The 141,435-nt window shown below is 37.9% G+C and overlaps 6 protein-coding genes across 9 annotated transcripts; all 6 read right to left on the minus strand.

Moving 5' to 3' along the window:
- Window positions 1–3,429: 3,429 nt before the first annotated feature.
- On the minus strand, window positions 3,430–24,965 carry cyp2a6.8 (cytochrome P450 family 2 subfamily A member 6 gene 8 [provisional]). Its single transcript, NM_001010999.1, is given in 9 exon segments — window positions 3,430–4,458; window positions 4,815–4,956; window positions 8,744–8,931; window positions 9,389–9,530; window positions 10,589–10,765; window positions 11,118–11,278; window positions 12,908–13,057; window positions 13,536–13,698; window positions 24,760–24,965. Coding segments are annotated over 9 exon segments (1,506 nt in total). The 5' UTR covers window positions 24,940–24,965; the 3' UTR covers window positions 3,430–4,255.
- A 9,446-nt stretch (window positions 24,966–34,411) lies between these two features.
- On the minus strand, window positions 34,412–48,985 carry cyp2a6.7 (cytochrome P450 family 2 subfamily A member 6 gene 7 [provisional]). The gene is made up of 9 exons (XM_002939378.5): window positions 48,770–48,985; window positions 47,584–47,746; window positions 44,893–45,042; window positions 43,641–43,801; window positions 41,670–41,846; window positions 41,384–41,525; window positions 40,801–40,988; window positions 35,652–35,793; window positions 34,412–35,356 (listed from the first exon to the last, which is right to left on the minus strand). Exons 1-9 carry the CDS (start codon window positions 48,947–48,949, stop codon window positions 35,175–35,177), a joined length of 1,485 nt encoding a protein of 494 aa, XP_002939424.3. The 5' UTR covers window positions 48,950–48,985; the 3' UTR covers window positions 34,412–35,174.
- A 5,419-nt stretch (window positions 48,986–54,404) lies between these two features.
- On the minus strand, window positions 54,405–73,380 carry cyp2a6.6 (cytochrome P450 family 2 subfamily A member 6 gene 6 [provisional]). Of its 4 annotated transcripts, none has more exons than XM_031890239.1 (10): window positions 73,288–73,380; window positions 71,447–71,558; window positions 62,838–63,000; window positions 61,793–61,942; window positions 60,732–60,892; window positions 59,554–59,730; window positions 59,049–59,190; window positions 57,318–57,505; window positions 56,423–56,564; window positions 54,411–54,951 (listed from the first exon to the last, which is right to left on the minus strand). In XM_031890239.1, the coding sequence occupies exons 2-10, from the start codon at window positions 71,486–71,488 to the stop codon at window positions 54,770–54,772; spliced, it is 1,347 nt and encodes a 448-aa protein (XP_031746099.1). In that variant the 5' UTR covers window positions 71,489–71,558; window positions 73,288–73,380; the 3' UTR covers window positions 54,411–54,769. The 4 variants fall into 4 exon arrangements, with proteins under 4 accessions (NP_001123668.1, XP_031746099.1, XP_031746100.1 ...); XM_031890240.1 differs by lacking the exon at window positions 73,288–73,380 and adding an exon at window positions 72,853–72,955; XM_031890241.1 differs by lacking the exon at window positions 73,288–73,380 and adding an exon at window positions 71,622–71,640 and having other exon boundaries at window positions 71,447–71,520.
- An 8,366-nt stretch (window positions 73,381–81,746) lies between these two features.
- cyp2a6.5 (cytochrome P450 family 2 subfamily A member 6 gene 5 [provisional]) lies at window positions 81,747–95,266 on the minus strand. Its single transcript, XM_004917090.4, has 9 exons — window positions 95,064–95,266; window positions 92,697–92,859; window positions 91,983–92,132; window positions 90,933–91,093; window positions 88,863–89,039; window positions 87,394–87,535; window positions 85,694–85,881; window positions 83,152–83,293; window positions 81,747–82,395 (listed from the first exon to the last, which is right to left on the minus strand). Exons 1-9 carry the CDS (start codon window positions 95,238–95,240, stop codon window positions 82,214–82,216), a joined length of 1,482 nt encoding a protein of 493 aa, XP_004917147.1. The 5' UTR covers window positions 95,241–95,266; the 3' UTR covers window positions 81,747–82,213.
- A 4,156-nt stretch (window positions 95,267–99,422) lies between these two features.
- Window positions 99,423–114,660, minus strand: cyp2a6.4 (cytochrome P450 family 2 subfamily A member 6 gene 4 [provisional]). Its single transcript, XM_004917091.3, has 9 exons — window positions 114,472–114,660; window positions 113,134–113,296; window positions 110,162–110,311; window positions 109,664–109,824; window positions 108,303–108,479; window positions 107,898–108,039; window positions 106,044–106,231; window positions 102,654–102,795; window positions 99,423–101,237 (listed from the first exon to the last, which is right to left on the minus strand). The coding sequence occupies exons 1-9, from the start codon at window positions 114,646–114,648 to the stop codon at window positions 101,056–101,058; spliced, it is 1,482 nt and encodes a 493-aa protein (XP_004917148.2). The 5' UTR covers window positions 114,649–114,660; the 3' UTR covers window positions 99,423–101,055.
- Window positions 114,661–122,231: 7,571 nt separating this feature from the next.
- Window positions 122,232–140,158, minus strand: cyp2a6.3 (cytochrome P450 family 2 subfamily A member 6 gene 3 [provisional]). The gene is made up of 9 exons (XM_002939379.5): window positions 139,916–140,158; window positions 134,380–134,542; window positions 134,148–134,297; window positions 132,769–132,929; window positions 129,505–129,681; window positions 129,114–129,255; window positions 128,004–128,191; window positions 123,475–123,616; window positions 122,232–123,185 (listed from the first exon to the last, which is right to left on the minus strand). Exons 1-9 carry the CDS (start codon window positions 140,102–140,104, stop codon window positions 123,004–123,006), a joined length of 1,494 nt encoding a protein of 497 aa, XP_002939425.2. The 5' UTR covers window positions 140,105–140,158; the 3' UTR covers window positions 122,232–123,003.
- Between the last annotated feature and the right edge of the window lie 1,277 nt (window positions 140,159–141,435).

A 141,435-nucleotide genomic window follows, 5' to 3' on the forward strand; every position in this document is an offset into this window, starting at 1 on the left:
AAATTAAATAAAAAGACTGTTACAATTTGCCTAGGACAGCTCCTATTGACTTCTACATGACCTCACCAGCCTTTAGATGGCGTAGAGGGGCAGCCTCTGAGCACCCAGCACTGCATATATGCAACCTTATGGCTTATAGGGTTGAATGGATGACCTAGTGAGCCTGGTGCTGCAATTTGGGACTATTGGTTCTTTGATGTGCTGGTCGACTATAAATTCTGATTTACCCAGAAATGAGCTTAGATGTGTGCACCATCAGGATGGTAAGTATTTGTAAATCTCTACTACATTTAGTAGCTAAATTATGAAACAGTGATGAAGATGCTTCCAGGTATTGATTAAATACCAGTTCATTTTGGAGACCCCCAGTTGGGACACATCTGAAAAAAAAGCAACCCCCCCCCTCTTATTCTGCCATCCATTTGCTTTCTAGAGCCCGCAGAACCTGTATATACTATCCACCATGGTGCCCTCCAACTTTAACTTAAAATAAAAAATCTTTAACCTAGAATAAGAATAAAAATAAAAATATTTTGCCTGTAAAATAAAAGGATAACACATATTAATAAACATATTAAGATGTAAGTGAATTATATATTCCTGGCTGCAAGACTTATTGTAGCTAAGTCTTGGAATTCCTCTCTGTTATATTATTAACAGATTAAATCTAAATTAGCTTGGATTTGCATCAGTGAAAAATTCACTTATACGTTCTAAGTCAAAATGGACCCATTCCAAAAATATGGGAACCATATACCCGGGGGAGATATACCTAGCCCTCCTCTCTAAAAAAGCTGCCAAACTTCTATACAACTTTTAGTTTAAAGTAAAAATAAATAAAAGTAATGAATAATCTTGGGATCAGTTTGCTGCCATGCCTTTTGCTAATAAATGATAGACAATGTAGGTACAGTTCACACACTCATTTGTTTGTTTACTGCTTAGCTTTTCTTGATACATATGTTTGCTTACTATTCACTGTGAACTAGAACATATTATCAATGTCAGATTGCATATATGATAGTTTTCCATTATGCCAAAAATTTGCAACCCTGCTCTCTCAGTTTTCTCTCCCCATCACATGCTGCATGCCAACAATGTGCCTCAAAAATCAAGACTTGCTGACAGCTACACCCAGAAGTTTTTTTGCCAACAGCTTATTTGCATGGATTTGTTCCAGATTCCACACCTAGACTGTGTTAGTGACTAGTGATAAGCATATTTTTTCGCCAGGTACGGATTTGTGGCGAAACTCTGCATTTCGCCACAGTTGGAAAAAAAAAGAATTTTTGCCAAATAAATCACCCCAAAAAAGGCGCCCTTTTATTTTAATGCACTTAGAGTGAGAAAAAAGTTCAGCACGAAAAAAACACCTATTGACTTATCTATTGACAATGAATTTTACAAATTTTTCAGCAGTGTCACAATTTTTCAGTGAAGCAGAAATAGACAGATCCCCCTATCACTACTAGCAAGAATGTTTGCCACATTGGCTGTTGGGGTCATTTTTGGTTGAATTGCCATCCTCTTCTTCCTATTTACCAATAAAAGCTACCAAACCTGCTGTCAATCCTCACAAAGATCACAGTCTGTGACTCATATTCTTCCTACTGAAGCTGCTTAGATAGGAATTACTTGGGAATCTGGCTATGCAGAATAAACTGCAAGCTGAAAAATACTAAAATTGGTTGGCACTTATACATAAACTATACATACTGGTGCTGGGAACTTGACAAAGAAGCATAGATGACAGTATGAAAGGTGACCAGATCGCTTGAAAATTTAGGGACACATCTAATAAATACATGCTGCAGGGCAGCACTGATTGCATTTAAATTGAGGTAAGACTCTTTAAAAGCCTGCCTCTGGCTCTGCTCATGGCTTGGTCATTAAAGAGGACCTGTCACCCTAAGAAATAATTCCAGATTGTTTTCTATTGTGTTTGTCAAGCAAAATAAACTTCACTTACACTATAAAAATTATTTTAATCTTATTTTCTTTAGCCTTGGAATTCACAATTGCAGCAAGAAGACAGTCGCCATTTTGTGGACACTGTTATTAAGGCAAGCTTTGTATCTTGCCAAAATCTTGTTTCTGTGCCAGTATGGGGGGACCTGATGCTCATGTCCATGCACTGGTTACAAAATTAGATGATGAGGAGGGAGGGGGAATGTGAGGAGAGCAGCAACATCTAAGAAGTTCTGAATTCAAAGTGAAAGAAACTCTCTTCCCCATCTTTATACCTAAGGCATAGAGACAGGACAGGCAATATATGATTGACAGCTGGGATTTTTAAATGCTTTTATAATGGGTATGGATGTTTTAATAAAAAAATGAATTTGAGTTTCATGTTTAATTTGAAAAGTACTTTTATTAAACAGCTTTTTATGCCTGGGTGACAGGTCCACTTTAAGCTGTTAGCTGAGATCTTGCCAACATGTTCTGGTGATCCTGGTGCCTGTGACCCCATCCTTGCCTGGTCATTTGCTCCTTGCCTTGTTCCTGTACTTCAGTGCCCCTCCTAGCCCTGTTCTTGTGGATGTCCAGGTTCTGATTTCTTGCCTGTTCATCAATGCCAGTTCTGACTAACGGCCCGATTACTGGACTTCATCTCAGCCTGCCACTGACACCGGCCAGTATTTCTTTGTTTTATTTGCCTCAGTTCTGCCATACCCCGGGTGTGAGAGTATGTGACACTGGCTACTTCTCAGTGTCTTCTTGTGACATGCAACCAGTAAGTCAGAAATAACAGGGGTCATTTACGAGTGCACCCGCAAGTATGGGTGCTCTAAAATGGACACTATAAAGAGAACATTTTGATGAAATTCAATAAGGTCCTTGTGTCCATTTGCAACCACTGCAAGGTTGCCATTGCATACATCTGGTCTTTTTTGATGAATGATGTACAACTGTGCCTTTTATTGCTGGGGAACTTTGCCGGTAGTTCCAGGATTCCCACAACAGGTTGCATCCCTAAGCACAAAAAATGTGTCCATTGAATCGGATGCCAATCTCTTTTTAAAAACGTACTGCAAAAGTGAAACAACGCCCACTCGTTTTAGATACAACTCACACCCAACTGCAGCTGAGTCCAGACACACCGGTGTAATTCCAAGAGCAGACACAATCATACTGGAATTTTTTAAAATGATTTCTAACATCTTTCAGAGTATTTACAATCTGCTTTGCTAGAGATTATGGTGCCAATGAAAGTATTTACAGAAGCTATCACAGGCATACTTCGGTAACTGTGCTTATATTAAACACCTCCCAAAGTGCCCCCCCCCAGTAAGAAAATGCTTTATTTGTATTCTGTAAATTTGTGGAAAGTTCTATTTTCCCCTACATACTCAATGATGTTTGCAATAATTGCTGTATATTTACCAAATTTATGTAAGCTCTATGGTCAACAGGCACCACTCCCCAGGGTGATATTTTAAGTATATTTAATGTGTGGAAATAATGTTACAGAAAAATACATACAAATTATAAAATATTTAGTCAGTCAAATATATCATCGACAGCCTACCAAAACCATAAAACTTAATATATGAATGTATGAATGTGATGTCTAAAAAGTGGCTGAATATGTGTGCGAGTGTCTAAAAGTGTAGCATGTGTGTTTGTGTCTGTATCTGTTTGTGTTTCTGTGTTCCAGATTCTCCTTTGTTCTTGAATACAGTATATACCCCCTCAATAGGATTCACTTCCCCCACCCTTATTCATAGGGCATCCCAAATGTTGCTTAGGGACATTGCTGATGTAAGGAACAAAGGCTATATAATGTATATGTAAATGTCAGTCAATATGTGTATGGCAAAGACAGGAGTCTATTAACTCCTTCAAACCCACTGTATCACCAATTTTCAAAACCTTATTACAATGTTGCTTTCTGCGTGATTAGAAACTGACTTTTAGCTATGGCAGGATTCTGGATGGAACAGTTCTTCATCAGTTTGTTTGCTTTGGTAACTGTACAGGTTACAATTTAAAAAAAAATTGTATTAATATCAGAAGTAACAAGAATAGTATTTAAACTTATGCTGCGCTACAATAATTGAGGTTCTACTTCTGAAAAAGACTGACGGTATAAGGCGATAGTGCCTAATGAATTATGGGACCCTACTGATGATACATAAGCAATGTTTTCTAAACATTTTTATTAACTGTGTCTATATCTCACACAGATTTTTTTTGTTTTCTCTTTGCTATTTAGCAACATAAGACTTCAGACAAAGCACTGACTGCGAATGTCTTATAAAACTAAAAGAGATTGAACACGTGGAATAAGCGAAAATTCATAAGAAAGTGGATAATTGGCAAATCCATTCATTTTTGGAGCAATGTCATCTTCCGCAAACTGGTTTTCTGAATGCAGCTTGAAGTTCTGTAGAATGTTGGTTAAAAAAAGAAAGAGTTCCATCCGAGCCAAACCTTCTCCAAGGCAGATCCGCTTGCCTGGTTTGGAGAAATTGAGAAAAATTTAAAAAAATGTCAGTCAGTAAGCATAAAAACCTTCGCTTTGATGAGACACTTTTGGTGTGGGACAGTATTTAATTGACACATTTCACTCATTTTTATTGTTGATACTTGAATGATGGTAGTTGTGTTATTGTTTTATAATGAAAAGTGAATTAAATGGTAAAAATCCAATTGCTATTAAAGGGGTTGTAAACACAACCCGACCCAAGAAATAACTTACAGAAATAATCAAAACTTGATTGGTTTTCTTAAAAGGTCAAAGTTACATTATTTTGGATTGAAAAACAAACAGACAAATCAGCTTTAGCTTAGTTCTCTATTCCAAGCTATACCTGTAGAAAATGGCAAAAAGGCATTGCTGCTCTTAAATAGGCCGTTGTCATCCAAAAAATGTTGGGGATTAAATTTATTGGGAGTAGCAAACTGCTTAGGGTCCCGTAGAGCAGCGCAGATCAAGGGGTAGACATCAGTACCCTAAACACAAAACAAGGAATCAATGTTAAAATTGGCATTTTTTAAAATATAAGTATTTAACTTAATAAGTGTGAGACCAGGGATCCTTAAACTATGGCCCGCGGGCTGGATCCCGCCCCCAGGGTAATTTACCTGGCCCCCACTGCGTCCTCACTGTAGTGGGGACATGAGGGGGGAGCTGGGAGAGAGAGTATGCAGTGGGGAGTGGGAGGACTCAGGAGCAGGCCGTAGTTTGACCCCACAGGAGGGAGCTGGAGTGGGGGACCAAGACTATAGTTTGAGGACTATAGTCTTGCCCCCCAACAGTCTGAGGGACCATGAACAGAAATTTTTGAAACGCAACTTTTTTGACGTGCAACTTTTTTTGACAAGCATGTCATTGTTCTGCTGATTGGCTGCTGGGAGGGGGGGATATCACTCCAACTTGCAGCTCAGCAGTAAAGTGTGACTGAAGTTTATTAGAGCACAGGTCACATGGCTGTGGCACCCTGGGAAATGAAGAATATGGCTGGCCCAATGTGAAATTTCAAAAGTAAATATGAAAAAATCTGTTTGAGTTTTTGAAAAACAGATTTCAACGCAGGATGTTTTCCCATGACAGTATTCTTTTAAATTAGCCTGAGGCATGTTGCATCTCACATATTTGTCTGAAAAAGGAGGCTTATTTTGTGTTACAGAGGAGATAAATCTATATTTCTTAGTATTAGCGTGAAAGTCATAAGGTCATTATGTGATTGTGTAGTTTGTTGATATCTTGGTTGGTTGTATGCAAAAGTTGCTTGGTCCATTTTGTACTGTTTAACAGCAACCCTGTTAGGAGATGTTTGTTAATGTTCAATGCTATGCAACACTGCTGACATTAGAGGGCATCCTCTCCAGCAAGCCAGATAGTATCATAGTCAGTATGGTTTTGATACAGCCTTGTGGGCAGAGATGGCAGCCTTACAGGTTGTAAAAAAAAGCCTACAGCAAAGCCTTGTGTGTGTGTGTGGGGGTCCTAACTTTACAAATCTATCTGAAATTGCCAAATTGATATCAACGTATTGTGCTCTCATTATTTTATACATGCAGTTGATTTTATGGGTTGTCCTTGTCTAATATCTCAGAGTTGTGCAGTGTTGGCCTGTAGTAAGGGCAAATGTATGGTATTTGAGAAAAACAAAGTTTTGAATAACATCATGGGGCAGATTTAAAATGTGAGTTTGGAGCTTAATTCATAAAAATTCACTCACATTTAGTAATGAGTGAATCTGTCCCGTTTTGCTTCACTGAAAAATTTGCAAATCTTTTAGATGATTCGCAAAACAGAAAATTTGTGGAACGTGAAAAAGCTGCACAAAATGTTTTCGATGAGTGTAATTTTTTTGCTACAGGTTTTTTGACATGGCCGACAATTTTTTGACGTGCCCCAAACTTGTGGCGGATTTTGTCGCCCCGCCAATGGTGAAATGTGGATATTCACCATGAATCCATGCCTGGCGAATTATTTCACGCTACTCACATTCTATTTATTCCTATGGGATTTTTAGAAGTGTATTTATCCATGGGTTAAAGTAAGAACTTACCATTTAATAAATACACTTCTAAAAATCCCTTAAGAATAAATAGAACCTGGGTGAGTTTTTATGTATTAAGCTCTAAACTCACATTTTGATAAATCTGCTCCCATGTGTTGGAATCCTAGTTGTGTTGTTTGTTATGTCTCTTATGTGTATCCTTGTTAGCAAAACTGCTTGGGAAATTGTTAGCACCTGTCCGTGGGAGGTACAGTGATAAATGCTGGAAAGGCTACATTTAAATGCTATCTGCCATATTAGGTATGTATGTATGGGAAATTGGTTTTCTTTTATTTTATATGGAATGTTAGAGAAAGGGTCATGTAGCAGATAACCCAACTTTAGTTTCCTGCTAAATATAGGTCTAGCTCTATAGTTGTAAATGGGTCACTAAAATATAGCCAGCAAAACATACTAGGCAGGCTTTTCATTTACTTTTCATTTACCCAGGAAAACTAAATATCGAATTTTCAGGACAGCCTAATGTATGTTTTCAAATTTACACCAATTTTTTGTGATTCCACTTCTGTGACAAGATATTTTGTTATTTAAATCTAGCAAATTGAGTTCGATATTAATTGTGTAGCTTGGCAGATGCTCGTGCAAGTGTATTTTCATAATTGATTCTGTAAGGAGCTTTACACATCACTGGTTCTGTAATGTTTTTAAATTTACAGAGTGGGGTTTGTGATCTTATAATAGCCTTTTGTGCACATGTACATATGTACCCTAGAGAAATTACATTTGTGGACTGGGAATATTTTTGTATTTTCTACACTTATCTCACATAGGGAAGGATTCGATTCAATGAGAAATATTTTTGTCAAAAAATGTGAAAACTCATGGATGAAATTCAATTTGAGATGCAATTTAATTCAGAAAAATGTATCCAACTATTTATCGCGTGAAAATCTATTTAGAATAGTTTATCTCCTCAAATTTAATCACATTCATAAGTTTTCATGTGATAAACCATGAGATAACTTTTTCCTCACTGAATTGAATCTGGCCCATAATCTCTTGCATACAAATCCAGTTTTGACCACTCCCCCACCTCAAACCACACCAATGTTATCACAATGGTAGTGCAGCAAAAACCCAAATGCTTGGTCCTCACTGCGGGATATCAACCATAATTTATATGTGAAAGAATTATATTATGTCATATTAAGACATACCCTTAAAGGACATGTAAAGCCTACAATGTATATCAGTTGGGCCGGTCTCCCGCACCCAAATGGTATCATTTGTACTGCATATATCCCCTCCGTTTGCCAGCACCATCACATTTCCCTAACGCAAATAGCACCTTTCACCCAGGGGCCATTTTTCCTCTGATACATAATCAGTTACATTTAAATCTGCAAACAGCATACACACACAGCCCCTTATTCAGCATACATTTCATGAAGAATACACAGGCAGAACTGTCTGATAAAAGTTCTAAAGCATTGAAGCAGACAGCTAGAGCTGAGTTTCTATGAGAACCAGCAATGCCATCTCTTTACTGGCTGCTAGACTGGGGGGCGTGTTTAGTAATCTGAGCTTAGAACAACTGAGCATGCCCACAAGCCAACAGCCAAAGCAAATTCCTGAGGGAGAGGGCCGAGTGGATTACAGGAGGAGAAGGAAATCTAAGGAAATCTAAGAGATTACAATGTAATGGAATTACGAGTAGAGCTATTATATCACCAGAAGCAACCATGCCTCACTGTGCCAGATTTTGTGTGACCATAATTATATATAGGATCTGCTGATATTAAAATATCCCTAAGATTTCTTAGTCTCTTGTAAATTACCATTGGTTTCTGTCTCACTGTAGCATCCAGAGATTTATCACATTCTATAATATTCCAATTAGTCATAACTTGATTCCTAATATAATCTAAATGAACATTATAGGTCTGCGCAAAAGGTACCCCGCCTGGGTTTTTTTATTCTTACCACCTTTGGGATATATTGTTTTAGCTCTCAATAGAAATGCATCCAACATTTTATTTGTGTAACCCCACTCCAAAAAGTGATCTTACATGTGTTGCAGTTTATTCTCACAGTCCTCAGGGTCACTGCAAATACGTAGCAACCGTAGGAATTGTGAGACAAATTTTTCTTTAACCCCCACGGATGGAAACTACCTGCATGAACCTTTGTATTAATATGTAACCAGCAAAATTCATTCAGTTGCCCTCTAAATGAAGATTAAAAGAAAAACATACTTTTTAACTACCCACCTTGGGAATAGTGTAGCCTCTGAATTGTGTATCTTTCATTACTAAATGTGGAAGACTCATTGGGAGTACATCACTAAATCTCTGTATTTCATGGATCACAGCATCGGTGTAAGGCATCTTGCTCCTGTCCTCAATGGTCGGGCTGCGGTCTTGTCCAACCACACGGTCAATTTCCTCATGCAACTTTTCTGTGAAATATAGAGAGGATTGAGAAAGATTTATAGGACAGGTGACAGTTAAACATTAAATATGTTTACTGCACATACAATATGTTTAGGCAGAAACAGTACAATTTTTCATAAGAAAGGGAGCAGTTAAAGACAATTGTTAAATCAATAACCCTGCACCCTGAGCTTGTGCTTGTCTTCCATAAAAATTGCACCAGCCCAAAGTAGTTTTTTGAAATTTGATGCCTATTACCCATGTATACTACCAATCAAAAGTATTTAAAAAGTTGTATTTTCATATCTTTCATTACATTTGTATCAGGGCCTCATACAAAGCAAAAAGTTACAGATCCCCAATTCATTGCATGTAAACCTGTAATGGTTTGTATCATTTTATAACAATGGAAACCAACTTGTATGCTAAAAGTGCCTGCCAAGCACAAAGAAGTCAGCCGTTTCAACTATCCTTCTTGTTTACCTTCTATTTCGGGATGTATCAGAAGCATAAGGAATCCATGTCTTAGGGTCGTACTAACTGTTTCTGTCCCAGCAAAAAATAAGTTCATAATAGTGCATAGCAAATTCTTCCAGTGAAATTTGGTCACAGGATTATCCTTCTCCTGAAAAAAGTCATATCATTAAAATATATTTTTAGAATATATTCCAGTGCCATTTAAAGATATACTAAAATGCCCAACAGAATGAACAAAATAATGTTCCCTGAAGTGATGCACCAAATTGGGCATTCAATTTGGTATTCAGCTGAACTCAAGCTCCATTTGCCGAATCCTTAGTGCTCAAACTGAATGCGAACCCTAATACTGTTGATTATTGTAGAGACCTTTTACCCGAAGACAGGCCTGCCTGCGGATGGCACACCCCTTTATTTGATCTATAGCCCCAATTTGTGTCCCCAATATAGATAGGCCTAAGCCAGGGTGAAATAAGAGGAATGGTAAAGGCAGTAATGGGTTAATACTTATTTTAAGATCATAACTGGAAGATTTGAGACTGCAAAGTCTAGCAAACCACACTGCACCCCTTGGTCATAATAAACATTGCATCTAATTCCTCGTTTTACAGGAAACTTGAAGTCTAATACAGTTGTATGCTCATAATGTTAGATATTTTTTTGCAACTAATTTATAACAAACAATTTATGCCTATAATTTGCCTTATATGGAAATAACTGAATATTGTGCTTCTGATAGAAAACGTCATATATGCAAGGTTATGAAAGCACCGACTGTTACTCTATTGTTTTGAAGCCTCTCGTATCACATACTGTCGCCTCAGTTGGTGTGCTATAGAGACTGCTTCCACAAGACTTGTATTTTGTATGACTAATTAATAACAGCTTTTCTGAGAGAACCTTCTCTTTGAGTCTTGTTTTATGACAAGGCATGTTGGGTTAGAAAAAATACCAACAATACTCATTTGTCATTTCAGTATATATAGCTGTAAGTGACATTTTTAGGTAATGCAGTTTTTTTTATTAACATTTTTTCTTGAAGATTATGTTTCTGATTTGGTTCAGTATTCAGCCTAATCTTTTGCTGAAGATTTGGTAATTTTCCAAATGGAATTATGGAACTGGTGCATCTCTACTTTTTGTTATTTCTTTTAATAAAGGTTTGCAGCTTAAAACATTTTTCTTCATATGTTAATATTACAATACCTTCTGCATTTGGATAAGGAAACTGTCAATGAAGTGTCTTGGTGAGTTGGGATCCAACGTCTTCTCATTCTCTTTCACTCTTTGTAAAATGAAATCATTCACTTTATTCAATTTATTTACTACTGTCTTGTGAGGGCCTGGTATATGGTTCATAATATTTGGCAACAAGGTCATCAGCTGAATTAGAGAACAACATAAAAAATGGTTATATTCTTCCTATGATGTTCAAGTTCTGATATATGTGAAAGCATCTTGAAAAATGATTGTACATGAATATCCTGTAAATTATATCTTTATAAATGGTGCTTAGTGATGCCATTAGTTATAATCAGTGCTCATGTCATTTTTGCCACCTAATTCATTGAAACTTGTGTATTATAATAAATAATGTACTCCTCGTTGTTCACTTGGCATTTAGGCTTGTGCTTTTTCTATGGTAATGGAACTCCTCAGTGACTTTTAATATCCTCATATTTTACAGTAGGGGGTACATTATTCACTACGTTTGTGTATCACGTGTAGTACCTACCTGACCCAAGGTGGAACTTGTATCTTCAAATACAGCTTGAAACATGTACAGCAGTTTATGGAAATCCTTGTTGGAGTATTCATACCGTTGGCCAAACACAACAGAGCAGATAACATTGGACACGCATTGGACTAAGATTTTGGTTGGGTCAAAAGGTTTTCCTGTAATAATAATTCAAATTACATTTTGATATCAGAAACATGAAGAACAGGAATGAAAAGATTTATATTTAAAGATTAAGAGCATATAGCATATATGTCTTTATATATATTATATATATATTATGTCTTTATATATATATTTATCTATTATCTTAACACCCTGTTTGTATTAACGTATTCTACTGTACAGCGCTGCGTACATAAGTAGCGCTTTATAAATAAAGATATACATACATACATACATACATGAGCATAAGCAAGGTATCTAGAACATTGTTGTTATAAGCCACCTGAATAAAGATAATTAACTTTAATTATTTAGCCTTTATAGTTTATTTTCTATCTGCCTATTAAGTGAGAAGAGTAGAAATAGAGGTGAATAGAAAAATTTAATAAGCTACAGTATGTGCAATTTGAAACATGACACCTTTGTGTAAACAATTTCAAATGAAAATAACTTCTGCAGGTCCCTCAGATAAAGGGTCTTTTTGTAATTAGGATCTTGACACTTCAAATCTACTAAAACATAATTTAAACCTTAACAAAACCAATAGGATTGTTATTGCATCTAACGGCAAAGTACAAGGTACTCTTACCTTGTTATTAAGGCTCTTGTCTAAGAGGGTGACAAAATGTTAGAACGTTATTTCTGTGTAATGTATATTTTTCACCAATAGAATGCAATGAGAGTTTTAGGGACAGAATTATAAAAATGTGAGATTAGAACTCACCACAGAAATATTCACCCACTTTCTATTCATTCATTCCTATGGGATTTTTAGAAGCCTATTTATCAATGGGTGAAAATTAGAGTTGGCCATTTCATAAATACCCTTAGGTGTGTATTTATTTATTTAATTATTTATTTGTTTAACTTTATTCATTTTAATTTAGCATGTAAGGGCGTAATTACTACAGGTCACTACTAGAGCCAGTTGGAAAAAAGTAACATATACAGTTTTGCCATAAACACTAAGTGACCATTTGGTTGACTCACTATACACTCATGGACCAGATTATATCAAAATGATAATGTCATGCATATTGGCTGCCAAACCATTAGGTATGCAGGTCACAGCCCAACAGCACTGCCCTGACCATGGAGGAGATCCATTCAAAGACTGACTACCTTGACACTAGGAACATCTATCATGTTATAGTATGTGGACTGTAAGAAATTTTCTTCTGTGGTTGTGTAACCCTAATCCTTTATAATGATATTCAAGATAAGGCTTGTAATAATTGCACATTGCTGGGTTTTAGGTCTATTCCAATTGATTAGATGTTTCTTTAAACCTCATACTGGCAGGAAATACCCATTTTAAAGTGTTCTTTGTTATATCATGGAATAGCTTCACAACAGTGTGATTTCTAAAAGTTGTCTTATGGAAAATGTCTTTCTTCACCAAGATTCTAGCGCCTGTCCTTAAGAAGGTCCTGTGCTTTAACAGTAGTTTCTATTAGTTAGGATAGAGAGTGGGATTGGCCTTATAAATTCTGGGGAGAAACCTTTTGATGGGAGCAGGTAAGACAGGGATATACCCAGTGAATGCTGACAAGTAGATATCTGAGAATAGAAAATCATGGTAAGATATAATTTTTCGTTTTTTTAACTAAAATACCCCAAACCTTTGTATGACTTAATCTCAGCTACCAGGAACTGTGCTTCTTCTTGTATTCTTTCTTCAATGCCTCTCTTTCCCATACCAAAGTTCCTTAGTGTTGTAAGGGAAAAACGTCTCAGCTGCTTCCATTCATCCCCATTACTAAAAGATTCCCCTGAGACAAATATTTACCAGGTATTAGATTTAAAATTTGGAATGAATTCTATATTGCATATACAGAAAATGGCAAATGGTCATTTCTTTAGTGTGCATAATATAGACTGGAAATCTTTAATAATTCAAGATGATTAAAATTATGACTCCCTTTTCCTGTACTTTGAATAAGATACAACATATAGTACAAATAAAAACACGCACAAATACATATACCCAGATTAGGTGCCCCATATACAGGTATGGGATCTGTTATCCAGAAAGCTTTAAATTACAGGAAGGCCATCTCCCTTATTTTTTTAGTAGAATGTATTGTGATCCAAATAACGGAAAGATCCCTTATTTGGAAAACCCCAGTTACCAAGCACTCTGCATAATAAATCCCATACCTGTATAGGTGAAAGGAGCCTAGGTTCTAGGACTGTTATACAAAGAACTATGCCTAACACTTTAGTGCCAGAAATAACCTGAAAACTTACCATATCCTTGGAAAAATTGATCCCAAGAAGGTATTTTCCCACGACCGCTGAATTCTTCTGCTTGGTCATTTAAGGCTTCTTTTATTGACTGGTAATCACACAGGATTATAACAGGGCTGGGGCCAAAGTAGAGGGTGTATACAGGACCATATTTCTTTCCAAGCTATTGAAAAGCAAAGATATTTGATATTTCCCTTATACAGGCAAAAGCATGAACACAAACAGTACAACATTTAAATGCATGTAATGAACAATTCACTGAAAATATTTTGTATCCTTTGTCAAAAAAACATAAATATCCTATTACAGTGCATTTATGGAGTAATTCAAAATGACATCTGTGAGAAAATGGCTGCTTCCTTTATTACTGAAAAGAACAATGTTGGCTTAAATTTGCGTTAAAAAACAAGTAATACCGCGCCAGCATTTAAAATGTAGTAAGATATCATTACAGAAATATAAGTGACAATGTCACCATCTGTGTAGCAGGAAAGCTGGGTGTCACGGTCGGCACCCTAAACCAGAACAGATGCCAAGTTCCCTTGTCTCGGCTCGGCTTCACCAGTAATGTGACCGCCTTTGGCTTCGGGAGGAGCCCTCAGCTACTCAGATGCCACCTGGACTTAATGAGAGGAACTAGGCAGGAGTTCTGGCAAGCAAAGGGGCACGACTGTTGATAGAGTCAGTTAGGCCGAAGATCACGGTACAAATAGGGTTAAACAAGTTTGTAGTCAGGCAGGCTGGGTCGAGGCAGGCTGAAACCAGGGATCGTCAGACAGGCAAGGGTCAACCAGATAATCAAGCAGCGGGGTTAGGCAAAATCGGAGTCAAAAGGTACAAGCCGAGGTCAGGTTACGGATTTCAGAATAGTCAGGAGCAGGCCGGGTCAAAACAGGAAAAATACCAACAGGAACAAAGGCACAAAGCTCAGGAAGGCACCAGAATCAAATTCTATCATGGGCAATGAGTCTAATGCCAATGGCCCTTTAAATATTTTGAATTTCGCGCCTTTGCGCGCTGACGTCATGACATCAGCGTGCATGCGCACATCTAGGAGAGAGCCGGCACAGGGAGCAGACGGCGCGGCAGGCGTTCCCGCCGATGGCAGCGCGGCGGGCGTCCCCGCCGTGCCGGTAAGGCACCTTTCCTTACATTACCCCCCTCTCTAGGGGGGGCCACTGGACCCCCAGGCTTCTCAGGAAACCTTGAATGAAATTGCTTCCTGAGGCGGTCAGCCTTGATGTCATCAACTGAGACCCAAGAGTTCTCCTCAGGGCCGAAGCCTTTCCACCTGGTAAGATATTGTAACTTACCTCTCACCAGGCGGGAGTCAAGGAACTCCTGGATCTCATATTCAGGCTGACCTTCAATCAGTACCGGGGGAGGAACAGACAAATGGCGAGTGTTAGCAGCAGGTTTAAGGAGAGAAACATGAGAAGTATTAGCAATTTTGAAATTAGGAGGTAACTGCAGAAGGACAGAAGATGGGTTAACTATTGCAATGATGGGATATGGACCAATAAACCTGGGACCCAGTTTGGGAGAGGGAACCTTCAACTTAATATTCTTGGTTGATAACCACACTAAATCCCCCACCTTGTACTGGGGAGCCTCCCTACGGGATTTGTCAGCAGCTTTTTTCTGGGCTAGGGAAGCTGCAGATAGTGAATCATGAACTAGCGACCAGATTTCAGAAAATCTTAAGACAGAGGAATTGGCAGAGGGTACAGGGGAATTAGAGCCAGAAAAAGAAAATGCTTTGGGGTGTAACCCATAAACGACAAAGAAAGGAGACCTCCCTGAGGAGGAATGGGTAGCATTATTGTACGCAAATTCTGCCCAGGGAAGCAGTTCAGACCATGTGGACTGGTTATCGGATACATAGCACCTGAGATACTGCTCAAGGGACTGGTTCACCCTTTCGGTTTGACCGTTAGTTTGGGGGTGATAGGCAGAGGAAAAAGATAATTCCGTCCCAACCAAAGAACAGAAAGCACGCTAAAATTTAGAAACAAATTGAACCCCCCTGTCAGAAACAATATTTTCAAGAAATCCATGAAACTTGAAAATATGCGTAATAAATAAATCAGCCAGGGTCTTAGCAGAAGGGAGATGTGGAAGAGGAATAAAATGAGCCATTTTACTGAACCTATCGACCACCACCCAAATCACTGTCTTACCCTGAGAAGAGGGCAACTCTACAACAAAATCCATGGAAATGTGAGACCATGGTTTCTCTGGGATGGGTAAGGGGTTTAATAGACCTTGGGACAGATGATGAGATGACTTAGACCTTTGGCAGACTGAACAGGAACTGACAAAAGTTTTAGCATCCTGTTTGAAGGAGGGCCACCAAACATGTCGGGACAATAAACAAATGGTTTTTGCAATACCTGGATGACCCACTACCTTAGAATCATGAACCTCTCTTAATACTTGCTCCCTAAGCACCTCAGGAACAAACCATTTACCAGATGGGGTTACAGCAGGAGCAGAAGACTGTAAAGGGGACAATAAGGAAGAGAGGTCAGACCTCAAGGTTGCAACAATTATTTCCCTGGGAATGATAGGAGTGCACTCACTAGAGTCGGAGGAAACTGAGTCGAAACTCCTAGAGAGTGCATCCGCCTTGGTATTCTTTAAACCCGGGCTTAAAAGTTAAAGAAAAATTGAACCTTGAAAAGAATAAAGCCCACCTGGCTTGCCTTGGGTTCAGGCGCTTAGCGGATTCAATATAAAGTAAATTTTTATGGTCGGTATAGACCGTAACTAGATGTTTAGCCCCTCTAGAAGATGGCGCCATTCCTCGAAGGCCAATTTCACGGCCAGCAATTCCCTGTTCCCTATGTCGTAATTGATCTCTGCAGGTGAAAACTTTCTAGAGAAAAAGGCACAGGGATGCATCTTGTTGGTTATCGGGTGTCTTTGAGACAGGACTGCCCCAGCTCCTACCTCAGAGGCATCTACCTCTACAATGAAAGGGAGAGCGGAATCGGGAGGTCTAAGGATAGGGGCAGAACTAAACTCTTTTTTGAGGGTTTCAAACGCTTGTACAGCCTCAGGAGGCCATATACTGGAATCAGCGCCCTTCTTAGTTAGATTCGTGATGGGAGCTACAATTAGAGAAAAATTCTTAATAAATTGACGATGATAATTGGCAAAACCAAGAAACCTTTGTATTGCGCGTAACGAAAAGGGTTGGGCCCAATCTAGGACAGCTCTCACTTTGCCTGGATCCATCTCTAGACCCTTGCCGGAAATAATAAAACCCAAAAACTGAACAGTAGAGACTTCAAAGGTACATTTCTCTAGTTTTGTATACAGGTTATTCTCCCTTAGCCTTTTTAAGACCTCACACACATGTTTACGATGTTCATTTAGATTAGAAGAGAAAATAAGAATATCGTCAAGGTAGACCACTACGAATACCCCCAGCAGGTCACGAAAGATGTCGTTGACAAATTCTTGAAAAACTGCGGGGGCGTTACAGAGCCCAAAGGGCATTACTAAATACTCGTAGTGGCTGTCCCTGGTGTTAAAAGCATTTTTCCACTCATCCCCCTCTCTAATACGGATGAGATTGTATGCACCTCTAAGATCAAGCTTGGTATAGATCTTGGCGGTTTTAACCTGGTCAAATAACTCAGAAATTAGAGGGAGAGGGTAGCGATTTTTAATAGTGACTTTGTTTAAGCCCCTGTAATCTATACAAGGACGGAGACCCCCATCCTTCTTACCCACAAAGAAAAACCCAGCACCTGCAGGAGAATTAGAAGGCCGGATAAAACCTCTTTCGAGGTTTTCCTGGATATATTCCTTCATGGACTGGGACTCAGGTAGGGAAAGAGGGTATGTACGACCACGAGGGGGAGAGGAACCTGGAACCAGACCAATGGGACAGTCATACTGTCTGTGTGGGGGTAAGGTCTCGGCCGCCTTTTTGGAAAAGACATCGGCATAAGCCGAATAGGCTGCAGGTAACCCCTCAAGTGAGGTGGCTGCTATAGTTGAGGGAATACAGATACCCCTACAACAAGAACCCCATTGAGAAACCTCCCCAGTAACCCAATTAATCTGGGGGTTATGAACCTGGAGCCAGGGTAAACCCAAAATGAGTGGAGAAGAGGCACCTTCAATAAGAAAAAGGACTATCTCTTCAACATGGAAATCGTTCACACATAAGGATAAAGATACAGTTTTCTTATTTACTACACCAGACCCTAAAGGTCTTTTGTCCACCGTTAATAACCTCATGGGAACACTGAGAGGGACCACAGGAATGCCATGTTTAGCAGCAAACGTGGCCTCAATAAAGTTACCCTCTGCCCCAGAGTCCACGAAAGCGGACAAGTTAACGGAGCCCGTAGGCCAGGACAGTTTGACCGGTAGCTGAACCTTGGAGGCAAATTGGGGAGAGGAAACGCCTGCACCCAAATGAAGTTCCCCTTCTTCATTTAGGCTTGGGCGTTTCCCGGCCTCTTGGTGCATTGTTTGAGAAAATGACCCTTGTCCCCACAATATATACATAGCCCAAGGGTCCGCCTGCGTGTCTTTTCCTCAGGAGAGAGATGGAATAGGCCTAGTTGCATAGGCTCCTCCTGAGGTGGAGACACCGGGGAAGCCAAAGACTTAACATTGGTCACTAAGTCAGGCCTCATATAAGTAACCCCAGAAAAATTAGTATGACCCCTTTCACTCCTTCTTTCCCTTTGTCTCCTATCAATCTGGATGGCTAGGGACATGAGATCATCCAGACTGGACGACAAGGGGTAATTCACCAGGCTATCTTTAATAGAGTCGGATAGCCCGATACGGAACTGACTGCGCAGGGCCGCATCGTTCCACTCGGTTTCTCCTGCCCACCGGCGGAACTCTGTGCAATACACCTCTGCATCCCGTCTTCCTTGGCGCAGTTTACGAATCGCCGAATCGGCAGATGATGCACGATCCGGGTCATCGTAAAGGATTGCCATGGAATGAAAGAATACATCAAGGGAAAAACGGGCTGGATCAGAGGGAGGCAGCCTAAGGGCCCAAACTTGGGGATCTCCCAGAAGAAGGGTCATAACAAATCTTACTTTCTCCTCACCAGAAGGGAACGAATGAGGGAAAAAGCTAAGATATAATTTACACGCCTCTTTGAAGACGAAAAACTTTGACCTGTCCCCAGAGAATTTCTCGGGAAATGCAATCTTAGGCTCCTGGGGCCTATAGGTGTTACCTCCCATAGCAGATGCCCCCACAGAAGGGGAAGAACTAGGAACAGGTTGCTGCTGCGAAGATTGCGTAGTCTCCAGCTGGCGGGTTAGATTGTGGAAACCCTGCAGGAGATAATTCTGCTTTTGCTCCTGATCCTCCAAGCGCTGTAGCAGGGCAGTAAGAAGCGCTTCAGTAGTAGCAGATGGAGTGGGAGGAGCAGCAGCGGACTCAACGTGATCTTGGTCCTCCATGGCCCGTGATAATGTCACGGTCGGCACCCTAAACCAGAACAGATGCCAAGTTCCCTTGTCTCGGCTCGGCTTCACCAGTAATGTGACCGCCTTTGGCTTCGGGAGGAGCCCTCAGCTACTCAGATGCCACCTGGACTTAACGAGAGGAACTAGGCAGGAGTTCTGGCAAGCAGACTGTAGATAGAGTCAGTTAGGCCGAAGATCACGGTACAAATAGGGTTAAACAAGTTCGTAGTCAGGCAGGCTGGGTCGAGGCAGGCTGAAACCAGGGATCGTCAGACAGGCAAGGGTCAACCAGATAATCAAGCAGCGGGGTTAGGCAAAATCGGAGTCAAAAGGTACAAGCCGAGGTCAGGTTACGGATTTCAGAATAGTCAGGAACAGGCCGGGTCAAAACAGGAAAAATACCAACAGGAACAAAGGCACAAAGCTCAGCAAGGCACCAGAATCAAATTCTATCACGGGCAATGAGTCTAATGCCAATGGGCCTTTAAATATTTTGAATTCCGCGCCTTTGCGCGCTGACGTCAGCGCGCATGCGCCTTTAAAATGCAGAAGTGCGCGCGCGCACCTAGGAGTGAGCCGGCACAGGGATTAGACGGCGCAGCGGGCGTCCCCGCCGATGGCAGCGCGGCGGGCGTCCCCGCCGTGCTGGTAAGGCACCTTTCCTTACACTGGGGACTGCTTGATAGATCACAATCAGAGGCAGCCTATGGGATTCTGCCCCCCTCGCCCCTCCACGCTTAGGTTTTTTACATCAGAGGGGGCCGAGGGGGTGCTGCATCGCTAGTGCAGAGAGTGCAATAGTACTAGCACTAGCAGAGCTCAGTTTCCGCTTTAGAAATAAGAATTTCAGTTACCAGGAGCTGCTTTTTGTCGAGTATTTTAACTTGCGTCATGGCAGTCATGCCCCTGATCACAGTATTTGCTGAGGAGGAGAGCCCTGCTGGGGGTCATATGACTGGAAGATGGTTGAGTGAAAAATAGTCTACTATGCAATTAGAAACAATGTCTATTCAACCCTTTTAATGATGGCTCTGACATTGATTTTTATTTTTTTATGTGCATATTTCCTAGCATTATCTCAATGGAAAAGAACAGCTCTCTTAGATCCAGTGCAGTCGATTTTATTCTGCTACAAACAAATTAATTAACTATTTGCAAATGGATTAACTAGACATTAAATATTTTTTTAAAGGTGTAACCCTTTCTTGGCACACTCACTTATTTTGGGCTGTATATAGGCTTCAGGACAGAAGATTTGGGTTCCCTTTGCGGATAAAAGGTACTGAGAACTGGGATTATAGCGCAGTGCCTCCACCTAGTGGACACTGAGGAACACTCCTCAAGGAACTTTCCACTAGGAAAAATAATCACACACAGTTGCAGAAATAGTAAACTTTATATAACTGTTGAAATAGAATGTAGAACAACTTTAGGGATAACTGATTTTCCTGCTCTGAGGAACCTGTGCAGTCTATTCACTCCTGGCACAGTCTCTGTAGGTGCCCAGTCCTAACTTGGATCCGGATAGACCTCAACCCTTAAATCAGTTCAGTCCCTTCCCCAAGAGCTCTTAATTCCCCCCAGGTAGCGCTACCTGCCCCAGAGTACCTTCCCCTATGGATAGGTGGCTGCTCCCACGTAGCAGGCAAACGAGCAATACCTGTTCTTACCAGGGGACATACACGGAGATTCCACAGAGGACTTTGGCAGCCCTGCAGACCCTTCTCTTTTCAGTCTCAACTCACAACATTTGGTACTGGCTGCTCACTCTGTACATCTCTTCCAACAAACTGGCAAAACAACAGGGGCTCCCTTTATCACTGCTGGGCCCGCCCCTGGATTTTTGGCTCCAAACTTAAGCACACCTTCTCCCAGAAGTTCACTGGGTCATTCAGCCAATCGGGTCCCTCCCCAGTCTGTAGCTAGGCTGGATGATGTACAAAAGTTTAAACATTGGGGTACAGTAACTGAAAAACCCTTGGAGGGAAAGTATGCCTCTCCCAGAATGCTCTATTACAGTGCGGTCCAACTGGCGGCAGGTAGCTTATAGCACACACAGGTAGGGCAGGCAGAGCATAGCACACACAGGCAGCATAGGACAGGCAGAGCATGGCACACACAGGCAGCATAGGGCAGGTAAAGTATGGCACACACAGGCAGCATAGGGCAGGTAGAGTATGGCACACACAGGCAGCATAGGGCAGGCAGAATACTGCCTATGTGTGCCATACTCTGCCTGCCCTATGCTGCCTGTGGGAGGTGAATCTGGCCGGGGTTTGTTCTGGAAGTTTGTTAGCAGTTGGAAATAGCCATTAAATGGTCTCTAAGGTGTATAATTATATGCTGGGGGTTGCTGTGCTATCCACAGGGGAGGTGGATTTAAGGCATATGTCTTAATATGACATAATTCTTTCACATATCAATAATGGTTGATATCCCTGCAGTGAGGACCAAGCATTTGGGGTTTTGCTGCACTACCACCATTGTTATAAAATGGGTGTGTGGTTTGAAGTTTGTGCTGTTAAAAAGGGGAGTGGTCAAAACTGGCTTCCATTAGCCATATATGCTAGAGAAAATCCAGCCCTCGGCACCGCAGAAGTTGGACAGCACTAGTCTATTAGATAAAGCAGCTGAGGGCAAGAATAGAGCCTGTGTTTACTTTGCCTGAGCCAATGCAGATGTTGGAATTATTTAGTCATTTTAACATCAATATATATATATATATATATATATATATATATATATATATATATATATATATATACATTATATACATGTTTGCTGATGTTTCAGATAGAGAATATAATTTTACACAAATAAAACACATGTAAAAAATGTAATCCACACAATAAGGCTTTTATTTACAAACACAGCTGCAATTGCAGTCATACAAAAATGGCTAAAATTACTGCATATATTGGAAGCATGCATTATAGATACTAGTGCCTAAACACTCTTCCCAAGGTTAAGAAACAGGGGTTTAAGAGAAGAATCAAGTAAGACATGCAAAGAATGAGGAATATGAGTCATTAAAGTATGAGTATGGGATCCGTTATCTGGAAACCCATTATCCAGAAAGCTCCCAATTACAGGAAGGCCATTTCCCATAGAATCCATTATAAGCAAATAATTCATCTTTTAAAAAATTGTTTTCTTTTTCTCTGTAATAATAAAACAGAAACTCGTACTTGACCCCAACAAAAATTGCAAAACAAGTCTTTATTAATGGTTCAATTATTTTTTTTAGTAGGCTTAAGGTGATCCAAATTATGGAAAGATCCCTTATCCAAAAAACCCCAGACCTGAGCATTCTGGATAATAGATCCCCATACCTGTATTTAAAGGGATTCTGTCATAATTTTTATGGTGTACTTTTTATTTCTTAATTACACTGTTTATATAGGAAATAATTAATTAATTAATTAATATTAATAATAATAATTGAAACTTTGTTCTTGAACCAAGAAATGTATTTTTTTTAGCTGTAATATTGGTGGGACCCATAGGGTTAAGATCCCCTATGGCTTTAAACCCTACCTCTTCACATATCCACTGTTACTGGGCAAAGCCCTTTGTATCAGTTTTCAGTTATGTCACTATACCCTATTGGTTTAGTCTGGTTGTTCACATCCCTTGCAGTCTCATATAGTGTCTAGCAAGGAGGTGTGGCTTCCTCTTTGGCTGCCTCTGTCTCTCAGTGCAAAGGTCCACTGAGCCTGGGAGCAGAACTAGGCCCCAGAAAAGCCATTTGCCCCAGTGTCACCATCTACTCTTGAGAAGTCGGGAACAGGGCCCGTGAACAAGGTATAGTAAGATCAGCAGAATTTGTAATAGCACTCTCTAGGAGAGTGAGGTAGTGAGCCTTAGCAAGCAAGGGCAGTTTAATAGCCCCATCAAGGAAATAGATCTGGAGGTACCCTTCCATCCGGCAATGTTGCCTCAGCGTAGGGCCTGTTTCAGAAGGGGTACCAAGGGCCTGTTCCTAAGGGGTACCAAGCTGAACAGGTGCATTTACCCTGCCCAGAGGTGGGATAAACTGGTGTGTACCCTCCTTTGTTTGTCCTCAAGGGGTATTATCATGTAACCTCTATATCTGCTGTATTGTGAGTATAACCCTGCATATCTATTTGTCTTGGACAATAAACTTGTACTATAGTTTAACTTTAATAATACACTTGAATAATCTGCACTACACAGCTACATTGAGTTGTAGTTATACTACACTCTTGCTCCGTCTGGTCTCTTCCACCTAGCGCAGGCCCATCATGTTTAAGAGAGTCGCAATATAACCCATGCTCTAATCCTAACATTAGCCTGGGTTTTGCCTAAATATAGCCACACAAGCGTTACAGGTGTATAGGCAGCCATTTCAGTGCATTGTCCCTGAGTGTGAGCTTTCAGAAGGAGCCAGTGCTACACATTAGAACTGCTTTCAGGTAACCTATTGTTCCCTCCATGTAACTGGAAGAGTCCCAAGTCGGACTTGGATTTCTTACTATTGAGTGCTGTTCTGATATCTACTGGGAGCTGCTATCTTCTGAAGTCCAGTTAGGATACATTTTCTAGGGTGGATTTTTATTTGCTGCCCAGCAGAATGCTTTTCAACAATGCCTGCAAATACTTTTGTTTTGAAAAGCATTCAAATTTCCTCATACTGTATAATTGTGTGAAAACACTTCTTTCAAGTGATTTTTCAAGTGATTGCGAGCTTTAACTGGCAATTTTCAATGTAAAAACAAAGGAATGTTAAGGCGTTGCCTTTCAGGGGGCAACAAAATGACCTGTGTGCCATTATCCTTGAAATAATATATCAGGAGAATACGCTGTACTTATTTGTGCAATTTTGTTCTTGCATAAGAAATTGTTTTCTAATGTTCTGGAGCCTGTCTGTACACACTGTAAGCAATAGCTCTGTCCTACTTTATGGTCAAAATACTAGCGTGTCAATTGGAAATGATCAACTCCCACAGAAATAGAAATCTAAGCAGTACTTCTGTTGGTCTTTAAAGAAACTAAAAAACAACCCCACTTTCATTTGCACAGTTTCTGTATAAATAGTAATCCTGCTGGGGCACTTCTTTGTAACAAATTTAATTCAAGATTAAATTGCAGTGCTATATATTTATACTTTTATTTATCAATTTAAGTAACCCTTAAATCACAAAGTATTGAATACAAGTAAGTTAAATATATTATTTCCACATACATTTCTGACATCACACTACTTAACTAATCCCTTCTAATTGATATCTAATTGATATTTACACCACTACACAGTACAATACGCAAATTGAAATGCAATTCAGAATTGAATTATTTGCTATGGTACAAATTATGCCAGCAACCAGGCAGTAGTTTGAATGAGAGACTGAAAGATAAACAGCAGAGGGCCTGGACAAAAAAAATAAGAAATAAAAAGTAACAATAACAATAAAATTGTAGCCTCACAAAGCAATAGGTTTTTTTGGATACAAGGGTCAGTGACCCCCCCATTTGAAACCTGAAAAGAGTGAGAAAGCAAATATTTCCAAAACTATAACAAATATTAAAGACCAGCTGAAAACTTCAATCAAGTTTTGAATCTTCTATAACATAGTGAAAGTTAATTTAAAGGCAAACTACCCCTTTAATTTTTCCTTTTCCCCCCACTGTCACCAATAATAGAATATGGTACCATACTATAAATTACTAACAGCATGCATAAATAGCTAATGTGAAATTACTGGTTGCATTTTACTTGTTATACCCCGCTCTGTTAGATAACTGACCTCTAGTAAAGATTTCACCATCTCCCCCCTTTTGATCTGCAAAACATTTCCAAACAGAGGGATAGGAGTGGGTCCTGGAGGGAGGTTACGCTTTCTATACATTTTGTTCCAGGTAGAATAGATTAACATGGTGGCGATCAGCAGAAACAGTTGCAGGCTCCACAACCATGTTGTATCCATCTTCTGCAGTTGTTTGCAAGCCTGTGTGGCTCCTGATCTAAGTATAAATGATCAGAAATCAGTGGCTGTAGGCCAAAAAATTGTTGATCTATTTTTATGGTACCTTTACCCTGAAGATGCAGCCAATGTTAGTTGTCTGTTGGCAAAAGCTCATGTTAAAGTGAAGTTAAAAACAGATATATTATATCCTGTAAGGAAGTGTTTACTATTTCTAATATAAAACGCTTAATTTCAATTGTTTTGTTGGGGGTATGTAACCGTTTATAAAACTTTGACACTAAGATTTAATGCTAAACGTAATTTATATAGGCATGTATCAATGGGTGATGCCTGAGGAATGACTTTAGCAAGTGTGTGCTGTTTTGTTAATAAAAGGTTAAAAACCCCTGTTTTACCCAAAGCAGTGACAGATAGCCTCAGAAAGGGAGGGATATCTTTTATATATTTGTTTTGACCTACAGTAAGCCAGTGGAGTCACCCACATTCTTGAGTTCCAGCTCATTTCATTTAAGAGAAATGTTTTACTTACACCCATGTAGCATATAAGTCTGTGATTTGTCCTTGGTGGATTTGTGAAATCTATGTATAGATTTGTGAAATTTATGTAAGGAAATGCTTCAGAAAAAATGAAAAGAAAAAAACCCAAGAAAAATATGCCCATTGTTCAATGAATTTGGTTTGTAAGTAAAAGTGTTAGGGACTTTAGATTGTAAGCTCCTGTGAAGCAGTCACTGATGTAAATGAAATATAAGGGCACATTCACAATTCTCCACGTAGTGTGCAAGGTGTGAAAAAAGTGTGCAAACAGCTGATTCATAAGGGTCAGTCAGGTGAAGACATGTAGGTGTATCCCCTCCCTCACCCACCCGCCCCATACCTTGCATGTCATTCAGATGTGCGATAAACGGAGTGGCAAGAGCATATCAGGACCCTGTCCTTACCGCCAGTCTAAGGGATGGGGTGCTCCTGCTGATGCTGGTCTTTGTACGGTGTCCCTGCAAGGAGCAACACACCCCTGGATGCAAGTGCTCTTCGAATGAGCACTAAGAGGCACCCTCTTGTATTCCTTTAATTCTAACCCATGCTTTTCGCTTGCATGAATAAAGGGGTGAAACACTTTTACGTTAACCTTTAGTATGTTATAGCATATACTATTCCTAGCAACTTGACCACTTTGGGCTTCATTATTAATATTTTAATAGTTTTCTTATTTTCCTTCCTCGTCTACATTTTCCCAGCTTTCAAATAGGGGTCACTGGCCCTTCCAGCCAAAAAACCTATTGCTCTGTGAGCAAACAATTTCATTATAATTGTTACTTTTTATTCCTTGTCTTTTAATTCAGCCCCTCTCGTATTCATATCCCAGTCCTTCATTTAAACCACTGCCTGGATGCAAGACCCTAGCAACAAAAAGCTAAATATCTGAAAAACCACAAGAAATAAAAAATGAAAACCAATTGCAAATTGTCTCACAATATCAATGTCCGTGTCTTACTTAAAAAAATTAAAAGTGGACAAGCCCTTTAATTTCTTCTCACCAACCTTATAACTATAGTCCTGTACAAGGTCCAATGGGGCTCAGAGGTAAACTTGTGTCCATTGTAATCTTAGAGAATATTCTACTTCTCTTAACTAACCTTCCAAGTTATTTTCATGGCACCTTTTGAATCTTCTGCATGAGTGTTTAATCTTTGATCTGAATTATTTCACTGACTTTGACCAGTTTTGAAGGGTACAAAACTAACAGTGAGAGTGTTTTATGAGAGAAGAATGCTGCTAGCACTGATCTTCACAGACATCCTTTAACTGTGATTTCATCAGGGAAAGTCACATCAATGGTCAGGGCCAGGGCTGGAACTAAAAGTAGACACATATCTAGGGCACAAAGGTGGGTGGGCGGCTACCCCTAGTCTGTGCCATAATCCCCCCAACCAGCACTTGTGTGCATTTCTTCCACTTTCTTCTTTCATCTCCCCCATGTCCTCACGTCTTGTGCACACGCTCATTCACGTGCACAGGGGAAGGGGCAAGATGGCCTTTTATGTTGCCTAGTGGGCCCAGCTGGCTTAGCCTCGCTCTGGTTAGGGCAGGTGGCAAGAATGAAAAAAAAATTAAAGATTAAAAGAAAATCAGCCACAAGCTGAGCAGGAAAAGTCCTGCCCAGCGACCACCCAAGTGGGGGGTGGTGGGCCATGGCTGCCGGCCAGTGAGCTGGGAGCGTGTCAGGTTACTAGGCAACCCCTGCACCTATCACCATCCCTCCTCCAGTAACTCATGTCAGAGAAAAGTGATTCCTGTCAGGGAAGAAAGCTCTTCAACTTAGAAAAGTTCCCCACCCACCCACCCTTCTTCAAGTGTTAATTTGTTATTATTGATATGTCTGTTTATGTTTATCGCATGCATAGGTTCTTTATTGTCACAGCTTTTATTTGGCGGATGGCAACATCTGACAGCGTAGTCTGGAGATATATTTGGTGAGTTAAGCGGCTGGTCAGCAGCTTACGGCTGGGGCCAGCTGCAGGAGACTCCTGGTACAGCGGGGTTCAATTCGTGCCTCCCCCCGGCAGTTGGCATATTTTGTTATGTGGTTTTTTCATATATATATGTTTAATAAAAGCTGTGGCCGCTAATTTATCCACACAAATGTTGTTGTGTCGTTATTATGAATGTTTGAGCGGCCACAGTGGCACTCCCAGCTCATCTGGCCTTTTGGCAGCCATGAATAATCAGAATCCAGCATTGGCAAGGAAGTCACAAAAACAGGATTTAAAGGCACACTGGCACCAAAACATGAACAGTGAGCAAAAAAATGGTGCCAGAGTGTCATTGAGGGTTCTTTAGCCCAGATCTACTGCCACAGAAAGTTGGCAACCCTACTGCCATCAGAAATCTTGGGATCCCACATGTTACTTGTCTGGGCCCCCATAAACACAAGTGCCTTTCCTTGTGCCTCATATTTTTGTCCACGCCCCATGTATATGCTACACAAACCATCAACTAACAGGTAGTTTTTGCTATGACAAAAGTTTTGATTTTATCAACCACAGCTACTATAATGCAAACTTACAAATCATATTACTGAAAAGCAGGGTTGCAACTATAGAGGAAAGAGACCCTGCAAATTCTGGGGGCCCAGGAACTATAGGGACATTGTGAGTCTTTAACTGATAAGTAGCTGCAGGGGGAACTTTAGTCCCAGACCTGGTCAAATTTTGACCAGAGAGGGGGCCCAGCTGGGTAGTTACATGTGTAACTTGCATCAAACAGTTGATGTTATGCTGTGTAGGTAATTTATATAAATAGCTCCATTAATTAATGTACTAATGAGTCAGTCAGTTCGTTGGGGGTCAGTGGAGTTTGCTAAACCTAAACCCTGCACACCTACCTACCCCTGTCAAACCGCTCTGTGTTTTCCTGCTTGATACAGAAGTTTCTATGTAAGTTAGCTATATTTTAATGGAAGTTACACAAATTACGTACATTGGCGCTACCTGGCCAGATGATTGTGAATATTGTTGAAGTAATACCTGTTTGAATATGATTTTGAAGGTAATAAAAACATTATCTACATTGAATGTAATCATATTTTGGTAGTGTACTGCTTTCTGTGTTATATATGCCACTTACCCTGCTAATTTCATCAATCTATAATATTATATCAGTCCTGCTCTTCCACCATGAATAAATTATTCTTTTTTTCCCACTGTCCTTAAAAAAACCTTTCACCCTCTTCTCCTCCATGCTGTTATAGGAAAATCACCAGCTCTCGCAGCCAAGAATTGGTTTATTTTTCTTTGCCTAACTAAAAAAAGTAAATTCCAAAGTCTTGCAAAACTGCCACTCTTGATAAAGTTCAATGTGATATGTTGGAATATTTAATTTCAGAATCTTTGCTAACACCTCCACCGCCAGCAGAATCTTGCACTTCACTTGCACTTACTGCCAGCTTTAAGTGAATTTTTACTTTAAGTGCATTTCAAGGGGTATCTCTTAAGGGGTATTTACTGTTCTCTGGGACACAAGTGCCAGAGTACAAGGGGTGCAAGCGCACACCCTTTAACAACCATTTGCACCTCGGGGAATGCTGCCCTCTGCTCCTCAGTTTGCCTTAGGAGGTGCAGAAGAGCCCTGTCTTTGCCACCTGCCATAGGGCACCGTTGCAGCCCTATGATTAGTAACTTGTAAGTCTGAATAATGTGCATGGATTCAAATGCATCTTCCACCACCCCCCTTGGATAGAGTACTGCCTCATGCAGAAAGAGCCCTATTTAAGGGGTTAGCTACAGGTCTATGTGCTCCAAAATTAAGCAATTTGTAAAGAGCAGAACTCAGTGTGCAAACTGCAAAAAAATGGCTGATTGACTCCTTTTTCACACTTTTCACATTGAGTTCTGCTGGGTATTTATTTCACCTAGCAAAGCTATATATTCATTCAGGACAACCTAAGTTTTCAAAATCTGTCTAAATTGTTGTACAATTCCACTTCTAAAACAAAACATTAGAATCTTACAACGTAAAAAGTAAATAATTACCTATTACCCCAATATGGCAATTGAACCAGTGCCTGGATGAACTTTATGCTAACACTGTATATTCTAAATACTACAAAAAGCCATCCAACTCATTCCTGAACCTATCTAATGTATCTGCTAGCACAACCACTTCAGGGTGATAATTCCTCAGCTCCAAAGCTCTCACTGGAAAAGCTGTGAGATATTAAGATGGAATCTCCTTGAATCTGCTGGAAAGACCTACCGGTTTACAAAGCTTTAGAGAATTAAGTATATGGCTGCCTTGTATATACATATGTAACCCTTTCTTGGCCCAAAACAAGGTTTGAGCCAAATTGGGGGTAAGCACATTTATAGTGTGACTCTCCTATGTGGGCCCTTGCAATGTAGTGTGGAGGAAGGGAGCAGGGATTATGTATTGCATCTCTCATCTCTCTTAACCATGAACACAGGCTTATTTAACATACAGAGAAGGTACTCACACAGAACAATGATGTTTGCAACCATATTAATCAACAAAGCAGAACACACATACACCACCACGGAGATGAATTCAGCAGGTTTCAAGGTCACCTTGTAATGCTAACTTTTAGCAGTCCAGATGCCCTCTAGCAGAAACCTCTGGGTGAGTATCACCTGGAACTGCTACCCTTATGTATTTGAATCTGGCCCTATTCCCGCAGTCAGAAAAGTGCCTACTGACATTAGTACCCCCTTTGAAAACATTTTCTATTTTGCTCCTGTGTTGATTTAATTTTGTTCGTATTTGTCTGCTGGCCTGTCCCACATGGGCCATTGGTACATGGACATTTTAAATGATATGTATTTATATAAACTATTCTAGGGAACAGTCAATATGCTTTTTGATCTTTACAGCTAGATTACCAGTAAGCTGTTTATAGTGCTTTATATTACTTAATTGTTTCACAGCTTCGGACAGAGAAAAGATAGAAGCAGCTCGAGGATTACCTAGAATAATCAGTATTGGAAGATGTGATAGATTGTGAATCACTTGAAGAAAGTGTTAATATGTGAATATACCATAGTACCAATTTTTATTTATTGCCTAAAACTCACAAGAATCCAATGAATTCACCCAGTAGTTCAGTTGTTAGTGGTATAAACAATATTTCAACCACTGGCCATATACATTGATTCTTTCCTACTACCAATTGTCAGATGTATCCTCAATTACCTACATGACACTGCTGAGATTCGGAACAAAATTAGGAATGTGGAAATAGCTGATATGTTTTTATGTATGGCGGATGTTAATAGTTTATATAAATGTATTGCATGCAAATAGAGCATTGAGAGTAGGCAAATTTCTAAAGGCAGCACATTTAAATGATGCAAAATTATCCTTTTTATTCAATTTTTGGAATCTGTCTTGTGCAAAATGTATTTTCACTTTCAAGAAAGATACTTTTGCAAATGCAAGGCACCAGTATGGGCAGTAATGTGGGCCCTACATATACCAACTTATTTATGCATGAGGGTGAAACTGCAATATTTTGCCTGTAGAGTTAACCAAGTGAGGGTAACAAACAAATCTGTAAAGGAAACCAATAGAAAGAAATAGCATGTTACTTATTTGTATGTGCCAGGTATGTGTCAGGTACACAGCAAGGCTTAGAGAGAGAGAGAGAGAAAGAGTACCACATGCTCAGTGCAAAGGGAAAAAAGCTGGAATTTTTTCAATAAACTTTTTTCCCTTTGCAACAAGTCCCTGAGTGTGTGGTACTCTTTCTCTATAAATCTATTTTTTGACCTGCACCCAGGGCTGTTATTTTGGTGATGGGTGTGCTCCACTCTGTTCTCTCTCTCTATATACATATAGATATTCCCTGATGAAAGTTCCAGTAAGGAATTGAAACGTTGGATTAATAAAAACCTTGAAAGAAGTTTTTGTTTACATGTGTCGCTTCTGATCCTTTGCTCTTCAAATCGTGTAAGTCCTGTGAGTGCTGTCATCTTGTACATTAGCAAAGTGCTGTATTACACAGGCACCCAGGGATTAACCCCTATCGAATGGTGTATATATATGGGCTTTTTGAAACATTGGATGTGAAATAGTTGCATGCTGAACTTCACATAATAAAACGTAACAATTTTAACAAATCTTCATATATTTTTTAGGAATATTTATTGGGTTGAAGATACCAGAATTTTTCTGCTGAGGGCTGTCATCAGGGAGTCAAGTAGAGGGCCAAGAGATGTGAAAATGTGATTCCCTGAACAATGGGGTAGGGCTTGTGAAAACTTGATGGGGTTTACCATAATGGAGCATGACTGGGTTGATCAGAGGCATAACCACATGCAAGTGGGTCATTTATTTTCATTTGGGTCCTACTTACTGGCAGGGCCCACCTCAAAGGGTGGGCTTATAGTTGGTGCCCCCAAGGAAGGCCTAATTTATTAGCATGGGGCTCCATGATTACTGATGATTGCCCTGTATACATAGAGAGAAAAAGAGCTGTGTATATATATATATATATATATATATATATATATATAGAGTCCAGAGTGGGGAGCACACCAAATAATTTACACAAAACCTCGGTGCCAGAGCAAAAAAATTTCAAACCAAAAAAAAGGATGTCGGCACTCACAGGGTTTAATCATCTAAGCACAAAGACAATAAAGGCTTAATCAGTTGCAGTCGGTGAGATTTTATTTCCAACGTTTCAGTCCTTACCTAGGACTTTCGTCAGGGAATGACGAAAGTCCTAGGTAAGGACTGAAACGTTGGAAATAAAATCTCACCGACTGCAACTGATTAAGCCTTTATTGTCTTTGTGCTTATATATATATATATATATACTGTATATACTGTACTAAACTTTAAAAATGTATACAATAGGCCTTTCTGAAATGACCATAGTGTAAACCTTTTTTAGATTCTTAGAGGTATTTATGACATTTCTAAAAATCTACTCAAACTTAGAGGTCTTCTGAGCAGTTTGATGCCCAATATGCATTTCCATGTGGCATGTTTAGCGATGCACAACTGTTTCAAGGTGATTGTCATCCTTGCATAAAAAGCAATGTATTTTCGCCAAATAATTGTATGCATGGGTATGAACTGCTCAAAAAGCTTGAACACAACATGCTTCAAGCCTATGAGTTCTTTGTGAAGTATGTTTACAGATGCCAAAATTAAAATGCTGCATACAAATTTTCAAGGCTGATCCTTTAGTTGGTGCAAAATAAGTAGCAGTTACATCCATGGCTTTGGAAAATACATATTCTGACAAATTCAAGATCCACTTTACCAAACTGCAGAACGTGCACTTATCCTACATGATTTTACATCCTTAACGGTGTGGTTCACCTTTAGGTTAGCATTTAGTATGCTATAGCATGACCCTTTTCTTAGCAGCTTTTCAATTGGTCTTCATTTTTTATTTTGTATACTTTTTTAAATGTTTGCCTTCTTCTAAGCTTTCCAGCTTTCAAAGAGAGCCACTGACCCAAGAAACCAAAAAAAGATTGTAGATAAAGGGTGAGTGCAGAGGACCTCTTGTTGTCTGTATGAATTTTGTGGTCACACCCTCATTGCATCTTCCACCTAGTGGTTTAAAATTTAGTGGTGAGCACAACTTTCCCTTGTTTGCTATATTAAATAAAGATTGCTACATTTTGCATAAGAACTGCTCTTAATAAATTAAGGTTTTTTTGTAGATTAGAGTAATTAGTATAATCCACGATTTTTAGCACTAAAAATACAATTCATAAAAACTAAATGCAGACGTTAGTAAATTTGGCTCACTGGGTGCATTTATAGGCAGTCAGTAGTAGCTGCTCTGGTCAAAAGCAACTACTAAAGCTAAATGTTAATGCATCTGGAGGAAATCCATTTATTTGCACCATGATGGCCATAATAACTAATCAAATATTTACTTTGATCCTTCTAATTGCAGTAATAATAGCTGATTCTGATTACAGACCAAAACCACCTACATTCTCCATTTGATATCATTCTAAAACAACTAAAAAGTTGCTTACTACTCAATACTTGTTAAACCTAGACATACATGTAACCCCACATTTCTATACAGTCACAAGAATTTGAGTTCTTATGTTTTACACTAAAGTAGTAAGTCTGTGACTAAAGGTAATACCAACGTTGTTAATGGATTTGGCCCTTTTATGAGTAATATAGCAAGTACACCTAGTAATAGTAATTGGATATTTTGTGCCAGGTACAATTTGATGAGAAAAGCTTATCTCCCATAGAACCTGATGCAACTTAATGGCAAAAACTTATCTCACTGTTTATTACATAGAAACTCTATTGAAGTCTATGAGAAAAACTGGAACTGAAATAGAAAACAAAGTTGTTTCTCCGTAATTGAATTTAGCCTACAGGTTTTCAGGTGTAAAACATTAAGGTCTGAAAATTGTTGTGACAGTGGGTTTGAAGGAGTTAATAGCTGTGGTCATTTATGCACTCCTGTCTTAGCCATACATATATTGACTGACACATACATTTATATAGTCCTTTGTTCCTTACATCAGCAATGTCCATAGGCAACATATGGACTTCCCTATGCATAAGGGTGGGGGTATCCCATTGAGGGGGTATATATTTAAGAACAAAAGAGAGTCTGGGACACAGACACACAATGCAACAAAAAGCAAATGGCACTCAGGGCTACAAGGGAACAAACCCCTTAAAAATTTATTGGGGAGGTGCAATAACTGAGCATGCCCACAAGCCAAAAGCCAAAGCAAATTCCTGAGGTAGGGGGGCCAAGTGGGTTACAGGAGGAGAAGGAAATCTAAGTGATTAAGGAGATGTTGCAGCCTTACTATTAACCTCTGGACAACCAGAGTGGCAGGTATTGAAAGATTTCAAAGAGGCTGTTCACTGATTAAATTTTTGTGTGTGGGGTTTACATGTCCTTTAATCTCCCCCATAAGTTTTCACACAATAAACCACTAAATAAACCAATAAATGATGTCCATCATTGGCTGGGTCAGTTTATTTTAGTTTCTCCTTCACACCTACGTTGGGTATACACACCTCTGTTGATACCTTTTCAGTATATTATTACTTTTTACATTTGTACTGTATGTTCTTTCTCCTTGTTATTTATATGGCATTAAGGGCAGAGATGGACTGCAGGTAAGCTTGTGTGCATGTCCTAGCTCTTACTGCCAATTCTGGTGGAAGTATATATATATATATATATATAAAATAAGAAACAATCAAGTTAAAAGCTTTAATTAAAAAAAAAAAAAATCAAAAAGAAGAGAGCATTCATTTAAGGAAATTAAGTTATTGGCAGGCAAAAATGTATTTAATAATAACATTGAATACTACAATCAATCCTGACCTTAATGCCTCATTTTCAGTGGCGTAACTAGATGTTATTGGGCCTCATAGCAAATTCAATTTATTGCCCCGCAACATTGGTAAGTTGACCTATTTTACCAAGATATATTTAAATTGCTCATTAATTAGGGCCTTAATGGGCCCCTGCACTCTTGGGCACCCTGCAACAGCAGGGTCTGCTTCCTATCTAGTTATGCCCCTGATTTTTCTTAGTTCCCAGGCAGCATAGTTATTAGGAGTACTAAAAGCTGTGCGTGTTTTGATTCAAAAAGAAAACTTTGAGATTAGATTCTAACATGAGTTTAGAAGAATGCTTTTTTCAGAACTTATTTCTGCAAGATCACAACAATAAGATTAATATCACATTACATTTACTTGTCCCTTTAACGTGGCACAAAAGACACCTTATAAGATATAGGTACATTAGCAAAGCCAGCCATTCGGGGGGTGATGTCAGATTCTGTGATTTGGGTTTCTGAGGTGAGCGTGAAATTCTGCAGGATTGTGGTGAGAAAGAGAAAGAGCTCCATCCGAGCCAGTCCTTCCCCCAAGCATATCCGTTTACCTAATTCAAACAAGAAAGTCCACATTACTGCTTACTATATACCCTATGAAAGGATGGATCAGTGCTATATAATGTTCACAGGAAGAAGGATTATTTGCGCCTTACTGTACAGTAGGTACAGTACTTTATTTTTCTCTCAAATATAATAGCTATAAATAAATTGGTTTAAATTTTATTTATAGCTGTTATATTTGAGAAAGATAAAATGACTTGGATACTATGTCTATATACGATTTTGGGGTAACATTACATATCTGGTTTTGCAATAAAATGAACTTAAACAATACGGATTTACCTGTGGAAAATGGCATAAAAGCATCACTCTTCTTAAAGCAGCCAGAATCATCTAGAAAATGTTCTGGGTTGAAATTCTCAGGTGTTGTAAATTGTGTTGGATCCCGCAGTACAGAACACAACATTGGATAGACATCAGTATCCTGTCATTAAAATGCAGAACATCAAGAAATAAAAGACCATTGACTTTAAAAAATGCTTTGCCAGTGGTTGAGCTTCTGCAAAACATTAGAGCAGGGTTGTGCAAAGTAGATCTGCTTTTCTCCACCTGCATATTCTTCGTGTAGACCCATTGACAGGTACAGCCTGTGGGGAGCTACACTGAGCGGATGTTGGCATAAAAATGCAAAACCTTTGCATTTCCATGCTGATATCCACCCATTGTAGCTCCACAAAAGCCAACAGTGTGCCTGTCAATAGGGCTACATGGAGGAGTGGATGCCAGCAGATCTGCTATATGCAGGCGGATGAAAGTGGAGGATTGGCTCCATGTGCCAATGCCCTTTAGAAAAGGTATAATGAACTGCCCACTTTTTCTAACATTGGACCACAGTCTGAATGGCAGCAATTTAAATTTCCCCACTGAAAGTCAACGAGTGACACTTTTTTAAACCTGGAACTGCGGTTACCTAGTAACTAATTCTGCAAAGTTTAGGGACCCTAGGATTAATTGTCAAAGAACGGCAGCAGTTTAAATTTAAACCAATAAAAGTCAATAGGTAAATTGTGATTGGTGGTTGGTGGGTGTGCCCACTTTTTCTAATCTTGAGTCGAAGTCACTCAGTGACAAACAGTGGGCACCCTGGCATAAATAGTGTGACAATGGCAGCATTTTAAATTTAAACCAATAAAATTCAATGGATGAAATCTGATTGGCTGTTAGTGGCCCCTCCCACTTTTCCTATTTTTGAACTGCAGTCCCCCAGTGATCAACTTTGCAAAGTTTAAAACTAAACTTCAAATTTAAACCAAAAAAGTTCAATAGTTCAAACAATGCAGTCCCCTAGTGACCCTGGTGTTAATATTGTGAGAATGGCAGGTTGAATTTCCCCATTGAAAATCAATAGTTAAAATCTGATTGTCTGTTGGTGGCTCCACCCACTTTTTCTAACGTTGAACCGCAGTTACCTGGTGACTAGCTCTGCAAAGTTTGGGGACCTTAGTATTAATATTAAAGGAACAGTAACACCAAAAAATGAAAGTGTATAAAAGTAATTACAATATAATGTACTGTTGCCCTGCATTGCTACTACTGGTGTGTTTGCCTCAGAAAGACTACTATAGTTTATATAAATAAGCTGCTGTGTAGCCATGGGGGCAGCCATTCAAGCTGGAAAAAAGGAGAAAAGGCACAGGTTACATAGCAGATAACTAGTAGATAAGCCCCATATAATGGGGGTTTATCTGTTATCTGCTAAGTAACCTGTGTCTTTTCTCCTTTGAATGTCTGCCCCCATGGCTACACAGCAGCTTACTTATATAAACTATAGTTGTCTTTCTGAGGCAAACACACCAGTAGTAGCAATGCAGGGCAACAGTACATTATATTGTAATTACTTTTATACACTTTCATTTTTTGGTGTTACTGTTCCTTTAAAAGAATGGCAGCAGTTTAAATTTAAACACCGAGTGACAAACTGTGCAAAGTTTGGGGACCCTGACATTAAACATGTGAGAATGACAGCAGTTAAAATGTCCCCACTGAAAACAATGAAAGAAATGGGATTGGCTTTTGGCGGCCCCACCCACTTTTACTAACCTTGAGTACGTAGTCCACACAGTTGCTGACTTTTCAAGTTTGGGAACCCTGACATCAAACCAATAAAATTCAATAGGTGAAATCTGATTGGCTGTTGGTGGCTCCGCCGACTTTTTCAAAACTAAAATTGCCATCCCCTAGTGACCAACTGTGAAAAGTTTGGGGACCCTGGTGTTAATTCTGTGAGAATGGCAGCAGGTTGAATTTCCCCATTAAAAGTCAATAGGTAAAATCTAATTGGCTGTTGGAGGTTTTGTTCACTTTTTTTCTAACCTTGAACCGCAGTTACCTGGTGCCTAACTCTGCAAAGTTTGGGGCCCTGGTGTTATTACTGTGAGAATGGCAGCATGTTGGATTTCTGCCAAGTCAATAGGTAAAATCTGATTGGTTGTTCACAGCTCCATCCACTTTTGGGCACCAAACAATTATCATATTTTCATTCAGGCTGAGCCCATGACTATGTGATTCAAATTTGGGGAGTGTAGCCTTGAAGCTGTAAGATTGACAGCAGTTTCAATTTCCCCATAAAAGTCAATGGATGAAATTTGATTGGCTGTTGTTGGCCCCTCCCAACAACAAATGTTGCTGTTTCATTCGGAGTGACCCCATTATTATGTAGCTTCAAAGCTGTAAGTGTGGCAGCAGTTTGAAAATCTTCCCTGTCAAAGTCAATGGGAAAATTGTGGGGTTCGGAGCAACGCCACAAAAAGACGGGGGGGGATCACTTAGAAAAGCACAAGCAACCTGCTCCGCTATAGGGCAAAAAATTGTGGAGAGTTTGAGTGTTGTACCCCTAAAACTGTAGGAGGAGTAGCGTTTAGAAAATGGGGGGCGCTAAGAAGAAGAAGCGGAAGAATAAGCTGAAGTCAAAGAACAGTATGTTGGGGTTTTTCAATCCAATATAATTAGAATGCCTAATAAAGAGTGCAGACTCTTTTGCACAGAGTGCCTAAGTTAACATGTTGCTCCCCAAGCCCTTTATGTATATAGGAGTCAAGTTATTTTTACCCAAGTGCATTTGCTAGAAGTTTACCTGTTTTATTGTCATATTTGTAAAATGTATGCCTTAATCTGGTCAGGGCATTTTTAGTCTGCATATTTATTAACAACTTTGATTTCCATCTCTTTTCGATTAGTTCAGATGAAACTCCTTTAGCTAGAGTTTGGGTATGTTTGCTTTGTAATTGATGAATTTGCTCTATTCATTTGTTCAGTTTTTCACTTTTTGTTTTCTTTATACGGGACCCATGTTTTATAAGTATGCCTCTAGCAACACATTTTAACCCATGCCATTTAGCCAGATTAGAGGGCTCATCTATCTGTGTATTATTGTTTGCGTTAAGTCTTTTATACATTCTTGGTCATCAAGAAGGCAGTCATTGAGCCTCCATTGCCAGCATGTCTTAGGCCTGTTTGGAATCTGATTTCATCTATTGTAAATTATGTTGGGACAGGAAAATATAAAAGAAAGTCTAGAACAGCAGTTTTAATTAAGTGAATTGCTTTAATGAAGGATTCATGAATCTCCAGGTATCCATAATTCTAAGTGACTGGATAAGTTTTCATGATTTTTTAAGTTTAGGGTAGAGGATATTTGAATGCCCTTTAGATGTATCTAGCAGGGGGATTAGTGGGAGATTAATATCTCCACCTATAATTATTGGCCTTTTCCAGAGTCCCTGATTTTATGGGAGATTTGGGACAGGTATCAGGTTTGATTCTTATTTGGAAAAAATACTTTTAATTGTGCGTAATGTGTGGTACAATAGTCCTTTAACAAATATGTATCTCCCCTCTTGATCCACCAGAGTGTCTAGTAATTGGAAGTCTATATTTTTACGAAAAGCGATTGCTACTCCATTCTTTTTTGTTTTGGGTTATTACTATAATACCATTTAGGATACACTCCTAATTTTCCCATGGGGCAGAAGTCCCCTTTAAAGGGATTTTTCTGGGTTATTAGTATGTCTTCACTATTTTTACACATAAGAGCTACCAATAGCCTTCTCTTTTCTGGGTTGTTTAACCCATTAACATTTAATAAAATGATCTTTAAGTATCACATGCCAGTTTGAAAAAAAATATGCAAAATATATAAGTAATGAACAAAAAACAGCTTATACTGTAGCTAAAACCTTGGAAACAGAGAAACATTCAGATTGGAGTGGATTTAACAGCTAGAACATGTTTAGCTAATATTAAATCCAACAACTAATATTAACTTCGGGTTGCTAACCTATGGGCTAGGATTTAAATGATACAACTAGGTATCTACCTGTTGTGCCCTGTCAGTGTAAGGGAGGGGTTGGTTACCTACTTGGCAAGAGCTCCCCAATTACTCCAGAAACAAGTTACACAAATACAATAAAAACATTCTAATGTGGAGAAGTAAGTAAAGGTGATTTTCCTCTCAGGTGGACAAATAGGTAGTGGAGTTTTCACCCTGTATCTGCAGACTCTGATATTTTTGTTGTTTTTTCTGGAGATTGTTGATTCTTCTTTCTTTTAGGTGCATCTTGGCAGGGTTCCCTCCTCCCCAAAGGGGTAGTTGTAGGCATCGAAAATATCGTAAATTTAACCCATTTTGTGAGGTCAATTCCAGTTAAGCCACATGCTTGTAGGAACCCAGGTATGTCTACTGGGGAGGATTAGGGTTTTCCCTTCCACTGAACATTGGATAGAGAGTGGCAAACTCGGTTAACTTGTGAGTCCTCAGGTCCTCTTTTAGGAAATCTTTCATTTTGCTATGTTTCCCCATCTTTAATCTTTGAATCGGTTCACTTTTGTTGGAGCACACATGGAGGCAAGAATTAGGTAGGCATCTTGCTCTGCGGTTGGCCATGCCCCCTCTTTTCAGGATTTTTCACTGAGAACAATGAGAAGGCATTACCCCCAAAAACCTAATTTGCCCTATTTATGGGGGCTACCCCCACAGTTTGGAAAAAACTTTGCTGTGTGGGTTTTGCTACCTGAGAATTTTAAAATTTTAAGCGGTACTGCCCACTAGGGCACTACCCATTATTTTGTTGCCCACAGTTGACCGCTTTGTGGCAAATGTATAAAAAACTTTGACCATCATCATTGGAGACGTAACAGATATAGGTTCAAAATGAGAGCAGGTACCATGCTAATTATTTTCCTGCATTGAATCAAGGCACCCTACACAACAAAGAGATTAACACCTTTACCTACAACCTTCCAGGTGTTCATTGAAAATAATAATAATAATAAGGGATCTACCATGGGTTTCTATGAGTGCCTGGCAGCATTCTTCTCTTACCTGAGTAAACAGATGTAACTCAAGTGCTCTGAAACCATATTAACTCCTTTAAACGCTATAAAGTACACCAGGATTATTTTTGTTTTGTTCAGAATGTTAATTGTAACTTACCTTTGGAATGGTGTATCCTTGGAATGCAGTGTCCTTTATGACTGAATGTGGAAGATTCATTGGAAGAATATCAGTGAACCTCTGGATCTCATGGATGACAGCATCCATATAGGGCATTTTGCTCCTATCGTCAATATTTGGACTCCGATTTTGACCAATGACAACATCAATTTCTTTGTGCAACTTTTCTAGAAGCAAAAAAATATCCGTAGTTGCTATGCATGCCCATAATCTAGACTGCTTAGTATGGAGTAGGAATCCTTTACAGGCACAAGTTGGTACAAGGAGCAGAGCGCAGCACAGATAATTGAGCACTAAGGGTGCAATTTTTGGGAAGCACAGTCTGACTCAAGGAATTGAAAAACCTGAATACTATGGATTCACTGTAAAACCAACCAGAGATCATGGTTTGCTACTAACCAAAACATATTAGGAACCAGTTTTCTTTACTAAAACAATAATTTCTGGTCTGGTCTTTACCTTTCCACTTTTAGGTGAGAAACCAAGGGGCAACTTTTCCTGCTATAACCGTACATATATGCAGTATATGTAACATTTTCCTGCAATGGCCTGGTAATCTCACCTTGTATATGTGGGTACTTCAGAAGGAGGAGAATGCCATTTCTTAGAGTTGAACTGACAGTTTCAGTCCCAGCCACGAACAAGTTTAGGACAGTCATCAACAAATTTTTTAAGTTGAATTCAGATGTTGGATTTTGGGTTTCCTTAGAACCATATAGAGTAGAATGTAAATAAATCCTCAACATTGTAAAAGTTTTTCACTTAGCAAAACATGTTTCACACAATGTACATCATACAGTAGTATAACAATTACAGGAAATAGGGTATCACAGGAAATGTATACCTACCTGTTGCATTTTAATGAGAAAACAGTCAATGAAGTCCCTTGGGGAATTGAAATCAATGGTCTCCTGATTTTTCTTTACTCTTTCTGAAACAAATTCTAGTTGTCTTGCAACAACTTTGTCTATTTTTTGATGAGGTCCTGGAATGTAGTTCATAATAAAAGGGATGATTTGCTGAAGCTAGAAAGAAGAGTTAATACTCAGCTTCTGTTAGTAAGAATGGATGGAAAAATATGACACATTTTGATACTCTGGTTTATTCATGTTCCACTGTTGCTACACTGTTTCCATTTACATAAATATTCCTGAGTATATATCATAGCTAATTTATCAACACTGGGCAAATTTGCACCTGGGCAGTAACCCATAGCAACCAATCAGTGATAGTTTTTTTCAGCCAAATGCAGGTAGAAGAATGAAAGAATGAATGCAACAATTTGATTGATTTGCAAATTTGCCCAGTGTTGATATATGATATATGATTGTGTCCTACTTTAGACCATGAGGTTTACAAGGAGTAACTAGCTTGGGAGCAAATGAGCCCTGTACCTAACACCTGCCTTGCATAGGGAACCTCAGTTGCATGTTGCTCCAACTGAATCACATACTCTAGGAGGGTAGGTATACAGAACTTACACCCATTTGCATGATGTTTACTAATGAACACAAACTTTCCCTATCTGTCATTTGGAGCAAAATTTTGCAGCTGCTATATAATGATGTGATTCTGGGAAAGGATGTTGTATTGTGAGTAAAAAATATGGCAAAATATCCACATTTTTGAACTTTGCTCTCTTTTAGTCAATGTGCCCTATGGTTTTTATTTGCAGGCATGTTGTGATTTAGTCAAATTGCCTCAAATGTCTATAGTCATGAACAAATGTCATCCATTTGGAGAATGGAGAATATATTTCAATAAATTATCCTCAAAGATATCTTATATATCTTAGATATCTGTATATTTTGATCTTATTATTTTTTTTGTACTCCCTCTTCTGCATTTGATATTACTTTTCTTTTGAATTCCACACACAGTGATAATCTGGGGTGGGGTGGTGAACTGACATTCCACAGATGGATAGTGTGCATGGAGGGCCCTGACTAGGGGTAGTAAGATAGGAGTATGTGCCTAGCACCCCTCCATTGTTGCACCATAGGCATGTATCTCTTTTGCCTACTCCTTCTTCCAGCCCTGAGACTTATATATGAGACCATTGCTGCCAGTGTATATGGTGAGCCTGTAAAAGTGATACTGACACGAAAAAAAACTACATTTCAAAATATGAATGTACATTAAATGTTGACTATAAGTCACGTTGAGCATTCCTCACTGATAGGGCTACTTTTGTAAATAATTGTTACTTGAAGCTCCTAAAGTATCTAATGCTAATAGACTACTGCTTTACAAATGTGGCAGCCTCCTCATAGAGGAACATGGGGGGAATGGGGGAATGAAAAAACATTGGGTAAATACTTTAATGGCAAAATTAGAAAGCTCCTGCACGGACAATATTGATATATTTAAAAAACAGTTTAATTTCAGGTGTCATTATCTCTTTAAGCTACTGCTAGCCATATGAACTGTTATTAACTCTTGCAGTGCAGCTAATAAATAAAAAATCTTACATAAGAATGGATTGATTCACTGATCCAAAATCCTCTTAAAATGTATAACAAACCAAAATAATCAAGGTCTTTTTGAGCAATATATACTTTTTTTTTTTTAGGTTCCTAAACCTAAAAATTAGTTTATAAAAATGGATGGATCTTGGATGTAGTTAAAAATCTGGTAATAAATATTGTTAAAATAACCTCTGAAAAGTATTACCTGTATATTAAGTATAACTGCACTTATTTTTCAAGCAATTTAAAAGTTTAAATTAGAGTGTTGTGGGTGTTATCTAGCAATGACTGAAAGTAATATTCTTGCTTTAGTAATGGCACATTAAAGAGTAAAATAGCAAACAGTATTACCTGGCCCCAGGTGGAACTCATCATCTGGAATGTCTCATTAAACAAACGGAGCAGCTTTAGAAACTCTGAATTCTCATACTCAAACCGGTTGCCAAAGACCACTGAGCAAATGACATTGGAGACAGCCTGAACAAGGATATTTTGGGGGTCCGTTGGAGTTTCTGTATTAAAATATTTATAGTTAAAAGGCCAAGAAACATATAACTAACTGTGTAGATTTTTCTGGCAATCAAAAAATGATTGCCAGAAAAAAATGATGGCAGTACTTTGGGGATTTTGAACTGTACCCACTGTAAGAACAGATTTTGCATTACCTAAAGTCTTGTGTGCTGAGCATAATTCCTGAATTTCAAAGGCATCTTTCATAATTGGTACAATAGCTGGTAATTAGTAATGAGCACATTTTTCTGCTGATACCAATAAATGAAATTTATGTTCGCAAGTGCCGAAATTGTTTTCAAATATATGCTGACAGGGGAAAAAGTTTTTCGCCAATAACTAAATTAGTTTAAATTAAGGGGGAAAATCAGGCCAATGTTAACGGGATATGGCCCCCAGATCCAAAGGGCATATTAAACATTCAAATAACAAAAGAAATGCTATGTGTAAAATTTGTACATAAAAAAATATAAAATTCTCATATAAAAATCAATACACATACTGATCTGAAGGTGTATCCACCTTATGCATATATGTATAATATATGTAATATGTATATTTATAATTTACTTATATTGTGATAGCGGTTAAAATAGGCTAGAATGAATTTATATGTGCTATATATTGGTTACACATATCCCTGAGGGTTTGGACCCCTGAATATGTATTGACATAATGTTGTTACCTAAGTCAGAGAAGTTGGAGAACTTTGATTGGTTTTATGTAATGGGAACACTGATTTATACTACTGCCTATGATTAAGTACTGTGGGGGTTTGAAAAAAGTAAGGCAGATACTTTAGTGTATTGATTTGTATATGAGGACATCAATAAATTTATATTTTTTATGTCATAATTTTGTTACTGGATTTCTTTTGTTATTTGAGTGTTTTTTGCTAAAGCAATTAATAAAAGTTTTGTTTTTGGTGTCCTATCTGAAACCTACTGAACTGAAAAAAGTGCTTGGATGATGAACAACCAATTTAAATGCAATTCTTATAGTGATTAAGTAGGAGAGCTAGGTGAAAATGCCACCATTAGAGTAAAGGTAAGTGTAATATCATACAAAGAATATGGCATTTAATGCAGCATACGTTTATATTTGTGAAGTTCCACTTGCAAACATTGTGCCTCCTCCTTAATTCTTTCCTCAATACTCCTTTTCCCCATTCCAAAATCCCGAAGAGTCATAAGAGAAAAACGTCTCAGCTGTTTCCAGCGATCTCCATTGCTAAAGACAACACCTGTAAAGAGAAACAAAAGTAAGGGCCTGTGAGTTCATAAGATAATTACCTGATTCTGGTCTCATAATGTAAAATCAAAAACTCTCTGGGAACCAGGGTTAACATGAGAATGAAAAATGCAAGTTTAGGGAAAAATTATTTTGCATTTATGTTGACATATGCTGTAATTAAAAATCTAGACTGAATCCATATAATGGGTATGTTTAGTTTTCTTACAGAATAAAGAAATGTCATTTAGTGAATGGTAGTTTACCTCAACCCATTCTGCCTTTTGCTCAAAGATATGCTGCTCTCTTGGCTAAAATATCTAACAGGCCAAGATCTTAGGCAGGTATATGTAAATGTGTTAGTTAAGAGATTATTACATGGACATTAAAGCACCAAGTTTATTATAAAGTATCATATGGAGATGATAGATAGATAGATAGATAGATGATAGATAGATGATAGAAAGATAGATAGATAGATAGAGCAGTGAGTAGTAGTCTATAGCACCTAGAATAGTGTAGACAACAAAGATAATAAAGTTGGAAGAAATTTTAAGGCAGCGCAGTTTTGGGCCCTGGGATCTAACAAGTTTATTAATGAGCTGGAAGGAGAACATTATCTTAGACTTGAACTGAACTTTCACTTAAAGCAGTGAAAATGGTTCCTCAGAGTAAAGTTGTGGTGGCAGATTCTGTTATTAAGAGGGGCTTGGATGAATTTTTGAACAAGCATAATATCCAAGGCAACAGTGATCTTAAGATCTCAAGTTAGTTTTGAATGCTTAGACCCAATAGGATTGTTTTGCCACCAATATAGATTCATGCAGCTTAGTTACCCTCAATTACAAGGTATTATTATTATTATTACAGAGAAATACAAATTATTATAATGTAATAATTATACAATATCTAAATTATTTCCTTAAAATAGATGGAGATTGTCTTCCAGTCATTTGAATCTTTCTGAATAAAGGATTCATACCGTTATATGGATGTTTGTGTATATATAATTGGAATGTTGTCTTTTTAACCCAAACTAACCATGTGAATATATGTAACTATAATGTTGTCAGACTTGGCTTGATAAAGGAGTGGGACGCTCCGAAACGTTGTCCTTTTTTTCTATGTGTTTTTAACAATAAAGTGTTTGGAGTAAACATTACCTCCTCCGATGAAGCACCCATTGGTGCGAAACGCGTTAGGAGAGTGGGTACCATGAGACACTGGGATGCACCTTTCCATTGTTTGGTATAGTATGGTTTGTTTCATTTGAAATTGTTTGTTTAATTTTGAGCCATTAAATGTTATTTTATCTCACTGAAATATTTGTTGTTTGTTCATATTTTGATTCAGGGCCTATCAGTGGGAAATAATTTATAGATTCCCTTTCCTAATCTAATTTATTGTATCTATAAAGTGTTTGGAGTGCAGGACTTTTTTGGTGGATTTTTGTGAGCCAGTACCAACGGGCTAAGTCCTTTTGCACCCAGAATTTGCAGCAGTGTCACTAATTTTTGTTGAATATATAATTTGAATGTTGTCTTTTTTTAACCCAAAGTAACTATATAACTATATGGAACTATAATGTTGTCAGCTAACCTTTATATCTTTTGATTGTTCTCTAACACTGTTTAAATATCTCCATGGGAAGATGTCCCACCTGCACTCATTCTGTTGTGATCTATTTTAGGAAGTCTCGTGTCCTTGCAGAAATTACTGATTTTTAGAAAATATCCATAAATATGTCTTCTGTTAAAGCAAAGGCACATAACCAATCTATTTAAATTTTAGTATGTTTCTTGAAAATATTTTGCTTTTGTTATTTTACATTGTTAATTCTAGAGTTAATGGATGTATTCCAGTATTCCAGTATAAACATCAACTACTGTCAAATAATTTAATCATAAAATTGTATTCATGTGCCAGCTTTTAGGTACAGTTACAGCTTGAGAAAAACATTGGTAGTAAATATTAACCTCTGCTGTGTGTAATCATTTGTAAATCTATCCTCACGTAAAATCTTAAAAACACCCCCCATTCAAAAACTTACCTTCTCTATTTTAAAGAAGACAAAGAAAAAGAACTCAAGCAGTATAAGTGGTGTTTAGACTGCACTAACTGCCTATTTTCCATCTTGTTGTGTGGGGTTGGTTCTTACTTGTGTAATGTTTAAGATCCACCCAGCAACTGCATTGCCAAAATGCTGATATTGTTCAATAAAAATTATTTCTAATTACATTTTATAGAAACAAAATAAAGTACATATTCTGGTAAAGATTAATAAAAAGCATTATTTTGTCAAGTCCAATTTTGTATCAGTCATAATATGGGTGATCTAATGGAGCTGTTTGTGGGAGGCACTTTTTTTGGGGGTGACACCAATATATCTGGACTATTTATTGTGGTCAGTAAAATCTTGCACATCTGCAAAAACAATATGCACTTCAGCATATCATAGTGGAACCTATATGTTCAGGATTACATTTTTCACCTAATCTGGTATTCCTAGTAGTATTTTTCTAAGAAAGTAATTGTAACACATGAATGTTCTTACCAAAGCCTCCAAAGATTAAGTCCGCTACAACCAGCTTTCCCCTTCCACTAAATTCTTCTCCTTGATCAATGAGAGCCTCTTTCACAGCCTGGTAGCCATTTAAGACAATCACAGGTCTTGGACCCAAGTAGAGAGTATAAACAGGACCATACTGTTTTCCAAACTGTTGAATATAAAACACACCAACAACTTGTTCAGTTTCAATACTCTAGAGTACTATTAGTAAAATATGATGTCACTTCGAAGTTCCATGACCTTTATAAAAGTCATGAAACCCCTTATACATGGTAAGGGAACCCCCTCACTGACCTATAATATCATAACATACTACATATGTATTGTTATATGTGTGAGTGGATTGATAGGACTTTATACGTACAGTATGTGTATATATGTGCACTGAGGGTTTATTTAAAGGGGTAGAACTTAATGGAATTGTATCTTTTTCTAACCCAAAATTAACTATGTAACTATATATATTTATGATTCATATTCATTTTAGCAACACACCTACACAGATACATACACAGCAACACTTTATATGTGGGATTCTAAAGTAAATAGTGACTTCTTACAGATTTTAGTAGGTACAAGCACCAGTCACAGAAATGGCAAAACGATTTACTGCTACTTATCTAGCAGAACATCAGGCAGGCAAAAAAACAATGCATTAGGATAGTTAAACACTAGTTGAAATTCAATAATTATAAGGCAGAAAGATAGACTTTTTCCTGGATTAGATACTGAAATCTAAGATAACAGATTTAAGGATTCTATCAGTACAGTCTATATTCCTCAGTAAATCAACCTAAATATGAATGGTATGATTTGGTGTTTAAATTATTTTGTCTATGGCCTAAAGGTGTATACCTTTAGAGGGAGATGTTTCAAGTCATTACAGATTGATAGATTCCAATTGGTCAATAATGATTTTGAAATGTATTCATTTTAATAACAAATAAGATGAGTTAAGAACAAATAATTGTGAATAAATATAATTCTGATTTGGAATAGTGCAGTCAAGGATTTGATGGAAACAATTAGATTTCTATTTGCAACTCACTCTTGCTATTTAGCTCCAAAAAAAAGACATAAACATTAAAATTTATAAAAGGTTAAATTCAATTGTTAATGATTAAATAGTTTTTTTTATTATTAGAGCCTTACATTTAAAGATAACACTAACCTCTGTAAGAGACTTCACCATTTCCCCCCTTTTAATCTGCAGCAAGTTACCGATGAGAGGAAGCGGAGTTGGTCCTGGGGGAAGATTACGCTTCCTGTACATTGAATTCCATGTTGAATAGATCACTATGCAGGAGATTAGCAGAATAAGAACCAATGTCCCAAGTCCGGTTATATCCATTTTGCTCAAAAACTATTTCTATTCCCTCTAAAACTATGGGTGTATATATAGAGAGATGAAAAGTGTATAAATATTTAATCTCAGATTTATTTGTTTTGTATCTTGCTGAGCTGGAAGTTCAAGGAAGGTTATAAAATGCTGAGTCATCTGCTGAAATAGGATTAGTATAATCAGCAACAAACTAGTATTAGGTTTCCCTATTCAAAATTTGACGTTTTCTTTATAAACAATTTTTTTTCAAGCTAATCCTTTTACTTAACTACCTGAATGCAAATAACTTGTTTACCTGCATTAGATATGGTCCAATTTTAATAATTCCAATTTTTTAACTAAAAAAAAGCATTATTATTTTCTGGCCGGTGTCTAGATGCAAGACACTCATGATAAGATCACGGGTATATAGGGACTCTAATTAATTAAATGGCAATCAATATATGAACACGGTAAACAAAAAATATTGATGAACATACATCAAGCATATACTAATGCCTGGCAACAAACTCATATATATACAGTATTCTCAATCTTACTGTTTGAACTTTGAAGAGAAATTATAGGAACACTAAAAACTAAACTGCTATATTTTAAATAGTAAAGGAAAATACCTCTGATCAGGGCCTGAAATAGGTATAGGTAGAAGAAGCATGTTCCTAGGGTGAAAAGTTTGGGGCACTAGACACATACATTCTGCCTGTCTTCCCCTAGTATTGGGCCATCTGATCAGCATACTCCAGCTGCACTGAATTCCATTTTTTGAAAAGGCAAACAGATTTTTTTTAACTTTGAAAATGAATAAAGGCTAAACTTTCTCAATTGCTCCCAGTCATGTGAATTTATGGATCTACCTATGGGCTGTTACCAAAGGTGATATTTAAAACATGAGTCTCCTTTAGTGTTCATATCATCATGGAAGGCCCCACAAGAGCTAGACATCCCCTCTCAAGTGCTCAAGCCATCAGAAAGGTCCACTTTTCTACTGTGCATATGGAAAAGGGGGTGCCTGCAATGTGATCCACATCACCTTCTCATATTTATAAGGGGGAGCACATCTATAGGGTTCAAAGATTAGTGCAATAACTCAGCTAGTAAACCTGTGAGGGAGATGACACCAAAGAATACTGCAACTGATTATAAAAAGCAGTTCAAGTGTAATGTTTCATTTAGTTCTCTCAGAGCCACAGTCTGTAAAGTACAGATCCACCATGCTTCACATTGAAGTAAGAGTTTATCCCTGTAACCCCTGGGGTGTGGAATAAAATCAATAGCCATGCAACGTAGGGTAGGTAAGGGAAGTGTCTCACTAGAGGTTGCTCCCAAGTTTTTTTTTTCCTTTTTTCAGAGCCTTCTTTTGTGTGTCTAAATCTTGTGTGGAATCCTTTTTGGCAATAGCCTTCTTGATGGCAGTCCTGTGGTTACCTAGACGTTCCCTCAGGGTGGTAATAGTTTTGCCTACATACATTAACCTACAAGGACAACCAAAATATAAACCACAAATTCAGATATGCAAGTAAGTCTTTGATTGATTTTAATTCTTTTACTAGCGTGAGGATGGGCAAATCTTTCCCCAGGCAGGAGAGAGCTGCATAGAATAAATTTATTATCTATTATACTATATTATATTATATATATATATAACATCAATTTTTTAGGCTTGGGAAGCCAAGAGCTAGTCTTGGTGTGATTGTGTAAAATGTTTATGCAGACCAATAAGTCTCTCAGGTTAGGGCCCCTAAGAAAATCAGGTCAGAGTTTTAATGTTTTTAAAGGGCATTTTGTCATCTGAGGATAACAAAGGCGAAAGATGCCTAAGTGTTCTTGTATCATTTTCAATACTGACCCTTGACTCTCTCACCCAGATGTTGAATATTAAAATTAATAAATCTTCTAAACCGTAAGTAGAGAGCTGCTATTAAAATTTTACAAGCAGACTCTGAACTGATCATTTGTCCAGCAGACAAAGGTGGGGAATGTGTTACTGGATAAACAGTATTATGTCAATGAACTTTTGGGCAAGTTAAGTTATGTAACAACTTAAAGACTCTTATCACATGACACTACACCGGAGTTCAAAAGTATCATTGATGAATTATTACAAAATCCTGTGGGGCATGGATGGATCAATTCCCAGTTACATCTTGGATAGTGGACACTTTATACAACTTGCAAAAAATGTCTCCCAATTACTTAATAATAAGTGATGAGTGAAATTTTTCGGCAGGTATGGATTCGCAGCAAAATTCTGTATTTCATTATTCTGTAAATCGCTGCGTAAATTGATGGCACTATATAAATAATAATAATAATTTCACCATTGGTGAATTTTTGCATGAGACTACCGCAAAAATTACCCGCAACAATAATTTGCCCAGTGAGGAAAAAGTCACAGCCAGATTTGAAATCTGCAAAATTTCAGTACACGAATCCGGTCAGACAGCACCACCTATTGATGGAATTGCTCAAATTGACTTAAATTAAACTACTTTAGATTTTTTTAATCAATTTTATCTACAGGGTTCTGGTACAGCAATGGGTGCATCAATGGAGCTTCCATTTGAAGCAGCGTAGGTGGTTTTTCACGGTGAGGGCAGTGAGGTTATGGAATGCCCTTCCTAGTGATGTGGTAATGGCAGATTCTGTTAATGCCTTTAAGAGGGGCCTGGATGAGTTCTTGATCAATCAGAATATCCAAGGCTATTGTGATACTAATATCTACAGTTAGTACTAGTGGTTGTATTTATAGTTTATGTATGTGAGTGTATAGATTGGTAGGTGTGGGTTGGGTGTGCTGGGTTTACTTGGATGGGTTGAACTTGATGGACACTGGTCTTTTTTCAACCCTATGTAACTATGTAACTATGTAACTATGTAACTATGTAACTATGTAATGGCACCGTCTTATGCCAATATATTTATGGGTCATTTTGAGCAACTGTTTTTCTCTAACTATCCACAGTTTTTGTATTATAAACTGACAACCTATTCTTGATTTGGCAGCGTATGGGACAATCATTAATTAACTTTGTTGAGCCAATAAACAAACAACAACTTCATATCCAACTTTCTCTTGACTTCAGTTCAATTTAGAATGAGATGATTCAGGTCAATTTTTTGGATCTCACCATATTTCTGGTGAACCAACAAATAGGCACCAAGTTATTTAGGAATGACACTGACCGCAAAAGTATTTAAAAAAAAAAAAAGTGAGAGACTTATTGGTCTGCATGGACATTTTACCCAGAGACAAAGGGGCTGATTTACTAATCCACGAACGGTCCGAAGGCGTCCGAATGCGCTTTTTTCGTAATGATCGGTATTTTGCGACTTTTTCGTAGCTGTTACGACTGTTTCGCAAAATGTCGCGACTTTTTCGTAGCCTTTGCGCCGAGTACGAAAGTTTCGGATTCATTCAAGCTTCAGTATCGTGACTTTTCTTGGGCCAGGTTGGAGCTGCAGAGTACCATTGAGTCTTATGGGAGGCTTCCAAAATCATGCAAAGTCTGAAAGTTTTGCCCGCCGTTTACGAGCGCTCAATACGATAAAGTCGTAACGGCGACGAAAAAAACGGAAAAAATACGAAAAAGTCGCAAAATGTTTGTTTCCAATCCGAATTTTTCCCATTCGGATTCGAATTAGTGGATTAGTAAATCAGCCCCGAAGACTAGCTCTTGGCTTCCCAAATCTAAAAATGGATATTACAGATGTAATAACTGTATTCTATGCACCTCTCTCCTGACTTGGAAAGGTTTTGCCCATCATCACATTGGTAAATGGTTCAAAATCAATCATAGACTTACTTGCACATCTGAATTTTTGGTTTATATTTTGGTTAGTACTTGTGGGTTAATGTATGTAGGTAAAACCATCACCACCCTGAGGGAATGTCTAGGTAACCACAGGACTGCCATCAAGAAGGCTATCACCAAAAAGAATTCCACACAAGATTTGGACACACAAGATTTAGTTTTAAAAAAAATAGAAACACCTGAAAGCATATATATAAGCTTATAAATGAACCCCTGAAAACCTCTGAAAGTACAAATTAAATAAAGATTGTCCAGGACAGCTTCCATTGACGTCTACGTGACCTTGATAGTTCTTAGTGGTTTTTTGTGTTTTTTACGCTTGAAAAACAAGAAAAATGTGGGGGTTCTTTTACATGAAAAAAATAAATAAATAAAATCCGAATGTTAGTTAATACCCCCTCAGACTAAATAATGAGGGTATTTACATTGTTTCTAGGTTACACAGAATGCTTAATTTAAGCCAAGCGATGCATAGCTCTATGTTACAAGTAGTGATAAGTTGGGACTTATCAAAGAGATTTGCCTAGATGGGGCTGATAAGTCTAAAGGTATGTAATGTGTATGTAATAAAAGACACTATGTTTGCCCAGGAGCAGTAACCCATGACAGGTGCAGTGTCGAGCCTGCAACCCTTACCCCTCCCCCGTTTAACCCCACACCCCTAATCCTTTCTCCCAAACAACACACTTGGACACTGTAGCTGAGAAGAGATGGCTGCAATTATTTATTTATTAACAAAAAAACATTTGTAACATTATTAACTTGTAACAAAACCGTTTGTATAACAAACATTTACAGTAACCAACAAACCTTACTCGCCTACAAATGTAACGTGCCTTCCTAGCCCCATCATGTCCCGCTTCCCTACACAATGCTCCGGTTTATTTGGCCCCATGACAATCAATCAGCAGGTGGCATTTACTGTTTACCTGATTAAAAACAAATATCTTATTGGTTGCTATGGGTTACTGCTTATTATTATTTAATGCTTACAAGAAAGTTCAGAAAAGCAAATAGACATTCTCCATAAATATCACCCTTACTTGCCTTAAATATTGATTTTCCAACCTCTTCTGTCCTGGTACTGTCCTAGGAAACTGATCTTTTAGTTAGTGCAAAAGAATTTCTGGCATTCTTCCTCCTATATACAGTATATACTTGTGTCCTTGCTTGAGCTATATGTTGGTGGAATGATAGGAATACATTGTTATGAAAATATGGAATTTAACTTCCTTGTGGTTGTCTATGGCCTGCCTGTCTGATCTTCTTGTGTTTTAAGGATGTTTGTGTTTAATCTTTAATAATGCCAAAATTATTCTGTGGCCTTACAATGACTTTGTCGGCCAGTCTAATAAAAAATATATTGCCTGCCCCGCCTCTATGACTTAGGCATAGAGGTGTGGCAGACAGTTACTTTCACTTTCAATTTAGAACTTCTTAGATGTTGCTGCTCTCCTCACATTCCCCTCCCTCCTCACCATGTCATTTTGTAACAAGTGCATTGGCATTTGTTTCAGGTCCCCGATACTGCCACAGAAAAAAAGATTTTGGCAGGATGCAATGCCTGCTTTGATAACAGTGTCCACAAAATGGCACCTGCCTGCTTGCTGCAATTGTGAATTCCAAGGCTGAAGAAAATAAGATTCAAATAATTTATATAGTGTAAATAAAGTTTATTTTGCTTGACAAACACAATAGAAAACAATTTGGAATTATTTCCCCTTTAACAAATGTTATATTCAGACATTTCTTTGACAATCTCTGCTTCCACAATGACAGCAAATTACAAAAAGAGATAAATGAAGGCTGCAGAATCCTGTGCATTATATTAAACTACAGGTGGCAGAACAATTTCCTAGAATCTGGCAAGGGAGTTGCTAGCTTAGAAAATGACGGTGCAAGTGACCTAGGTTTTTAGACCTAGACTCTTTGGCAGCCGGCCCTATTGATAACTACCAAAATGCATCTATATAATAAGCTATATACAACTATATACACAAGATAGAGCATGGATTGATTAGCGAGAAATAAATGAGGCCTTATATTGAATAGGATGGTTTATAAACCCTGTCATTTTTGGGGCTACATCATTGTCAGTGAAATGAGTTGGTGAGGTGAGAGTGAAGTTCTGTAGAATGGTGGTAAAGAAAAGAAAGAGTTCCATGCGAGTAAGGCTCTCTCCTGGACAGATTCGTTTACCTGGAGAAGTAATGACATTTGATGAGTACAATGTGATTTTAAAGTTACTGAGACGAAAATGCTTTTGGACCCAGTAATTAAATACCCTTATACCAAAAGGATTACATAAAGATAATTGTCTGTGAGAGCAATAGATGTTACTTTTATTTACTTATGAAATAATGGGCCAGGTTAAATTCAGTGACAAAAAGTTACCTTGTGAACATTTATCATGTGAACATTATGGATGTGATTCAATTTGAGGAGGAACAACTTTTCACCTAATTCAATTGCAGTTTTTTTTCCATAGACTTAAATAAACCATGAAATAAATTATTCTGAATTGAATTGCATCTCATGTTGAATCTTGTCCACCAGTTATTTACATGAGCCATGAGACATCATAGGTGGGCTCGGGCATATAAATAGAGTGGAGCTGTGGGCCAGTTCAGGCGCTGGATTAGGAGGGGCGAGTTACGGTCGGATGCAGGTCGCACATCATAATGAGTAACTTTTTCTCACTGTATTCAATCTGGACCAATGTATCATTTACATTACAGATCAGTATTTTTCCTTCCCTTTTTAGGAATATGCAATTGTATGGCATCCTTGCAAAAGGATTAGTTATAAATATGGAACTGTATGATCCAATTAATGAATTATGATACTGTAACTTATTTGCTCTGGGCCCCCCTGCCAAAAATCTTGTGAGGGGGGCCCATTCCCTCCTAATCCCTGCTAGTCACTCCTGCCTCGCACCCCACCCCACCCAGCCATTTCATGCCGCTCCTCCAAGCCTAACTGCACCACTATATTTAAATGTAGGATAGGGACCTGGGTCCCCCCATGACCACAGGGTCTGCTGTATACATAGCTATGCCACTGACACCATTGCAAAAATAAATGCAAAATTACAATTCATAAACTTTAGCATATGAACTATGGACATTTATGGCGGGAACCTGAGGATGAATCAGCAGCAATACATTTTAATGGATGTGTCTGGTGGGTCAGAATTGTACCAAAGCAATCATATAGTTGACTTGACTTCAAACAATTTGACTGGAAAGATATTATCTATTAAAAGAAATTGAAAAACCATAGACCTACTTCAAATCTACTTATATGTCTACTGCTATAACAAGTACAATTTTAGATGGCATTAAGCTTGAAGCTAACTTACAAAAGCAACATGCAATATAAAATATACACACACATTCCAATGAGAATTTCTATACAAACATGATGGGCTTGGGAATAACACGTAAGACATGTTTTCACTTTCTCAGCTCTACAAGTCAGGGACCCCATTAAGTGGTAGATCTACATAAATCCAAAATAGGCAGTCAGTCAAGGCCCAAAGAAAAAAAGGAGTCACAGCACTGAGTGAAAAGAACACATTTGAGTAGTCTGTGGGCATAGTTGGAGCAGGTTTTTCTTACTCTTGTCAGTAACAAAAATGTCAGTTAAAAGTCATGAGAGCATTATTTACCTGCTGAGAATGCCATCATGGCATTATTTTTCTTGAATTTGCCTTGTTCATCTAAAAAATGGCTAGGATTAAATTCATATGGAGAGGAAAAGTACTTGGCGTCATGGTGAACCGTACATAGCAATGGGTAGATTTCTGTGTCCTGTTAAAGAGAAAAAAGTTGTTCCTTCTTACTGATATTTTATACCGGTATTATTCCCATTTTGTTACTGATCTCTTTTTAATGGCTTTAATACTGCTGTGGAGCTGTTTACTTTGCTTTCTTGTCTTTTTTATTTCAATCACTGAGCTGATAAATTCTGTTAAGGGGCATTATATGTTTAGGGTCAACAACAGATCAATACATTTGCCTTTTAATTGTAAAAAATCCAGGCTAGAACAGTAAAAGAGAAAGAGTACTTCATCAAAGTTTTCTTCTAAATTCACCCCACATTAGAATGAATGCAATATCCAATATGATTTTTTCTTATAAATATGGACATTGATGAATATGGACATTAATACTATGGACTTCACATGGACTATTTGTATTGTATTTCCTATGATGTTGTGTCTTATAGCTGGTCCTGATGCAGTACGCTCCCTCTTAGGAGGGTTTAAATATTCTGTGTGTGTGATTATCGGCCAGGCTTGAGAAAGGGCAAGAGAAGGCCCAAAACATTGCCTGGTCTTTGACCTGAATAAAAACTTTTTTTCACCTTTGCAAACGTAAGTGATTATTCATATGTTTCTACCATATCAGAAGCAGTGTTTAATAGTAATACAATAAACACAATACAATAAAACAAAAGACAACTCCATTCTGGAAAGAGACAACCACATTGGGAGTCATTGGCTGTATTTGTGCATTGTAATTGTTTGTAATTATAAGCGGATGAAACAAGCTTTTCATTACCTTGGGGATGCAATACCCTCTAAACTGTACGTCCTTAGTGACCTTTCGTGGAACATTCAAAGGGATGATGTCACTGAATCGCTGGATTTCGTTGATCACAGCCTCCATATAGGGCATTGAATTGCGATCAATCATATTTGCAGTTCTGTTTCTTCCAATCACATTGTCAATTTCCATATGAAGCTTAGCTGTCAGCAAGAATGCTCATTATGTAAATACTATTATATTTTAATGTTTTAGGGCAAATAAAATATAGATAGAGCTCTTTTCTGAAGTCATGCAAAGTTTCCTCAGATCAGTACATAAAATGTTGTGCCACATGCTAATTTTTAGCAAAAGCCTCCAAAATAAAGGCCCAGTACAAGATGGGACTAACAGTGGGTCTCACTTTGTAATTATAAAATCTGATTTGTCCCTAAAATATTGGGAGAAAAGGCAGAGGACATATTTACTTTAGCTGCAAGGTTTGGTATGATAAGTGGTATGTTTGATCGAGCGGCACTGCCGAAAATAGCTTAATTTGACAAAAGTGCAGAATGTGTTTACTTTTAAAGGTCTTTAATATGTAAAGTGTTAAAGAAGAACTTACAGCCTCTTTCATTTCTTCCTTCCTTGATCATCTGCAAGTAAAAATTTAGCTGTGGAGATAGCCCCTCATTTAAACTCGCACTCACTCAGTCACAAACAATAAATGCATTTATGGCCCCAACTGGAAGTGAAGGTGTGCTAGAATGCCTGCAAAGCCGTGCACATATAAATGTGCACAAGTGAACTCATACAATCATAAAGGAAAGCCAGCATAAGTTTGCTAACTTACTCTGGGTTTTGAGTTGAAAAAGCTTGGCAATTTCTTTAAATTTCCCTGAACAAATTTTTGTAAGCAAAACTTCAGCAGCTTTTAGATCCGAGCAGTCATAAATCTGAAAGATGAGGTTGATTTAGCTGGGTGGGCTGGGCAAGGCTAAGGGCATGCAATTTAATTCAGTATTTTTAAAGTTACATTTGCTCTTGTATCGTCCAAATTTAGAAACTGGGCCCTATTTATCATAGGTTTTTGTCACAAAATAGTCTCAGTAGCTATTAGTTGTCTTAAGAAAGAGATTCATCTTTTTTGTATGGAGGCCTAGATAAATTACCACAATAGGAAAACCTGAAACCTAATTTGAACTTAATGTACAGTGCTTATTTATATTAGATAATGATAATCATTGTCTTGTCTTTATCCTGAAAGAAGGGAGAAGTTGCCTCTGTTAAACAGCTTGTGATAATTAGTCATTAGTTAATTTCTGCTGACAGACTGAAGTTAATTAGTCAGAATTCTGCTGACAAACACTTTTGCTAAATACACATCACAACATTTTGTGCTATTACAACCTTGCATTTTGTCATGTTATTTTGGCTACAGGTAATATGCAAACAAACTCATTAATGAGCCAATATTAGAATATAATTATTTCCCTTTGGAATAATGATGCTATGCCTAGAATTGGTCTCTGAAAACACTTGGTTCAATAAAATATGAATATTGTGAACTATTAATGACATATAGTTACTACACAGAGTAACTGAAGTCACTAATTGGTTGGCAGTTACGGTCAATATCTACTTCATACATTATAATGTTGTTTCTTGGTGTTTATAAACATTTTGTGTTTAAAAGAGAGGAGAGGGGCCAGATTTGTGGCTTCAAAAAGATGTGAGCTGTGTTTGTGTTATTATAAAATGATGTACCTTGTATTTCAGGATACTTGATCAGCAGTAGCAGACCATGCTTCAGAGTGGTTGTAGATGTCTCTGTTCCTCCAAGAAAAATGCTGTAAAATGTCAGTAAAGTGTTCCTCATGGTAAATTCGGAATTGGGATTCTTTTTTTCCTGTAAAGATACCAGGGAAAATATTCTAGTTTAGCAAAAAGGAAATCTGTTTCTAATTATAATGCAGAGATACAGTCAGGATGTAATCACATAATTTAAAAACAAAAGATAAAATTTCTTTCCAAAATAGCTACTTAAACATGCGCTCATATTATGATGTACCATTTTATTAATACAGAGAAATGGAAATCAGTTTTAAAAGTTTCATTGTTTGATTAAAATGGAGTCTATGGAAGATGGCCTTGCCATAATTTAACCAAATTCCAGATCCTATACCTCAGGCTTTAAAGCCCTGAGTTGGACCTTATAGCAACAATTCCTGTATGCTGGGGCATCTTCCTAGACAAGGAGTGTATAAAATACCTGCTCCATTTTTATTAGGAATTCATCAATGAAATCTCTAGGGGCATTAGGATCAAATGTCTCTTGGTTGGCCTTTATTCTCTCATGTAAGAACAAAATCAATTGTTTTCCAAGGGCATCTCTCTTCTTATGGGGTCCTGGAATGTACGCCATTAATTTGGGAAGAACATTTTCAATCTGTGAAAAGATAAACAATTCATAGAAAATTATGGATAATCAGTAAGATGTGCACTGGTTCCTGCCTTGCCAGGGTATCATATTTCCTATTAAGGGCCTGTGACAGTCATGTTGCTTAATATGATTTTCTTTTCTACACCTACAACATTCTCAGCAGTGAAGCACATTTTTTACTGTGTCCAACATGGCAACAATAGGGTTAAAAGCCATGTGGAAACCTGCTGTTTGTAGATCCGAAATGCTGAAGCATTTAAACATTACTTGTGCTTTTATATATAAAATAACATTTTTAACTTGTCACTAAGATGCAACACACTTTTGACTATAAAAGTGCAAACTTGAAACATTTAAAGTTTAAAGTAAGTTTTTACCTGAGTTTTCCAAATTGTTCAGTTTTCTCTGGGTTTGGTGAAACACAAATGTGAGTCCTAATGATTGGCAGCTGTGCACATGCATTAGTGTAGCTGGGAACTTAAACTTTGTTTAAATGAGAATTTTCTTTTTACCTTTTATGTTGTAATCTGCGCAGACTCTTATGTACATGTATTTGTAAAAATTGTACTTATTGTTGAAATTAATATTTGTTTAATTTTAAAATGCATGTCACTGAATTGCAAAGCATGCTGGGAGCCTGGGGTATAAAAGGCCGCTCCCAGTCAGCAACAGTCAGTCTGGTTTTGGCTCTCTGCAAGGAAAGGCATGTGTAAAGACTGCAGTGCTGGTTTGATGCTGTGCAACACTTTTGCCTTCTGTTTCAAGGAAATAAAGCCATATTTTTCTTTGCCATGTAAGCTTCAGCCAAGTCTGTAAAAGGGCCCACACCACAGGCCACTGATACTGAAATATAGGTACACTAGAATCATAGCTACAGACATTTAAGTTTTTAAATTATATCATTATTAGAACTATTAAGTATATAATAGCTAAAACTAAGCTAGAAACTTGAATATAAGTCTCACAGTTACTTCAAGATAGAATAAAGATTTCTAATGCCATTGTACCTGACTCCATGTGTTGCTCATAAGTCTGAACATCTCTTCTACTTTGGCAAGCAGAGCTGAAAATGTCTCATCGTTGTACTCAAACCGATTTCCAAGCACAATGGTAAAGAATATATTGGACACAGCTTTCATAATAGGTTTTTCTGGATCGGTCGGCATTTCTATGGGTGAAACACACATGTAACCTAAATATACATGAACATTTAACATTTTCAGGACATAACAATGAAAGTAGCTGGGTACTGAGTAGTTCTGAGCGAATCTGTTCCGCTTTCATTAAAGGTACTTGCATCAAAATGTACTCTTTCTGACTTCTCCCATTCTGAATTGGGTGCTGCTGCCTATTGATATAGGGAAACCCTGCAGCTACTGCCACTACCAAACCAGGCAGTAGCTGCAGTGTTTCCAAACCACACCTTTGTTGAATCTGACTCAATTGCTGTAGGAAAATTGCAATTGCATCAAGAGAATTACCTATTTGCAATGGCAAGGATGCTGTAATTCTGGGGAAACATAGAAATTGAGCTTGAGATTGCCCTTTGCTCACTTTACTTGCAGATGTAGAGTAAATGAGCCCTCTTGTCTTCCTCATTTTTATTTAGCATATCTAATCTCTACCCTGCACTCCTTATTCTAAAGGTCCCCATACACGGTAAGATTCGCTCGCTTGGCGAGATCGCCAAGCGAGCGGATCTTCACCCGATATCCCTACCTACGTGTGGGCGATATCGGGGAGCATGTAGGTTAATTCGATCCAATTATATTGGCTGTAATGGGGCAGTCGGTTTGGGGACTGCGTCATCGAGTCGTTGCGGTCCCTGATCCGACTAAATCTTTTAACCTGGCCGATTGATATCTGGCCAATTTTAGGCCAGATATCGGTCAGGCAGGCCCCTCGTTTCTGCCCCTACACGGGCCGATAAGCTGCCGAATCGTTCCAAGGGACTGATATCGGCAGCTACAATCGGCCCGTGAATGGGGACATTTAGGCTCTGTTCTTGGGATTTGTTGCCAAAAATTCATGTAAATGTACATAGCACAAACATTCACTGCATACTGACCTCCAGACTTCCTAAATTCTTCAACCAAACACAGAGCCTCCTCCTGAATCTTCTCTTCTATACTTTTCTTTCCCATTCCAAAGTCCCTCAGGGCCTTTAAAGTGAAGTGACGCAATTGCCTCCAACGTTCTCCATTGCTAAAACTGAGCCCTTAAATGTAAATTATAGTGATTAATTGTAAATTTGCAAAACAATAACATTTATGGGCAGATTTACTAAAAATCAAATTTATCTTGGTTTAGCTTTTTTGATACCACAAATAAACTCATTTCCATGAATGTCAGTCAAGTGAAAAAGCATGTGCAGGAAAAAGGTGCAGAAAAGTTGAAAAGGTTCAGAAAAGTCGTAAAAATAAAAAATGCCAAATTTTACAGGAAAGGGACATCTGCCATTTACTTCTATATGACCTCCCATAGCTTTTTCAGCTTCAAAAACCCCGTGGCTTAGTAAATGCCCCTTAATATTGCTTTACCTCCATAGTAGAGCAAGGTTATTTCCAAGTTCAAAGTGCTCTCTATCTGTAAAATAGGTTGATATCATAGCTGTATTACTTTATCATGTATAAGTTTTATAGAACAGATTCTATGAAGTTCTCTGAGGGAGGCAGTGATAACTGTGACCCCAAGCCACTTCCCATTAAATGGAAAGTGAAAAATGCCACCAGATAGAGATTATTCCAAATTGTTCACTTCTGAATTCCCACTAGGGATTCTTATTTATTTGATTACCTCAGTTTTCCAAGCAATCCATACACCCATAAATGATCTGGCAGTTAATTTAGACCAACTTACTGACCAAATCAGGGCTTGTATGGTAGTTTTTTTTACAGCGGCCATGGTAGGAAACCTTAGAACTAAATCCTTTTTTGTTTGTGTGGGCCAAGTCTTTACAGCTGTGTTTAAAAAGAAGTATGTAAACTGCATAGCAATTGCCACCCTAAAATAAAAAAAACTATATTTAAAGTAGGATATGAGGAAATGTATGTACGTATCTAATGGATACAGAGCAGTGGTTCCCTGCCTGTTATTTACTTTATAAATCTTACCATAGCCCTGGGTCACTGGATCTAAGGAACTTATTTTTCCACGAGCTCCAAAATCTTCAGCTTGATCAACAAGTGCTTCTTTAACTGCATCATAACCACAAAGGACGATAACAGGTTGTATGCCAAAGTACAATGTGTATACAGCTCCATACTGCTCCCACAGCTGTAAAAAAAAATATGTACTGTATATTCAACTCCAATCCCCTTTTATCAATGCAATTTCAGTTTTTTATAAAAATTTGTTTGTAAAACTGTCTATGTATACAGTATATATAGAGAGGTTCTCTGTACTTGCCCATTATCAATATATTAAAGACATTTTGTGACTAAAGCTACAAAGAAATGCACTCCCTTTTAACAGTGATAACTGTAGTGGAAGGGAGGCCCTGGTCCGCTTTCTCTATACAAAGGGCCTGTGAGGGGGTGTCATGGATGACCTGTGAAAAACACAATTTGTTTGCAATTTCCCCACGTTGCAGGTGTCTGCAATTAAATGTGGGAGAGGGCAGGGGGCCCAGAATTATTTTTTTTGTGGGGGGGGGGGGGGGGGGGCTGGGGCTGGAAAAGGTCTGCCACTGCTAGCCAAAACAAAAAAATCATGGTCTGGCCAGTCTTTATTATTTTACAAAAACAAATAAGGGATACAAAAAGAAAAAGGGAAGCGGAAAATCAAAACTTGGCATAAAACATAAACAATTCCATTAACCCTTTAAGTGCCAGCCGAATTCGTCATTTCGGTTCCCCCCAGTGCCAGACGTTTTTTAAGCATTTTGTACTCATTCACTTTAACAATGTTTTTTGGTAGGAAAACCTCCACGAAACTAGGGAAATTATATATCGTTTTTTTCGTCACTAATTGGGCTTCGACATACATACCAAATTTTATAACTTTTCTGGAGATATGATGTGTATTTTGGGTGAAATATGTAAAAAAAAAATAAAATTATGAAAAATTTCTGTATATTTTGAGGTTTTTTTCCATAGAAAAGTTAATTTTACTCACTTTTTTTTATTGTTTGTAAAAGCCCTGATACTCCCAATTCCAACGATACCAAATATGTGGTGGTACCCCACAGTTCCTGTCCAGAAGTAACCCCCAAACTAAGGCAATACTTAGTACAATATCACACCAGAACAAAGCAGAAAAGCGCTTGTAACAGTTAATGCAGCATAACTTATATGTAAATCTAAAATATCCCCTCATGTTTGGTATCTTTAGAAACTACAGACCTTCAGGTTTCTAGGTGCAATGTAGTTTTCACTCAAAAGCCAAATACCTTTTGTCAGTGCATTGTGAAATTTGGAACTTTTTATGACATTTTTTTTTTTTTTCTAAAACGTAAACTTGGACGCATGATCAAATGTGGATTTGACAAAAAAAATCTCATAAAAATTTTCTAACAAAGGCATATTTGAAAGACAAACTTCTCCTGAATAAAATGATGCCCCATATGTATGGGTGCACATAAAGACATGGGCACCAAACACTCCAAAGCAGGGGCAATGCACAAGGGCAATTACAGCTAAAAATGTGGGGGCTGCGCTCTATGTGCACTTCCTGCAGTTTTTCAGTGTTAACCCCCCCTACCTGTGAAATAACCCCCACAAACTATATATTTCTGAAAAGTGCACACCTTCAGCTATTCAGAGACACCACTCTTCTCTTTCTACATGGAAAATTGTGGCCGCAGTCCCTTGCAGAAGTCAGCGCTTTGGTCAGAAATCAAGGAAAAACCAGATAAAAAACCTAGATTTCTCCCCAAAATCTCCATGGCAACTACCAAAAACTTACTAACCATCAATCTGCAAGTTCCCCTGAATAAAACGATACCCCATATGTATGGGTGCACATAAAGACGTGGCCACCAAATGCCCCAAAACAGGGGCAATGCATAAGGGCAATTTCAGTTGAAATTTTGGGGGCTGCGCTCTATGTGCACTACCTGCAGTTTTTCAGTGATAACTCCCCCTACCTGTGAGATACCCCCACAATCTATATATTTACGAAAAGTGCACACCTTCAGCTATTCAGAGACACCACTCTTCTCTTTCTACATGGAAAATTGTGGCCGCAGTCCCTTGCAGAAGTCAGCGCTTTGGTCAGAAATCAAGGAAAAACCAGATACAACACTAGATTTTGGTCAGAAATCAAGGAAAAACCAGATAAAAACCTAGATTTCTCCCCAAAATCTCCATGGCAACTACCAAAAACTTACTAAACCTCAATTTGCAAGTTCCCCTGAATAAAACGATACCCCATATGTATGGGTGCACATAAAGACGTGGCCACCAAATGCCCCAAAACAGGGGCAATGCATAAGGGCAATTTCAGTTGAAATTTTGGGGGCTGCGCTCTATGTGCACTACCTGCAGTTTTTCAGTGTTAACCCCCCCTACCTGTGAAATAACCCCCGCAAACTATATATTTCTGAAAAGTGCACACCTTCAGCTATTCAGAGACGCCACTCTCCTCTTTCTACATGGAAAATTGTGGCCGCAGTCCCTTGCAGAAGTTAGCGCTTTGGTCAGAAATCAAGGAAAAACCAGATACAAACCTAGATTTCTCCCCAAAATCTCCATGGCAACTACCAAAAACTTACTAACCATCAATCTGCAAGTTCCCCTGAATAAAACGATACCCCATATGTATGGGTGCACATAAAGACGTGGCCACCAAATGCCCCAAAACAGGGGCAATGCATAAGGGGAATTTCAGTTGAAATTTTGGGGGCTGCGCTCTATGTGCACTACCTGCAGTTTTTCAGTGATAACCCCCCCTACCTGTGAGATACCCCCACAACCTATATATTTACGAAAAGTGCACACCTTCAGCTATTCAGAGACACCACTCTTCTCTTTCTACATGGAAAATTGTGGCCGCAGTCCCTTGCAGAAGTCAGCGCTTTGGTCAGAAATCAAGGAAAAACCAGATAAAAACCTAGATTTCTCCCCAAAATCTCCATGGCAACTACCAAAAACTTACTAAACCTCAATTTGCAAGTTCCCCTGAATAAAACGATACCCCATATGTATGGGTGCACATAAAGACGTGGCCACCAAATGCCCCCAAACAGGGGCAATGCATAAGGGGGGGCTGTGCTCTATCTGCAGTTATTTAGTCTAAACACCCCCATACCTGTGAAATAACCCCCGCACACTATATATTTCTGAAAAGTGCACACCTTCAGCTATTCAGAGACGCCACTCTCCTCTTTCTACATGGAAAATTGTGGCCGCAGTCCCTTGCAGAAGTTAGCGCTTTGGTCAGAAATCAAGGAAAAACCAGATACAAACCTAGATTTCTCCCCAAAATCTCCATGGCAACTACCAAAAACTTACTAACCATCAATCTGCAAGTTCCCCTGAATAAAACGATACCCCATATGTATGGGTGCACATAAAGACGTGGCCACCAAATGCCCCCAAACAGGGGCAATGCATAAGGGCAATTTCAGTTGAAATTTTGGGGGCTGCGCTCTATGTGCACTACCTGCAGTTTTTCAGTGTTAACCCCCCCTACCTGTGAGATAACCCCCACAATCTATATATTTACGAAAAGTGCACACCTTCAGCTATTCAGAGACGCCACTCTTCTCTTTCTACATGGAAAATTGTGGCCGTAGTCCCTTGCAGAAGTCAGCGCTTTGGTCAGAAATCAAGGAAAAACCAGATACAAACCTAGATTTTGGTCAGAAATCAAGGAAAAACCAGATAAAAAACCTAGATTTCTCCCCAAAATCTCCATGGCAACTACCAAAAACTTACTAAACCTCAATTTGCAAGTTCCCCTGAATAAAACGATACCCCATATGTATGGGTGCACATAAAGACGTGGCCACCAAATGCCCCCAAACAGGGGCAATGCATAAGGGCAATTTCAGTTGAAATTTTGGGGGCTGCGCTCTATGTGCACTACCTGCAGTTTTTCACTGTTAACCCCCCCTACCTGTGAGATAACCCCCACAATCTATATATTTACGAAAAGTGCACACCTTCAGCTATTCAGAGACGCCACTCTTCTCTTTCTACATGGAAAATTGTGGCCGCAGTCCCTTGCAGAAGTCAGCGCTTTGGTCAGAAATCAAGGAAAAACCAGATACAAACCTAGATTTTGGTCAGAAATCAAGGAAAAACCAGATAAAAAACCTAGATTTCTCCCCAAAATCTCCATGGCAACTACCAAAAACTTACTAACCATCAATCTGCAAGTTCCCCTGAATAAAACGATACCTATGTCTGGTTGCACATAAGTACATGGCCGCCAAACCTGAAAATGCATAATATTGGGGCTGCACTCTATGCACCCCTTTTTTTTTGCCTGCACCCGAATGAATGGGATACGCTCGGGTGCAGGCACATGTAGCCGATATACGCATGAAAACGCGTGAGAATGCAAAGTCTCGCGTTTTCATGCGTATATCGGCTACACGTGCCTGCACCCGAGCGTATCCCATTCATTCGGGTGCAGGAACAAGTAGCAGGCGTAGGGCTGAATTTTCGGCAAGCGTTTTTCCACTTGCTGAAAAAATCAGCCCTACGCCTCGTGTGGCATCAGCCTAACCCTTGGCAATAGAAACTACCAGAACAATCTTAGCACCTCTGGACCTTTCTAGAACAACTGAAATCAAATGGAATAAAACCACTAAAAGCAATCAAAGAACAATAGTTGCAATGAAATCGGTAAGAGCCCTGGATCCACCAATGTCACTGCAAAAGCAACCTTTTTGGGGGCACTAAACACACAATAAAGAACAATGCAAAGATAAAACACCGTAAAATCCAATAAAACCACCTAAACCAACAGAAGAACAATAATTGCAATGAAATCGGTGGTCAGAGCCCTGGATCCACCAACGTCACTGCAAATTCAGCACCCAATAGCAATACAAAAAGTTACAGTGCAATAGAATAATTCAAAAACAGAAATCAATTATGAAAATGCCAAAAAAACACTAAAATGCAACCAAATAAATCAGATAATTATAGAGCAAGATCAGAAATAAAGTTTTAGTAAAAAAAAAGACTGCCAAAGAAAGCAAAGACAGAAAGAAAAGAAAAGAAAGAAAGAAAAAAAAAAAAAAAAAAAAAAAAAAAGTGTAAGTGTGTGTGTAAGTGTCTGTGTGTGCTTGGGAAAGTTGTAAATCAGTGTGTATGTGTACAAAAGTGTAATAATGACAAAGATAGAAGAAAAAATGCAAAAAAAAAAAAAATTTTTTAGACAGTTGAGATAGAAATAAGCAAAATAAACAGTGGTAGAGAGTTGTAGTTCAGCTTACCCAAGGCAGGCAGACGATCAGGGGCGATCAGGGGCGATCAATCCAGCAGGAAGGCAGCAGGGGAGCTCCATCTCATCCTAAGTGCGCAGCAGGAGTGAGGGAGCCGACAGTAGGCGGCGCTATTTAAAGGGACAGCAGTGGACACGTCATCAACGCGTGTCCACTGCTGTCATTGGCTGGCGACGCGATCGGTGCGGCTCGGGGACCCGGATCGGTGAGTATGTCTATGTTTGCTCGTTGCCTAGGGGGATCTGAGGGGTTTACAAGCGCTGCGCTGCTTTAAAAGCGAGCGCAGCGCTTGTAAACCCGACAGTGCCATTGGACGTAGATTCTACGTCCCATGGCACTTTGGTCCCTTGGTACCTGGGACGTAGAATCTACGTCCCTTGGCACTTAAAGGGTTAAAGCAGGTCATGGCAGCTAGTATACATCTAGGCTTCACAATATGTAAACCTCTACACTCTCCCTCCTATTAGTGGCTTCTCTGTCTATCTCGATCAGTAATCAAATTGGATTTGACCTAATGAAATTAATCCAGGGTTCCCAGATTTTCCAGTACCGCTCACTAGTTTTGTGCAAAATATGTGTAATTTCTTCCATTTTCCTTATATCTTCAACTAGGTTCACCCATTCCGTATAAGACGGGGGGGTCACCGATTTCCAATTACGAGGAATTAAAGTTTTTGCTGTATGAAGTAGGTGTAAAGTAAGAGGATCTGAAAGCGCTACGTTCTCCCCAGGGATAAAGTTTAAGAGGATCCCCGATACCTCTATTCCTTGTAGCCTTATCTGAGTAATCTTAGATATTTCTAGGAAAATTTTTGTCCAAAATTGTTTCAAAATAGTATACCAGATATGTGAATGAGTTCCCACCTCTAGTCCGCATCTCCAACATAAATCTGAACTATCACTATACATCTTCCTTAATTTAACTGGGGTATAATGCCATCTCGTGACCAATTTATAGTTCATCTCTCTCACCCGTACCGCCCTTGAAGATTTATGTATAATTGTAAAAATTCTCCCCCAAGACTTCTCGTCTATTTCTATATTTAAATCTCTTTCCCACACTAACTGGAACTGTTGCGTCACTGTCGGTAAGCCATGAATAAGTAACTTGTATAATGTCGGTTTATATAATAATAATGTCGGTAATAATATTGGTTTATCAATCGGATTAGGGTGATCAATTAAACTTTCCCAGTTCGTAGGAGCTCTATCCCAGGCCCCCTCCCTTTGAGTTGAAATGTAATGGTAAATCTGTTGATAATTCCACATATCTCAAGGGGAATATCCCCACCGTTTCTGTATGTCTGCCAGTGAGATATCTCTTTCATTTACAATGAAATTAGCTATCTTAGTCAGGGACCCGTCTTTTAACTGCCATTTTTTAAAGATGCCTTTATCCAGACTGGGTATAAATAATGGATTAAGTACCAGTGGTTGCATAATATATGGAGTTACTGTAAGTTTCAACGTATGTCTATTTTGAAACCACCACCGGAAAGTAGAACCTATCAACGGATGATCTTTCATTCCTTTTGTAATTAAGGAGTAATCTCCCCATAAATAGTTTGGGAGGGGGACTTTAGAGCCCCTTTGTTCTAACTCTACCCACACTTTCTCACATAATGGAGAAGTCCAGTTCTTAATGCGGGCAAGGTGATTAGCTGCATAATAAAATTGGGCATCTGGGAGAGTAAGACCTCCTCTTTCTTTTGGGAGAATCAGTAATTTATATTGAATTCTTGCCCGTTTGTTGGCCCATACAAACCTTATTATTATAGACTTTAATTTTTTAAAAAACACCTTAGAGATTAAAATCCCTAAGGATAGTCTGCATCAAGGATAGTCTGCATCAAATATAGTATTCTTGGCATCATAAACATTTTTACTTCCTGAATCCTACCTAACCACGAGAGCTTCAATCTATACCAGGAATTCGTTGTCTTTACTATTGAATCAAAAAGTTGAGGATAATTTTTTTGATACAGCTGTGATAGGCATCTCTAGCCAATCAAAAAGGAAAACTCTCCTCAAGACACTTCTTAATAGAATTAGGGAAATTTAGATTTAAGATTTCTGATTTGGTGAAATTAACCTTAAAATTGGAGAGAGAACCAAACTTATTAATCAAATTTAAAACATTAGGTAATGAAGTAATCGGTTTTGTTATAAAAAAAGAGATCATCGGCAAAAGCCGCTGTCTTATACTGCTTATTGTTTACCATAATACCAGATATATTGGGGTCCTGTCTTATTTGAGAGAGTAAAATTTCCATAACCAATACAAATAAAATTGGAGAAAGGGGGCACCCCTGCCTTGTGCCATTATAAATCTGAACTGTTGGAGAAAGTATTCCATTAACTTTAATCCTTGCATAAGGTTCCTGATACAATGCTAATATCCTATTTACTGTATTTGATCCTAGACCAAACCTAATCAGTGTCCTTTTAAGAAATAGCCAAGAAACCCTATCGAATGCTTTTTCCGCATCAGTAGTAAGTAATATAGTTGGAATACTTTCACTTTGTACATGATTAATTAGCGATATAACTTTATAAACATTATCCTTTCTCTCCCTTTTAGGGACAAAACCCACCTGATCTGGATGGATTATAGTAGGTAAATAATTCTTAATCCTATTTGCTATAATTTTAGCATATATCTTTAGATCAAAATTAATCAATGATAAAGGTCTATAGCTAGAACATAGTTGTGGGTCCTTTCCCTGCTTTGGGATTACCGTGATATGCGCTTCCTTCGCTTGTCTGTGAAAGTTATTAGGGACTAAGTTTTAACTGCAGCTTGTGGATGATAGGAGCTACAACATGGAATGGGCCACTGCTTTTGTATCAACTATAGAAAAATGGAAATGTTATGCTCACCACTAAACAATTTTAAATCCTACTGTACAGTGCTCCATATATAAGATATAAAGATATACATACATACATACATTAGGTGTTTTTGGACTGTCACACTTTACTGCTGAGCTGCAAGTTGGAGTGATGTCACCCCCTCCCAGCAGCCGATCAGCAGAACAATGGGAAGGGAGCAAGATAGCAGCTCCCAGTAGATAGCACACAATGGTAAGAAATCCAAGTCCGGCTTGGGACTCCTCCAGTTACATGGGAGTAGGAAAAACAATAGGTTATGTGAAAGTAGTTCTAATGTGGCTCCTTCTGAAAGCTCAGACTCAGGCATAATGCACTGGGATGGTGCCTACACACCAATATTACAACTAAAAAAATACATTTGTGTAATTTCAAAATAAAAGTACAACATAAAAATCATAACAGAATCCATTTAAAGATGGGGAATATACTTACCTTCATAAGAGAGCTAACCAGCTTTCCTCTCTTTATATTCATCAAGTTTCCAATAAGAGGAAGAGGAGTAGGACCTGGAGGAAGGTTATGTTTTTGGTACAATGTTTTCCAACTGGAAAATATCAATACACAGGATATAAGTACAAGAAGTATTGTTCCAAGCCCTGCTACATACATTTTTGATGCTATAGAGATGTAGTTTTTGTTATCTTTCGGCACCAATCTACCTCTTAAATATGTTCCAGATATATATAAGCAAATTGTTTGGGTGGAGCTATTGTGAAATAACCCCATGGCCATTAATCAGATTGTTTATGAGAAAAGAAAGAGCAGTACATTTAAGACACATTACGTACAAGTTTTGCTCTTGGCTGTAATGTGCTGCTGAGCATTTTTCCCATACTGTGGACTGGCTCAGTCTCATTGGTCAGATGGGCAGGTCTGTCATTTTGGGGTAAACAGAGTTCAGCTCAACACCCTTTAAAATACCTCAGTACATGTTTTTTTTTATATGGTTATACTGTATCGAATATGGGGGGACCAAAGATTTGTGAACAAAAAGTAGTTGTTGGCTTTCTTGTTTTTGTAGTTGGTGACCTCTTCCTGGATGGGACAATGGTTCCTGAGAAGTTAAGTTGTATTCTACCATACCATAAATTATATGCTTATAAATGGTGCTTAGTGATGTCACCTATAACCCTGGTTAAAGGATGACTAACTCCCCAAACAAATGCCCCCATCTACTTCCCTCCATTGAGCCGACTCCCTGCTCCCTTCCTGCAGAGTCTATTACAATAAAAAATGTCTCTGTAATGCTGACCTATAGATGCAGAATAGTGCAGCAGAGCTAGCGGGCTCAATGGAGGACAGTAGATGTGGCTTTTGTTAGTTCTCCTTTATTGTCATTTCTGTCACATGACCATGAACACATTGAAACATGTGTATTATGATAATAATGTACCCCTTTTGTAAAATATGAGGTTATTAGAGGTCCCCTTAGAGTTCCATGACCTGTATAAAAGCACTTGGCCTTCAGCCTTGTACTTTTATATGGTCGTGGAACTCATCTGTGACCAGGGGGAACATTATTCATATGTTACACTTAAATAGTACATAGTACAATAGTACTATTTTTAACCCAAAAATATTTTTGACTTTTTAACTGGTAATTGTTGAGCCCTCTTAATTCAACAGACACCAGTGCTTTTGCATACATTAATAATATAATAAATCTGTATGACATTGTATATTTAAATATGCAGAAGAATGCCAGCACTGGGTGCAGTCCATATAACAGATTTTATTATTATTATTGCCCCAGACTCAAGTGCAAGAGTATTTAAGAAGCACTTGTTTGCACCTCAGTCAAGATTTTTAATCTAGGTCTAGTGTGGTAAATACAATACCGTGTCCTCAGCGCTTTGTGGTTAATTATATTCAATGAAATAGAGTCAGTGAATAAAGTGACGAAAACTCTGTGTGATCCTGCTGCTCCTCCTCAAGTCACCCCTTTGACTGGGTCCCAAACGCATACAAAGAATTATGGCAGGAGCGCATGTGGAAGTAAAGAACAAATAATAGTGCAATATTGTAATGCAAATCAGGGATCAGGAGGAATAACTACCGAATCCCAAAAAAGTGTGGGAAAGGCTAATTTGCTTAATGTATCACCACGTGCTGTAATGTTAAATGCTCACCAGATAGCAATATTGAATAGGCAAATAGAAATTTCTGATTCAACTTGTAGCCGTCTCCTCGCATATAGGCACAAAATGGAAGAGAAAGCAGCAAATAGTGCAAATAATGTATTATAAGTAACAGAATAAAAAGGATCTACTTACAAAGTGTAGATAATGTACAGGCTTTCAGAAAACTCGACGCGTTTCACGTACTGGCGGTACGCTTTCTCAAGAGTGTTTACAGTGTGGCCTCCTTAGGGCCTTTTTATACAGTGCTACAGCATGGGGTGAGTGCCCATCCCCCTCATAGTAGATGTGGCTGGTAATGATGACATCACCACTAGTGTGTGAAGTAAGTATAGAGCCCCTGCTGGCCACAATTAGGAAGTGCAAGGGATCTGTCCCTCCTCCAATAACTCAGAAAGGGCAGATTAGAAGAGTAGAGCGTTGCTTTAGCAATGCGTCACTGAACGAACTGAGGGCAGTCTCTACACTGAAGATTTTTGACGTTAGTTTTTGTACAACAATTCGAACAATTTGAGTTTTTGGGGTGAAAATAAGAAAGAGTCGCAGTTTTGCAGACTTTTTCAGTTTGGATTTTTTTAGTAAATGTCAGCCATTCATGGAAATAATTTTTTAAAAAATTAAAAATTAGAAATGTTAGAGTTTACTAAATCTGCCCCAATATATTACTGTTATGGTACTTGTTATCCATAATCCTTGGGACCTGGAGTTTTCCAGATAAGAGGTCTTTCATACCTTAATTCTACTGAAAAACATTTAAACCCAATAGGATTAATTATATCTTAGTTAGGATAAAGTACAAGGTACTGTTTTAATATTGCAGAGAAAAAGGAAATCATTTTTAGTAATGTGAATTATTTGATTAAAATGGAGTCTATAGGAGATGGCCTTACCATAATTCAGAATGGTGTAGGGACCCATAGGGTTAATATGTCCCTATGGCTTTAAACCCTACCTTTCCTTTTCTCCTTGTCAATAGGCAAGGCTGAATGTATCTAGCTGGTATTTACATATACCTTATTATTGGCCCAAGGCTAGATCACACCCTACCACACTTATAGTGTTAGGAAAGGGGTGGATCTTTCTTCTTGGTCTGCAGCGTTTGATCTGTGTGGATGCTCCTTGAAGCCTGGGATCCACACCAGCCCAGAAGTGTTAGGCCCTAAGGGGACAAGTACCCTTAGTTAAGTCGGGGACAGGGACCCTGTGAACAAGGTAAAACTAGATTAGGTTAGATCAACTTATAGAAAGTCAGAACTTATATAGAAAGAGCAGCTTCCTTGCTCCAACCAGGAGAAGGGAGTAAAGGAGTAGTCTCCTAACAGGCTTACTTGCCTTAGATTAGGGACACAGAAGTGCCAGGCCATTGGCCAGTCTTTAACTCTGGCCAACCTCTTGATGAGAAGGGATAAACCGGTGGACTTGCCTCATGTCACTCTGTTGGTTGTCTCACCCTGCCCAACTTCTTTATGAGAAAGGATAAACCAATGGACACTATACTTCAACTGCGTGATCTGCATTACCATCAATTGTACTGCTGAATGCCTGTTTACCTCATAGGAGTGTCTTAAAGGAACAGTAACACCAAAAAATGAAAGTGTTTTAAATTAATTGAAATATAATGTACTGTTGCCCTGCACTGGTAAAACTGGGGTGTTTGCTTCAGGAACACTACTATAGTTTATATAAATACGCTGCTCTGTAGCCATGGGGGCAGCCATTCAAGCTGGAAAAAAGGAGAAAAGGCACAGGTTACATAGCAGATAACAGATAAGAAACCATTGTATTCTACAGGGTTTATCTGTAAGCTGCTATATAACCTGTGCCTTTTCTTCTTTTGAATGGCTGCCCCCATGGCTACACACCAGGGTTTATATAAACTCTAGTAATGTTTCTGAAGCAAACACACAATTTTACCAGTGCAGGGCAGAAGTACATTATAGTTTAATTTCTTTAAAATATATAAATTTTTTACTGTTCTTTTAACCCTGCACTTATTTGCTTTGTCTTGGACAATTAAACAGTTATCAGTTGGTTCACAAGAGCTCCTGGCATCCATTCCATCATTTATCTGAGCTTTGCATTACACAGTGGCAGTGGGAGGTGAAGTACACAACACCCTCCATAAGCATCTTCCATTAAGCAGTGCAAAATAAGATCCGTATATAGAACCAAATTAAGATTCATTTGAATGTGGTGCTCTATTTAGTGCTTCTGCCACTTACAGAAGAGTCTAATGACTGTACAGACTGCTGGGATTGATACTTTGCTGTGAAACAGTGAGACAAAGGTGTTTTGTAGAGACGAAAACCGAGAGCCAAATAATACCCTTACTTGCCCACAGGTAAGTACAGTAAATGTGTGTGCCAACTAGCCTATTAAAAATCACTAATGATTTTGTTAAATCTATCTTCGCTATCCCATGTGATGCATAAGTGAGGTTAAAGTTAGAAAGATGATGTGACTTGCTACATATACTGTCAAGGAAATAACCTATTTGTAAACTGCTGGGCCTTATAAGCTGTTTGTATGGTGGGTAGTCTCCACTGGTCTGTGTTTATTTACCGTCAAACTGGCATCTGTAGTCTGCGCTTATCCTAAAAACAAATTTCTTATTTGTCACCAACATTTTTTCTATCTCTGAAGTTGACTGAGTACCTAATTCCCAACTCATTCTCTGGTTTCAGGTTTGCCTATGTTGTGAAGCTTCTACTGTCACAAGCACTATGTCTGTAGGGAAACCATTTATGCTCCAGAACTCCTCTTATTTTTGCTTCATTGGCCAGCTCTCTATAGGTAAAAAACTGGGGCTCATTATCTTCAACCCTGAAGATTCCCGCTGATTAGAATTGTCCATGTTCAAGCTTGCCTGAGGTTCCTAAGGCCACCCTCTTCGGGGTCTATGTGAGCCTCAGGCTTCTCCCATTTCTTGCATAAGTAGAACCCTCCCCAATGGTCACTAAAGATCTTTAGCCAAATATTTAGCATGGAATAAACAAGCCACTATATTATGTGCTACTGTAAATCTTGATGTATTATATGGACAGTCCTTGGACATGGTACAGTTTTTAGCAAACATCCATAAATATTCTATAATGAATCTTAATATTTTATGTTGCTGAGTTTCGCAACAGCTTTTTAAAGAAAGGAATTCAAGGTTACCACCTCATTTGAATATGCCCACTGCAGAGAGAATATAAGTATTTATTAATGAAGTGCAAGCAACATGTTCTATACAGCTGTAAGTAAAAGCCATACCTTGAAGGACAGAGCTTTGTAGTAGCTGTAATGTGGCCTAGCTTGGCAATGAACAGCCTTCCCAATACATACTCCCAATATCCACCCTTTCTTGGAAGGTTTCCTAGGGTGAGCATTGAAAATCTTCATTTGCATGTACTGAACAAATATTACGATAGTTTATATAACCACACCCTTGATGCATTGCACAGCAAGACACATGAAGAGGAGTTCTATGACGTAAGTGGTTCAATACATGGAACATAAACATTTTTTTCACTGGTTGGTCCTGTGTTTTTTTTTATTAAATATGTTTCACGTTGTAGGCCATTTTATATCATTCATATAATGTTGTAATTGGGTATTAACTGAGATGGTATACAGTGCCTCCATTAAAAGTCTTGTGGCACCCCCACGGCCCATGTGCATAGTACCAAACCTTTTGGCCATGCCCCTTGTATTGTTACACAAAAGAGGACAAAAGGTTGAACTTGGTTGTTGTGGGTTCTTTTACAACCACACCTACTATAATACAAACTTACACATTATTTTACTGAAATGCAGGGAAGTTACTATAGAGGAAACAGATGTTGCAGCTGCTGGAAAAAGTAATTCCCAAAGTTTAGAGGGCACAGTCATCTTGTTGTGTGGCTCAATAACCAGCAATTCTACTGTAACTTTACACTGTTCATCTCTCACCTGCTGATGGCAACTCTGAGTTACCAGGGTTTCTCTTGAAAGTGATACTTACAAATATGCCACCAATCTATTCCTATTGACAATATTGCATTTAAAAACAGATATAACGGAAAGGGATGCCGGCTTCCTGGTCTGACAGCTTGCACCCTGCCTCAAGGGAGAGCATCAACAGATGCAGGTCTTTGTGTTTAACCACGTTGTGGTAGCTGGTAAGGATAAGGACAGGTTGTGCCCACTAGGGATGCATCGCAAGCTAGATTAAAAATCTTGTAATGCAAATCAGGGATCAGGAGGAATAACTACCGAATCCCAAAAAAGTGTGGGAAAGGCTAATTTGCTTAATGTATCACCACGTGCTGTAATGTTAAATGCTCACCAGATAGCAATATTGAATAGGCAAATAGAAATTTCTGATTCAACTTGTAGCCGTCTCCTCGCATATAGGCACAAAATGGAAGAGAAAGCAGGAAATAGTGCAAATAATTTATTATAAGTAACAGAATAAAAAGGATCTACTTACAAAGTGTAGATAATGTACAGGCTTTCAGAAAACTCGACACGTTTCACGTACTGGCGGTACGCTTTCTCAAGAGTGTTTACAGTGTGGCCTCCTTAGGGCCTTTTTATACAGTGCTACAGCATGGGGTGAGGGCCCATCCCCCTCATAGTAGATGTGGCTGGTAATGATGACATCACCACTAGTGTGTGAAGTAAGTATAGAGCCCCTGCTGGCCACAATTAGGAAGTGCAAGGGATCTGTCCCTCCTCCAATAACTCAGAAAGGGCATTTGGATACAAAGTAAATCTCGGAAAAGTCACAATTTTTTTCCCGTGACTTTTAGCGCTAAAAATCCGAATCAGAAAAAAAAAATCCTATGGTTAGTAAATAGCTCGCAAAGTTGCAATCCAAAAAGGCACATGCACACAAGGCCTCTCCAAACAATGTACATGGTGCTTGTAGAGCATAGAAGGACAGCACTCCAACACAGGGTAAGTGAAAATAAACTCCAGCACACGTACTGAATTGCAAAGCAATTCAAAATCCAAAGGGATGGAAGCCCCTGTGTTTACTAAGAGGCAGATTCGCTAAAACTCACATTTTTTCTTTTAAAAATTTGAAAAAATATGTGGAAACATGTGACTGTACATGGTTGACATTCTAGCTACAGAAAAATAGGCACTTGCACTTTAAAGCATCTTATTTGCTATATTATCAAGGCTAGAAAAAGGAAATATAATATACAGTATATTTAAAGAGAAATCTGTCTGTGTTATTCACGATGGAGGTTTTCAAGAGAGAAATAACTTGCAACAGTGAACAACACAAGTAACAGCAACTCAGTTTTTGTTCATTGACTAAGACAGCCTGATTCACAAGTAGACTGACCACATCAGTCTTGCTCTCTGTTGCAAAGTCCTAGCCCCACTTAAGGCAGTTAGTTCTTATGTATCTGTTTTTCTCCAGCCTTGGTTCTATAGGCAAAGGATCCCCCTACCCCCTCTGCTGTCTAAACCAAAAATGACACGGAGGCTTCTTATGTTGGCAAAATCTGTGGAGGTCACATTTCTTTATTTAACAAAATCTTAAAAAACTAGGTGCACCCTGACCACCAGCTGCGGCTCCTATCTTAGCATAAAAACCATGGGCCCGCTGCCCATACCATAGCAAACAGCTATTTTTTGGGAGCAGGGATCATCAGGCAGAGCGCCCTCTGCCGACCGACCAATCTGTAGCCCATCCTCCTGCTCCCCATCATGTGCAATAATGGCGCTAACCCAGCCTCTCGCGTGACTCAGACAAGACCGTGCAGTCAAAGTCTGCTCCACACTCGTGACTTCCCAAGGGTAGGCCTGCACTTCACTGAGAAACCACCGTTTTCCTGGAGCCGCTCTGCTGCCTCATACTTGGAGCCGCAGCTGTGCCATGGGAGCACCAACATGACCTACACAGATAATGGTACTCCAGAGGAAGGCGAAAAAATCAGGTGCCTTCAGCCAATTAGCAGCCTGATGAAAAAATTCCTTCCTGACCCCTTCCAGGCGATCGGTCCGCAGGACCCTGGAGCACCTTCTTTCTTATATTTCTTTACACCTGGGCTGGGAGGGTGGGAGAAAGAAAAACAAGTTATCTGTTTGCAGGTATTGCTTTACCCCTTTAAAAAGCCCTTTCCTCTCTTGCCCGCCCACTGCTCAGCCCCCGTCCCGCCCCTTCTTTTCCCGCCGTCAGGCCCCTTGCTATTGTTTTATCCCCCACCAGAGAGGGGGGGGGGGCTGAGCCGAAACTGCTCCAATCCACATCCACACAGGGGAGGGGGCCCTGCCTAATCTCATCTCGGCCCTAGGCAGGCCTCCTTCTCTATTAGGAGTTTTTTTTTCACAATCTGTCTCTCAGGAGTTTGTTTCACAATCTGTACCCCACCCCCACACACTTCCTACTTCATGCTTTCCTTGGCAGAGCCCTCCAAGTCCTCAGGGTATCACTCACAGCACCTGTGCTATCCTTCTGTACCTTCCCTCTAGAGTTTCCTAGACACTTTGCCACTACATATATATATATATGGACTTAATAAACCTCAATTTCTTATATTTGAAATTGTAAAAATTCCTGCCTGTGAGTGCTGTCACTACTTGTGAAGATGTCTGCAGTGAAAACTGCACTGGCATCCAGGTATTACCTCGCTCTAAAGGTGTGCTGCTTACCGGCTGTACTGGCTGTCTATATAGTAAAATAATATAAATATTAATACCAAAGATACTGTAAGTCTTTGGGATAGTTTGATATCGGTGGTCTCCTCGATTGGGCAGGTTAAAAGATTTTGATCAGGCGCCACAGCAAAATCTACGTTTAGGGCTGAATCAGCAGATGGAGGTAGAATTTCTATTGTTTCTACCTCCATATCTGATGATTCAGCCCTGAATGTCAATGGAGGGTGGGAACGATTTTCTCTGTGACCAATGGTCGCACGAAAGATCGTTATTACTACGTGCATGGCCACCTTAAATGGAGGAAATTCTTCATTAATTGGTCCTTTTATATACTTTACAAAAATCAGCTCAATGGTTGCCCATTGCAGCAACTTTTCCTGCTCCTATTGAGTACATTGAGTAGATTTTACATGTCAATAGATGGTCATACTCATGGACCACATTCATGGAGTAGCCAAAGTATGTGGCTTCTAGAGCCCAAAATGTAGCTTGCAGATTTCTGTTTTTAAAATTTTACCCACACAATTGATTTGATTGTCAGTACCTTATGAACCAAAACTCTTGATATAAGAAAAATGGTGTAAATGTGATATTGTTATTGACTAATTGATATGGTAATCACAGCAAGCTTTCAGAACATTTCAGTTTCTTCTTCAGCTTTGCAGGAGAGTGGGGATTGTTTTTCATGATATTTTTTCTGTCCAAGCAAGGAGATGCTGTAATGGTGCATTCACTTAAAGCCTTTTAGTAGGGCTTGGCCACTTTTACCAATTTTATTTGAACCTCTGGCTGTCTCAGTCACAACATGTTCAGCTGTGGTATATGTGGATGACACAGGTCTATATTCAATTTACAGTGATGTACTGTATCTCTTACTGAATTGTTGCAGAATATGAATTATTTAGGCAATTTTCTCTCTCTATCCTTGATGTCTCAATTTAAACATTTTAGAGATGCATTCTGTCTCCTATTTATGTATTTATTAAACAACAAAATTATGTGCCATTAGCAATCTAGAGATGAAAGCTAAGGGTGCACACTTAAAACTGCAAAATATAACAAAAGTACCTCCAAGTGTTTATTTTAAGATTGCTCTGACTGGAAAAGCTTTAAAATGTTGACTGATCCTACTCCTTTACAATTAGTAAAATAATCCTAGTTAAATCAGGTTATCGGTCAGTATACAGTAGATTACCCATGGGCAATTTTGGTCTGTGCCAGAATCTCTCTAGAGTTACCCCCCAGCCGACATTTAACCGGCCCAGCTGGTAAATCACCAGCTAGGGCTGGAATTACATGTTTTTGTTTGATTTTTATTTGTCCTTCACACATAGTTCAGTTGCTAATCAAATATATTCTATTTTTTATTAATAAAACAAGCCCCAGTCCCTTGTTAATAAATGAAGGTACATTGCCTAACTTTTTGGACTTCTTTCCTTCAGTGGTACAGGTTTTCAGTCTTTTTCAGTTCATGCCCACATTTGGTGTCAACTTTTAGTAAGGCTCCCTTATCTTATAACAAAGTTGCAAAATTATTTATTCAATTATAGGGTGTGCCACTACAAGAGTGCACCTGTTAGTGTTCATTTATTAGCGCATGTGCCCCCTGTGATTGTAGTTCTTTGCATGGAGATCTGGATTTTTTTAACCAGAAGGTACATCCCAGCCCTGTCTTAACAGTTTGCCTTAAGGCGTGCAGTAAGGACAGGGCTAAGGAGCAAACTGTGCCTCCTGATGCTCCTCCTTACTTGTGCCTCAGAATGACGCCAAGGTAGGGATGGTTAGGAGGCCGAAGGCACCTATATGCAGCTTTTTTCTGTCAGGAATATGAAGTAAACAAAGAAGAAGTTTTCCTTAGCAGTCCTAGCAGCTAAATTTTAGTCACTCTATAATGGAAAATTATCATATATTTTATTTGCTGATTATATTTATATTAGTTTAATATTTAACAAATGTGATATTCTGATGTTTATTTGACAGCCTCTGCACCCAGAATGAATGAAAATTACAAAAAGATATGAATAAATGTTGCATAATCCTTTATATTATATGAATCCACAAGTGGCAACACAATTCCGTAGACCATTATAGAACCTGGTAAGGGACTTGCAAGCTTGCAGTATGACTAAGGCTACACATAAATGATGACATCAGTCTGCATTCAGAGGGCATTTATACATGCTGCACATCAGTTCACATATTTCTGTCTTTCACAATAGTGAAACAGTAAATATTTCTGTTTCAAATCATTAATGAAAATATGGCACTGGGCAAATGACAAGGTGCATGTGCACTAGGTTTTTACTAGCAACACCCCTGAGCAGACAGCCCTTTTGACAACAACCCAAATACATCTACAAGGCAAACTATATTTAACTGTATTCTTTAAGCACTAGATGGCTTAGAGAAAAGCACTGATTAATTAGTTAGCAATAAATGAGGCCTTATATTGAATAGGATGGTTTATAATTCCTGTCATTTTTGGGGCTACATCATCCTCAGTAAAATGAGTTGGTGAGGTGAGAGTAAAGTTCTGTAGAATGGTGGTAAAGAAAAGAAAGAGTTCCATGCGAGCAAGACTCTCTCCTGGACACATCCGTTTACCTGGAGAAGTAATGAGAGACGTAAATGCTTTTGGACCTAGAAATTAAATAGCCTTAGACCAAAAGGTTTACATGAAGAATACAATTTGTCATGTGTCATTTCCTTTACAGATAATTGTCTATAAAATCAATAGATGTAATGTAACTTCTTTACTTAAGAAATAATATATCATTTTTATTACAGATCAGTATTTTGTATTCCCTTTTTTAACAATAGGTATTAGTGGCATCCTTGACAAAAGAATTATTTACAAATTTGGAATGGTATGATCCAATTGATGAATTGTGATATCACTGGAGAACTAAATGCAAAACTACAATTTATAAACTTTATCTTATGAACTATGGACATCAATGGTGGCAACCTGAGGCTGAATCAACAATAAAACATTTTTTGGACACTTCTGGCCTGTCAGAACTGTACTAAAGTCACCAAATAGTTTAAAGACTTGACATCAAACAATTTGACTGGAAAGATATTATTCATTAAAAGAAAATGTAAAAACCATAAAGAACAGCTTCAAATCTACTTAGATCTCTACTGCCTACTTACAAAAGCAACTGGAGAATCTCCACCTATATGCAACATAAAATATTATATAAATGTTATATGAGGTAGAGTCAAATTACACCAATACAGAATATCACTGGAATATCACTGGAAATAGAATATCAGTATATCAGATAAATAGAATATCAGGAAACAGAATATCACTGGAAATTAAAAATGTTGGTAAGTTATGAGAGCATTGCTTACCTGCTGAGAATGCCATCAAGGCATCATTTTTCTTGAACCTGCCTTGTTCATCTAAAAAATGGCTAGGATTAAATTCATATGGAGAGGAAAAGTACTTGGCATCACGGTGGACTGTACATAGCAATGGGTAGATTTCTGTGTCCTGTGAAAGAGAAAGAAGTAGTTTTCTCTTAAAAATATAAAAGTCATCATTAGCTTCTGATGAAGTGGCCTTGAGCCATGAAACGCGTCAAGCTGGGGGGTTTCAGTTCTTCTATTTTTGCTACATGTTTTTAATGGAAGCTAGAAATAAAAGTTTATTTTATTTTTACTAACATAGTTGTCCTGGCGTGCTCCATCCTACTATATTTATTGTGTTGCTTCTTGCCACGCCTGGATCGGGGGCGTTACTGGATGTGCTAGCACGGGACACTATGTACGCGGCACCTCATTTTTACCAGTATCATTCCCATTTTCTCCATTATTAATCTAGTTATAATGACTGTTTAAAACTGCGGTGTAGCTGTTTACTTTGTTTGCTTGCCTTTCTTATCTTAATCACTAAGCTGAGTAATGCTGTTAAGGGGCGTTATATGTTTTGGCTCGACAACAGATCAATTTATGTCAGAAATGTACGTTTTAATTGAAATAAAAAACCAACAGGTTAGAACAGTAAAAGGGATTTCAAAATACTTCATCAAATTTTCCTTTCAAATTCACCCCACATTATAATGAATGATTCCTCACCTGTAATCCTTAGAAATGGGCTGCAATTATAGGGGAACTTTTACTAAATCAGCTTTTAAAAAAGTGATATTGAATCATTCATAAATAGTTTTTTTAGCCTAATTAAACTAAAGGTGGCCATACATGTTCTGAAAACCTTGTTTGGTGACGTTGCCAAATAATTGGATCTGGGCCTGATTTGGCAATTTTAAAATTATACCAAAATGGTCTTTAGATCTATGACCATTGTGGATGTGGTGTGATGCACCTAGAATCCAGTCCTCTGAGGTGCTATGGGGAGTTCTTAAAGAGACACTGACACAGAAATGAAAACTTTTTTACATCAATGTTAACATTGTCTTTACATAATATTTACAATTTTGCCTTATAAGTATTTTCCCAAAGTTTTTATATTACCATGCTCCTCTATGAGGGGGCTGCCATATTTGTGCATCAGGAGTCCTTTAGCATTAGAAGCTATAACTGACAGGCTGAGAAGGGACAGTCATTTGGCAAAACAGTCAGGTTTAGGAGTGTTAAGAACAATTTTCAAAAGTAAAACTATTAGCAAAAACGATTAACATGACCTATAAGTAACGTTTAATTATACATTTAAAAATACATTAATATTTTGAAGAGTAGTGTCAGTAACACTTGAATTATGATGCAGTCTCAAAGATAAGCATTAGTAGATCAGTGAAAAGAATGGCTTGAAGGTAAAGATAAATATGAAAAGTGAACAGAAAGGTGGACAAGATCAAAAGCCACCTAATAGAAAATTCTTTGCTCAGAGAGAAGCATCAGGGGCTTTTTCATCAGTGAAAAAAACTTTAGTAGCCTGCAACCCAAAGAAATATTCAAGAGTATACAGCCAGGAATATATTAAGTAACTGTAAAAACCTTTGACAATTAGTGAATATTGAAATTTATCTGTTAAAAGTGAACTATATTTAGTGACTACTTTGGAGCTGCCGGAGCTAGATAGAGTGGTTAGGTGCCATGGTGTTAGGCAAATGTATTTAATTCTTTTTGTATACTTTGTGTTATTTTTATTTTCCTTGTGTTATCACCCATTGGTGTACTCCTTGATCCCACTAGGTAGGTCTTTCCACATTGCAGAATCTAGGTTTTTGCTGTGCCAGCAAGCAGGCACCAATTACTGTTTTAGTACATGATAGGGTGGATTTGCTAACATAGGTGCTAAATGTCACCAATACAATAAACCAATAAACAATTAGTTAGATTTGAATCATTAGGTCAATAGGTGATTGAACTGAAGCAGTTAACACCCATGTTAGTTTTAGACATTAATACAAAAAATTCTTATGTTTGATAGAATACCTTTAAGGATATATTCTCTACCACACCAAAGGCAATCTTTAATTTAATGGTACAGGTATAGGACCTATTATCCAGAATGCTCGGGACCAAGGGTATTCCGGATAAGGGGTCTTTCTGTAATTTGGATCTTCATACCTTAAGTCTACTAAAAAATCAATAAAACATTAATTAAACCCAACAGGATTGTTTTGCCCCCAATAAGGATTAATTATATCTTAAATGGGATCAATTACAAGGTACTGTTTTCTTACTACAGAGAAAAAGGAAATCAGTTTTAAAATTCTGAATTATTTGATTAAAATGGAGTCTATGGGAGACGGGCTTTCCGTAATTCGGAGCTTTCTGGATAACTGGATACCTGTAATACAATACAACACAATACAGTAATACAAAATTATTTTATTCTGGAATGGGACAACCATATTAGTGATTTTGGGAGTCATAGGATATACTGGTGCATTGTAAGTATAAGCAGATGAAGCAAGCTTTTCATTACCTTCGGGATGCAATACCCTCTAAACTGTACGTCCTTAGTGACCTTTCTTGGAAGATTCAAAGGGGCAATGTCACTGAATCGTTGGATTTCATTTATCACAGCCTCCATATAAGGCATTGAATTGCGATCATTTAAATTCACCGTTCTGTTTCTTCCAATCACATTGTCAATTTCCATGTGAAGCTTAGCTGTCAGCAAGAATGTTATTTGAATGATTTAGGGCAAATAATGTGTAGACTATTTACTTTTTTTTTTTATAGAGGTCAGGTTTTAGGATTAGCGCATAGAAGATTTAAAAGGAGGCATAACATTTTGTGCAATGTGCTAATTTGTAGAAATCCAATTGTATTGTTTTGGGTTGGAAATGGCCTATGTGCTATGACTAAACAAAACCATTCAAAATAAAGGCCCAATATCAAAAAAATACTGCAGTGGGTCTCACTTAGCAATTACAAAATCTAAATTTGTTCCTAAAATATTGGGAGTAAAGGCAGAGGAGAGATATTGATGAACACCTACACAGAAACATATTTACTTTAGCTAGGGGGTTTCAGTGTTTGCTTGCAAGGTTTGTTATGATGAGTGGGGTGTTTGATGGTGCAGCACTGCCAAAAAGAGTTCATTTAACAAAAATGCAGAACTTATTTTCTTTTAAAGGTCTTTCAAATGTAAATTGCTGAAGGGAAACTATTGCAAACATTAAAATGTAATATAAGCTTCATCATACTTAAATAAGAAACTTTCTAAATATAATCAGTTAAAAATCCTGTATCGCTTCTGAAATAATCAAGTTTATCTTTACTATCCACCTCTCAGTATTTGTCTCTCTTCAGTCTGTCTTGTCATACAGGAGTTGGGTGTCAGATTTTCATTGGCAGTTAAATCCAATCTGAAATCTGCAGCTGAAATCTGCCCATGTATGGCCACCTTTATCTACTGTGTAACCTGTAGAATGTCTGCACCTATGGCTACACAGCAGCTTATTTATATGAACTAAGGTAGTGTTTTTGAAGCAAACTTTTACCAGTACAGGGCAACAGTAATTTATATTTTAATTACTTTAAAACATTTTTATTGTTTGGTGTTACTATTCATTTAAAAGAGAAAGCTCTCAATCATCTATTTGGCAAAAGGAGCCCCTTTAAAATATATATTGGATGAAACTGTCAGACAGCTAATTCCTACATGAAAAGAGAGAAATGCTGAGACAGGGATAGTGAATAATAACTTGGTTATTTCAGAAACAGGTCAACATTTTGAATTGATTATATCTGAAAAATAATAAAGCTTATATTAAAGTTTATTTGTGTGATAGTTCACTTTAAAGAAGAACATATAGGGGTGTATTAATTAACATTGGAGACAAAAATCATTGGTGATGTTGTTCATAACAACCAATCAGCAATTAGATTTAAACAAACGTCACCTACAATTTACAAAACATAAGTAAACATCTGATTGGTTGCTATGGACAACATTACCAATGATGTTTGTCTCCAGTGTTAATAAATACACTGCAAAGTCTCATAAATCTTCTTAATCTTTCTTACTCTTTTTGCTGCAAGTGAAATATTTCATGCATTATGATGATGTTTCTTTGTATTTAATTTCTGAACTAGTGTTTAAAAGAGAGGAGAGGGGCCAGATATTTGGCTTCAGAAAGACGTGAGCTGCGTTTGTGTTTTTATAAAATGATGTACCTTGTATTTCAGGATACTTGATCAGCAGTAGCAGACCGTGCTTCAGAGTGGTTGTAGATGTCTCTGTTCCTCCAATAAAAATGCTGAAAAAAGTCATTAATATGTTCCTCATGGTAAATTCAGAATTGGGATTCTTTTTTTCCTGTAAAGATACCAGGTAACATTTTCTAAACTAGCAAATAGGAAAATTGCTTCTAAGTATAATGCAGAGAAACAGTCAGGATGTGACCACAAAAATAAAAGATTAACAATATCAATATATAACAAGACATTTTATACAACATAGTTACTTTAACATATAAAGTAACAGTAATTTGTCCAGATATTGCTGAATATTCTTCTAAGGGTTTCCTGAAAAATGTGTTAACTGTAAAGCACTAATAGAAATCCCAACTAAGATATAATCAATCTTTATTGCAGGCAAAACAATCCTATTGGCTTTATTTAATGTTCAAATGATTTTTAAAACTATAAAATGTCCAACCTGTTTTTACCTACAAGCAGTCATTATTGTCCAGTGCAATAGGGCATCATAACCTATATTCAGAATGAACCTAAATAACCTAAATGTAATTGTGAAGTAATAATATATTTTGTTTTGTTTTCCCTTTACTTACTAAAAGCAGTTCCCCAAATTACTGTCAATGCAGTTTAAATAAGCAGGAATACAGTACAGAAACCCAATATCCAGAAAGTACCAAATCACAGGAAGGCTATTCCCAATGCTCAATTTTAAGCATGGTATCTAGGTTTCATAAATTCAAATATTGTGGTTTTAAATGTTTTTTTGTACTAGACTTAAAGTATGGTGATCCAAATTATGGGAAAAAAGCTCAGATCACACACACATGGGGGGGGGGGTGAGTTTTATGAATTCTTATGGGAGGGGGGAGCGGGAGAGAGGAGAGAACTGTGCAGACTCTGTCCCCAGGAATGAAGGACGTTTCTGATAGAAGTCAGATACTGTAAGAACATGTTTACAAAGAAGAAGACAAGAAATCCTATGTTTCTTTTGATAGAAAACTCAGCAGCTATTCTATGAGTGCTCATGGCTGTATTTACATAGACCTTTCTGATAAAGCTTACTTAGATTTTACCTTTCCTCCTCCTTTAAAGGGCACTTTGTAAAACAAAGAAAGATTCTGTGCAAAAAATACTCAGAGCAGACCACTTGCACTGGAAGTGAGTCCCTGGTGTGGCCAACCATGTTGGGACACCAACATGTATATAAAGCTTATTGGCCCAGCAACTGTCATTATGGGCATGTGTGTGACCAAGCCTGACCCACACCAGGAGCTTTGCACTAAACAGAGGGCACTTAAACTCTCTGTTAGGTGCCCTTTAACTCCTAATGTTATTTTAAGATTTAGGTATAAAACAGTTCAATTTTACTGATAATTATATCCATGACCTTGTAGCAACTATTTCTGTTTTGATACACTTTCATAGACAAAAAGTGTATAAAATACCTGCTCCATTTTTATCAGGAATTCATCAATGAAATCTCTAGGAGCACTAGGATCAAATGTCTCTTGGTTGGCCTTCACTCTCTCGTGAAAGAATAAAATCAGTTCTTTTGCAAGGGCATCTCTCTTCTTATGGGGTCCTGGAATGTATGCCATTAATTTGGGAAGAACATTTTCAATCTGTGAAAAGATAAGCAATTAATAGAAAATTATGGATAATGGTGATATGGATAATATACATGGATATATGGATAATGGTGAAATGCGGAAATTTGCTGCGAATCCATGCCTGGCAAAATAATTCGCTCATCACTAGTAGGCAGAAAAGGCACTTGCCTAGGGCGCAATGCTTTGGGGCGCCAGGCAGGTACCTCTTCTGCCTGAGGAGCTTGTGAAACTTCAGCAGGAAGGGAATTTGGTATTTGTTGCAAGGGCCACTCCAATTGTTATAATACTCGCGCCCTCTTCCTCTACTCCTCCCATGATATGCTTGTCCTGGCTGATAGCCAAAGAACTGGTAAGGGTTAATTTGGGCAGGCACAGTAAACTGGGGGCCAGGGACGGGGGAGAAGGGCATCATGCAGTTGGGCGTCGGCGAGTTATGGGTAGTAATGGCATTCATCATTAATTGCATGCTTTGTTTAATTTCATCAGTACTGTTTGGGATACTGTTTCACTATGTTGAGAATCAGCCTGTTTAGTTTAGTTTGCTCACTAGTTCTATCTCCAACTCTTTCTTTTGCTTGGATTCTAGCATTTGCCTTTCCTTTTCTTTCTCATCTTCTCTTTCTTACATTACCTCATAGATTTGTTGAGCTATATCTAACGGCTTTTGATGATAATTAAGGCACTGCTTTATTTGATTGCGGAACTTATCATGGAGGCCACCCACAAATGCCCCCACCATAATGCTACTAAGGTCACCAGCCTGAGGATCTTTATCAGTAAAACAGCTCACAGGCTTGAATGAAATCCTCGAAGTAATCTCTGATAGCCTGTGTTACACCCTGCTTTGTGGCTGCAACTCTGCCCCAATCATTCTTTACAAGGAAAACCTCCGGTAGATATTTAGAAAGGGCAGTAAGGCTATCAGACACTTTATTTGACTCAAAATCATCATCATCTGTTAGCCCTTCAGCAGTGAATCTGCATTAGGTCATTAAAGGCTTCAAAAATGTTTTGGGTACAGCCACCTCTAATAAATGCCAAAAATCAATCCAGGTGGGTTTGTATATAGTCACCAGGCAACCTATCTCCTCCTTCCACTGTCTACGGATATTTCTGGATCAGGCAAATGCTGCACTAAAGCATCTGGGGTTCACAAGTGTGTATTTCTCCCAGTTTAGTAGAACCATCTAGTTGTGGAATTAAAACTTCCCTTAAAGGGAATTCTTGAGCTGTATCAAACCCATATCTTACAGGTGGACGGGTCATCCTTCCTGACTTAGTAATTGGGTAAGGGTTAAGGGGTGTGGAGGAGGTCTGTCCTATTGGTCCTGGCATTGCTATCAGGGAGACTTGCACTGCATCTGCTTTTGGGGCAGTAGGTAATGTCCGTGACACATTAGGGAGCTGGGAGTAATCAGTACTTGTACTAGGCTAAGATGGGGAAGTAATTGCCTCATAAGTGTGATCAGCCTTATTTATTCTAGATTCCTCGATACATGATAAGCATTTCAACATTTCTTAAAAAGACCTTTTAAACTCTTCACTAGAGACAGGTTCCTGACCAGAATGGGTTTGTGGTCCCAAGTCAATCAAATCAATAAGCCTCAGCCTTAGGCTCTGCTTTTAAGGGTGTTGGTTGCAACACTGGGACATCAGTTGTCTTAGCATACAATTTAGGATCAGCACTCCCTTTACCCTCCGTCTCTTGTGCGCATGTGTAGTGATGTCTTCCCACGTCACTGCGCATGCACATGCTTACTCACTCTTGCGCACATGAGGGGAGGGGGTGGAGGATGCAGGGGCGAGGTGGCCAGCCAGGTTGCCTAGGGCACCCGGTTGGCTTGGGCCGCCCCTGAGTCTCGCAATTACTTCAAGATAGAACAAGGTTTTTTAATACCATTCTACCTGACTCCATGTGTTGTTCATAAGTGTGTACATCTCTTCTAGTGTGGCAAGCAGAGCTGAAAATGTCTCATTATTGTACTCAAACCGATTTCCAAGCATAATGGAAAAGAATATATTAGCCACAGCTTTCATAATATGTGTTGATGGATTGATTGGCATTTCTATGGGGAAAACACACAAATTACTTAATATACATGAACATTACACATTTGATATTTTTATGACATAACAATGGAAGTAGCTGGGTACTGAGGATTGCAAGAGCACGCTGCTCAGTTTTTTCAATGGAATGAGCAATATACAATTGGTTGAGCTTAATACCATCAAAACACATCCCTAAATAGATTACATTAATGTCTCCTAAGCTAGACCTTTCCCACTTAAAAAAACATTTTAGGGCTTATATCCACAAATGCAGTTGTGGTCCATGCAATGTTAGTTAGCAAAGTTAGTTGCACGTAATACCACTTTCATTAAAAGTAATTGCATCAAAATGTTGCACACAGCATTACTCAATTCTATTTACTTTCCATTCCAAAATTAGGTGCTGCTGCCTATTGGTGCAGGCAGGGGAACCCTAGAGCTACTACCACCTCCAGACCAGGCAGTAGTTCCAGGGTTCTCACAGCTCCCCACATCAATTGCTGAAATGTAGCTGCGCCAAAGGATAGGGCACACACCTCACTTGTGTGCTGAACACTGTAAATGATCTCGCACACTGATTGTGATGCCAGGGAGCACCAGAAATCATGCCAAGCAGACTTTGAAAATATTTTTGTGAGGATGCACGCTTACATGCAGTCGCATCCATTGTGGCAAATCAGACACAATTGCAGTAGGTGCAGTGCAATTGCATTAAGAAAATTGGCTGAATTGTGGTATTGTATTGCATGTTCACTTGCAAGTGTAAATGAGCCCTCTTGTCTACCTAATATTTATGTAACATGCATAATCTTTATCCTGCACTCTTTATTCTTGGGCTTTGAGTTTCAACACTATGCCAGAAATTCATGTAAATGTACATAGCACAAACATTCACTGCATACTGACCTCCAGACTTCCTAAATTCCTCAACCAAACACAGAGCCTCCTCCTGAATCTTCTCTTCTATACTTTTCTTTCCCATTCCATAGTCCCTCAGGGCCTTTAACGTGAAGTGACGCATTTGCCTCCAACGTTCTCCATTGCTAAAACCGATTCCTTAAATGGAAATTATACTGATCAACTGTAAATTTGCTCAACAATAAAAAAAAATTCTTTACTTCCCTAGTAAATCAAGGGTATTTCCAAGTTTCAAACGTTTCAAACTGTTTAACTGTGCAAAAGCCACCTCTATCTAGAAAATGTCGTCTAACAATAAGTGGATGCTGCATTACTTTATTTGTCATATCTAAGTTTTATAGCACAGATCACATTCTGACCATTGGAGTTCTCTAGGGGAGACAGTGATAAGTAACTTCATAGCAATTCCAAACCTAAAATAAAAAAATCTATATTTATTCAGGATTAGAGGAAATTAATGTATATCTTTTATACCTTTTGTTTAAAGAATGATGAAAATGATGAAAGCTGCAGTACTTAAATGACAATAAAGATGTGATAGTGTTTCCTTTAATAAAAGCATTAATTATGTGGTAATAAAATAGCTATTTCTATGCTACTAAGTGGGCACCTTAATTACATTATTTTCATGAGGGCAGGAGGGTGAAGTGGGTTTTTTCTAAAGGATCCCTGCCTGCCTGTTGTTTACTTTATAAATCTTACCATAGCCCTGGGTCACTGGATCTAAGGAACTTATTTTTCCACGAGCTCCAAAGGCTTCAGCTTGATCAACAAGTGCTTCTTTAACTGCATCATAACCACATAGGACGATAACAGGTTGTGTGCCAAAGTACAATGTATATACGGCTCCATACTGCTCCCACAGCTAGAAAAAAAAGAAGAAAACACACAACACACATATATATATATATATATTGTGAGAGATGCAAGGAATAAGAACACTGTTTGGTGTATTTTCCACCAGTGTTAAAGGTATGATACAATTAGTACCAGGAAAAATGCCTGGTTTTGCAGCAACTAATGCTGATTTCATGTTAGCAGTTTAGGAAAAGCCGGATATGACAAGGTATAGTGAGGTAAAGGGAGGGAGAGACAGCATAGCTGAGTGAGTAACCCGTGTGTTCACGAGTGTGAGAGTCACAGTGGATGCGTGAAAGTCACGGGGGATGGTAAGAAGCCCCGGGAAAAGGTTCTAGAGTGTGAGAGTTACCCTGGAAGGTGAGAGCCCCAAAAAAGGGACAAATCATGAACATGTTTTATGAACTGTTTGCTGATTATGTTGGGAAGAGTTTACCCCAATTAAAGCTGTTTTTTTTGGCTGAAGAAGTAGTGTTCCTGCCTCTGGTCTACTGATCCTCTGCTTACCTGCCTACCATAGCTAATTTCCCCCAAAAAGTATGTATATTTATATATATATAGTTCCCCTTGACGGCACTCACCACAAAACACTCCAGGTGCTCACCAAATGAAGTTCATATGATGCCAGTAGAAAGCACTCACGGCTCCTTGTAAATTAGAACATCAAAATCTTTTATTGCTCCACACTCATATCGACACGTTTCGGTCCACTAGGGACCGTCGTCAGAATGATTCACAGAAGTGTTCACAGTGTTCAAATAGTAAGCACAACCAATAATTCTACATGTGTGGAGCAATAACCTTGTATTTCATTTTCCTATAAGCTTTAGATTATTATACATTCTTACATGTACAGGTATAGGACCCATTATCCAGAATGCTCGGGACCAAGGGTATTCCGGATAAGGGGTCTTTCCATAATTTGGATCTCCATAACTTAAGTCTACTAAAAAATTAATAAAACATTAATTAAACCCAATAGGCTTGTTTTGCATCCAATAAGGATTATTTATATCTTAGTTGGGATCAATTACAAGGTTCTGTTTTATTTCTACATAACGGGTTTCTGGATAACGGGTTTCCGGATAAGGGGTCCGATACCTGTACTAAGAAACATCCCAACATTCAGGTGCCCACAATTAAGTGCAAAGAGGGCAGGGAGCCCAGAGTTTTTGCAAGAGGCCTGGGCTGGAAAAGGTTTACCACTGCTAGCCAAGTACGTAAAAATCTGAAATGGTATGCCACACACACTTTTGTCTGATTTATTAAAGGGATTGTGTCATAATTTTCATTCCGTAAGTTTTATTTCTACATTGCACAATTTACATTGAAAATAATTCACTTTACCATTTAAAATTGTATTCCTTAACCAACAAATGTATTATTTTAGCTGTAATATTGGTGTGTAGCAGCCATCTGAGTGCATTGTGTCTGATTCTTAACTATAAGTTATTGTTTCTCCTACTCAATACAAACCAAGTTGCATAATAGCCAAACAGGGTTTCTCCTTCTTGGGTGCTATTTCCATGTCTTCTAAAATAGCTCAATGCACACCCCATTGAGAAAATGCTTTAATATATTCAAAACATGTATACAACAATATATCTACATATACTGTATGGCCCCCACTGAAACCACTGACTGTAGCTGGGAATGATAGGAATGCATGCAATGAAGATTTGTCTACTTAAATCTCAGTTGTTGTCTAGGGAGAACATTAACCCCCATGTAATAAAAGGCATTAAGTTTGCCCAGGAGCAGTAACCCATAGCAATCAAATAAGACTTTTGCTTTTACAGGTGACCAGAAAATGTAACCTGCGGATTGGTTGCTTTGGGTTACTGCTCCTGGGAAGGATAAGTTACATGCTTTTTAAATTAAAAATACATTTGCTCCTTCTTGTGACTTTTCTAACCCCTTGTAAGCATGCTATTGAATATAAGCTTCATCTAATGGAAATGTTATAAATAAAGACAGTTACAAATGTTGTACCTTTTCTATAGTAATCCAGTTACTATTTACAATCCCCTTCTTAACACTCAATCTCTCTACATGCAGCTTTGCGTTACAGATGCTGACCACTAACTTGACTATTTTATGAACATTATCAAATTTTTAATTGATTATATTTAGAAAGGTCTCTTATTTTTATAAGATCCTATTCAATTTTCATTTTCACAATAGTTCCTGTATGATGGAGAATTTACTTACCTTCATAAGAGAGCTAACCAGCTTTCCTTTCTTTATATTCATCAAGTTTCCCATTAAAGGAAGAGGAGTAGGACCTGGAGGAAGGTTATGTTTTTGGTAAAATGTTTTCCAACTGGAAAATATCAATACACAGGATATAAGTACAAGAAGTATTGTTCCAAGCCCTGTCACATCCATTTTGAACACTATACTGTAGATCTTGTTATCTCTTTGGACCAATCTGCCTCTTAAATATGTTCCAGATATATATATAAGCAAATTGTTTGGGTGGAGCCATTGTGAAATAACCCCATGGCCATTAATCATATTGTTTATGAGAAAATCAATATCAGAACATTTAAGACACATTACGTACATGTTTTGTCCTTGGCTGTAATGTGCTGCTGAGATTTTTTCCCATACTGTGGACTGGCTCAGTCTCATTGGTCAGATTGGCAGGCCTGTAATTTAGCGGTGAATAGAGTGAAGCTCAACACCCTTTAAAATACCTCAGTAAATGTTTCTTTTTTGCATTTGGTCATACTGTATGGAATATCATGGAATATTGGGATCTGAAGATTTGTGAATAAAATTTAGTTACTGACTTTTTCCGGGATAAAATTGTCTACAAAATATTGTTGCATTCTATGTTCAAACAATTATTATGTTGTAATGTTAACTAAAACTGTGGATGTGGATCCCAAGATATGCACAATTTTTTGTACTTGCTGATCTCTTCCTGGATGAGAGGGTTTGTTGTATTCTATCATAAGAAAAATGCTCTACTCTAAATAGGATACCCTAAAGTGTCTGGAAAACCCCAAAAAATGCTTAGGTGCTTAGGTCACTATATTGAAATTGCCAAAGAAAAATCATTACATGTTCATACAGCACTCTCCAGATTAACAATTAATCTTTTATCAGTAAGTTGCAAGTAAATCATTTTAATGAAATCATATCAGTTAAAAGAGGGGATCCCCATAATGCATTCTGGCAAAAACATTCACCCCTAACGTGATGTACCACATTTAAAGCAGCAATACAATCTCTTAATGGGTGGTATAGTTGTATTTATTTGCTTCATGAATTGTTTGGAACTGAAGCTGAACTCCAAAGTATATCAAACACAAGATGCATTTCCATCCAGGTGGAAAATCACTCGCCTTAGCACTAATTTAACAACTTGTGTCCCCAGAATATCTACAGTTTCCACCTCAGTCCAGATTTTTAATCTAGCTTGCGGTGCAGAGTGCAGCCCTAGTGGGCACAATCTGTTCTTGTACTTACCACCTACCACAACGCTGTTAAACACAAACACCTGCATCTGTTGACTCCCTTGAGGCAGGGTGCAAGCTGTCAGATATGGCATCCCTTTCCGCTATATCTGTTTTTAAATGATATATTGTAAAAGAGAAATAGATTGGTAACTTAAAGATGCCATTAGGGGGTGATAGAGGAGACCAGTTACCCAGGGGCCCAGCTACCCAAATGGGTAGCACAAAATTACAGTAGAATTGCTGCTGATTTAATTTTCCAGCAGTTTGCCAGTCTGTTTCCTCTATAGTAACTTCCCTGCATTTCAGTAAAATGATTTTTGAGTTTGTATTGTAGTAGGTGTGTTTGAAAAAACCCACAACCATCAAGTTAAACCTTTTGTTATCTTTTTTGTAAGCATACAAGGGGCATGGCCAAAAGTTTTGGTACTATACACTTGGGTTGTGGGGGTGTCACAAGACTTCCAATGGAGGCACTGTCTCAATTAATACCCAATCAGAACATTATATGAAAGATATAAAGTGGCCTACAATCTATAACATATTTAATAAAAAACACAGGACCAACCAGTGAAAAAGATTTCTCCATGTATTCAAGATATGCTCCATGTATTGAACCACTCGGGTCATAGAACTCTTCTTTATGTGTCTTGATGTGCAATACATCAAGGGTGTGGTTGCAAGCACTATCATAATATTTGTTCAGTACACACAAATGAAGATTTCCAATCCCCAGCAGACATTCCAACAGAGGGTGGATAAGAGTACCCTGTGTTATTTGTTAATGTGTTAATTTAGTTAACCGGTGAGGATAACAATTTTGGGTGTTCCAGAACTTACTTCTATACAAACTTAATGTCAGAATATTAATTTTGTTGTGTTGGAAGAGTGCATTACCCTTCCATTCCCGATCCTTCCATCCTTCCAAGTATAGGATTTTACCTGTGTTGCAGTGGTAGGCATACACAACCTCAAAGCTTGGTGCTGGATTAGTGTTTGGCTCCCTTCTCTCATTAATTAAAAACCAGTTAGATGACTTTTCTACAGTTCCAAGGCCCCTGTATAGCTGCATGGCATCACCCTGCACTGTAAGAGAATTTAAACTCTATGTTGGAGAGCTGATTCTAGTTTGAGTCTATATATATTGCCATCATTGTGGTGTTGCTGAAGCCCTAAATTTAGAATAAGCCAAATCCTACAGACCCTTATCTTTATATCGCACTGACTGTAAGACATCATGGCAATGCATTACTTCAATAATATACCCTGACCAAATAGAATGTATGCCTCATATGCCCACATCCCTGAATATTAGGAGGGCTTTCCTTGGCATAGGTTTTCTTGCTATGAATAAGGGACATGCAGTCTTTGACATTCCAATTTTTTGTTGCTGAACCAAAACATGTGCCATTGCCTTAAATATACCTGCTAGCCTACCTTTATTCTTGGTGTCCCAATACAAATATATTAAGTAGCATTATCTATCTGTAAAGATGTATACATAAATCTAATGCATTGTACAATAATAAAACTAAACCAAACCAAAATGCTCAGAATGCAGAGGTTGCACATAAGACTAGGCAGCCAAAGGATTTAGATATAAACGACTCACTTTATTCTCTTGTGCTTATACTAAAGCCAGTCTTTGCTGAGGTAGAAAGAGTAATGAAACTGGGGGATAATGTATAGCAGAAATAGCAGGATGAAGACAACCTGGCACAACTAAGAGGAATCACTCAACTTTAACCACAGGTTAATAAATGACTATATGTTACATAGGGCAAAACTCCTGCTTGTTTACATTTCATTAAAGGGGCTGTTCACCTTTAAATGAACTTTTAGTATGATGTAGAGAGAGCTATTCTGAGGCAATTTGCAATTGGTATTCATTTTTTTTTTATTATTATTGGCAATTTTGTAATTAACTTTTTGTTCTGCAGCTCTCCAGTTTGAAATTTCAGCAGTTCTCTGGTTGCTAGGGTCCTTAGTAACCAGGGAGTGATTTAAGAGAGTGACTGGTATTTGAATAGTAGAGGGTCTGAATATAGAGATAAGTAACAAAAAGTAACAATAACAATAAAACTGTAGCCTCACAGTGACCCCCATTTAAAAGCTTGAAAAAGGAAGAAGAAAAAGGCAAATAATTCAAAAACTATAAAAGATTGAAAAAAGCTAACTTAAAGTTGAACCGCCCCTTTAACATAGCCATAGTCTGCCCCCGATGTGATCACATCTGTGATATGTTTTTGCTGTGGGTCTGCCAACTTGTGGAAAGGGGTCATAGACCGTTCAGACAAAATATTGTTTCTAGCTTGATTGTTTTCCTCATAAATTTGAATCCAATGTCGACTTGTTTTGTGACTATATTTGTATTATGTTCCTAATTACAAAGTGCTAGTTTTTCAGCATTTCTGTTGTTTACAATTTTAATATCTGTCCTTAACTTGCTCACTTCTCTTACTTTTCAGCAGTGTCTCTAGGGTAATTTTGACAATACATCATATTGTGCAAATAGCATTTTGGACAAAAATAAATATGTTTTAACCCACAATGTAAAACAAAACCTTTACCATGTTTCTTTACCATTATTTTTTTGAATCTCAGAAAAAGTAGGACCACAAATATTGATACTTCCCTATTTTACCATCATTATTCAAAGGCTGAAGCAGTTCATCTGCGTGATGGTGCTCTCCTCTTTTCCTGTGATATTCCAAAAAGCCAAGCGGTGGGCTATTGGGGATTGACGCATCGTGCCGTGTGAGCAGTAAGGCTGAGCGTTTATATATTCAATTTCCTGGACTCGCTATTTGTTCCTCTTGCACTTGATTTAGTATTTTATTTAGCTGGATTCAGCCTGATAATGTAGGAGTAGAGTAACAGTAATGTTTTTTCAGTCCACCTGTTTAAAATATATTCTTACATATTTACCCTGCATATTATAATCATTAAATAACTTTCCTGCATTCTGGGATTCTGGGATGTATGGCCATAGCTAGCGCATGGGTCTTTAGCAAAACATTAAAAACCTCCTTTTGCAGATCAGTCAGTTCATATTTTGTAGTCCGACTGCCTTAGCAATCACCTAAAGATTCTTCTTTGCAGAATAAAAAATAATTATGTAGTTTATTAGCAATACAATATGTTTTTATTCCATGAGCAATTAACAAACAAAATTAAGAAATTGATTTGAAATCAACCACAAAATAGCTGCAAATTACAATAAGAGAACAGTGTAGATCATAGCATGGGTGTCTAGATTCCAAAAAAACTCAGTGCACAAGCTATGTATAAAGGATGGTGTATGCAGGAGTTATTTTTATGTAAAAAATATGCACTATGGCACCGAGAGGCAAGATTTTTTTTTAGGGGGGGATACTTTTATACTCTTCAGATGGTGTCTGCACATGGTGAGACAAAATGTGAATAGCTGCTGGCTGCATCTTTTTCAAGTAACATGCAGAGCACAAATGGTAGACAGATACTGACTGCAACCTCCCTATATCTCCCAATGGATCTGCCTATGCTTGTATTCCTTTGTTGGAATGATCAGATCAGACCTGCAAACAAACTGGGCAAATATTAGCTGATTCATTGACCTGCATTGGCAGTTAAAGAAATAAGAGAGTATAAGAGATCAGCCTTTAGAGAGAAAGTAGTGAGGTAGTGGGTTAAGTAGAATAGCGCAGAGCTGAATCAAAGGCAGAAAGAGGAGAAAATGACAGAAAGAGACAGAAAGAGAAAAGGAAAATGGGAAAAAAAGGCAGGAAAAAGGAAGAGCAAAAAACAGAGAAAGAGAAAAAAGCAAATGAGTTAGGGAAGACAGGCAAAAAGAAGGTTTGGGAGAGAGAGAATGATTGGAGTAATTTGTCACACACTGGCATAGGATGGTTCCCATAGCAGTACAGCACCTTGGCTATCTTTACTATCTGCACAGTAGCTGGCAACAAGTCTACCAATGCATTTACCAAACTAAACAGAGTACAGCTCCTTGCACCAACTGAAATATTTTGTATGCATGGAGCACATGTAATCACTACTCCACTATTTCCTATTGTTTTATATCATCTCCAGCAGGGCCCTCTGTGGTGAAATATGTCTAAAATGTTTTCACACTTATTTATTTGAGAGGATGGAGAGCCCCCAATTGGGTGCATGAATGGTCCTCATGACAAACTAGGTCTAGATGTTAATTGAAAGGTGAATGGATGGAGGGCCCTGTATAGGGAATACATCTGTCCAAAATGTTTGCCCAAAATTAAACAAAACTGTTTCTTTAAAACCTTTATATAATTAATAGTAGTGGTAAGCAAATCTGACCTGTTTTACTTCACTGTGAAAAAATTGCGAAATGGCAAAAAATTTGCAAAACACCGATATTACGCAACAATTTTTTACTGCGCATGAGTTTTCTTTGACACATGCTAATTTTTACGAAACCAAACCTGGCAAAATAATTTGCTCATTGTTAATTAAAAAATGAAGTCTTACATCTACCTCCTAACCAGGGCAAACCCTGTTGAGCTACAGAAGCTTTGCTATAGACTTTGCCTACTTTAGAACTAATGAAGCCTTACAAGAGGCAAATGCCCTAGATTCTAAGACCTAGCAGCACCCCTGAATTCTAGTCTTCCACATAAGAAACTGCAGAGGACCTATTTAATAACTGCCCAACTGCACCTATAAAGCAAACTACATATGATTATACTCTCACTCTCTATGCACTTAGCACAAAGCATGGATTAGCGAGAAATAAATGAGGCCTTATATTGAATAGGATGGTTCATAAACCCTGCCATTTTTGGAGCTACATCATCCTCAGTAAAATGTGTTGGTGAGGTGAGAGTGAAGTTCTGTAGAATGGTGGTAAAAAATAAAAAGAGTTCCATGCGAGCAAGGCTCTCTCCTGGACAGATCCGTTTACCTGGAGAAGTAATGACATTTGATTAGTACAGTGTGATGTTTATAATTACGGCAAGATTGCAGCTAGAATTTTAAAGGTTAGTCACAGCAAGGTTAATTTACAAAAACAGTGTAGTGTGCAAAGTGCAACCTATAATGCAGCATTTTGTTCACAGAAAGTCTCAATCACTGGGGATGCCAAATATTAGGCACCCCCCAGTGACTGTAATAGTTTACATGAAACCCCCAACCAGTGCTCCTGTTAGCAGAAACTGCACTGGCTTGGGGTATGTCTACAGAAGTTCTTCAGTGCAATCTTTCCTCTTCATTTCTCAAGGCGCCGACTGGACCAAAAAGAAGGAAGGAACCGAAGAAGATCCTGGGCCAATGCAGTTTTTAGCAAACAGGAGAACTGGCCCAGGTTATCAGGTAAATGACACTATTTACTAGGGTACAACCCAGTGATTTAAACTTTAGTTCTCCTTTAAAGCTGTTCTTATAGTTGTGTTTTCTGCAACTGTGTGCAATACCTCTGCATTTTTTTGTGAATCCTGCACAATTCCAGCTAGCATCTTAGGAGTGGGGCTTGCCTCGCTTTGGGTGAATTCACTAAAACAGCATTAATCTCTGATTTACTGGGTACAAATCGGTGCGCCTAATGAAGCAACCCACTATGGGAAGCCTGAAATTACTGCCATGTCCAAGCTCAGGTATTCCCCAGAATCAATAGGCTCATATGATTTTTCAGAAGAGGCAAGACAAGGTGAAACTAAGAGGAAGTACAAGGTTCCTTTCAAGAAATTTTAGTGCAATTATTCAATAGTGTCAATACTTGCAAAGCTTTGCTTCTATTTTAGTTTGCTAGCACTGCATTTGCAATCATAAATAAGGCCTGCATAGATTTGTCATGTAATGGGCCAGACTCAGTTCAGTGAAAATAACTTTTTCTCACTGAACTGATTTTGTCCCAATGTGTCTTAATGTAGAGAGAATAGTTGATATATCCATTACCCTATCTCTAAAAGGGATGAAATACAAGTGTCCAGTAATTACCTCATAAAGGTGAATGTTTATTCCAAAACAATTTTTTTCTATATCATTATTATTAATGCATCCTAACTCAATCAGACAGGTCTGAAAATTTTTGTCAGGTAAGCTTAGAGGAGCATTAATATTGGTAGGTGTATTTTAAATCAGACTGTAACAGCCATACAATTCTTTGTTTTTACCCTTTGCTCCTGCTTCATTTTACACTTTCTGTTAGTGCTACAAATAAACAACCTATCTAGCAACATTTTTTGTAGATGCATGAGCATTTTAAGCCTAAGCACTACTAAATACTCTATCATTTACTTATTCTTATACAGTCCAGCCTTGTCAGTAACACAAATATCACTAAGATTTCCTTAAATCTTAAGTTTTTAAGAGCATTTATTACCTGCTGAGAATGCCATCATTGCTTCACTTTTCCTGAATCTGCCTTGTTCATCCAAAAAGTGGCTAGGGTTAAATTCATATGGAGAGGAAAAGTACTTGGGATCACGGTGAACAGTACATAGCAATGGGTAGATTTCTGTGTCCTGAAAGAGTAAAAAACTATGATGCTGGTATTTTCTATTTTCTAAGTATCATCTCCATGTTTTGATAAGTGTTGGCAGCTGTTTTTTTCACAATAATCATACCCATACATAACATGACATGTTAAGTTTCCTGCGGAGATTACTTTGCCTTGCAAACCTTTTTTATCTCAGTCAATCTTCTGATTAATTCATGCAGACCTTAAGGGCTCTGGTACACGGGGAGATTAGTCGCCCGCGGCAAAACTCCCTGCTCGCGGGCGACTAATCTCCCCGAGTTGCCTTCCCTCTGCCATCCCACCGGCGAACATGTAAGTCGCCGGCGGGATGGCAGACGCGGCGGCGCGATTTCGCGCAAATCGCCGAAAAAGACTCGCGAGGCTTTTTCGGCGTTTTCCCGAAATCGCCCCGCCGCGTCTGCCATCCCGCCGGCGACTTACATGTTCGCCGGTGGGATGGCAGAGGGAAGGCAACTCGGGGAGATTAGTCGCCCGCGAGCAGGGAGTTTTGCCGCGGGCGACTAATCTCCCCGTGTACCAGAGCCCTAAAGAGGAGTTATATGTTGTTCATGGATCAGTAACTGGTTTCTGCATACTGTTTCAATATCTACAGGGCCCATTTTCAGCAAAGTGCAATTTTGGATGCAATTGCACAAAGAATATAACAGGATGGTGTAATTTTTGGAAAGCAAAATCAAAATTACGCTTTGACATGATCCTTTAGGCCCAATCTGGGTGTACTAACACAGCCAGGGATATGGGGGGTGGGACAGTCGCACTTGTGCTGAGCACAACTATAGGAAAGGACAGGTACCTAGTGAATGGCACAAATAACTGAACCATTTTTGCACACCTACAGCTGCAGCTGTAAATAAGCACTTTTTTATGTTTTTTTCATGTGGTAAAAAAACATGGAACAGGGAAGAGAATACATTTTCATTTAAATGTTTATCCCAGCACTTCTATGTTTTTCTTTTGATCAGTTGTGGGAGGAGGAAAAAGAGTTTAATCAAATTATTCCTCAAAATTTACACCCCATTAAAATGAATTTATCTTTACCTGGAAGCCTGAGACATAGGCAGCAATTAACAGGGAGCATTGAGAATCAGAAGATGAAAATAGTAGATTGAGCATGTTTCAGTGCATGCTCTTTTTATTTTGCTAACATTAATATTGGTGTATATTGCCACTTTAAAATCCTACAAAGAAATGGGTTTGTATGGTTACTTGTATGGTCCCTATGTTCTAAACACAAGAGATATTGTGCAAAGTACTGGTATACACACTGCCCTCTGATCATGGCAGGAGTCCAGTGTTGGTTTTCGGCAGGGATCCCCAACCTTTTATACCATAAAAGCCACATTTAAATGTAAAAAATGTTGGGGAGCAACACAAGCATGAAAAAGGTGTGCCAATGAGAGTTATAGTTGGCTATTTGGTAGCCCCTATGTGGACTGGCAGCCTACAGAAGGCTCTGTTTGGGATTATACTTGGCTTTTATGCAACCAAAACTTGCCTTCTTACCAGAAATTCAAAAATGAGCCCCTGCTTTGAGGCCACTGAGAGCAACATCCAAGAGGTTGGGGACCAACATGTTACTCACGAGCCACTGGTTTGGGAACACTGTTTTTTAGTAATGCTTTGGAAACCAGAGTTAAAGTATTTGCTTAAAGGGGTTGTTCACTTTTGAGTTAACTTTTAGCATGGTGTAAAGAGTAATATTCTGAGACAATTTGCATTTGGTCTTCATTTTTTATTATTTGTGTGTGTGGAATTTCAGCAGTTATCTGGTTGCTTGGATTCAATTTACCTTAGCAATGACAAGTGGTTTGAATAACAGACTTATATATTTATAGGAGGGGACTTGAATAGAGAAAGTAATAATAAAAAGTAACAATAAAGCCTCACAGAGCAATAGTTGGAAAGAACCAGAAGAAGTCACCTAATTCAAAAACATAAAAAAAATAAAATAATAATAATAATAATAATTAAGACCAACTGAAAGCTTGCTTAGAATTAGCCATTCTATAACATACTAAAAGTTCATTTAAAGGTGAACCACCCCTTTCATAGAATGCAGTAGTGGTGGCCGATATGTTAAATGCATGGTACCAGTTTTGAACTAGAACAAATCTATAAAGAAATCTTAAGAACCATAGGTGTCAAAACTGGGTGGCTTGAGGGGGGGGCTGTGCCCCTCCCATATTTTTGCCACTAATTCTGATTTTTAAATGAGGGAGGGTGGGTAGAAATGAGTTAAAGTTATTTGTGGGTAATTTAACTCCCACCCCAAGCAGAATCATCTTTTGCAACCCTGGGTAAAATCAGAAAGGGCTCCACTGACATGCTTTTATATAGAAGCTTTATAGATACACATAATTCTCATGTGAGACATTTAAAGATGGGGATTGTGGAACTGCTGACTAGAGGTGTAGACAGAATATGTATGTTGGGTAAAAAATAAACTTACTGGAAAGTTTATTGAATACCTTTTTTGCCTCATGTCTTCAACATAAATTGGAACATCATCCATTTACTAAAAAGGGTGTTTTCTGCATCTGTTTTTATGAGATTTTTTTGCAGATAGTGAGGTGAAAACACTTCATAAATACTGTATAAAAATATAAAGGGTACACTTAAACAAAAGTTTTAATGTGCAAAATGTTTTGAGAATCCCATTTAAAAGTCCTATGTAGATATAATTAAGATGAGTTACATTATTTGAAAATGTCTAGCAATGGAAATTGGGCTGGCATGGAACTGTGCATTACTCTGTACCTGAAAGCTGCTACATGAGGTAGAAACCACTGTACTATTGGCACAAATAATATCGATTTTATTATAGAGTATCTGATGTCCAGTCTGTTCACATTGCCAGGTCATAGGTACCAATGAGAATTTTTAAGACATTTAAGTTAAGACATTGTGCCCAAAGAACATATAGTTATAGTTTTTTTTCAAAATTTTAGTAAATAATTTTGTAATTTTTTTGCTAACATAGATGCTAAATTGCACCTGCGCAGCCGACTAATCAACAATTTGTTTTGCTCTGACAATTACAGGTTTAGATCTGGTTAATTGCTAGAGGTAATCCCGCCAAAATAATTTAGCACTTATGTTTTTCTAACCCATTGGTTCAGGCACTGACAAAATGTTTTGATTCTAATGCAGTATCCCTTTAAAGGACAAGGGCACCCAAATGCACAAGGAAGCACCAATATGTTAGGTACAGTCTAACAAGCTTTTCATTACCTTGGGAATGCTATATCCTCTGAACTGTACGTCCTTAGTGACCTTTCGTGGAGCATTTAAAGGGGCAATGTCACTGAATCGTTGGATTTCATTTATCACAGCCTCCATATAGGGCATTGCATTGCGATCATTTATATTCACAATTCTGTTTCTTCCAATCACATGGTCAATTTCCATATGAAGCTTAGCTGTAATTTTAGCAAAAATCTTTTCACAATGAAAGATAATGGAATGCTAAGCAACTTTAAAAAAGGTTTTGTAAATATAGGTTTTATCATTTTTTTGCAATCATATTTTGAAAAAAACATCATATTCTCAGTCTGCCTGAGTTTACCATATATAAGAAAAAGCAGGGCACTCTTATTCATAAACTAAAAGATTGGTTTAAAAAAACATAGGAATATAATTAAGATATGGAAAGAGTGTACGTTGCCGGTACAGGCATGTCTCTTCACTGAGACTTATGGTTGGACTTTTAAAAGAAACACCTAAATATAATCATGGTACAAAAAATTGATTGTTTAAATTTTGAAAACTATTAATGTAACCCTTTAATGGATAGACAGCTTTGGATGCTGGCTCTGTAGGGGGCTGCCACCCCCTTCCTTCTTTCCAGTAATGCAGACGCTGGCAGCCGGTACAAATCTTAAGCAAGTATAGCTGTGACTTAAATCACTAGTGTGCATGCCTGCTTTGCTTCCTACTTTACTCATTTATATAGCTTTAATCCTGAGATGTGGGAAGCACAAATGTTATTTATAATGGGAACAATTAGATTACATTTGGAAAAGCGTTTCTTTTGCAAAGCCCTACCACTTTGGTAATACAGGTATGGGATCCATTATCCAGAAACCCGTTACCCAGAAACCCCCAAATTACAGAAAGCCTTTTTCCCCATAGACTCCATTTTAATCAAATAATACAGATTTTTAAAACTGATTCCCTTTTTCTCTGTAATAATAAAAAAGTACCTTGTACTTGATCCCAACTAAGATAATTAATTCTTAATGGAGGCAAAACAATCCTATTGGGTTTATTTAATGTTTTATTGATTTTTTTAGTAGACTTATGGTATGGAGATCCAAATTACGGAAATACCCCTTATCTGGAATACCCTTGGTCCCGATAATTCTGGATAAGAGGTCCTATACTTGTACCTGGTAAAAAATGTATATCCCCTTTAAGTTCTTAAGTGTCTCAAGTGTCTGTGAAAACACTTTGTTCTTTGTAAAGTGAAAAAATATTAAAATATTACTGTCCTTTCTTAAATACAGCTACTACCTATAAACAAAGGGGTAGGGAAACACCTGATATCTTACATATTTTTTTCTTTTTTTCATGAATATGTGTCTTAATATTGTGCCTTTAAGAATAGACACCAAAATGAATATGTAGTTATATTCTTTTCTCTGTTACATACAATTGCCATGCTGTATGTACATGTATGGGACCTGTTATCCAGAATGTTTGGGACTTGGGATTTTCCAGATATGGGGTCGTTCCATAATTTAGATCCCCATATGTCTACTAAAATATAATTTAAACATTAATAAGGATTAATTATACCTTAGTTGTGATCAAGTACAGGGTACTGTTTTATTATTACAGAGAAAAAGGGGAAAAGTTTATAAATTTTGTATCATTTGGTTAAAATTGAGCCTAAGGGAGATGATCTTCCCATAATTCGGAGCTTTCTGGATAATGGTTTTACAAATAGTAGATCCCATACCTGTATTACTAAAAATTCTGAACCATAATCCAGTGTTAAAAAAAAAAAACCACAAGGGGCCATAACATGGCATCAAAATGATGCAGAGTTAGATTGTATGCAGGCTTAAATAAAAAATCATGCACCTTGTATTTCCGGATACTTGATCAACAGTAGCAGACCATGCTTGATAGTGGTTGTAGATGTCTCTGTTCCTCCAAGAAAAATGCTGAAAAATGTCAGTAACGTGTTCCTCATAGTAAATTCGGAATTGGGATTCTTTTTTTCCTGAAAATACAGGGAAGAGATTATAAAATAGCAACATGGTGATGCAGTCAGGATGTGAACACATACAAACAAACAAGTAAAAGAAAAGGCTACAAATATTTATGCTTAACCTTCCCAATGACAGTAAATATATTTTGCCCAAATAGCTCACTCTTTGTGTAAGAACATAAGTTCTTTTGCAAGGGCAGTTCTCTTCTTGTAAGGCCTGGAATACAATTTCTGTATTCTGGGACATCTTCATAGACAAGGAATAAATAAAATACCTGCTCTATTTTCATCAAATATTCGTCAATGAAATCTCTAGGGGCACTAGGATCAAATGTCTCTTGGTTGGACTTCACTCTCTCGTGCAAGAATGAAATCAGTTCTTCTGAAAGTGTATTTTTCTTCTTATGGGGTCCTGGAATGTATGCCATTACACTGGGAAAAATGCTTTCAAGCTGTTCAAAGAAAAGGAATTTATAGAATAATATTGTTGGTAATCAATAAGATGTGCATTGGTTACATTCTTGACAGTGTTTCTCATTTCCATTTTAAAGTGAATTATGGCAGACTAATTTGTTTATGCAGAATTCTTTACTTACAAAGTTTTTCACAACAAAACACTGGGCTTCACTCAGTATATTTAACTTTTGGCCTGCTCTACATGGCTTGCACGCTTGGCCTGCACTCTTTTTTTTTTAGTTAAAACTGCTGTACTTAACTACTACTGCCTCCAACTTTTTAATCCACCTATCACCACCTATACTACTGCCTCCAACTTTTTAATCCACCTATCACCACCTATACTACTGCCTCCAACTTCCTAATCCATTCATTTCAGCAGTGCTGTATTCATGAGGAGCAGGCTAGATGTGGCATGTAGGCATTCCTCCATCCTTCACCCTAACTTGCACAACATTTAGATGCTCAGGTTAGTTAGTACTGGTGGCCGCAGGATGCTAAATTGCCCTGTCCTTACCTCCTGCCCTATGGCTATTCAGATGCCTGCTTTGCAGAGAGCAGCAAGGACACAGCTGCAATTACATAGTTACATAGTTACATAGGGTTGAAAAAAGACCAGAGTCCATCAAGTTCAACCCTTCCAAGTAAACCCAGCACACACAACCCACACCCACCAATCCATACACCCAATTGATTATTAAAGGAGGATTAATATGTGTGATTTTGTGCCTCTTACAGACTTTCCATCTATGGCTTTTGTAAATAACTCCTTAAGCAATAACTACACAATACAGCCAAGAAGTAATCTTGGTTACATTTTAAGGGCCTAATTTACAAAGTGCAGGACAGGGTGCTAAAAGGGGGTTCAAAACTAAACCATTATTATAAGTTTAAGAATCTGTAAAGTGTATTCACTGACTGGGAAAAAATCATAGCATCTCAAGGCAAGTGGTAATCAAACTTTTCCTTGGATTGAACCTTTTTGCCAGAGTTGGGCTTTCAGGTGTATCTAGGAGACCAAATTAGCATTCTCCATAAATTTCACCCCCCACCCCCTCATTCTACTGCTCCAGTTGTCCTCAAGCTGCTCAGCACCTCAGTTTGGGAACCACTGCTGTAAGCTGAGTCTCACAACACACAATGCATTGAGATAATAAAATGAATAATAATTCCACTGTACCTGACCCCATGTATTGCTCATAAGGCGGAAAATCTCATTCACATTAGTAAGTAGGTTTGAAAATTTCTCTTCATTGTACTCAAACCGCCTTCCAAACATAATGGAACAGAATACATTGGACACAGCATCCATAATTAGTTTTGAAGGATCAACTGGTGTTTCTATGAGTAAAAAACAAAAAGGACTTAAGAACAATTTTTATTTCCATTTATATTAGATTAATATGCTTATAAATTATATATATGAGCCCCCAACCTTTTGTATGTGAAGATAGGGAAATGATCAAGAACATGGCCTGCCACAAAGACCAAAATGATTTCTTTCTGACTACATCTGTAGCTAAAATTACAAAAATATCTTATTTACTGACCTGAATCCAAATATTTATGTAACATAATAATTGAAACACATCAATTTCTATTCTCAAGCATGTTTCTGCTGCCCCATAAATTAATGAAACAATGTAATCAATGTAACAACCATTCACAGTGTACTGACCTCCAGACTTCCTAATTTCCTCAACCAAACACAGAGCCTCCTCCTGAATCTTCTCTTCTATACTTTTCTTTCCCATTCCAAAGTTCTTCAGGGTCTTCAAAGTGAAATGACGCATTTGCCTCCAACGTTCTCCATTGCTAAAACTGAGTCCTAAAAGAGAAATGATACTGATCAGTTGTAAATTTGCACACAAATAACATTATAACATAAACATAACATTATATAGATTTTTTAGTTTGCCAGCCATTGCTAAAGCACAAAAGTAGCCTTATTGTTTGCTGTAAGTGGATGTCCTATATCTGCATATAAGGACATAACTGCAGGTATTTCCTTGTCATGTCTAATACTTAGAGCACTGGCATTTTTGACTGCCACAGTTCTCTTAGGTAAACGGGAGAAACTCTGATGCCATTTTCTGCATCAACTTTTCATTCACAGTGGTTCCCAACCTTTTTTGCACCATGGACCGGTTTCAAGCAAGACAATTTTTCCAAGGACTGGGGATGGGGGGTGGCACAACTAGTGCTAGTTAAATTTTATATTATACACTTTACTATTAATATTATTATTACATACAGCTTAATAAAGTATTTAGGTCCTTGTTGTAATCAGCAGAAATCTTCCTGGGCTTCGCATAGCTACTGTCATGGCTGTGTAACGCATTAGGGAGTTGGGATCACAAGTAATTGGGAGCAGAGGTGGCCCGGTTCAGAACAGCCCACGGCCCGGCACCGGTCCCCGGACCGGTGGTTGGGGACCCCTGATCTAACAGACATTGGTGCTAACAAGCAGAGATTATTAAAATATGTTCACTTCTGTATTCCCATGTAATCTCAATATAACAGCTTCTACAATCGGAAATCCGATTCTCTTTCAAAATGATTTAAAAATAGCAACAGGCAGGGTAGGTATATTTGAGTGACAGGAGCACAGGTCTCAAAACTCAGTGTGCTATAGGAATCTCTGTGAAATATAGATCTGAAGATCAGAGGTTTTTGCAACACTAGTATTTAGTCCTAAGGCCATGTGAACTACAGTAGTTTTCAGTGTAAACCCAACTGAAGTCTTTTCATCTTGTGGATTTTAAAAGGGGCCCTATTATTTTGCTGCAGACATCAGTAAAAGCAATATTAATGGCAGGCAGTGTCAGACATTTAAAATTTATTAGGTGCAAAAAACAATCATAAATGTATCCAATATTCCAAAAAATCAACCATACCAAAAGAACAGTGGTACCTCAGTGCTCCATGGTCCTTGAGATCCTCCCTTCTGACACGTTTTGTGTTATTGGATGCTTTACCCAGGAGGTATTCAGAGGAGGTAACACCTCTTCTGATAAAGAGTCCAATGACGCAACATGTATTAGAAGGGAGAAGCTGAGGGGGCATAGAGCACCGAGGTGTTGTGCACCTAATAAATATTTCATTTCTGACACTGCCTACCATTTGTATTACTGTATTGTTTATTCAGGGTCTAGAGCAGTATTCACATGTATATCAGGTGGTTTACTCAGGTCGCTTAAGTACTTGTAATTCTAAAGGATACAACACTGAACATCCTTAAAGTTAACTAAACAATTATCATATGGCCTTAATAAATGGACTTGACTGTGCATCACTCACTAGAACATCACATTGAATGTGTGGATCCTGTTGAAGGAAGCTGTAGGAAGAAGCTGAGATTCATCTAGCTGCTGTGTAGGGACATCAGCAGATAAGATTATTAGTCTGGAAAGACTGAATGTATTCAATGGCATTATACAGTATATTAAAACCCTTCCCTAATGTTACCTACATACTACTGACCGAATCTGGACATTAATGGTTGTCTTAAAGGAACAGTTACACAAAAAAATAAATTGTATAAAAAAAAAAATATGTATAATATATACTATTGTCCTGCACTGGTCATGTGTTTGCTTGAGAAATACAACTATAGTTTTTATAAAAAAATCTGCTGTGTAGCAATAAGGGCAGCTGTTCAAATTTTGAAAAAAGGAGAAAAGGCACAGGTTACATAGCAGATAACAAATAAGCTGTGTAGATTCCCATTACATTTTACAGATCTGTAATCTGCTATGTAACCTGTGCCTTTTCTCTTTTTTTCCAGCTTGAATGGCTGCCCCCGTGGCTTTGTTTACCATTGCAGGGCAACAGGGAATTATTTTTTAATTACTTTTAAGGAGCAGTTCAGTGTAAAAATGGGCAAAATAGATACACTGCACAAAACAAAAATGTTTTCAATATAGTTAGTTAGGCAAAAATGTAATCTATAAAGGCTGGAGTGGGCAGATGTCTAACATAATGGCCATAACACTACTTCCTCCTTTACAGCTCTCTAAGCAGTTAGCAGTCAGTAACCAATAAGTGACTTGAGGGGGGACCATATGGGACATAACTGTTCAGTAAGTTTGCTTTCTGACCTGTTTGCTCACAAACTAACTAAACAGTTATGTCCCATGTGCCCCCCCCCCCAAAGTCACTGACTAAGTAACAGGTTAGAAAGTTGAAAGTAGTGTTCTGGCTCACTCCAGCCCTTATAGATTACATTTTTGCCTAACTATATTACAAATATTTTTTATTTTGTGCAGTCTATCCATTTTACCCGGTTCCATTTTTACACTGAACTGTTCCTTTAAAACATTTAAATTTTTTAGTTGAAAAGCAGTAAATTACTGCATACACTAAATTAGAAAAAAATAAAATTAAAAAAATAATATATATATCTGTATATATATATATATATATATATATATATATATATATACAAGATGGAATTTCTATATATGCATATACATTTTGTTTAATTGAAGAATAAAACTTGATCTAATCACTTGAAAAAAGGGGTAATGTGCCTATAATAAATGTGTTAATTATGTGGTAATACAATACTTATCTATAGGCGACTAGAGTAGTAGAGGGTAGTCGAGTGACTGAGTGTCGATTGATTCCTTGTTTTTTACTTTTTCTTACCATAGTCTTGGGTCACTGGATCTAAGGTACTTATTTTTCCACGAGCTCCAAAATCTTCAGCTTGATTAACAAGTGCTTCTTTAACTGCATCATAACCACAAAGGACAATAATACGTTTTGTGCCAAAGTATAATGTATAAACTGCTCCATACTGCTCCCACAGCTAGAAAAACAAACAAATATATATAAAAAACAAACATTTTGGTTAATATTAATTTACCTATTTTGTTATCAGTTTGACAAAACTAGGACAGAATTCTCTTCAGTAGCACGGGGAAGAACATTCTAAATATAACTCAGAATATTGAGGTACTGAAACTACAGGTATCAGATCCATTATCTGGAAACCTGTTATGCAAAAAACTCATAGACTCCATTTTAATCAAATAATTCCCATTTTTAAAAATTATTTCCTTTTTCTCTGTGATAATAAAACAGTAGCTTGTACTTCATCCCAACTAAGATATAATGTATAAATCGGTTTTATTTAATATATAATATATGTATAATAAATAACTTATTTACTTACCATTGTTTTTTAAGTTTAAACTCAATTTAATTTTTTTTTCAAAAAAGTCGCAGAGAAAAAAATGCTGCAACTTTTCCGAGATTTACTATGTGTTTAAAAGGCTTCAACAATTCGTCAGTTTAAACTTGCTGAGTTCATGTAGAAGTCAATGGCAAAGGTCCCTTCCATTTCCTTGAAGATTTTTCTTTTGTCTTGAAGCTTTACAGATTTCCCTGGATTTTGTCCAAAAATTCAGACTATTTCAAATTGTCGAAGTGACAATGCGATAAAATTGTGATTTTCGCAACAAAAATTCGAAAAAGTCGAGTTTTTGCAACTTTTCTCGCAGCAAGTTTTCCATGCGACTTTTTTTTCTCTTTAGTAAATATTGGACATTTGGGAAAATGAATTTAAAAATACAAAAAAAAAATGAGAACTTATGGAGTTTAGTAAATCTGCCCCCACAAGTATGGTGATCCAAATTACAGAAATTCCTTATCTGGAAAATCCCAGGTCCTAAGGATTCTCGATAATAGGTCCCATAACTGTACAATAAAACATAGCTAAAACTATCCCACATGTATGGCTATGACATGTATAGCATGATGTTTTTAATCATAACAGTTCACATTTTTTGAATAGGAGTAATTTTTACTTTGTTCCTATTGGGCACATATCCTATTTTTTAATAAAAAAAAAACATATGTTTTACTAAACGAAGATGCCTAAAATATTTCAAATACCAGAGATCTGTGAGTGCTGCAGCCTATTTGGATTTACAATTATAAGAAGAACTTTGAGAACTTTATAAAGATGGGGTATATACCTACCTTCATAAGAGAATTAACCATCTTGCCTTTCTTTATATTCATCAAGTTTCCAATTAGAGGAAGAGGAGTAGGACCAGGAGGAAGGTTAACTTTCTTGTACATTGTGTTCCATGAGGAAAGGGTTAATATGAATGTTATGAGCACAAGAAGAAATGTTCCAAGCCCTGCAACATCCATTTTGCATACTGTGAAGATAAACCAGTTGTTATCTGAATCAAAGTTGCAGATATATAACATGTTTGGGTGGAGTTAATTTGTAAATGAATCACATTACTCATACTGTACATCATACACTTGTTGATTCTTGCTTTAAGAGGAAAGTAAATTGAAAATACCCATTCTCAACTGGCCAGTCAGTGCTGCGATGACCTCTGCTCAAACGCAAAGATAAAAGATTGTGCCTACAAGTTTTCAGAAGCTATGTCATAGATTGAACCTGCATAAATCTTGGCAATATGCTTTTAAAGAAAGACTAAAGCTTAATGTGAATTGTCACACTGGAAAAATACCTTCCCACTATGATGTATGAAAATGCAGAAGAAGGCATTTTTTGCTGTTTTATCATCTAAATGTGAACTGATTTCACATGAGCGACAAAACATCCTGTGTCACTTTGCAATGAAGAAAATGTACCAGTTACTGCTATATCAGCTGCTCCTGGATAAAATACCTCTTTGTTAGATGCTGTATTTTGATTGATGGTCTGGCATTATGGCTAGTATTGGAACTCTCAATTTAGATTTATGATTCAGTTGATTAACAAATAACTTGAATTCCGGATGGCATGTGCACTGTATTTTGCTTATTTCATACTGTAACCACAATGGCAACTGTTTTTTTTTTCTTAGAACATGCCACTTATTACCCACTAAAAAGTAGTTTTTTTTAAATATTATTTACTATATTCCTTTGGATTTACAAATTATCTTAAATGTGTTCTTTCCACAGTGCCAATACTCCCATTGTGCCTACTAATGTGAAGGGGTGCACAGAGGCACAAGGGTGTTTTACTTTTGACTTGATATTGGCCAGGTGATAAGTACAGGGCTTCCTTTGGAACCATGCACAAAGTGGCATGAGGGGTATTAAATATACCTACAGAACAGAGTACAACTTGCAAGAGATTTACTAATAGGTATAAGACCAAACATAATCCCTATTGAATGACAGGGTACTCTATTCCTTGTTGCACAACATATGGCTCAAATTGTGAAGGACATGCAGCCTGGACATGCTGTTAAGATTGAGTATGTGGGCTAATATAATAAACTGTTTAATGCTGTGTGATATATATCAAATAGTAATAATAGTGGATTATAAAGGCATTCTTTGATTCTAAAAGAGATGACATAATCTCAAGGATTTGTCATGCACCGCAATTTTGATCACAATATGTTGGTCACCTAAAACTTCAGTAATCAACGCCAGTATACTAAGGGCAAGGGATATGTAAACTCTTTCACCTATTACAGTTTTGTATCTAAATTTATGTTTTTACCCGCTGATAAAATTTTTAAGAATTTTTACCATTTGTTCTGTTTTGCATGACATAAAAAGCACAGTCTGTTGCATAGAAAAAAACACAGATGTCATTTCTATCCACTCCTTTCCTTAAATTGGCCATGCAGGGGCAGATTTAAGCTGCCAACTCAGGTCCTTCAGATCAGTTCGGCAGCTGATCTGGTCAAGGTCATCTGAACTGTCTTTACTAATTAATAAATTGCCCCCATGAAGGGGGGATATGAGAAGCCTGTCATTCCAACATGAAAATCAAGCCTGCCCTATCAACATAGGTTTTGGGCCAGACATTGATCAGGAAGGCCTGTCTGAGAAAAGACAGGCCTCATTTGCTATTATTAGATCTGCATGTTGGGGCATAGTTATGGGATTTTTAAAGTCCTGTTTATCAAAGGATGAACTGTAATTTTTATTTGTTGATAGTTTTTAAAAAATCATATAGAAATAATAGAGAACAGCAGCATTTCACTATGGTGGACTGTGGTGAGTCCTAATTTCACTCATTATGACCCATAATGGTATCCTGAAGCATAGGAGGCAGCAGCTTAATATTGACACTAAAAATGCAAGATGATTCGTCTTGCTTCTGCTTATTAACAATTTAGGCTAATCCCTAAGATATGGAATTCTCTGGGAATCTGGGTGTGTATTCTAGTAAAAGAGCACAGAGTCCTGAAACGCCCTTTTGAAAAAAACGCAGTGCAAGTGTTTTTTCTGACTATTTGCTGTTGAATTTGCAGTAATAAAGTATGTTTATTTTATACAAAAGTAGAATCAAACTGAGAAACAAGCCACAGTACATGAGCAAATACAAGTCTGAAAATGTGCATTAGGCACCCCCGAGGGATTATAAAGTAATTGTGCTCCTGTTGGCTGAAAAATTCACAGGTCCAAGCCGGCATTTTTTTTCATGCGCCTGGATCCACCATAGCGGAGATTGATGAATAAGAACATGGAGGCACGGTGCTCCTACTGTAGTACCCAGGCCTGTGCAGTTTTCAGAGAACAGGAGCACCAGCCCAGTGTCTCAGGTAAGTGATTATAATCACTAAGGGTTACCTAACCTTTCCATCTTCATTAATATATAAAGTTGTAAGTCTTCAGTCTTTCATATTGTTACATTTTCCATCTTCTACATTAAAAGTAATTTCCACCCAAAAACATTTTAATTTAAAGGAGTATTTATTTTAATGTTATGGATCTCTTGATGTCTTGTATTTACAGCCACAAAGACTGCTTTAAATAGCAACTTTTTGGAGTGCCAGTCTACTGCTACAGTAAGTCCTATGGCTAGAATACAACCTATAGAGATGATATTCCTCCCTAAATTAACTTATGTTCTTCTACAATCTCTCCCAATAAAAAAGGCCCTTTTCATTAATCTAGACACAACCTTTAGGCAATTGATTTGGGCTGGTTCTCACCCCCATTTGAGCTTAAATAGTTTGACTAGAGGTAAATTTCAAGGGGGGGTTGCATTCCCGAACATATTTTTAAACTACACTGCAGCTAAACTGATCCATTAAGCCACTAGATGAAGGAAGCCACCATTCACACTATAAACTACACAGTACACATGAATAAATCCCAAACAGTTGCCTTTAGTAGTGATGAGCGAATTTTTTCGCCAGGCATAGATTTGCAGCGAATTTCCGCATTTCGCCATTGGCTAATTGTTTTGTGAAACTTCAGCAGTCGTGTCAAAATGGGCATGGTTGCATCAAAATAGACACTGTCACTGCAAAAAAAGATGCGTGTGACAAATGCTTCGCAGATTTTTTGCTGTTTCGCACATTTTCCTGTCCTATTGCAAATTTTCCTGTGAAGCGAAACATGACAGATTCGCTCATTATTAGAGTAATCAAGTCAGGCTTTCTAAGTGACTGATTTGGCAAAAAATTGTTCAAATAATGCAGATGACTAACACACTCTCTAAGGGGCACATTTACTAATCCACGAACGTCCGAAAAGCGTCCGAATTGGTTTTTTTCGTAATGATCAGTACTTTGCGACTTTTTCGCGAATTGTCGCAACTTTTTCGAGCTCTTAATACGAAAGTTGCGATAATTCGCAAAAGTTATAATGGCAATGAAAAAGTTGTGACAATTCTCCAAAGGCATAATGGCAATGAAAAAGTCGCGACAATTCCCGAAATTTGTTATGGCTATGAAAAAGTCGCGACAATTCGCGCAAGTCGTACCGGTTACGAAAAAGTCGCGACAATTTACGGGAAAAGTCGTAACGGCGACGAAAAAAACGCAAAAAAATACGAAAAAGTCGCAAAATGTTCGTTTTCCAATCCGAATTTTTCTCATTCGGATTCGTGGATTAGTAAATCAGCCCCTAAGACTCACCTCTGGAAAAACGTTTGTTTTCCTGGCATTGCTACATTACGGAATAACCCTGTATGGTAAAGGTGCGGTATTCTTACTACTGGACATGTATGGCAAGGGGGCACTATGGTCTGCTTTGTGACACTTAAGCAGCAAGTCCATTTAAAGGCACATCAAAGGCTGCAATACTCTCAAGCGTAACAATGCAAAATAACAAACATATGATTTAATTAACTCAATACTCGCTGACTTACTATCTAATTCAATGCACTACAAAAGTCCTTATATCCAAGTTATATGCTGAACTCAATGCCAAAATGTTCAATAAGCCATTAAATACCATTAGAAACAAGCAGGAAGTTGATATTGGCCAGCTGAATAATGAGGAATGAGACGAACTACTGATGTCCGCAGACTGATCCAACTTTATCTTATACATAGACATACTGTTATCCAGCCAAACTACATCAACTATTTTCCATGTTCCCCTCAGAATGACTCCTGATGATGTACAAATGTATTTATCCAGGCATTGAATGTATGGAGTACCTTTGATGATACACACATATTTAGGATACACAGTCTGTGAATATATGTGGTATGTAGTATTGGTAACTGCTAATGTAAAAGGTTTTTCAATAAAATTTGTAACTTTTACATAACCTCAAAAGAAATTAACAATGCTAACCTATCTTTATGTAACAAAATTAAACTTTTTAGTAACTGCTCTTGCAACTTGCATGGCTGCACCAGTATTTCCGTATTCTCCTGGTTTGTTTTTTATACCAAGTTTAATCCCCCTTTGAAAACTTTTAGTAACTGGTATCTACAGTAGTTTTCAGTCAGTAGCCTATGCTACACTTTCCACATGAAGCTATAATATATATAATATGCTTTACAGGACTGAATGGAATTTCTATATATAATATGCTTTACAGGACTGAATGGAATTCAAAATGTAACTTTGGATAGAAATCTCTGTTAGCAAACATGCACACAGTAATTTTGTGAAGTTACAGAATAACTCTCTGTTTGGCTGACCTACTTTATTAAAGTTTATTTTACACTCTTGTTCCTAGACAGCTTGAAAGAAATGAATGAATAAATGAATGAATATACTAGGGGATTTCTGCCTCTGAATAGACAGAATGAGCCATTTTAGATTTTTCTCCAAGTAAAATTACTATAAGATTTGTAACTCTCTATTCATAATTCACTTGCTGTTCATCTGAATGTAATGAGTCTGTTTAGAAAATAATGTTTTATGCCAATGGCATGATGGAGCAAGCAGAACAGAACTTTAATGAAAGTCAACAGATGCAATCAGAGTCCTCTCATTCAACTACTGTATATATGCAAGAAGTGTTTCTGGCCACACTTACACTCACATAGGGGAGATGTACACAAACTTTAAGTGAGGATAGATAGGGTGAAAAAATTGATTGTGTATTAAAGTCCATCCAATAATATGCTTCAGAAAAGTTTGTCGAAAGTGAAGTATGGTGATAAGAGAAAGGATAATATAATAGTTGAAATCAGCCTTCAAGATGTAGTTGTTGAGCTACAACTTCTAGCAAACCCAGATGGCCATAGCGTGATTCTTGAGAATGCAGTTTGACAGCTAGCAGACCAAAATTCAAATGGTTGTTCAACTTTGGGTTACCTTTTAGAATTATTTAATATTTGAGACAACTTGTAGTTGGTTCCTTATTTTGTATTATGTGTTGTTTTTTAAATTATTTTACCTTTTGTTCAGCAGCTTTCCAGTTTGGAGTTTCAGCAGTTATCTGGTTGCTAGGGTTCAAACTTTCTTAGCAACCATAAAGTGATTTGAATAAGAGACTGATATATTTATAGGAGAGGACTTGAATTGAAAAATAAGGAATACAAAGTGCCAATACCAGTCAAATTGTAGCCTTACAGAGCAATTGTTTTAGGCTGCAAGGGTCAGGGCCCCCATATGAAACCTGGATGGAGTCAGAAGAAGGACGCACATAATTTGAAAACAATAAAAAATAAATAATAAAGACCAATTGAGAAGTTGCTTAGAACTGACCATTCTATGACATAGTAAAGGTGAACTGCCCCTTTAAATGGCTCAAATACCTCTTTTTGCATTGGCATATAATATTAAAGAAGAAGGAAAGGCAAAGTCACTTGGGGGTGCCAAAATATTAGGCACCCCCAAGTGACTTTAATCGCTTACCTTTTACCCTGGGCTGGTCCCCCTGCTCGGAGAGAACAGCACCAGCCCGGGGTAGCTGCAGCACTTCCTCCTTCCATCTTGGGTTGCTCGTGCATGCGCAGTAGAGTGAAAAGCCGAACTTTAACAGAGAAGTCGGCTTTTCACTCTACTGCGCATGCGCCTGTCTTTAGTCATTCCAAAATGAAGCCATAAGGAGGAAGCACTCCCCGGGCTGGTGCTGTTTTCTCCTAACAGGGGCACCAGCCCAGGGTACAAGGTAAGCGATTAAAGTCACTTGGGGGTGCCTAACGTTTTGGCACCCCCAAGTGACTTTGCCTTTCCTTGCCCTTTAAGTTCTTGGTAGAACATAGATTATCATTGCTGCCTTGCACTGGATTCCTGACTTTGATTATGACCCACGCAATTTTCTGCAAGGATTTTTTCTTGCTGATTCTGTGTTGATACCAACACAGAATCAGCAAGAAAAAATCCTTGCAGAAAATTGCTTACTAGGGAATCTTGTTTCTTCCAACACCCAATATTTTGAAGGCAGCTTAATAGCCTCGTAAAGAGATTGCCCCTAATATGTGTATTTGTGCATTGATAAAGAAGTCCTGTAAAACAAATCTAGATATCAAATTCAGTTAGTACTGGGGCTGCACGGTCAGGCACAGTCACCAAGGGCCCCATAAAACATCCAGGTGGGACGATTTGGCCCGTGGGCCTTGTGTTTGACACATGTGCCATAGACAGTCACTATTTATTGGGTTGGTGGAGACTTTTTTTGGGCCTCTGTGTACTTGGAGTACCATAGCCTATTCTGAACCCCAGTCCGGGACCGAGTACAGGAGTTACCCAAACAAGTGGGTATCTAGGGAAATAGTTACTTCATTTCTAAAAATGTGGTGCAGTACACTCTTTTAAACAACTGTTGGAGAGTCCAGCACAGGAATGGAGAAGGGCCATTCTATGCAGACACAGCTGTGTTGACAAATCTGAGGTATTTGAATGTGCATTACTACAGACTGTGTTTGGTGTTATGGTGACTACAACACGCTACACAGACTGACTTTAATGTTAATTTGGCAGTTCTCCTGGGAACTATTCCTTAAAGGCACATAAGGATGTTGAGCAACATGAGATCTAACACCAATTAATAACTTCACAACACCAGCTGCAGCTATTAAAACAGTGACATGGTAATTTTCCCTTTTGTGAACACATGATGCATTTATTCATCTGAGGGGACCTTCAAAATATTGTATGGTATAGGGCATTTTATGTTCTTGTTACACAGTTATTTACTATGATGCCCGGTGGAATATAGTCTTTATTTGGTGTGCTTAGTAATGTTTCATATATTTAGTCGAGCAGGCTGAAAGTTTTTAAGATGGGAGTTGTAGGTCATCTTTAATGTTATACTATCTGACTGATTTGCCAGTGTGTGTAGAAAAACAGATAGCATTTGAAAGTTCATACGCAATTTGGCCATATTTGTAATATTTTGATCTGTCAGGTAGGCAATTGGAGGAGTATAAAGCAGCAGATAAGATTTTCCTACATACCCTATCCCCGAACTGGCCAATATCAATAGTACAGGCCAACATGCACTTAAAAATCATATGAAATATTTCATTAATTTAATACAATTTTATGGCTATGTATGTGGCCACCTTCAGGGAAAGCTGAACACTGTAATTTTCTGTTTAAAAACGACACAAGACTTATTTGTTAAAGAAACTTTAAAGTTGGATTGTTATGCAGTAGTCATTCGTATTACACATTTGCCATGTAAAGCATCAAAATCTACTATGGTTTAGTACATATTTCAGCTCTCCAATCTACTAGGTACACTTTTTTATGAAGTACTAAAGCTCCAGTCAGTTTAGGTTAATGTTCAGATGTGATATATATATCCCTCTGTAGTAATGTTCAAATAACTGAGATAATTATAAACATTCTATTAAAATTTCCAGTGTATGCAGTGATTTATTCTAAAATATATTTAAAGAATACAACAAAATTATGCAAACAAATAAAATGTAAATGATATACAGTGGTTCTTGAAAGTTTTTGAACCCTTTCTTTTGCCACAGGATAATTTTTTTTCAATAATCACCAAATATAATAATTTTTGTTTCATTTGTTTGACTAGGTTTTCTTTATCTACTTTTAGGACTTAATAGTCATATTTGGATTCAAGATTTATACACCTGTCTAGGCAAAGCAAGCAAATGCCCACAAAACTTTATACCTCAGTGGGCTAATGGCAAAGTATTTAACCCCAATGTAAACCATTTCCAAAAAAAATATATTTTTGTGCCTTAAAAAAAATAAAATAACACTAGCAGTGTCACAGTGGGCATGCAAGCAGAATGGGTATTAAGGTGTTCCCTGCTGTCTCCCCTGATGCTCTTTGAGACAAGGCACATAAAATAAAGTGTATCTTATAAGATTTGTTGTGTATATTAATGTAGTACAAAATTTAGGTCTTAGCTAGCGTGGGGTAATATAGAGCTCATAGGGTCGTGGCATATAAGCACTTTTGGAAGGTACTGGTGAGATGTCAATATCCTTAGGGTCCATGTGGCATTTAAGTTCAAACCTTTGTAATATAGATGTTAGGAACAGAAATATTTCCATGCGCGCGAGGCCTTCGCCAAGGCAGACACGTTTACCTGTTTGGACACAAAAAGACAATGTAGAAAATTAAATATGGGAGATTAGAAAGTGTTAAGTACAGAATTTCTTAGTACAACAGAGACTTGTAGTGATAGATTAAGTTTCAGTCTGGCCTAAAGAATATTAATGATTAAAGATTTGCTGAAGAATATTCATGGAGTTTAAGAGAACAGAAATGTGGTTATCAAAATTATAATTTAATCAAGTATATATTGGGGTGTTCGATTTTTATAATTCTTTATCAAAACAATATCAACTGAGCAACATTATTTTATTAATAATTACCAATAGAAAATGGTATGAAAGCATCGGTTTTCTTCAGGCAGCCCTTTTCATCTAGAAAATGACATGGGTTAAAGCTTTCTGGATCCTTAAAGTATCTGGGATCTTTTAGGATACATGTCAACATTGGGAATACTGTTGTACCCTATAAGTAAAGAAGAAGAAAGTTTGCCAGCGCTTAGTTTGCCTTTAAAATAATTTTTACAAAAAATGAGGTGTTAGTACCACACTTTGGCCAAAATATGTAAGCTCACGTGCCACGTCAAGGCCCCTCATTATACGTGAGTCCTACACTGTCTAATGACTTTGAGTCTGTGATGCAATTAAAATAAAGTCCCCCAGAAAACAATGTGACTGAGTATTAAGACCCACTGCACCTACCTTCAGCTCAAAAAGGCTCTAGTGAAAAAGCAGGGAGCTTTTAAGCCCCAGCTCATTAGTACACACATGAAAGTGATTCAATGATTTAAGGCTACATAGCAGCTAGAAGCAAAATTTGGCTACAATTTGTACACAAAACACAGAAAGAAATCGCCAGCGCTCGGTCTAACCCACGCTGTAGTGTTGACCAGCTGCTAGAAACACACTATTGTGCCAGCGCTCGGTCTAACCCACAATCTGGAGTTGACCAGCTGCTATAAACGATAAAGAACCATTACCTAAACACAAAGAAGAAGAAAGTTTGCCAGCGCTATAAGTACCCTATAAGTGAAAGAAAAAGTTTTGTTGTACCAAATTAACCAAATTGAAAAAAAAAAAAAAAAAAAATATATATATATATATATATACATACATATAATCTGTAGGGTTTGATTAGCTGTGATAGAGTTCCTTGGTATAGTAAAAAGAGTGTCTAGGTATATAAAAAGCAAACAAGCTAAAAAAACAAAACCATATATCATATGAACTATGGTAAAATTGGTAAGGGCCCACAGGTTGTGACTGGAACCAAAAATCAGCTCCTGTGAGGGCAACAAATGCTTGAAAACATCTTAGCATCACCAATCCCTAAATCACCAAGTCTAAAACAATTGTATTGTATATGGTTAGCACTGTTAAGGTATTTTCACGGGGCCCCCATGACAATGTTGCATGGTAAAATGTTCTGTTTGCCCTGTACTGTATTATAAAAGATAAGTACAGGATGTTGAAATACCAAGCACAAACTAAAATGACTCCTCTGTTTCTTCCAACCAATAGGCTGTGTATTTCTTTTAAGCATTTCAGTTATTATTTGCTGTGTTACAGGTTTGAGTACAGTATGCTCTTATGATTAAAATTTTGGCTACTTGTTTTGGCAGCTGTGAAGGATAGTTAAACATGCATACAAATAAAATCAACATTATGCACTCTCTCACTCTTCTACTGAATAAAAACAAGTTGAAATACCTGGAGTACTAAGGGGCTGATTTACTAACCCACGAATCCGACCCGAATTGGAAAAGTTCCGACTTGAAAACGAACATTTTGCGACTTTTTCGTATGTTTTGCGATTTTTTCGGATTCTGTACGAATTTTTCGTTACCAATACGATTTTTGCATAAAAACGCGAGTTTTTCGTATCCATTACGAAAGTTGCGTAAAAAGTTGCGCATTTTTCGTAGCGTTAAAACTTACGCGAAAAGTTGCGCATTTTTCGTAGCGTTAAAACTTAACGCTACGAAAAATGCGCAACTTTTCGCGTAAGTTTTAACGCTACGCAAAATGCGCAACTTTTTACGCAACTTTCGTAATGGATAGGAAAACTCGCGTTTTTACGCAAAATTCGTATTGGATCCGAAAAATTCGTAAAGAATCCGAAAAAATCGCAAAACATACGAAAAAATCGCAAAGTACCGATCATTACGAAAAAAACGCAATCGGACTCCATTCGACCCGTTCGTGGGTACGTAAATCAGCCCCCAAGTGTAGCTTTGTTTGCAGAAAAAATGAGTTCCTATTTAATGTGTACTTGTCATGCAATATTTGTCCTAACGCTTGCTTGCCATTCATCTGTATTTACTCTTCCTGTTTTCATATCTCCTTCATTTTCAGACCCTTATCCAACCTCTTGATCCCTGCTGCACCAATAGCATTCTTCTGTTGTTTATGTGTACTGTGTCACAAACTACTGTGTAAGCTATAAATATTATAAAGATCAGGTAGCCACCACTTGAGATTCAGTGACTAGAGTTTAATGGATTTTATGAAAAGATTCTAACAACAGTATAATAAAAGGGAATGTACTTTGATTATTTAACAGCCATCCATCATATCTATCAATCATATTCACAATCCAGATTTTAGGGCACACTGTGCAGAACAAACCTAAATTGGTTGTTTGCTCCCTTGGGCCTTACTTGCTAGATCTTGCCAAAGGAAAATCTAATTGTAGTTGAACAATGCTCCAAATAATTTTGAATGCCTGTATTTGCAGAATTTGGCACAAAGCAATTGTTTCAAGCTTCAACTGGTTCTTTATCAAGCACAAATAACTTATCAAAATAATTCACACACACACACACATATTTTTTTATGTTTGCCCAACAGTGGCATCTTGTGGGCAAACATATAAATCACAGATCACAATATAAAACAATAGTTTTCTATATAGTGTCAAATGTTATTATGAGGATTTTACCATTGTAATGTATGTGTTTGCCTACAAGATGGCACTGTTGTGTAGACTATATAAAATATGCATGAGCTTGATAAAAAGATGTTTGTTGATTTTCACACAGTGACGAACACTGCAAATAAAGGCATTTTCATTTAAGTGCTGTCCAGCTATAGTTTTCTCTTTAAACAGGAAGATCCAGTCACATGATTCTTTTTAAAAGAACTTTCTTGACTTGGCTATGAATGTGCAGATTAGTATATACTGCACTCTGAGTGAGCTCTGATGTCTTCTAATATACTTTTCTCAACCCCTATACCAACAGGTTAATTGCTGATCAAGCATGTTACATAACACATAATTAAAATGTGATTGGATTGTTTACATCATACACACATTGTTCCCAAACTTTCTGAAGATGTTTAGGATAATTGTCTTGTTGTAGAAACCATCCCTTTTTCAGCTGTTTCACAGACTTTGCCGATATTTATTGGAATTCTGTGGCAGGTCCCCCACAGAACAATTGTCAAAACACCAAAACTCCATAAAAATTACTTTAGTTTTCTGCATACTGCTAATTGCTGAAATTAAGGGCAGTTTTGTTCTACACAAACAGTTAAAAATTAAAACAGTTTTCCTCGCCAATATAAAACAAAAATTCAGTATTTCCACCAGTTTCCACCATTTCCTGCCAGTTTACAGTTTCCTATCCATTGAGCTCACGGCTCTGTCTCTCTGTGTCAAACTAACCAGCTAGGGTTATAAAGTCTCCTGGTTAGCCAGGTGAGGTGTATCAACCCCTGCTGGTCAGTCTGTAGCTTTTCATACTGCTACAAAACCATTCTTCTCTCTACATATATAAATGATTTTTGTGCCACTGGCTGACACATATCCCCAACGCATAATGGGTATACCCACATGTTTAACAGTTGTTTGTTTTCATCAAATGCTGCTCTTTCTTTAATTCCACCAACCCTTTGGTGATCGTGGCCAAGATGTTCAATTTTGAGTTCATAGCAATTGTTTCGAAAAGACCTCCATTGGCTTGGCTAGATGCTCTTTTGCATACCTCAGATGTTGTGCATCACTCCTGTGTCAGCAGAATCTTTCTGCAGGTCCTTTGCAATCATATGAGAGTTTGGTCAACATAAAAGCAGTTCGTTCTTGTGGTCTTCCAGATCTTTTTATAGCACTCTCCCTAGGCATCAGTTAGTGTCATTTTCAAATCCTTACTCAATTGCTTCGATCCATGATTTTAATAAAACCTGCAGTTGTCAACAGATGACAACCCCTAATGACTATTAAAGCCTAACTAGGTAATCAAAGACCTTGCAAAAAACAGTGTTTATCACTGGACAAGTAGCAGTTGCAGGGTGTCTGAACCTTTGCTTAGACGCCCTATTTTGTTTTGTCTGTGTTTTTGTTTTTATGTTTTAAAGTTCATGAAATAAAAGCTAACTGTGCATTAACATTTGCAAATATGTTTTAACCCACTGATTCCTGCAATAGTTGTTTGCTACTTTTCAAAGTTTTGCATCCAACTGTACATACAGATATCAAATTGGTATGGTATGAAATATTTATGTAAACAGCATTTTTTTCTTAAACCTTGCCCACATCCAAAAAAATGAATTTTTAGTCACATAGAATACATCTCACACAGTGTAATTTATAATATATAATTTATTATATAGTATTATTTATTATATAATAATTGTATTGAGTAAGGGTCCAAATGCATTTGCAAGGCACTATATATGCAATGCTAAGATGTTATGTAACTATGTGCTATACTATTAGAAAGATGTTAGTGCACTTTCTGAATCATACTGTCTGCAGTAAACAGGCTAAATTTACATTTACTGAATGTACAAAATTTTACCTTATACTCAATCTAAAACTATCTTTAACCTTTTGCCATAGAAAAAATTCTGACCTTAGGGATATCGTATCCTCTGAGTGTTGTATCTTTGTTTGTTGAACGGGGAACCCCCATTGGCACAATATCCGCAAACCTCTGTATCTCATGAATTGTTGCATCTGTATATGGCATTTTGGGACGATCCTCCATTGATGGACACCGGTTAAACCCTATCACACTGTCAATCTCTTCATGAATCTTCTCTAATTAAAAAAATAATAATAACAATTTCTCTTACTGCAGAAGAAAAATGTCAGTTGCCAATTTGAAAATAAAGGTCACCAAATTAATGTTTAGCTTATTCTGATGAATAAATCTTTATGAAATATGTTTGAATGCTTATTTATGTTTTCATCCATATTTAAATACAGCAACACTTGGCAATTTAACACCCCTGGAGACCTGATCTTGTAGCAGGTTTAGCCTGCCTGCTTCCAGGATATTAGCTACGGTAATTATGCTGATAATGTTTATAAGTGTTAGTGATTGTTACACACCAAATTTTTGGCTTACGATAACTTTAACAACAAATAAAATGACTTAATATGATTTGTAATATTTTCTTTTTAATTTTCTGTTGTTAGCTTGTCATTCATAGTAAAATTTCAAATAAGGTGCAAAGTTGGCGTAGGATCAAAATTTGTTTGGACGACCTCTGTGTACTTTTTCTAGTTTATCTGCAATATGTGCACCAGTCTATAAAGTTGATAATAACATGTTTTAAAGAACCTTATTAGCCACCCAACCCACCCCACGATTAAGCAGGGCAAAAGTTCCTGTACCGTCTGAGTTTAGAAGGAAAATATAGAACTGTTTTGATGTTGCTTTGCTCAATAAAGAGACCAGAAACCTCAGATGACCTGAGCAGTGCAACATCAGTCTCTGTGTTCCTTCTGAATGTACCTCTCAGACCTTACAGTTACAGGAACTTTAACTGAGCCAGTGGCACTGTTGATACAAAATTTTATATATTAGCAATTAAAAAGTTAACTGCACTGAAAGGTACGTCTGATATATATACCTAGCTAGAACTATCAAGAAGACAGAATAAAACTGTATGCTTTATAGCACTGTTCACTGCCCTGCAACTATGCAAAACAAATAACTGCATAAAGTAAAGTTTACTTTGAATGTCGGGGTATTTTAGCAGGATGAGCATTCCATATTGTAGTGTTATGCTGGTGGTCTCTGTTCCTGCAAAGAAGAGGTTCATCAGGGTGACAAACAAATTTTCATAGTCAAATTCTGTATTAACATTGTCCTTTTCCTGAAAGGTAAAATAGTAAAAAAAACTAGATTAGCTTTCTCATTTGTGAAGAGAGAGCTATTTATTGATAGTGAGAGATTTAGTGAGAAATATGTGCCCCTACTTACATTTATAAAGATATTAATAGTCACCTTGGAATAATGTGACCTGTATAAGCTTTTATATGGTCGCATAACTCATTATGCCTTTTAATATCTTTATAAATTACAGTAGGGGGTACATTATCCACTATATAATTACTAAGATTACCTGTCTCATTTTTATGAGAAAACAATCAATATAATCCCTTGGGAAATTCTCCTCCAAAGTCTCTTCATGACTTGCAACAAATTCAGTCACAAATGTTTTAAGTCTATCTAAATTCTCTGCAGCTTTTTTGTGTGGGCCAGGAAGATGCTTCAGAAGTCCAGGGGCAAAGCTGAAAAGCTGTGGGGATTTAGGAATTTCATACATTAAAAAAGGTTAATGAATTACAGCAATTACACATATTGTATAAACTTTATATATGTGTATACATATAAATATACTGCCACAGCAAGGGTGAGCAAGCAACTTTCAGAAGTGTGAACATTTTATGTTTGCTTTCTGACAAGTCAACACATTTATAGATTTGTGCCATAAAGCTCTAGGAAAAAAGAGAGATGAATATACAAACCGGATTCCAAAAAAGTTGGGACACTAAACAAATTGTGAATAAAAACTGAATGCAATGATGGGGAGGTGCCAACTTCTAATATTTTATTCAGAATAGAACATAAATCACGGGACAAAAGTTTAAACTGAGAAAATGTACCATTTTAAGGGAAAAATATGTTGATTCAGAATTTCATGGTGTCAACAAATCCCAAAAAAGTTGGGACAAGTGGCGAAAAGAGGCTGGAAAAAGTAAATTTGAGCATAACGAAGAGCTGGAAGACCAAATAACACTAATTAGTTCAATTGGCAACATGATTGGGTAAAAAAAGAGCTTCTCAGAGTGGCAGTGTCTCTCAGAAGCCAAGATGGGTAGAGGATCACCAATTCCCACAATGTTGCGCAGAAAGATAGTGGAGCAATATCAGAAAGGTGTTACCCAGCGAAAAATTGCATCTATCATTATCAACTGTGCATAACATCATCCAAAGATTCAGAGAATCTGGAACAATCTCTGTGCGTAAGGGTCAAGGCCGTAAAACCATACTGGATGCCCATGATCTCCGGGCCCTTAAAAGACACTGCACCACAAACAGGAATGCTACTGTAAAGGAAATCACAGAATGGGCTCAGGAACACTTCCAGAAACCATTGTCAGTAAACCCATTCCCCGTGCCATCCGCCGTTGCCAGCTGAAACTCTACAGTACAAAGAAGAAGCCATTTCTAAGCAAGATCCACAAGCTCAGGCGTTTTCACTGGGCCAGGGATCATTTAAAATGGAGTGTGGCAAAATGGAAGACTGTTCTGTGGTCAGACGAGTCACGATTCGAAGTTCTTTTTGGAAATCTGGGACGCCATGTCATCCGGACCAAAGAGGACAAGGACAACCCAAGTTGTTATCAACGCTCAGTTCAGAAGCCTGCATCTCTGATGGTATGGGGTTGCATGAGTGCGTGTGGCATTGGCAGCTTGCATGTCTGGAAAGGCAGCATCAATGCAGAAAAATATATTCAGGTTCTAGAACAACATATGCTCCCATCCAGACGTCATCTCTTTCAGGGAAGACCCTGCATTTTTCAACAAGATAATGCTAGACCACATTCTGCATCAATCACAACATCATGGCTGCGTAGGAGAAGAATCCGGGTACTGAAATGGCCAGTCTGCAGTCCAGATCTTTCACCTATAGAGAACATTTGGCGCATCATAAAGAGGAAGGTGCGACAAAGAAGGCCCAAGACGATTGAACAGTTAGAGGCCTGTATTAGACAACAATGGGAGAGCATTCCTATTCCTAAACTTGAGAAACTGGTCTCCTCGGTCCCCAGACGTCTGTTGAGTGTTGTAAGAAGAAGGGGAGATGCCACACAGTGGGGAAAATGGCCTTGTCCCAACTTTTTGGGGATTTGTTGACACCATGAAATTCTGAATCAACATATTTTCCCTTAAAATGGTACATTTTCTCAGTTTAAACTTTTGTTCCGTGATTTATGTTCTATTCTGAATAAAATATTAGAAGTTGGCACCTCCACATCATTGCGTTCAGTTTTTATTCACAATTTGTTTAGTGTCCCATCTTTTTTGGAATCTGGTTTGTAATATTAAGGCCACTTGTACTTGTACTTTAGTGGTTAAAATGCAACCTGGTGAAAAATATAGCTGGATCATATGGCATTTTCAATATTTATCTAGCAGCAGTGGCATTATTAGTAGTACATACTGTATGACGCTGGAAGACCTTTCATTAATCTTAGAGCCTAGATCCCTGAACTCACTCTTTAAGGTCCTTCATCTACCATTCATTTTGTCATTAGTAACAATATGTACTTAAACAGTTGGGTCATGCCCAGCTCCACCCAATAATTTGTCTGTAATCAACCACATGCAGAATCCTGGTACCAGGAAGACAGCAAACTGTTCGGTTGTAGCAATCTGGACAACAGATTACCCAATCCATTTTCCTAATAACTGAATCCCCTATAATAACAATTCTGTTTAGGTCTATCACTGCTCTCCTCCCCACCACCACTATAGAAACTGGTCTCCCAGCTGTTAGAGAGATCACCCACATCTAGAACTTCCAGTCCAGAGTTCACATTCCCATCTTCTTTGTACAATCTGGCAAATCTGTTGGGATGCACAAACCCTGGAGCAGTCTATATTTTCCTTTTCCCCACAGTAGATTTACTGTTACTTAGTTTACTGCCTCATCGTCCTGCTGATGTTCTCCTCCCCCCAAACCTGCTACGTCCTGCTCAGTAAAAATAATCACAGTGTTGCAATTTGTTGCTCCATGGCTCTTATGCAAGCCTAGAAAATGGCAATTTGCTCACATTCACTACAGAGGTAAGTACTCTGGAACTCAGGTTCCAAATCTGCATAAATGTGAAAGACTGTGCACTGAATCAGACCTTCTGTCTTGCTGCCACTCATTCTCCCAGTTACACAAAAAATGTTTTTTTAAGGAGACAGGGAAGTAGAATAAATTATAACAAATGTTTTACCTTTTTTTAAACCCCTTTTGTTTTCAACCCTTTTGTTTTCAAGATAGCAGCTCCCAGAATAGCACTCAATAGTCTGGCTTGGGACTCCCTCAGTTATATGGGAGTAGGAGAAACAATTGCATCTCTGAAAGCAGTTCTAATATGTAGCACTGGCCCAATCTGAAAGCTCAGACTTGGGCACAATGCACTGACTGCCTACACACCAAAATTACAACTAAAAAAATGAAATTTGTTGGCTCAAGATAATTGATTCCATTTCACTTTTTTTTAGTTTTTATCCAGCAAGGACTAATTGTTGGTCAAAACATGTTCTTGTATTATATTTTCTTATATAAATTATGAACATAAAACAGCAAGAATGTATTTATGCTTACCTGCGTCCATGGTGAAGTAATAATTTTAAAGGTGTCTTTTAACAAGGCCAAAACTGAGAGGAATGTCTCATTTTGGTAGTCAAAACGCTCTCCAAAAACTACGGAGCAAATTACATTGGAAACAGCCAATGTCATCAAATACGTGGAGTTGAATGGGGTTCCTAGGACAGAGAATATTAATACAGCAGCAAGACTCCATCACCAACACATGAACTATATTAAAATACTTAAGGTTACATATAGATTAGCAAACCCTGTTTTGTTCAGCTGGTAAAAAAAAAAAAAATTAAGTTGACAACTGGAATGCTCAAATTTCCAGTTGGGTAAAATGGATGCTAGCAATTATATAGCTGCTGAAATTCTTAAAGGAGAAGGAAAGGTAAAAACTAAGTAAGCTTTATCAGAAAGGTTTATGTAAATACAGCCATAAGCACTCACAGAAACACTGCACTGAGTTCCCTGTCAAAAGATTAGTTGCATCTGTTTTCCTCTGCCAGAGACATGCAGTTCTTTGCTTTCTGCTCTTTCCTGCTCCGCCCTCCCTCAAGAATGCTAAGAACTCACTCCCCCCCTTAGGAATGTGGATCTGAGCCAATCAGCAGGAAGCTGACTTACTGTATACTCTTACTAACTGAACATGTTCACTTGGTCTGGATCTCTTTGCAGGAGTGAGGCATTATGGGAACTTTCTTTACACAGCTCAGCATTTTTTCTTCCTGTTTGGCTTTTGATCATCTGAACTGAAGAAATATGGGGAGACTTAAGGGCACTATTGAGACAACTGAAGGTATGCCTGCAGCTTGAGATTAACTCTTTATTAGCCTTTCCTTCTCCTTTAACTTTCCATTTCCTTATTGCATATTAATAGGGTGTGCTCTATTTATTACACCCTAGTACTAACTTTAACTGGTGAAGGTTTGGAATTAAATAAAAGCCCAGGCTATCCATACCCCAATAATTTGCTAAAAGAACAAATAGTTAACTGAAGACTGGGTTAATAATTCAGAATTGTAAAACTGATTTCCTTTTTCTATGTAGAAATAAAACGGTACCTTGGAATTGATCCCAACTAAGATATAAGTAATCCTTATTGGATGCAAAACAATCCTATTGGGTTTAATTAATGTTTTATTGATTTTTTAGTAGACTTAAGGTGTTGAGATCCAAATTACGGAAAGACCCCTTATCCGGAATACCCTTGGTCCCGAGCATTCTAGATAATGGGTCCTATACCTGTATTTCAACACATGAGATAACATGCTCGGATTTTGTTTACAACAGACTAACAATAACAAGGTAACATTTTTTTTTACTGTATGTTGCCCACTGCACTTAGACAGTAAAATATACATATCCTGTTCTGTATGTATTATTCAAACCTTTCGTCTTCTTAAATTCCTCCACCAGAGCGCAGGCCTCCTCCTGTACTCTTTCTTCAACCCTCCTTTTTCCCATTCCGAAATCTCTTAGAGTGCTTAGAGAAAAACGCCTCATCTGCCTCCATCGTTCTCCATTGCTAAATGCCACACCTGCATAAAGATACAATCACTATTATAGCAAAATATCTTTTTGCGTCTGTTCAGACAGAAACAGAGCTTGGGGAATGCTTACCACGTCCTTTAAAAATCATTTCTATAAAGGCATTTTTTCCTCGATTGCTGAACACTTCTCCATTGTCCACAAAAGCTTCTTTCACGACATCATAACCATTGAGCACCAGTACAGGATATGGCCCAAGATACACCATTGACACAGGGCCATACTGGGAACCAAGCTATACAAGTAAATTAATAATTAAATAAAGGAAGTGTGAGTTCAGTAAGACTCTATAAGACATTATTATTAACATTTATTTATAAAGCGCCAACATATTCCGCAGCACTGTACAATAAGTGGGTTTCATAGATTGGACATACAGAGTAACATATAAAGCAATCAATAACCAATACAAGAGGTGAAGAGAGCCCTGCCCAAAAGAGCTTACAATCTACAAGACATCACTAAGTAATTAAAACCATACTCACTTGAAGGAGTGTTTTGAAAAACTACAGATTCTATAAAAGATGTTGTGTTTGAACAGTGGTAAGTTTATGCTGTAAAGCAGAAATGTCCTCGGTTTTGTAGAATCCATGTAATCAAGAAACAGAAACCCTACTTACATTCAACATTATGTGCTATATGCAGCCTAGCCATTTTTTTGCAAAGATCCTTAAACAGAAGGGCATATAGGCACACAGGAAACTCCACAGGGTTCAGAAGGAAATCCACATCATGCTACACACATAGCACTGTGTTAAAACCAAAAAAATGAGAGGCTTTAACCTTCACTTAAGGAATTGTAGATGAAGACATGGAAATGGCTCCTTAAAGGGAAAACATAGGATAAAAGAAAATCCTGTTAATCTTGCAGGTAATGATTAATATTATATGGTGCCGGTATGTATTTAGGAAACATGTAAATGTTTGCTGACTAGCAGCATTCTAATGTTTAATATAAAGCAATCTAAGAGCTTTAAGGGCCACCAACAGCACTCTAGAACACCTAATAGGACCAAATCTAATCAACTTCTCTGCTTTGAGCTGAAGCAGATGATTTTATTAAACCATCCCACTGTATTTGCCCATCACCCTATTGCATTTTACACCCACTGCTTCATACAACTTTGTTTCCTCTTTCTTTCTACTGATTAGTTTATGTCCATTATAGGTCTCCCTATGCCACTAATACATATCTTGGCCTGTGACTCAAACTAAAAGTCCCGGTATCCTTCAACAGCCAATGTTGAAAAACAAGTAGGGGGTGACAGATTCACAACTTCACATCACAAACTTTGCAATTACATACAGTACTGTACTTATAAATATTTATATAGTACAGTACTGTATGTAAATGCAAAGTTTGTGATATTTATCTTTTATTTTCTTCTATGTTTAAAATTTAAATCACCATGTCTGTTTTGTTTCTGTGGTACTGAGGGCCAGAATTTTTCAAGTCTACCTTATGGATGGCCCATAATGGAAGCCGCCGGTTTTGACTACTTTCCTTTTTTAAACTGCACTCACCTCAAATCACACCCAAGTCATCACAAGAGCTTTTAAGACCATACCCACATTTATGGTGGTAGTGCAGCAAAAACCCAAATGGTTGGTGCTCACTACAGGGATATCCCCCATCATAAATATGTTAAATGTTTATTATGTCATATTAAAACATACCCTTAAATCCATATGCCTCCCCTTTGGATACCACAGCAACCCCAGCACATAATTACACACCTTGGGGTCCATATAATGACTACTTCCAAATGCTAGCAAACTCAGAACAAAACCCTGCCAGGTTCACTACCCACAGGCAGCAGAGGGCAGGCAGAGTATGGCATATACAGGCAGCATAGGGCAAAAGAGTATGGCACACACAGGCAGGGTAGGGTGGGCAGAGTATGGCACACACATGCAGCATAGGGTTGGCAGAATATGACACGCACAGGCAGGGTAGGGCAAGCAGAGTGTGGCACACACAGGCAGCATAGGGCTAGCAGAGTATGGCACACACAGGCAGCATAGGGAAGGCAGAGTATGGCACACATACAGGCAGGGTATGGCAGGAATAGTATGGTACACACAGGCAGGGTAGGGCAGGCAGAGTGTGCTACACACAGGCAGCATAGGGCAGGAAGAGTATGGCACACACAGGCAGCATAGGGCAGGCAGAATTTGGAGAGTAGTAGTCAGCACCAAACCTTGTGATTAGTTAGAAGTAGTGCAGGTTCCCCAATGACCACTTTCCATCGGCATATCCTGCTACAGAAGAACAGGAACAGCACCTCTTGTCTTTGGAGATTAAAATGTCTTTATTGCAAAGTTTTCTGGTGCAAACAACAACAGCAGTAACGTTTCTGGTCACATAAGACCTTTTATCAAGCTAATTGGCAATTACACACAGCACCTTTTATAACTTGTGCACCATCTAGTGGAAATGTTCCTATATTACAACAATGTATCAAACAACAGTGTAGCTAAGTAGACACTCATGTGTTACAATTAAGTGATCAATGTGTATCTTCAAGTGTTAGTGCTGCAACACAATACCCTTATAAATTTTTAAAAAGATAAAATTGGAATTAAAAACAAAGGCCAGGACAAGAGGAGAATAAGGGAGAAAGATAATTTTTTTTTTTTATCTAAAGATTGGTCTTAAAGGAACAGTAACACCAAAAAAATAAAGTGTATAAAAATAATTAATATATTATGTACTATTGCCCTGCACTGGTAAAAGTTGTGTGTTTGCTTCATAAACACTACTGTAGTTTATATAAATACCCTGCTGTGTAGCCATGGGGGCAGCCATTTAAATTGAAAAAAGGAGAAAAGGCACAGGTTGCTAAGCAGATACAGATAAGTAGCATAGATTCCCATTGTATTCTACACAGTTAATCTGTTATCTTCTTATGTAACCTGTGCCTTTTCTCCTTTTTTCAATTTAAATGGCTGCCCCCATGGCTACACAGCAGCTATTTCTATTAACTATAGCAGTCTTTCTGAAGCAAACACACAACTTTTACCAGTGCAGGGCAACAGTACATTATATTTTAATTATTTTAAAACGTTTTTATTTTTTAGTGTTACTGTTCCTTTAAGTCATATTCTTTGTTCAGCCCTAAAGGACTTAACGTTTCCAGTTTACGTATCCAGTAAGCCTCTCTATATAGTAATTCTTTTAATCTATTTCCTCTTCTCCTCTTTGGCTCAACTATTTCAACAACTTGAAATTTAAGCTGATTCACTCTGTGTCCGCATTCAATAAAATGGCCTGCAACAGCCTGATCTATTTTTCCTGTGTTAATTGCTGACTTATGTTCTCTTATCCGTTCGCGAACCATTCTCGTCGTTTGCCCAACATATGCTAGCCCACACGGGTGCTGTGTGTAATTGCCAATTAGCTTGATAAATGGTCTTATGTGACCTGAAACGTTGCTGCTGTTGTTGTTTGCCCCAGAAAACTTTGCAATAAAGGCATTTTAATCTACAAAGACAAGAGGTGCTGTTCCTGTTCTTCTGTACCAGCATAGGGCAGGCAGTGCATACATTGATGCAATGCTGGCACTGCTCCTACAGTCTGAGGTGCGAACAGACGAAAAATGTAAGCGCTTACAGTGTGTAAACAATGCAGGGGCCAGTTAATCTCAGTACTGATACTGATGTTTACACAAAGGTAAGCAGTCACAGCAGAAAGACAGGTGGGGGGGCCACATGGGGGGGGGGGTTACCCGTGGGGCAGATAGCACTGACCTAAGGTAATCCATTTATGAAAGCTTTCTGCTATTAGCTGTTGGTTAAAGGTAATGCTGTCTATTGTTGTCATTGAATATTATTGTCTACTAATGTGATTTATACTTTATATTATTATAAAGTATTATATCAGTTGGTTTATATAAAATTTGACCTCACCCATGAAATGTTTAGACAAAAACTTAAAAGAGAAGGAAAGAGAGTGCCAAATGTTATAGGGCATGTCAACCCCAAACAATTTTTTGCATAATGAAAGAAAACATAATTCTAAGCAACTTTCCAATATGAAGTAATTAAAAATTTGTAGCACTTTAAATGTTATTTGTAAATGTAATTGCTACTGAAAGCAGCATTTGCTGAACTCCTGGTTGTTACATTTTAAACAATGTTGCAAAGGTCTTGCTTCTCCAGCAATACAGGTCTGTCAGTCTGCTGCCTTGTGCTACAATGTTTCAACAGTCTGAGCCACCAGGGCAGTGAATAGAAAATGACAGGCAAGCACTGCTTCTAATAGCAATTACAAATACAAATAACTCAAAAACCATTACAAACTTGTAATAAATGTATATTGCAAAGCTGCTTAGAATTTTGGTTTCTTTTATTATGCAAAAATTATATTTTGCGTTGCCTTGTACTTTAAGCACCAGCCCGAGGTATATGCGAGCAAGCGTTCCTCTTCCTCCTGTCTTCTTTCTTCAGAATCCTGGGGCCAACGTATGCACAGTTACAAGAGCTTTTTTGTTAAATTCAGTTTTTCACTCGACTGCGCATGCGCAAAGACTAAAGCAGGAAGGATCGCTATCTTGTATATACCCTGGCAGGTGCAGTTTTCTCCTTACAGGACCACCACCCGGGGGATTCAGGGAAGCAATTACAATCCCTCGGGCGTGCCCAATTTTGTTAGGCACCCCCCAGTTGGATGAGGTCCATATTTTAAATATAACTCTATTTCCCCTTTTTAGGCTATTCAAGCTCTGTTGAAACAAAAGACAGACATAGAAATGATTTGTATTGTTATACATTGTTAAAGGGGTGGTTAACTTTCAGGTTAACTTTTACTATGCATTACTTTATTCTTAGCAACTTTTTTATTGGTCTTCATTTTTTATTTTGTATAGTTTTTTTTATTATTTGCCTTCTTCTTCTGACTCTTTCCAGCTTTCAAATGGGGGTCACTTACCCTGGAAGCCCAAAAACTATTGCTCTGTGAGGTTAGGTTGTTACTGTTATTTTTCCTATTACTTATCTTTTTATTTAGGCCTTCCTCTATTCATGTTCCTATCTACCTTTCATATCAATAACCTAGGTTAAAATGGACCCTAACAACCAGATAGCTGCTGAAATGCCAAACTGGAGAGCTGCTGAACAAAAAGCTAAATAATTCAAACATTTCAAAAACCAAAAAAAATTGCAAATTGTATTAGAAAAACATTCTCTATATCATACTAAAGGTTATTGTAAAGGTAAATAAGTCATAACAGGATTCTGGGAAGAAATTCCTTAAGGCTCCTAGAAAAGTCCCATTTACATGGGTTTATCCTATAGGCTAAAGCTCACCCACTGGGTTTAAAGCAGAAGCCAGGATAATAGCTGATCAGATTCCCAACTACAGACCGGTTTCACCCTTTTTGGGGCTGATCAGTGTAGCACAGGGTTTTCTGATCAGCTTAGGTAGAGCCAGGAGTGGGGATACACGAACAAGCTAAATGGATTGAGGAGACCGCCTCATACGTATGCAAATAAGTCATAACAGGATTCTGGGAAGAAATTCTGTAAAGGTAAACAAACCCTTTAAAAGTTCTGTGTTTATAAGGGAAAGAGTTCTGCACAGATTACATGAAGAGACAGCCGAACTAACCTTAACAAATTCTTTCACTTGTTTTGAAAAGTCCAACTGCAAGACATTTCCTAGGAGGGGGAGAGGTGTCGGCCCCGGGGGGAGCCTTGCATGCCTCTGTCTCCTGCTAAAGAGAAATACTAGAAATGTGAAACTGCAGACCAGGAAAAGCGTCTCTATCCCAAGCACCGCCATGGCCGTTCTATTCATTTATCTAAGCAAAGCCTTCGGACTTTGCTTTATAAACAAACTGAGGAGTCAGTGACTCGTCTGTCTAATGACCTGTAGTGAATCTACTACAGTTCATAGCAACGGAGTCACGCATGTCACGCATGTCGGTGTGCAGGCTGTCTTGGAAGCAGACAGTCTTTTAGGTTTTGCTTTACTCGCTTTTCGCTCTGTCATAATCGCGTCATATCTGTGCTGCCTCTTTAGTGCTTGCCCACTTGTAGACAGTGCTGCTAGGCCTGTGCTTGGCTCCATGTTATCCTGCAATCTAACCAGGACTTCAGTGCTTGTTGGGGGGTAAAAAAAAAAGAGGTGGTGCTGCTGCACAGATATACTGTAGCACTGTAGATATACTGGGTACTGACAAAGCTGCTACCAGTATGGTCAGTCAGTTTGTCCCTTGCTTCAGTTACTTACCATATAAACAGCTTGTCTAGATGTCAATGTGCGATTTATAATTATATAATTTACAATACAGTGGAAAACAAATATACTGTATATGTCGCCTATATACATATTTGTGCCAATAATGGTAAGCATAAATCTGTGCAACTTTATTCCAGCACCAGTTAGATACTTTGCATAGCAACAAAATACATTATGTATATTTACAAATACAGCAGCAACTAGCCATCCAGGTTGGTAAATTGCAATACATTGATATTTTCCAGGCCTCAATTTGCTGATGATATGAATGGCAGAGAGATGCTTGTAGTGGCCGAAACAATATTAGCTATTTCTTCTGTGTATCCTTTGCATCTTATTCAGCAAATTGCAATTAATGGATTTTATGAGTTAAGGTGCAAGGATAGAGGTTTGTGTGTTGATACAAGCTGTGCTTAGCGCTTGACAGTTGTGATTGTTAAAGTGATACTGACACTAAAAAATTACTCCTCAAAATATGAATGTACATAAAAAGTTGCCTATAGGTCATGTTGATTGATTTTCGCTGAGAGATTTGCTTTTGTAAGTAATTGTTACTTGAAGTTCCTAAACCTGACTGTTTTGCCAACCTGACTGTGCCTTCTCAGCCTGTCAGTTATAGCTTCTAATGCTAACGAGCTCCTGCTGGACAAATATGGCAGCCCCCTTATAGGAGAACATGGGGGATCAGACAGGTAATATAAAAGCATTGGGTAAATGCTTTTACGGCAAAAATGAAGGTGATGCAAAGACAATGTTATGATAGATGTAAAAAAAGGTTTAATTTCTGGTGTCAGTATCTCTTTAATAAGCTCTTGTAGTCTAGTATATGTAATGGAATTACCCCTCTCACAAACGTTTATATGCATTTTTTTTTGCCAAAATGCAGA

The sequence above is a fragment of the Xenopus tropicalis genome, chromosome 8 (assembly GCF_000004195.4).
Source record: "Xenopus tropicalis strain Nigerian chromosome 8, UCB_Xtro_10.0, whole genome shotgun sequence".
In the NCBI taxonomy this organism is placed as follows: domain Eukaryota; kingdom Metazoa; phylum Chordata; class Amphibia; order Anura; family Pipidae; genus Xenopus; species Xenopus tropicalis.

Coding starts and splice junctions, on each gene's coding strand:
- cyp2a6.7 (XM_002939378.5), bottom strand. CDS start 48,949: ATGGATATAACCGGACTTGGGACATTGGTTCTTATTCTGCTAATCTCC. Junction 47,747..48,769: donor TGGTGAAGTCTCTTACAGAG/GTTAGTGTTATC, acceptor TATATTCAACAG/TTTGGAAAACAGTATGGTCC. Junction 41,526..41,669: donor TTCTCATTAAAATGCAACAG/GTAGGTATACAT, acceptor TATGGTTCTAAG/GAAACCCAAAATCCAACATC.
- cyp2a6.6 (NM_001130196.1), bottom strand. CDS start 71,623: ATGTATGTAGCAGGGCTTGGAACAATACTTCTTGTACTTATATCCTGT. Junction 61,943..62,837: donor TCCAGTGACCCAGGGCTATG/GTAAGATTTATA, acceptor TTTACATTTAAG/GGCTCAGTTTTAGCAATGGA. Junction 57,506..59,048: donor CAAGTATCCTGAAATACAAG/GTACATCATTTT, acceptor TCTTGCTGACAG/CTAAGCTTCATATGGAAATT.
- cyp2a6.5 (XM_004917090.4), bottom strand. CDS start 95,240: ATGGATGTGACAGGGCTTGGAACAATACTTCTTGTACTTATATCCTGT. Junction 83,294..85,693: donor GAGGGTATTGCATCCCGAAG/GTAATGAAAAGC, acceptor TCTCTTTCACAG/GACACAGAAATCTACCCATT. Junction 82,396..83,151: donor CTTGATGGCATTCTCAGCAG/GTAAGCAATGCT, acceptor TTACTTCTCCAG/GTAAACGGATGTGTCCAGGA.
- cyp2a6.4 (XM_004917091.3), bottom strand. CDS start 114,648: ATGGATGTTGCAGGGCTTGGAACATTTCTTCTTGTGCTCATAACATTC. Junction 113,297..114,471: donor TGGTTAATTCTCTTATGAAG/GTAGGTATATAC, acceptor TTGTTTTTCTAG/CTGTGGGAGCAGTATGGAGC. Junction 108,480..109,663: donor TGAGCAATACATGGGGTCAG/GTACAGTGGAAT, acceptor TTCTTTGAACAG/CTTGAAAGCATTTTTCCCAG.
- cyp2a6.3 (XM_002939379.5), bottom strand. CDS start 140,104: ATGAATAGAACGGCCATGGCGGTGCTTGGGATAGAGACGCTTTTCCTG. Junction 132,930..134,147: donor GGAATTTAAGAAGACGAAAG/GTTTGAATAATA, acceptor TCTCTGTCCTAG/GAACCCCATTCAACTCCACG. Junction 123,186..123,474: donor TTTCATACCATTTTCTATTG/GTAATTATTAAT, acceptor GTGTCCAAACAG/GTAAACGTGTCTGCCTTGGC.